The sequence below is a fragment of the Lissotriton vulgaris genome, chromosome 3_1, assembly GCF_964263255.1.
Source record: "Lissotriton vulgaris chromosome 3_1, aLisVul1.2, whole genome shotgun sequence".
NCBI classification, from domain to species: Eukaryota; Metazoa; Chordata; class Amphibia; order Caudata; family Salamandridae; genus Lissotriton; species Lissotriton vulgaris.
The window spans coordinates 421,443,674-421,587,852 of record NC_141689.1 but is presented as its reverse complement, the minus strand read 5'-3'; positions in this window follow the sequence as shown (position 1 = coordinate 421,587,852).

Here is a 144,179-nt window from a genome sequence, read left to right as displayed (position 1 = left end):
AGGAAACTGCCGCTAAAGCCACAATAATGGGCTTGATAATATGTCGTTGTGAAATCCCATAGCAGCCCAGGTTCTGGTGTTAACCTGGGCTGCTATGAGAATTCACAAGGACATATTATCAAGCCCATTATCGGCGCTTTAGCGTCAGTTTCCTACCGATAAAGCGGCGATAATTTTATCGCCTGTTCTTGATAATATGCCCCTAAGTTCCCTTCTTCCCGCACCTTTGCATTACTAGCCCTGGCACACACAGTGCACATCACTAGGGACTTTACTAGTAAGGCAAACACACCAATCATGGCCAACCCATTGCCATTACACTTTACACAGGGAACACTTATACTTTGACACTGTTCAGCAGTGGCAAAGTACCTAAAGCATCTAAATTGGCAATTCTATGTCAGGAAAACTGTCTAGGGGGAAAGCAAAAAAAGTTTAGGGAACTTTAGCCCAAAAGGCCAAGTCCTACACTTCTACTACATACAGCTCTTTAACGAAGACCCAAGCATTGTATGCTTAAGCTACATACAGCTCTTTAATGAAGATCCAGGCAATATATTATTGCGCTACCTAAAGCTCTGAAACTAAGCTCCAGGCAATGTACACTTCAGCTCCAGCACTGTAACGCCGATCTGCACAAGGCATGCTTCAGCTCCAGCTCTTGAAGATAACTCCCAGTAATGTAAGCTTCATCTGCAGCTCTGCAACGAAGATCAGGCTAATGCATGTTTCAACTCCAGCTCTCTAACAAAGTCTTCAAGCAAACTCTGGGCAATGTATGCTTCAGTGCCTGCTCTGTAATGAAGATCCGGGCAATGTATGGTTGAGTTCCAACTCTGTAACGAAGATCCCGGCAGTGGATGCTTCTGCTCTGCAACGAAACTCTGGGCAATGTATGCTTTAACTCCAGCTTTGTAGTGAAGATCCGTGCAATGTATGCTTCAGATCCAGCTCTGTGATGAAGCTCCAGGCAATTTATCCTTCAGCTACAAACAGTTCTTTGATGAAGAACTGGGCTATTATGCTTCAGTTACATACAGCTCTTTAAGAAAGATCTGGGCCATATATGCTGCAGCTACATTCAGCTCTTTAATGGAGACCCAGGCAATGTTTGCTACAGAAACATATAGCTCTTTAACAAAGCTCTGGGACATATATGCTTCAGCTCCAGCTCTTTAACTAAGCTCTGGGCAATGTTTGCTTCAGCACTAGCTCTGTAAACAAGATTCAGGCAGTGCATGCTTCAACTTCAGCTATGTAAGGACAGTCTGGGCAATGTATACTTCAGCTCCAACTCTTTAAGCAAACTCCAGGCAAGCTTTGCTTCAGCTCGAGCACTGTAATGACGATCAGGGCAATGTATTCTTCACCACCAATTCTGTAATGAAGATTGGGAAATGTATGCTTCAGCTCCAGCTCTGGAAAGAAGATCCAGGCAATTAATGCTTCAGCTTTAGCTATGTAACAAAGAGCCGGACAATTAATGCTTCAGCTATATAGAGCTCTTTAACTAATCGTAGCGACATTCCCAACAATGGCACTGCTAGCTGCATCTGCGTATCCAGTTACTGGGGGGCATGTTTATCAAACTTTCACGCAGCGTACTTAGAAAGAGGAAATAACAAGGAGAAACAGATTTTCCTCCTCATTACGCTTCTCCTGGGGAGGCATATATGGTTGACTCATTCCCAGGTTTATCAGGTTTGGTAAATCTGGGACCCGGTCAAAAGCCATGGGAGTTGTGTGGGAAGGCCTTTGTGACTCAGAATAATGCAACTCAGCAATTTGCGCTGCGTTGCATTACTCCATATGTTTGAAGCCATTGGAAGCCACGCTAAGTGGCATTGCATGGCTTCAAAAATATGACTTAAGGTTTGTGTCTCTCTCGCACAATGTTGCGTGGTGCAAGAGTGATACAAACCGAGTCATAAAAATGGCCCCATGTGTCCTGCACATACAAAAAGAGGAAAAAACGAGGAGAAATAAGGATATTTTTCCTCGTTACACCTTGTTATACCTGGCTTTTTGAGCGTGTTTATCCTTAGACTGTTCGCTTTTTTGACCTTCTGTTTCTTACCTACCGTATTTTTGTCGGTTTTATGACTCTGAGCACTTTACCACTGCTGACCAGTGCTAAAGTGCATATGCTCTCTGTGTAAATTGTTGTTATGGATTGGTGATTTTATGATTGGCATATTTGATTTACGAGTCAGTCCCTAGTATAGTGCACTGTGTGTGCCCAGGGCCTGTAAGTCAAATGCTGTTAGTGGGTCTGCAACAATGATTGTGTCACCCACATAAGCAGCCTATAAATCTAACTCAGGCCTGCCATTGCAGTGTCTGTGTGCCGTCTAGTACTGCCATGTCGACTTGGCTAGTGCACCCACTTGCCAGGCCCTAACCTTCCCTTTTCTTACATGTTAGTCACCCCTAAGGTAGGCCCAAGGTACCCCTGTGGGCAGGGTGCAGTGTATGTGAAAGGTAGGACATAGCCTGTGTGTGGGACATGTCGTGATACTGCCAATTTTGTTTTTCACTATTTTAAGGCAATCTGTTCCCATATGATAGAATGGGGAGTTTGCTTATAACATCTTATAAGCATAACTGCCCCTGGGAACCAGATTAGAAAATAAAGTTTAGTATGCCTGAACTCAGAATGTTAAAATGCATCACTTAGTGAGGGTGATTTTTATATTCAGTGTTTGAAAATACCACTTTTTAGACAGTAGGTCTTTTCTTGCTTAGCCATCCAGTGTGCCTCTGCTAGGATGTGTATTAACTGTCTGGCTTTGATGAACAGGGGCTGGGGATGTGCAGTGGCTCCAAAGAATCTGGATGAGTTAGCACTAGGCTGAATAGGCCTGGTCTGCATTTGGAGTGGTGGGAGGCGTAGCACCTGCAACTGAATAGGGCAGTGCCTGCCTTTCATAATGATGGCTCCGCCCACCCGTGGTGTGTCTGGAGGCAGGGCTCGCACTGACAATGGAGGTGGTTGTGCACTTGCAAAGTGCCCCCCAGAACTGGTTAGGGCTGGGCTCGGAGTCCTGGGCCAGAAAAGAACAAAGATATTTACTGTATAAAAAAAGAGGGTCCTCTGGGAAATCAAGAGTAACCTTTGCCAAGGAGAAGAGCTGGAGAAACTGAGGAAGAATACTGCCCCTGTGCTGTTTGCTGTCTTGGGTTGGCCTGCAGTGGCTACTTTCTGCAAAGGAAAGGGAAAAGGACTTTGCTGTTTGCTGAGCCCCCTACTTGAGGAAGATCTCCAAGGGCTTGACATTGAGCTTGCCTCCTGTTCTGAAGTCTCGGGGACACAACAACTTCACCCCGATCTCCCCTGAACTCCCTTGCTGGGAGTTCTGACCTGCTAAGAGGTGCCTGCTGTTGTTTTGGACCTCTGAAGGCTTTTTGCCACTGGGTGCTGGAAAAGTAATGCAACTTAGAGAAGCGTGACACATCCGCACCTGTTCTGACGCACGGCCGAAGAAATCATCACAGCGCCTGCCCGTGGCTCGAGAAATCGCCGCATGACGCATTGAGTGCTTCGGTCTCCGACAGCCGAGATCACTGCACCAATTCCAATGCAAAGCCTGCAAGAACCCACGCATCATCCCAGATTGTCACATTGAGGTGCCAAGTCTGTGGCATCGTTGGGGGACGTAGTAAGAAACCATCGCGCTACCTCCCCATGTAGTAAGGAACCGACGCATCACCTTCTCTGAGTATAAGGAACCAACTCATCATCTTCTCTGCAACCCTTTTTGTTTGTGTGCGCGACGCATCCAAGATACTTTGGGGCTTATTTATGAGCCCTTGCGTCAGTTTTACGCCGCCTGTGCATCATTTTTTGTGATGCACCAGCGGAGTAAAAAATGTGCCTTGTTGCACCATATTTACAAAGTGACGCATCTAGGTAGATGCCTAACTTTGTAAACCCCTGCGCAACATTATACCGGCTCCAGGTATAATGAATGCAAGGGGGGGTATTGACGCAAGAAACGGTCGTAGAAGTGACGCAGTGAAATCTATAGGATTTCACTGCACCATTTCTTGGACGCTTATGCATCAAAATCTTACACCTGCCTCATGGCAGGTGTAAGACTGACGCAGACACTATCAACATGGGACTTGCCCATGTGTAATGACCCATTGCTGAAGTTGCGTTACTTTTGTGACACATTCCAGCAATGTGTCATGCATGCACCTACAGATCTGTCCGAAATACTGACGTATCTGTAACTCCTTGCAACATGATGCGTCATATAGTAAATATGACACACCATTGGTGTCGCAGGGAGGGCACATTGAAAAGTGACGCATTGCGACACTTTTCATAAATGAGGCCCTCAGTGTGAAAAGTGTCGCCTTCTGCAATTTGCTTTTAACTGAACTATTTCTACCATTTGGAAGTCATAATTGGATGTGGTAGATCTCGGTCGGAGACTATCTGACCTCTGTACTTTGTTTCATTTTAAAAATGATATGCGATTTTTAAAACTATAATTGTCTCACTCACACCAGTCTGCGCCCCATACTGGCACCGCTCCATGCTAAGTCGCTTGCCTGATCGCCGCACTTTGCACTTTATGCTGTAGAACGGATTTTAAAATTGATTTTAAAAATGAATAACTATTTTTAAACATCTACTGTTCCCTACCTGTCTGATCCTACCCCAGGCACTGCCCAGACTCTCCCAAAGCCCCGTTCCGCCACGGCTTGTGCCGTTCGTAGCGGAGGGCTACAAGGGAGGAAAGTCTCACTTCCGCCGGCTCTGCCTGCCACTTCCGGGAGGGTAGCGCTCTAGTCCTGGAGCACCCCACCCTACAAAAGCGGCAAGGCAGGAGCATTCGCAGTGGATGTGGTGGGTCTCGGTCGGAGACTCTATCTGACCGCTGTACTTTGTTTTATTTTAAAAATGATATGCGATTTTTAAAACTATAATTGTCTCACTCACACCAGTCTGCGCCCCGTACTGGCACCGCTCCATGCTAAGTAGCTTGCCTGATCACCGCACTTTGCACTTTATGCTGTAGAACGGATTTTAAAATTGATTTTAAAAATGAATAACTATTTTTAAACATCTACTGTTCCCTACCTGTCTGATCCTACCCCAGGCACTACCCAGACTCTCCCGAAGCCCCGTTCCGCCGCGGCTTGTGCCGTTCGTAGCGGAGGGCTACAAGGGAGGAAAGTCTCACTTCCGACGGCTCTGCCTGCCACTTCCGGGAGGGTAGCGCTCTAGTCCTGGAGCACCCCACCCTACAAAAGCGGCAAGCCAAGCGCACGCACAGCGGACGCGCGCAGCGGGCGCGCCGGCGGCGCGCCGAAGGCAAGCCCATCTGCGCCCGTCCGTGCCCTGCCGCAACCAGGGACCAGAATCCCTGCCCAAAATTCTCAGACATCACCGACCCGCATAAGGTATGATTCAGAGTCCCTTATGAAACTAATGCCCACTACTAAAGCTTCCTGCCTTCAATCCCTGTGTCCAAGCAAAGCCATCAAGAAGTGCCCTCATTGTCACTTCAAACCTAAGCCTCCGCAAGCACCAACGGAAACCCTCAGATCCCCTTTCAAAATGTTTCTCCTAAACTGTCGGTCCCTGACCAAACACGCTGTAGAAATGCTAACCCTTCTTGACAACTTCGACCCGGATGCTATATTCCTCACGGAAACTTGGTTACAAGATGAGATTGACCTAGATATCTGTACCATACTACAACGGGGTTATTGTTTACAGAGGGTTGACAGGAAGGGGGGAAGAGGAGGAGGTTTAGGGATACTGTTTAAAAACTGCTACCAATGCAGAGCCGGTCCAGCGGCCATACCAGACTGCGAAAGCATGAGCTTTGCCTTAGACTTATCTGCCACTTCAACCTTCTCAGGACTACTCCTCTACCGCCCCCGGGTCACATAGGAGAATTCATGAATTCCCTCCCTTCTAAGGTCGCTGAGTTAGCTATATCCTCACCACATCTCTCAGTATTGGGAGATATAAACATCCACTTAGACGACCCCTCAGACTCCCTAGCAAAATCCTTTATAAACAACCTTGCAGCCCTCCAAATTTTCCAGAAGGGTTTCGAACCCACACATAACAAAGGTCATTTGCTAGACGCAGTCTCAAGCAATGACCAGAGGCTTGAGGTAGGAACTCCGGTCCCTCTCCCATGGACTGACCATTCCCTGGTACCACTACTCTGGAAAACCCAGCGCTCCCCCTCGGTCCCACCCTGGGCGACATTAAGGGAAAGGAACTGGAGGAAGGTATCCCCCGATCAATGGGCTGAATCCCTCTCCGCAATTCCACCCCCAACAGGAGAAGACCCAGATACCCTCTATACACACTACAACGAATGGGTACAGTCCACTCTGGATGCAATAACTCCTCTGATACCCCTTAAAGAGAAAACAAAGTCAAAGGAGTCACCTTGGTTCACCCCCAAACTAAAAAAGTTAAAACAAAACTGCAGGAAACTAGAAAGGACCTGGAGACACACACTCAAGGCGCCCGACAAAAGCAGTTACAGAGAGTCTATCAAGTTATATAAGGCCGAAATCAGATCAGCACAGGCAAAATTCTATGAAGAAATTATTAGAACGTCAGCCAACACCCAAGGGAAATATTCCGAATAGCAAAATCCCTGATTAGCACCCCTCCCAGCCCGCCTGATCCTAGTGAAGCCCAGAACCACTGTGACAGTCAAGCAGAGTACTTCCATCAAAAGATCCAATCCATCTCCTCATCTTTTAAACCCCTCAAACAGCAGGTAGCCGATATAGATAATACCGCCTCAACCTCTACCTACCAGTTAGCGGACTTCCCGCCGCTTAAGGAAGACTCCCTTAAAACCCTAATGCTGAAAGTAACATCAGGATCTCCTACCGACCCTGCCTCTCCGCGACACCTTTTAAAGGTGGCGGACACCATTGGACCAGCCATTTTAAATATCATGAACTCATCAATCTCTACAGGGAAAGTGCCAAAAGCCTGGAAATGCGCACAAGTTAGGGCCCTCTTGAAGAAGCCCAACCTCGACCCTGGAAAAATGGTCAACTACCGCCCAATCTCGCTCCTCCCCTGGATAAGCAAGCTGCTTGAGAAGTACATCAACACCATCCTGATGCATTATCTGGAATCAAACCACCTACTCCATGACTCGCAAGCCGGCTTTCGCCCCCAACTGGGGACAGAGTCCTCTTTGTCGACTGTAACAGAGCTAGCCCGGAAGCATATGGATCAAGGCGGCACCACAGCAATTATGCTATTGGATCTCAGTGCCGCCTTTGACACTGTAAACAGCAATATCCTAATCTCCCGTCTGTCACAGCTCGGAGTGACAGGGAAGGCCATTGCGTGGCTACGGTCCTTCCTGGAAGACCGCACATTTCAGATGGTAGAGGGGGCCACTCATTCTAAAATCTGGCCCCTCAACCAGGGCGTACCTCAGGGCTCCTCCCTGAGCCCAATCCTTTTTAACGTGTACATGGAACCGCTGGCAGGGATTGTCATCCCATTCGGTTATGAAATCATAACCTATGCCGATGACACCCAACTAGTGGTAGCCTTGAACCAGCCTGGCAGCACCTCCCACAACTTGAGTAGCTGCCTTGAAGCAGTTACAAAATGGATGGCCTTGTCCCACCTAAAATTGAACGGGGACAAAACAGAGCTCATGTTTCTAGGGCACACAGCTGTACAATGGCCCACCATAGACTGGCCGACCTGCATGGGCTCTCCCCCAGGGCCAAAAGATCATATCAAAAGCCTAAGTGTATGGCTAGATGACACCTTAAGCTTTAATCAGCAAGCCACAATACTTTCTGCTTCGGGCTGATGAGAATGTTGAGGAAAATACTGCCTCTCCTCCCTTTTCAAGCCTGCAGGATAATGGTCCAGGCCATCATCCTATCCCGCCTCGATTACGGGAACGCCCTTTACTTGGGTGCACCAATCAGCACCACCAAGAAGCTTCAAGTAACCCAAAATGCGGCTGCTCGCCTTCTTCTTGGACTCTCCCGACGAGACTCAGGCACTGCCGCCTTGAAGAAATTACACTGGCTGCCCATCCAGGCCAGGGTAAAATTCAAGGCGATGTGCATAATGCACAAAGCCATGTAGAATACAGCACCCGCAATGATCTGCTCCCTAGCCACCCCCTACCACCCTCAGAGATCACTGCGCTCTAGCACAGCCTCTCTGGCCGCTAAGAACAAAATCAAATGTGCCAGGTGGGGCGGACGCTCCTTCTCGTGGAACGCCGCCTCTATTTGGAACTCCCTGTCTCCAACTCTGCGCAGTCAGCCCGATCTGCTAAAATTCCGGAAAGAACTTAAAACATTCCTCTACCATTAAAGCTAGTCAGCAGACCTTCTGACCTACCTCTTCCACAGTGCTACGAGGCCTCCGGGTAGGAACGCGCTTTACAAAACCCAATTTCATTTCATTTCATTCATACTTGTATTACTGTATTGTGGATTTTTGTTGTTTTGGTCTTGTTTTGGTTTAAATAAAGATTACTTATTTTTCTAAACTGGTGTGGTGTCCATTTGTAGTGTTTTCACTGTATTACTGTAAGTGTTCACAAATGCTTTACATACTGCCTCTGAGACAAGCCTGCCTGCTCTTGCCAAGCTACCAAGGGGGTGAGCAGGGGATGTTTTAGGAGGGTATCACACTTACCTTGACTAGGAAGAAGGGTCCCTACTTGAACAAAGGTACCTACCTCTGCCAACTAGAGACCCCCATTTCTAACATGCCTGACCTGCAGTGGATTACCATTTTGATGCATTCCCAGGTCTTCCAGTAATGGTAAATCTGGGAATGCACCAAAATCCATGGGTGGATATATGGGAAAAATATATGGGTAAACCCACGCACTACCCATGGAACACGTCCCTTGGGAGGGGTAACGCAATGCAGTGATTTGCATTGCGTTTTATTTCTCCAGATTTATCAAGCGATGCAGGGCCACGCAAGTTGGCCTTATGTGTCTTGGTAAAATGTACTTTAGTCTTGTGGCTTCCTTGCACCTCTTTTGTGTGGTGCAAGAGCGTAGAAACACATTAATAAATATATCCCTTGGTGCTTTGCTACGATTCAGTTATGGGGCATTGTGAAAGTCAAGGCTATGCGTGCTCTAGGTGCTGAAACCTTCACTATTGATGTTCCATCTCATTTTTAGTGGACAAGGTTCAGGGACCAAGCAAGTCAAGAGAATAATCCATTTTAGAAGCTCCTTTGGGCTGTCCTTTGAACAATATGAATAATTTACGGGTATATTGGTGAGTTTGTGGCTCAGCAAAAGAAAAGGTCAAGAATTCTCCATATTTAAAAGAATATGCCACATTCCTGTCCTTTACCATACACTAATGCTGTTTTGGCTGCCTAGCGCCACCGCAGGGGGAGACAAAGCCGCGCCAGCCCAGGGACAAAGGCAGGAATGTGCCATATTCTTTTAAATACAGTGCATTCCTGCCCTGTCCCTGTAACACAGTGCATGACTTGCTGCCCTGTGTTGCGTTTCTTAATAAATATGCCCATATTTTTGCCACAAAACTCTGCCCACTATTGTTAGTAGATAGGGCTGTGCATCATAAACCATGGGTGGTTGCATGTGAATGCCCATGTATCACCCGAGATCGCACCCCCGATGCAAAGTAATGCAAAGACAGTCACTTTTGTCATGCAAACCTAGTGCAAAATGTTAATAAATCTACCCCATGTCTTCTGAACTGATTGACTAGGAAGTTTGACAAGAAAAAGAGGGGCATATGTACAAGGAAGTGGCAGAGTGAGGCATTAGCGATCATGGCTGAACGCCTTACTCCGCCACTTCTGAAACGCAAGCCTGCACCATATTTACAAGGATATGGTGCAGCCTTGCGTTTCCCCCTGCGTTGGATCTCCACTAAGCTGTGTAGCGCCAACGCAGGTACCCTTGAAACTTAATGCAAAGATGTCTGCGTGCAGGGGAGGATTGTTTATGTGTGGGAAGGTCCCCCTTCCTGCACAAAAACAATCCTGAAATGCTATTTTGTCACTTCTATGTGTGCTGCTTAATGCAGCACACATGGAAGTTACAAAATGTCATTTTTTTAAAGGATTGGTTATGTGCAGGAAGGGTCACCTTCCTACACAGAAACAATCCAGGGCGTTTTGCTTCTTCCATGTGTGATGCACAAGGCAACACACATGGAAAAAGCAAAAACAAGGAGAAATGAAGCATTTTTCCTCTCTTCACCAACTTAAGACCAGGTTTTTGGTTTTTGGCGCTGCCTCCTATTTACGCTGCCCTTGTAAATAGGAGCATAAAAAACAATGGGTGTTTCGATGGAACGCCCACCACAACATAACCTGTCCACGTCTTTCACGCTAAGCATAGCGTGAAAGGGGGCCTTATTTACAAGGCGAGTGTTCAGCATTCAGAAAGAGTGGGCTTTTTTTACAGGTTCACTCCTTCCAAACAGGTGAAACCGTCTCAGGAAAGGGATAGGAAGTAATTTTTCTGGAATTATTTTCTGGTTTCAGTTCCTGATATGAGAGGTAAGCATAAACTATTTCTAATCAACCTTGCTCTGTTAGTAAACACACATTGGTAAATATGAATCAGCTCCTTTCTATTACAGTGTCTTTTTTCTATAAAACATGTTTCGTGTATTGCACAGCGTTGTGATTATTCTTGCTTTACATAAAATAGAAATTAAATCAACCTATAATCTCAGACTTTGATTCGGTTTTATTGGCCTTGCTCGATTTGATTTTTTTTGTACATTTAATTGACTTGTATTGATACTAGAAATGGTCTGTCCACAAGCCATTTCTGCCCCTCAAACACTGATATGTACATGAAAGGGGTATGTTTATTCTACGTCGGCCAGAAATGGTTGCCAAGGCCCTCCTTATTTTTGGACAGTTTCCATTCACATATCTTGCCTTTTCATTTTTGAGAAGTGCTTGTATGCTTATACTTGCATACATTCCCGTCAATATGTGACTTTCATTCCATTGTCTGCTAGTTTCACTGGGAGTTCTTGCTTTCTTTCAAATGCGTAATGCTACGAAGTGCTTTGTTTCTTTAGCCACGTAAATGAAGAAAACCAAACAGTTCATAAATGTAATTATATGACAGATTTTGTGAGAAGATGACTAATTCTAACCATGCTATACAAACAAGACGAGCGGATTATTTTTGCAACTACTGCTGGTACTTTTTGTGACAGTCTGCATGTGCACTTCAAAGCCCTTTGTCATCCAGCAACTGTAGAGTTTGGCAAGAGTCTGCATTCACCTGAACAAAAGCAATCACTAACTTTGTTTACCCCTACAAAGCTCTCAGCAGGTCTTGCTCCATCCCAAGTAGGTGCCCTCAAGTGCCAGTTAACTGAAGGAAATATGTTCACAAATATGCAACACCTGTTTTATTTAAAGATCCGAAATAAAGCCCATTTTAGAAACTAATTAGCAATTGTCTGGGTTCTGTGGTGATGGGTTGTGGACTAATCTCTCGGTAACTCGAACCTATGCTGTAGTAAAACCGCAGAAGGTACCTCGGGCTAATCCCTGTGAGAAAATATCCCAACCATAAAATGTCCTCCTTGGCTGGGTTGCAAGCTGCTGTGAGGGGGCAGGGCATGCGGGTCTAAGATGTGCCCTGTCTAGCAGCCAGCAAGCAAACCTTCCCCTTGTATCACAGTATATTAAAGATGAAGGGGTGGGTTTACTAATATTTCACACATCGCAACGCAGCGAGTCGACTAGTTGCTGACTTGCGAGACAGGGAGAGAGCAGAGATGTGCCATACCTACTAAGATATGGCGCACGTCTGCTCTCTGCTAGCGCACTGTTTGCTGCCTAACGCCAACGCAGGTAAGATTGGGCCTCATTTATGAAGGCCTTGCGCCACTAGTACCTCACTTTTTCCCATTTTAAATAAGGCCCATTGTTTTTATGCAGGAAGGGGCACCTTCCTGCACATAAGCAATCCTAAGAAGTGCTATCCTCTTTCTAAGCGCTGATGCAGAATGCGTCAGGCATAGACAGAGGATGTAACTAGGAGAAATAAAGATATTTCTCCCCCTCCCTACACCTGTCTGTGGAAGGCTCACCATTTTGGCGCAATCCCGGGTTTACTGCCTTTAGTAATTCCTTGGATGGATGCACAGAAGCACCCATGCTCCACTCATGGAACGCCTACTACAATGAAATCTAACACAAGACAAGCGGAGCCACTGTGTTGCATTACATTTTTTAACAAAGTCATGCAAGACAGCAAGACAGCTAAAATAGACCTTTGTCTGGCTTTATAAATCGCATTTTAGAACTTGCGTTGCCTTGCAATGAATTGTGTCATGCAAGGACGATGCAAGTTCTCAGTAAATCTTTTCGTTGGTGATTGCACAAGGCCAAGGGCCACTTCGCAAACACATTGGCCAAAATGGCAGGGCTAATCAACTTACTTTCATTAAAGATATGTTGGACCTTATTTACAAGAAACTGTCCCATCAGCATATGTGCATCAATTTCCTCGCACCTGTGTGCGAAACCCTTGTGCCACTATTGATGCGCCATATTTACAGTACGTTAAAAAAATGTGGGGTTTTGTCCTTAACGGGACCGAGTAGTATAATATACTAGTATTTACAAGACGGCGCACCGTAGCGCAAGGACTGACAGATGCGTTAGAAATTCTGATGCATCTGTTGGTGCAATAGTCACGCATTGCTAGAGTCGTGTCGTAAGCACGACCCAACTCCAGCAATGCATGGAGAGGCCTATTCTTAATACACTGCGCCACTCCTTATGCCCGTTCCAAGCAGGTGTAGGGTTTTGATGCAGTGGCGTCCTAGAAGTGGCGCAGTGAAATCTTGTAGATTTCACTGTGTCACTTCTACGAAGCATTCTCACGTGGTAACGCCCACCCTGCATACATTATACCTGATGCAGGTATAATGTGGCGCAGGGCTTTACAAGGTGACACATCTCCCAAGATGCGTGACATTGTAAATGGGCTGCAATGTGGCGCATTGTTCACGCCGCTGCTGTGTAACAAAAAGTGATGCAACGGCAGTGCAAAAGTGTTGCAAGGGGCTTGTAAATCTGCCTCATAGTTTCGAAATTTGATGCAATTGCAATCCCAAAAAACATTGTGCTCTGATTTACGAAAAACTGCATGTAATGCATCACAGCAAATATAGTTGCTACACTGCGTTGCATTAAAGGGAGAGAGCAAAACTGCACCTTTTTTACTGAGATATGACAGTGTTTTTATCTCTCTCTACACTGGTGCACTTTAAGCTGCCATGCATGAACGCACACACCCTTGCGCCACAGTACTAGGGTTTGAGCGTTCCGTAAGGAGTAGTTTTTGTACTGGAAGGATAACATTCCAGTACAAAATCTGGGTTAGTGCATTCCCTAAGGAGTAGTTTTTGTACTGGACGGATAATCTTCCAGTGCAAAATCTATTGTTGAACAGTTTCCCTGCTTTCTATGTGTGCTGTACAATGCAGGATACATGGAAAGAAGGAAAAGCAAGGATAAATTAAAATATTTCTTCTTGTTACGCCTGCCTTAAGGAGGTGTAAAATTTTGGTACAAATCCCTGTCTATGAATGTTTGAAGAAGAGATTGACATCTAAACCAATGGGTGGTTGTAATAGAATGCCCATGTACCACTCATGTAATGCCACCTTGACGCAAATTAATATAAAGCAGAGCCTAGGTCAACTTAGCTGAACTTTGGGAAACTATCCAATGTAAATCCTGATTTGTGTTGGGTGGTAAATCCCAGAATAATACTTTGTGTCCGGTTTGCGTTACCAAAGTAATGCACACCATGCGCAAAGCGTTAGTAAATTTGGGCCTGTGTGTCATGGAGCACCAAAGTCCCTGTTAATGTATGCAAGGGGGTTTTAATTACGCAGAATGGTGTAAACACCCCAGATTCTACTAAGCTAGTGTTTCCTGGCTTTGAACGAAATCGTAGTCTCAAATTCCACCAGACACAAAAAATGGGCAAATGGACAAATGTGTGATATTCATTGCCAATGCACTTTGCTAGTCATTATCATGTATAATTGTACTGGAAGGTGTAACTAGACTACACTGCTTATACAAGCCACCACTGGCTCACCTTTATACCTTGGCACAAAGTGTAGCGTTGTGCTAACACAGCATTTTTGGCACTGGTATTGTCGATGAGCTATTCAGCGGGTGACTCTTTGTAGACATAGCAGCGGGCAAATGTCCACTTTTTCTGAAATAATCATTACTCATTTTCATCCAGCGCCCTCTGTAGTGACACATTCATCAAGAGGTTTAGCGGCTTAGTAACCTACTTTGACTCCATGCACCAGCTGCTTTTTTTTGCATGGAGGCAAACTAGGGGGCCTATTTATGAAATAGTTACACAGAGCAGTGCAGCAAGTCACCTTGCTGCACTGCACTGGATGACAGGGAAAGGTTTAAGGCAATAGAGCACATTCCTGCCGTTTCCTCCGCGCTGGCGCTCTATTGGCAGCCTAGCACCACTGTGCAAGGGTGCCTACATTACATGCATGATTGTTTTTTTTCAGCAGGAAGGGGCATCTTCCTGCACAAAAACAATCCTGAGAAGCATATTCCTCTATCTATGTGTGCTGCAGAAAGCGACTCAAATAGAAAGATGAAAAAACAAGGAGAAATAAACATATATCTCCACATTACGCGTCCCATGGGGAGTATTTTGACATATTCCCAGGTTTACCATTGTTGATAAATCTGGGAACGCACCAAAATCCATGGGTGGATGTGTGAGAACACTCACGTTCCCCCGATGGAATGCCTGGGGCAGAGTTACGCATCAAAGCGATTTGCGCTGTGTTGCATTAGTCTGGATTTATCAAGCCAATCAAAAATCAAATTTAAGAGGTGTGTCATTATTGGGCACAGTTGCATGGTGCAAGAGCGACGCAATTTCCAGATTAATATGCCCCCAAGTTTCTTAACCCAAGACAAGAGTAAAAATAATTAAAGCAAGATTTGTATTTACAAAAAAAGGTTGCTCAATTTCCACGCTGCTGTGGTATTGATTTTACTCATGCTAACCTGCTTTCCTCATACGCAACTGCTCATCTCTGGGGGAACAGGGAGCATATGTATTCTATCAATGTACATTCCATATACTATGAAGTATTTTTTATCAATGCTGTAGCCAATATTTCTGGAATCTCCCATGATTATGTTTTTTTCTACCCTCAAAATCAACCAATGCTTGAAAGTGGTTTGTATCATCAAGAATTGCTGCTTGGGACATTCTTGCAAAATTAATACATAATATTTAAATAAAACCTAAAGTTTTCAATATTTAGGATTGTATTGTCTCAGTACTCTGCTTATCTTGCAACACTTCAAAGTCGAACTGCATAAGTATGTGACTGGCTTAATGCAAATGTTGTTTCACATATGTGTGATGATTTGAGCAATGTTTGAATATTGATTTGCTTCGTAAGACCAAACTGTTAATTCAATATGTTAGTTTTGGAAGTGAGGGTCCTTATCCCTCACCGCCGCCACCAAATGCTGGAGGCGGGAGTCCCCGACCCCTCACTTCAACGTTAGGCTAAGTGAGGACACCGTCTGAGATAGCCCTGCTCACCCCCTTAGTAGCTTGGCACGAGCAGCCAGGCTTATCTCCAAGGCACGAGTGTACAGTACGTGCAACCACACTCACAGAAACCCAATGATGTCACCACAAATTGACTCCACACAAGTTTTTTTATGAAACGAGTATAAGCTTTATATAAGCAGATATACGATATGACCACACGATACAAAATCAATATATAAGAATGGGTATTATTCTTTCCGGTGAGTTGGTAGGTTCAAATCCCAACCACCGCTTCTAACCAACAGTTAAGCTCACTTCTAACCGTTTCCAAAAGGTTAGGTAAGTCGTATTGCTAGAATCACACATGTTGCAAAAGAAAGAAATACGTTACCCGGGACCTACCACAGGGATGCCCACTGTGTACGCAAAAGGTGTGACAAGTGGTTACACTTGTCAGGACAACATCCTAACTTAGAAAACTGCGCAGGCCCTACACTGCAGTCCTGAGTTCTTGTCTCCGTGCACTTTTACATTACTAGCCCTTGCACACACAGTGCACATCACTAGGGAGTTTACTATTTAGGCAAATATACCAATCATGGCCAATCAATTACCATTACCCTTTACACAGGGAACACTTGTACTTTGACACTGATCAGCAGTGGTAAAGTACCCAAAGCATCTAAATTGGCAACTCTATGTCAGGAAAGCGGTCTAGGGGGAAAGCAAAAAGTTTAGGGAACTTTAGCCAAAAAGGTCAAGTCCTACAGTTAGTTTTTTTAGTTGTACTCTTCTGTAACTCTTTTAGGAATCTTGGGGCATATTAGCAAGGGCAATATCGCCGCTTTAGTGGGACTTTTTCCGGCTAAAGCGGCAATATTTTTATCACCCTGTTAGCAAGCTGTCGCTAACGGTTCCATGTTTAAATATCGATAACAAAAATATAGTTTACAAAAATATAGATGTAAAAATATCGATTACAAAAATATTGACTCCCTATACTTAAACAGGTAAGTACAAAAATATTGATTCAAAAATATAGATGTAAAATATATAGATGTAAAAAATATCGACTTTAATAAATATTATAACTTAAATTAAATAATTAAATAATATTAATATTATTAACAAAATTAATGACATTACATTTATATTTTAACTATTTATAACAAATGAACTTAATTTAATCATATACACTTAATAAATGTGTACATAAACATATATTTAACACATAAAAGTATATAACAATAATAATACATACATTTAATAACAATATGAAAACATTAGTAGTTAAAACATTTGATAGCGAAGGGGTAAAAATTACTATTCCCACTCCTGTGAGTGCAACAGTAGGGAAAGCGCTGGATAGCGTAGGGGTAAAAATTACTATTCCCACTCCAGAGAGTGCAACAGTAGCGACAGCGTTGGATAGCATAGGGGTAAAAATTACTTTTCCGACTCCAAAGGGTGCAACAGTAGGGAAAGCGTTGGATAGCGTAGGGGTAAAAATTACTATTCCCACTCCAAAGGGTGCAACAGTAGGGAAAGCGCTGGATAGCGTAGGGGTAAAAATTACTATTCCCACACCAGAGGGTGCAACAGTAGGGAAAGCGTTGGATAGCATAGGGGTAAAAATTACTATTCCGACTCCAAAGGGTGCAACAGTAGGGAAAGCGTTGGATAGCGTAGGGTTAAAAATTACTATTCCAACTCCAGTGAGTGCAACAGTAGTGAAAGCGTTGGATAGCGTAGGGGTAAAAATTACTATTCCCACTCCAAAGGGTGCAATAGTAGGGAAAGCGCTGAATAGCGTAGGGGTAAAAATTACTATTCCCACACCAGAGGGTGCAACAGTAGGGAAAGCGTTGGATAGCGTAGGGGTAAAAATTACTATTCCCACTCCAGAAGGTGCAACAGTAGGGATCGAGTTGGATAGCGTAGGGTTAAAAATTACTATTCCGACTCCAGTGAGTGCAACAGTAGGGAAAGCATTGGATAGCGTAGGGGTAAAAATTACTATTCCAACTCCAAAGGGTGCAACAGTAGGAAAAGCGCTGGATAGCATAGGGGTAAAAATTACTATTCCCACTCCAGAGGGTGCAACAGTAGGGAAAGCGTAGGATAGTGTAGGGGTAAAAATTACTATTACAACTCCAGTGAGTGCAACAGTAGGAAAAGCGTTGGATAGCGTAGGGGTAAAAATTACTATTCCCACTCCAAAGGGTGCAACAGTAGGGAAAGCGCTGGATAACTTAGGGGTAAAAATTACTATTCCCACTCCAAAGGGTGCAACAGTAGGGAAAGCGTTGGATAGCGTAGGGGTCAAAATTACTATTCCCACTCCAGTGAGTGCAACAGTAGGGAAGGCGTTGGATCGTGTAGGGGTAAAAATTACTATTCCCACTCCAGAGAGTGCAACAGTAGGGAACATGTTGGATAGCGTAGGGTTAAAAATTACTATTCCAACTCCAGTGAGTGCAACAGTAGGGAAAGCGTTGGATAGCGTAGGGGTAACAATTACTATTCCCACTCCAGAGAGTGCAACAGTAGGGAAAGCGCTGGATAGCGTAGGGGTAAAAATTACTATTCCCACACCAGAGGGTGCAACAGTATGGAAAGGGTTGGATAGCGTAGGGGTAAAAATTACTATTCCCACTCCAGAGGGTGCAACAGTCGGGAACGCGTTGGATAGCGTAGGGTTAAAAATTACTATTCCAACTCCAGTGAGTGCAACAGTAGGGAAAGCGTTGGATAGCGTAGGGGTAAAAATTACTATTCCCACTCCAAAGGGTGCAACAGTAGGGAAAGCGCTGGATAGCGTAGGGGTAAAAATTACTATTCCCACTCCAGAGGGTGCAACAGTAGGGAAAGCGCTGGATAACTTAGGGGTAAAAATTACTATTCCCACTCCAAAGGGTGCAACAGTAGGGAAAGCGTTGGATAGCGTAGGGGTCAAAATTACTATTCCCACTCCAGTGAGTGCAACAGTAGGGAAGGCGTTGGATCGTGTAGGGGTAAAAATTACTATTCCCACTCCAGAGAGTGCAACAGTAGGGAACATGTTGGATAGCGTAGGGTTAAAAATTACTATTCCAACTCCAGTGAGTGCAACAGTAGGGAAAGCGTTGGATAGCGTAGGGGTAACAATTACTATTCCCACTCCAGAGAGTGCAACAGTAGGGAAAGCGCTGGATAGCGTAGGGGTAAAAATTACTATTCCCACACCAGAGGGTGCAACAGTAGGGAAAGAGTTGGATAGCGTAGGGGTAAAAATTACTATTCCCACTCCAGAGGGTGCAACAGTAGGGAACGCGTTGGATAGCGTAGGGTTAAAAATTACTATTCCAACTCCAGTGAGTGCAACAGTAGGGAAAGCGTTGGATAGCGTAGGGGTAAAAATTACTATTCCCACTCCAAAGGGTGCAACAGTAGGGAAAGCGCTGGATAGCGTAGGGGTAAAAATTACTATTCCCACTCCAGAGGGTGCAACAGTAGGGAAAGCGTTGGATAGCGTAGGGGTAAAAATTACTATTCCCACTCCAAAGGGTGCAACAGTAGGGAAAGCGCTGGATAGCATAGGGGTAAAAATTACTATTCCCACTCAAGAGGGTGCAACAGTAGGGAAAGCGTAGGATAGTGTAGGGGTAAAAATTACTATTACAACTCCAGTGAGTGCAACAGTAGGGAAAGCATTGGATAGCGTAGGGGTAAAAATTACTATTCCCACTCCAAAGGGTGCAACAGTAGGGAAAGCGCTGGATAACGTAGGGGTAAAAATTACTATTCCCACTCCAGAGGGTGCAACAGTAGGGAAAGCGTTGGATAGCGTAGGGGTAAAAATTACTATTCCCACTCCAGAGGGTGCAACAGTAGGGAAAGCGTTGGATAGCGTAGGGGTAAAAATTACTATTCCCACTCCAAAGGGTGCAACAGTAGGGAAAGCGTTGGATATGGTAGGGGTAAAAATTACTATTCCCACTCCAGAGAGTGCAACAGTAGGGAAAGCGTTGGATAGCGTAGGGGTGAAAATGACTATTCCCACTCCACAGGGTACAACAGTAGGGAAAGCACTGGAACTCAAAACAATAAAAAAAAAACTATCAAATTTTTTATTAAATTTAATTTACAATATAAACATAATTAATATATACATTTAAATATATTATTATTGACAAAGACCTACACACCTAAAATTAATTACTCAATCACATTTAATATTTACTATTTAATTAATTAAAATTAAAGTTTTTTAAATTAATTAATTAATTATTTAAGTGACAGCTTTCACACCATATACACTTATAAACACCACAACACAAACCTAAAATTATTTACTCTTTTACAATTAATAATTAATTAATGATAATTAATTTATAAAGTATTTAATAATTAATCAATAAAAATTTAATTACTTCACACCATTTTCAATTATAAACTCCACTACACACACCTAAAATTAATTAAACAATTAACATAATTAATTAACATAATTAATAATAATTGACTAATTGAAATTAATTAACAAATAATTATTAAACAATTAATATTAAATAAACACATTAATTAATCAATTAATTTTATATATTTAAATTACTTCCCACCCTATACCCCTATAAACCCACAACCCGCTACGGAACTAATAACACAAAATTCAACATAAAATACATTAATAACTTAATAAATTCTACAACATATAATAAAATGACAACCAATTCTCATTAAAAACCCTAAAAAACATAACATTATTAAAAAATCGATATTTTTGTAAACTATATTTTTGTAAACGATATTTATTACAACTATATTATTGTTATCGATATTACTTACCTGTCAGTCGATATTCTGGTCAAACTATATTTGTGTTGTCGATATTTCTTCAATTCGATATTTCTGCGGGGATATTTATGTCACACGATATTTCTCCATCGATATTCCTTCTCTGCACCGTCGCTAACAGCAGTTAGCGACAGCTTTTAGGCAAATAGCTACAGGTTTGGGGCCCGCTTTGCATGTCAGCAAAATTTATCACTAATGACATGCAAAGTGGGCGTACCCAAACTATTAGCGACTGAAAACAGTCGCTAACACAGCTATCGCCTATTAGCAAGGCAGGCAAAGCGATAAAAAATATTGTGCTAAGCGCGATTATCGCTGTAAACTAACGCCTGCTAAAAAGTTGACTTACCTGTATAGTCAATGGGGGGTGGATTTTCAGATCAAGCCCCCATTGGTGTTAATGCGAGAATATCTCTGGATTTCCAGCGATATTCTCGCATTTCGCCCCTATCGCTGGATATTTTAGCACAATGGAGAAAAACGTTGCTAATAGCATGTTTTCTCTGCTAAAATATCCAGCGATAGCCAGGATAAAAAAAACACGTTTAGCGATAAATATCGGTTTTTTTGCTAATAGACCCCCTTGTTTTAAATATCTTAATCAATGTTTAAGATGTGCATGTATGCTTGGACAAATCAATGTTTTAAACTTTATTTTGTACCTTAATGTAAAAATTTGAGGTTAACTAATGTGGGGGAATATCACCAACATATAATAATCTCTAACCGCACTTAGCGCTAGGATAATTATCGCCGGTTATCGCTTGTTTTCATCGCGGAGATAGCACGCTATCAGCGACGCTTATCTCCAGAGCGATAAAAACAACCGAGTTAGCTGCCAAATGTGTAATTATCGCTGGGATTCCAGCAATAATCTCAGAATGTTTCGCGCTACGTTTTTGATATGACAGGGCATACTTAGCCATGATATCCACCTTACATTGGATATCATGGCTAAGTCAGATGAAAAGCAGGCGTAAGGAAAGTAGTGATAACCGAGGTTAGCGCTACTTTTCTTGTCACTCTGCAGGTTAGCGTGAGGCTTGATAACAGGAGAAATGTTGCTTAGCGACATTTCTCCCGTTATTCTGGGGAGGAACACCCACTCTGCATCTCATTAGAGATGCAAAGCTAGGCGTTAAGGGAAAGGGCGATGAGGCAAGGATTCACGCGATAGCGTGACCTTGCTAAAAGGGCAATACAAAAAATCGCCGCTTTCCGGCCGACAACGGCCGCTAAAGCGGCGATAATTGTCTTGCTGATATGCCCTGCGATATTTAATATATTAACTCAGGTGATCAGGGATATTCTCTCAGGCCATAGATAATGACATCATTTTTCTGGCTAAAAGACTCTGCAGAGGAATCATATAATAGTACATGCTGTAGGATGCAAGCACTTATTCAGTGATGCTTTTGACTATTGAAATCTCGATTCAAATGTCTTGATCACTCGGGTTGACATTTTTGTATAGGCCTAAAACTACCTGTGATATGATAGATGTTAGAAATAATAATTGTCTTGCTGATATGCCCTGCGATTTTTAATATATTAGCTCAGGTGATCAGGGATATTCTCTCAAGCCATAGATAATGACATCATTTTTCTGGCTAAAAGACTCTGCAGAGGATTCATATAATAGTACATGCTGTAGGAGGCAAGCACTTATTCAGTGATGCTTTTGACTATTGAAATCTCGATTCAAATGTCTTGATCGCTCGGGTTGACATTTTTGTATAGGCCTAAAACTGCCTGTGATATGATAGATGTTAGAAATTGGGTTGCTGGTTGACTGGGGTGTGAACCTTAGTCGAACAGCAACCACAATCCTAGTCAGGGTAACTGTCAGGCAAACCCTAAATTAACCTTTGCTTACCCTCTGGCAGCTTGGCAGAGAGCAGTCAGACTTAGTTTAGAGGCGGTGTGTAAAGTATTTGTGCAACACTTAAAACAGAATAACAGTGAAACCACCACATAAAAAGATACCACACTAAGGGGCATATTATCAAGAAAGGGCGTTACATTATCGCCGCTTTTATCGGCAGGAAACTGCAGATAAAGCGGCGATAATGGGCTTGATAATATGCTCTATTGAATTCCAATCGAAGCCCATGTTAACCCCTTCAGCGCGGCGCGAATTTTCGCGCTGTGCTGAAGGTTCTAATGAGCCTAACGGCTCATGACGGAACGGTTCCGTCATGAGCACAGCTCAACCGACGCTCATGACGGAACCGTTCCGTCAAGAGCATGGAAGGGGATAAATGTCTTTACATCTAACATGGGCTTCGATTGGAATTCATAGAGCATAGTATCAAGCCCATTATCGCCGCTTTATCGGCAGTTTCCTGCCGATAAAAGCGGCGATAATGTAACGCCCTTTCTTGATAATATGCCCCTATGTTAGCAAAATAGTTCTGACTTTAATAAATAAAACTAGACAAAATGACAAAATTCCTGCGATTGACATCCGGGTAAGAGCCTGCCAATTTTTGGTGACCATCAGGCATGTGTTCCCTTAACGGTTGCTCCCCAGATCTCACAGGAGGGTAATAAACAGCAGGGCTATACTGATTCTCAGTCAACTGCGTGCGCATACCAGACCTTTTTATCTCCCCGAAAAGACACACGGAATCAATCTTCCTCCCTGGCTACATAGAACATAGCAGGTTACAATAGATATCGCAGTAATGAGGAATGGTTGTCCATACTGGCTTCCCATCAAATAATTTCTTTGCAAGAAAATAGGGAGAGAAACCCAATACATGTTGATGGGTATAGATCCTACCAAACAATGGCTTCCCCATCCATAGGGGGTAGGTCAAGGGGAGGTTTGTTAACACTGATTTCTAATGTGGTGGAACTGAAAGTTCTGTCTTTCGTAAATATATATCCAAACTACCATATACTGGTGTTTGAAGGACCTGCCGCTTGGGACTTATTATTGCTAAACTATTATAATAATAATTTTCTAGATCAAGTGGCAGTTCCCCAGTCTCTAGATAATGCGTTAGAAGAACTGGTGGAGTCTCACCATAAGACACTTCATGCAATATGTTTGAGTGAATTTAATCTGAAACCCTGCTCCAAATACTCTGCAGAGTTATGCGGAATGTTGGACTATAAAAATGAGTGCATTGACCACTTTCATCAAAATACCCAGGGAAGTGTGCTTAATACTATATTAATGAAATGGCAATTGGTAATACATAATCCCAAAGACGCACACGCTCGTTTTTTCTCTGCAACCTTTTATGGAGGCGATTACTGCTCTTCACTAGACTGTATTATCTCATCTGAGTCCTTAAGCTCAAGGCTTCTCTCACCCAATATCTCCTTTACTGAATTTAGTGATCACGCAATCGTGTCCAGTGCCTTGTTGTGGCCCGTGAATACGCCTTGAAATGGCATTATTATCCCCAAACCAATAATAAGAAGATCAAATGGCGTAACTTTGAAATGGTAGAAGGTCAATGTGGCCGCTCTTTTTACTAGCCCAGAGAGTATACATATTTGTTTGGATCCCTCATTAGATCAATGTAGTACAATTGAGGCGTTTACTATGCTACTCAAGTTCCTAAGATCATAGCTGGTAAGTTCACCCAATATGAGAGATCCCACAGATAAACAGTGGTTTGACAAGAGCTGTACAGCTGCCTCGCAAAACCCGCGTAAGGCATTTAAAACTACCTCTAGAAATATACAGCAAATCAGGACTCTTAGGAATAATTATGAGTTAGCTAGGGCAAACAGGCTAAAACAGATGAGAACAGAGGCATGGGAGAACCGAAAAAAGCATCCCTCTTTCGGGATAATACAGCCTTCTGGAAAACTGTAACTATGCCATTACTGAGTGATAACACCATCCCTTCATTAAATCCTCATATCGATGAAGCTTTATGGGTAAAACACTTTCCGGATATCTTCCAAAGGGATGAACCCTCTATAGGTACACGTGACCTCCCTATTTCAGAACCTCCTATATATTTGTCATTTGACTTGGAAGAAATCCAATTGGCCCTGTTCCAATCCCCTCGAGGTAAAGCACAAGGGCCTGATGGAGTCCCTATGGATGTTTTCTTAGCTAACATCCCAATCTGGGCTTCGCTCTTAACTGTAACTTTTAATTCCATAGCTGTGAATGGTCCTCCTCCCTCTGGGAAACAATCTATAATTATTCCGATATTTAAAAAAGGGGACACCTCTGCACCTGCCAATTTCTTTGCTCAATAGTACGGCTAAGTTAATGGGCCGCGCATTACTTAAGAGACTAGAATTATGGGCAGAGGATAGGGCCATTTTGTCGGAAGTTCAGTATGGGTTCAGACATAGTAGGGGTACATTGGACCAGTGCTTAAATCTGACCCTAATCATTGGCAAATTTATGAAAGAAAAAATACTCAGATTTTTCTGGCATTCATGGACTTATCCAAAGCCTTTGACTGCGTGGTCCATAACAAGCTCTGGGAAATTTTAAAAGAAATGGGAGTGGATGAGGGCATCATTCATTTTAAAAGGAGCTTTATGCGGGCGCTTCCACAGTGGTACGATATGGGAGAAAGGGTGAACACACCAAACCTTTCAAAATAGAGAGGGGTGTCAGGCAAGGTTGTGTCCTGGCCCCTTTTCTGTTTGCTCTGTATACCAACAGATTAAGCACAGTCTTGATGGAGTCAAATAAAGACACCCGGTCGGTACTATCTTCTGCCCTCCCGTTCCTACTCTATGCGGATGATGCCGTTTTATTAGCGAGGACGCCAATGGCACTGCAAAATCTTATTTCCCAGTATACTGATTATATGCGCAGGCTGGACCTACAAGTCAATAAAACCAAATCCTACACAATGCCAAAAGGTCTGTATGAAAATAAGAAAATTACTTTTAACTTAGGTGGGGAAAAAATTGAACAGTTACCTCATTTTAACTATTTAGGGGTCACATTTGACAAAAAACTTTTATGGTAGGAGATGCTGCAAAACAGAGCTAATACAATGATTCAAAGCATTGCAGCATTATTCAGGCTCTCCCAAAAATTGGGACATAAGCCAATATCGGAAATGCTCACAATTTACAAGGCCAAAATGCTCTCAATGGCCTCCTATGGGGCAGCATTATGGGGCATTGCTGACGCAACAATTCTGCAAAAACAGGAAAAAAATTGTTAGTCTCTAGTTGGCACAGGTAGGTACTTGTGACAAATAGGGACCATCTCCTCTAGTCACGATAAGGGGATTGCACTCCTAAAATAACCCCTACTCACCCTATAGGTGGCGTGGCGCGAGCAGTCAAGGCTTATTTCAGAGGCGTTGTAAGTTAAGCAGTTGTGACCACATACAGTAACCCAGTGACAACACTACAAATGGACACCACACAGGTTTTATATTAAAAATAAGTACACTTTATATAGAGGTACCACAAGACAATAGACGACAAAAATACACACTATGATTACTTTAAGATGGTAGATTTAAGCTTAGTTCAGTTCAGTTTCTTAGATTCGACACTCTGCGTCAATGTACCTTAGATTGCCTTGCGCTTCCACGACAAGCAATGTTGCAGCGATGGGAAATACGGCAAAGTTCAGATTCAAAGAAATAAAGACGTGAAGATCTTCCAGATGCGGCACGCTTCTCGGGGATGCGAGTAGTCCTCGGTTCGATGCGTGGACTGCAGCGGCGACACCCTTACGATGCGACGGCAACAGCTCCAGCGGCAACGCTCTTCTCCCATGCTGCGTGAAGCTTCCGCTCGATGCGACAACAACAGCGGCGACATCCAAGATGCAACGGCAGCAGCTCCGACGGCGGCGCGCTTCTCAGGGATGCGAGGTGCCCTTGGTCGATGCGGTGCAATGCGACAGTTCCAGCGGCGACACCCTCCTTCGGAGTTGCGACGGCAGGCACAGCGACGGCGACACGCTTCTTCTCGTTGAGTCGCGCTTCCAGCTCCTTGCGACACGCAGTTCCTCAGAAGGCCCAAAACAGCAGCAGGCACTTCCAAAAGAACTCTGGGGAGCTGGGGATTGAAGTCTGTTGTCCCTGAGACTTCAGTAGGAGGCAAGCTCTTTTCCAAGCCCTTGGAGATCCTTCACAAGTTGAAAGCAAAGTACACAAAGTTCCTGTCTCCTTCCTTTGGCAGTAAGGCAACCACTGCAGGCCAATCCCCCAAGCAGCACTTCAGCTTGGGAATAGTCTCTCCTCAGTTTCTTCAGGTTCCGCTCCTCAGTAAAGGTCTCTTCTTGTAGTCCAAAAGTGATCTAATTTCATGGGATCAGGGTCCCAATATTTATACCCCAAAATACTTTATTCTCTGAGGGGAGAGGGGCCTTTGCCCAGTCCAAACCAGTTCTGAAGCACTCTGTTTACCAGACTTCTCCTTTCCTTTCACAGTGCAGGGCAGGCACATCAGACGCCCCACAGGACGTGGGACCAGCATTGTGGAAGGCAAGTACATTCCTGGAGCACTTTGTTTACAGGACTCTTTCTCTTCTTTCAGTGTGCAGGGCAGAGACATCAGCCGCTCCTAAGGGGGTGGAGCCAGCATTGTGGAAGGCTGGCATAGCCCTATTCAAGGTTCAGGTGCAACTCCTCCCTCCCATCTAGATGCAGATCTATTCACCATTGGGTGACTCAGCCTGTCTCCTGGAATTCCCCAGCCCTGTCACTCACAAAACCAGACATAGGAATACACAACCCAGCAGAGGCAGGTTTGAATGGTTAGACAAGCAAATACCTACTTTCTAAAAGTGGTATTTGCAAAAACAGAATATTAAAATAAACTTTACTAAAATATGTATTTTATTATTCTGAGTTCAGGCATACTAAACTCGAATTTCTACCATGTTCTCTTAGACTGTTAGGATTATAAAATGCAATAACTCTAACAGCCCATTCTGGCCTATTGAGAACAGGTAGGCTTGCAATAGTGAAAAACGAAAATGGCTGTAATTCACTATTAGGACATGCCACACACATCAGGGCTTGTCCTACCTTATACTTACAATGCACCCGGCCTTTGGACCTACTATAGGGGTGACTGATATGAAGAAAAGGGAAGGTTCAGGCACTGGGAAGTGGGTGCATTTGCCCAGTCAACATGACAGTACCAGACTGCATGCAGGCTCTGCAAAGGCAGACCTTAGACACATTTTACAAGGCTGCTTTTGTGGGTGGCACAACCAGTGCTGCAGGCCCACCAGCAGCATTTGGATTACACGCCCTGGGCACACTCAGTGCACTAGACTAGGGTCTGACAAGTAAACCAAATAGCCAAACATGGAACCACTGATTAATACATCAATTTGCACTGTGGCACTGGACAGCAGTGGCACAGTGCCCAAAGCATCTAATACCAGCAAATACACATGAGGCAACAGCAAAAAATGGAAGGGAGACCCACGCCAATGGTGCCAGGTCTAACACAAATTTATTAAAAGATTACTGTCAAACCCTCATTCAACCAGTAACTTTATAGCACACAAAGAAGCTGGCACTCCTTACATTACGGACACGATTAAATTAGCTCCACTCGCCCTTTGGTTATCCATCTGGAAAAGGGAAACTGTGGGCTTGAATTTAAAAATCATTAAAGATATCTTAAATCTGGATTATGCCTACAGAATCCCATGGATAACCTACATTCGAGAAAATGTTAACTCCTTGGGTCTTGGCTTTTTGTTTGATACTAGATTGGAAACACAAAAGTAAATGAGCACAAGGTTAACTACAGAAACATGTTGACCATCACTATCACGTAATGTTATTGGAAACAAACCATCCAATTTAGTTGGCCTTGTTTACCAACACATTTTTTAATATGTCCTTGGTGATCAGTCATTAAATCAATTTTTGATACAAACAAGGCATTTTTAATTCACCACATCACTCTGTTCACGTAACTCATCACCTAGCCTTCACACCTTCACATTACCCGCTCCGCAGTAAATCTGGCGTTGAAGCACACTGGGGTGACATTCGGTCACACCCAGTGGGGCCCGATGATGAAGCATGTCATCGACCAGGTCGGTGAGTGAGGGCTTTCTAAACAAACCTAATTGGTGTTGTTGACTTCTTGTGCTCATTTACTTTTTTGTTTCCAATCTAGTAACACTGTGTTGTTGTTATTTTTCTAGTTATAGTGGGGACTAAGAGTGTTGCTTTTTCCCTACCTCTCTTTTTGTTGATTTGTTTTTGTTTGAAACACCATCTCTTTGTAAGCATTTCCCTAGAAGCAGTCTATAAGCGATCTCCTAAACAAAGTTACTCAGGATAGATGGAACATTCATAAAGGGAAAGAATCGTTCAAGTTTTACAAATCCTTACCACAGATTCTAAATCACTCTCTCTTTTACTTACAAACAGTGAAAAATACCCAGCACCGATTTATCCTGACAAGGTTCAGATTGAACCAAAACCCTCTTATTCTTGGTCATCCACATAATCAATTTGTCCTTAATAACCTATCCTTTTGTCCCTGTGACGACAAGTCAGTCCAATCAACGTCACACATCCTCCTTTGTTGAACTTATTATCAAAAAGTGAGGAAGTATTTTATGACACCGCTTTTAAGGAAATTTTTTATACAGACAATTTCAGCTGCCCTTGTGTTATTTTACTCTCTATATACCCCCTTGGTCTGTTGCTTTTTAGCTTCTTTTTTTATTAGCTGCTTTGAGAACCTGTAAGGCCATTCGCACTTTATCTAACACACTTTAAACCTTTTGCTGCTGTCACTACAGTATGTCAGTTTTAAAAATAATAGTGTTTGTATATTAGTCTAAACCCTCTGTGTAATGAACATCAATGAGCATTTCACACTGTATAAATTTCAATGTATTTATTTGATTGATAGCTTGTTCAAATCTACTTTTTAATGTGACTATTTTTACATGTATATTTTTATGCAATTCACCGAACTGTGAAATAAAGTTTATAAAGTAAAGACAAAAATCCAATAAGTAGAACTTGAGATATTGATTTTTAAAGGGTTTAAGTAGAAATGGCGCTAAGAAACTCAAAATGCTAAAATGGGCCGGCTACAGGCATCCAGTTAGGGCCACTGAACCGAAGTACCTTAATCCAAGTTTGAGGTGCTTTGGGTGGGTTTGGGTCGAGGATGCATTGTGCTGGTTCCAAAATAAGGTCACACTTTGGTGCAAGATCCAGATGCACCAACACCGAGGCTCCTGTCGCAGCCACTAAGGCCTTTAAAGTGGCTGAGACTTCAAATGCAGGGCTTTGAAGTGCACATAGGTCCTCCCTTTCTGCCCTGGCTCCAGACTCACTAGAGGTGTTGATGTGTTTTATCTAGAACCCCGATCAATATTGTGACCTCATGCCCCTATACGGCTATAATCAATACATATCCCTATAATGGGATGTACCATGTTACAACGCATACCGTTACAACTACCTACCATTACAACGCGACCATTACAACGCATACCATTACAACGCATAGCGCTTTGGGGTGCTGGATAGTGGTAAGTATAATTTACTATTCTAACTCCAGTCCCCGTGGACCCTAGGGAAGGTGTTGGATAGTAAATTATACTTATTCCCTATCCTATAGCGCCCCCCAGCGCAATGCGTTGTAATGGTATGCGTTGTAAAAGTCGCGTTGTAATGGTAGTGCGGAGTAACGAATGCGTTGTAACAGGTGCATACCCTATAATGGCATAACAATCAGAGCCATATTTCAGTAACTCGTCTCTGCAGTTCATGACAGTCCATGACACAGCAGAAGCCACTTCCTTAGATTCCTAGATAGCACACCGAGTTCTTTCAACATACCAAACCCCCAGCAACCTGGGAAAGCCCCGCTTGCTTTGTTTTGATTAGTAATAGAACTCCTGCGAGCACTGTAAGAACGACCAGTTCTTAGTGACATCTTTATTGACGTCTTATGTCCAAAAACTTACGTCTAACTCGGCACCTTTCAGGTATAAATATACCAACGTTGCCTTAAGCAAACACACGGTGGTGGTGAATACTGGAGATGAACAGCTGTCTCCTTGCAGAGCCCAGCAGACGCGAGAAGCCCACGGACGCTGCCCCTCCTCCTTGACGCGCTGAGAAAGACGCTGTCTTTTCTCCTGCCGAGAAAATCCAGCTCCGGCGTTTCCAGCCTACCCTTGCGGGTGACTGGGATATCGGGTCCTGAGAGGGGATACCGGACCTCCTGCATTCTATTCCAGAGGTACGGTGCTGACTAAACCCTTAGAGAGAATTCTTGAAACAAACTCTTGGCAAAACCAACTTAACTTAAACTGCTACTTACTCCCTCTCATGTATTAGGCTTAGGCCAGGTACACCGGGGTAGGCATAGTTAGAAGCACCAGTTGAGGTCGTTAGCCAATGTATATATGAATGTACATATTTTATTCATTTTAACCATTTTATGGCTAAGAAATCATATCAATGCTTTTACAGTATTATTTCGCAATCTTCATTTTACTGTACGCACTTTTCATAATAACAAGTCTTGCAATTGTGGCAATTCATTTCTCTTGCATGAGAAGGAAGACTGCTCAATAAATAATATCTTTTATTGAAAACGCCCGTCTCTCTATTCTCTGCATTCTGGTGAAAGTAAATCTGCACAACTGACTGAGTGAAATAGCTGTCTATTGTTTCACACGACTCTAGAGATTGACTCTTATTTCTGAGGAGCAAAGTTGTCATGTTTATGCGGTTGTCGGAAGCTGAATCCCTTCTTGTCTGAGCCAGGGAAGCTGATCACTTCCTATTCAGTCAAGAAAGTTTCCAGTGACCTCTGAGCTAGCTGGCGCAAACCTAAATTAAGTCTAACATAGTCAGTAGAGACCTAGAAGACCGCAGTCCTACGTCTACACTGCTGTTTATGTTATTCCAATGCGCAGGACCTATAGGGAAAATAGAAACTACACTACAGTGTGGTATTCAGCGCTTTGTGTTCAGACAGTACACAACCTATTCAGTTCTATCTCCTTCCTCCCATCCTCCCAGGATGGCCCATCAAATCACACCTAAGCTCCCATTGTGTATGGCTTTCTGTGGGGAATACAAAAATCCCAGCTGTCACCCACCCCAGCAACAGATCAGAGACAGGCGGTAGGCAACAAATGGCTAATGTTACTAAACTTGAGACCTTAATCTCGTACAGATTGTGAATGACATTTATAAGATGTAATAAGGGAAACCCAATGTTATTCTATAGGGAGATATGCCTTGCAGTAGTGAAAAATGACTTTGGGAGTTTTTCACCACCAGGACATGAGAAATTTAAAAGTACATGTCTTGCCTTTTAAATACACTGCACCCTGCCCTCTGGGTTGTCCAGGGCCTACATTAGGGTATAAAAAGGAAAGGTATGGACCTGAGAAAAGATTTATCTTTTCAGGTCAACATGACAGTTTAACCCCTTCGATGCTCATGACGAGCTCAGCTCGTTATGCAGTACACTGGTCGTGTGCTTATGACGAGCTCAGCTTGTCATAAACAATGGATTCCAAGGATTTTCAGCTCAGAGGGGGAATTGCTGCAGCAGTGTTAGTGTTAAAAACTGCACACACAGGCTCTGCGATGCCAGGCCTGAGGCTAAGTCATGGTTCGAAGGCTACTTAATTGGGTGGCATGATTAGTGCTGCAGGGCCACTAGAAGCATTTAATTTACTGGTCCTGGGCGCATGCAGTGCACTTTCCTAGGGACTTATAAGGAAATGAAATATGGCTGTTGGAGATAAGCCAATATCACCATGTTAAGGGAAGAAGGCAGAGGCACTTTAACACAGGTTAAATGTGGTAAAGTGCACAGAGTCCTAAAGCCAGCAAAAAACTAGGGGGCATATTACCGAGGTGTGCGTTGCAAAACGCACAACGCACATCTCCGTATCACCGGCTATCGCCGGATTTCATTGCGTAATTAGAGCGCAATTATCAATGCGCATCAGGCAGGCGATTAGAAATCCGGCGATAGTAGGAGATATGGCACATTAGCGCATGAAAACAAACGTTGTTTTCATGCGCTAATGTGGGCCTTGATAATATGGGGGGGTGGATTCAGATTTATGATCCACACCCCCATGTTAACAATGCCTAACGCTTGGTCGGAGCAGGCGTTGGGAGACCTGCGATAAATGAGTTTATCACAGGTTTTAGTCTCCCAACGCCTGCCTTGGTAATAGGGTGTTCCCACCTCCAACCACATTTTACATATGGTTGGACGTGGGAACGCCCACTTTGCATGTCATTAGCGATGTTTATCGCCGACATGCAAAGTGGGCTCAGCCCAGGCTTTAAAGTGCCCTTGGTAATAGGGCTCTAGCTGTATCGCCGCTTTCTCGGCACAATTCACCGAAAAAGCGGTGATACTAGCCCTTGGTAATGTGCCCCTAGGAGTCTCATTTATGAGGCAGTGCGTCACTTGTACGCCGCCGGTGCATCACTTTTTGTGACACAACAGTGGCGTAAAAAATGCACCTTGTTGCACCATATTTACAAAGTGATGCATCTAGGTAAATGCGTCACTTTGTAAACCCCTGCGCCACATTATACCTGCGCCAGGTATATTGTATGCAAGGGGGGCGTATTGACGCAAGGAAGGGTCGTAGAAATGACGCAGTGAAATCTGTGAGATTTTAGGACGCCGTTGCGTCAAAATCTTGTGCCTGCCTCACAGCAGGCGTAAGACTGATGCAGTCCCTTTCACATGGGGCTTGCCCCATGTGAAAGGATGCATTGCTGGAGTTGCGTCACTTTTGTGACACACTCCAGCAATGCGTCACTTTTGCGCTGACAGATACGTCAGAAATATTGACGTATCTGTAACTCCTTGCAACATGATGCGTCATACATTAAATATGACGTATCAGGAATGTCGCAAGGAGAGTGCACTGAGAAGTGACGCATCGCTGCTTTCACGCAGCGATGCGTCATTTCTCATAAATGAGGCCCTAGGTCAGAAAAGTGGAGGAGGTGGGAAAAACGTTGGAGGGAAGACCACTCTATTGCTGTCAGGTCTAACAATAGTGGTATGTTGAACATTAAATAATATTGCGGTCAGAGGCTCGCTACCTATTGATGAAGAGCCTTACATCAGCCACAAATATTCTGAACCAACAAATGCTGAACTAGCAACCTCGGAAAGTGATTTCCAAAAAGGACACGAGTGGAGACAGAAAAATGTTGCAATGTTTTTCATTAGAACAACTGATTTGAACTAAATATTGGACAACAATTGCGGTGGAGCAACGTTTAAGTTTACCCAATTAGATAAGGGGCTTAATTACGAGTCAGACAGTCCATGGACCGCAAGATTTTATGGAGCTGCGGCGGTGGCAGTCTCCCAACAGCTCTATTACAATCAGGGCAGTCGGACTGCCATTTCCGCGCCGCAGCCTCCAGGGAACCGCCGCTCCCTGGCACTGCCAAGCATATACAGGTTTCCTATCGTCTATAGTTTTCATGGTGGTTCCACCGACATGAAAACTGTGGCAGAGAGGAAACAAGGGCCCCCCTGTGCCTTTGTGTCCAGGTGTGCATGCAGGGGGCACCACATGTGCCCCCCTGTATGCATGCACCCCAGTTCCAGTTAGGTCCATGCCGTTTAGTAACTGTTTTTAGCTTTGCCCATTTTTAGGGCAACGCTGTGGGAACGTCAAAAACAAAGGTTGCCAGACTGGAGGAAACTCTTTATCTAGCGTGCGGCCTGACCACAGCTTTCGTGGTGCGGCAGGAGGGTAGACCTGGCGCCGCAGCGCCAAAGTCATTATCAGGCCTAGGTGATTTTTTTTGTGAAGTGTAATCTAGGCCCAGATTTACTAAGAGCTTGTGTTTTCTTTGTGTCACACATCAGATTTACTAAGCCACGCAAAGCCACCTTGCGAGGTTCTGTGTGGCTTTGTAAATCTAGAGTATTGCAATGCAGCCTAAGTCACTGCCTTGCATAACTCTGCATTGTGAAGGCATTCCATCGGTGAAGTGTGGGTGTTCCCATGCACCCACCCTTGAATTTTGATGCATTCCCAGATTTACTAAGACTAGTAAACCAGAGAATACTTTAAAATGCTACGCCTTCCCACCCGAGGCGGAAAGGGGAGGAATATGTTTTCTACGTACAGCACATGTGGAAACAAGGAAATGTCTCTGAGAATTGTTTTTGTGCAGGAAGTTGGCACTTTCTTCACAAAAACAAACAATACTACCTATAATGCAGGCACCCTTGTTGGCGCTAGTATGGACAGAGAATGAATATGCCATAACTTAGTAGATATGGTGCATTCCTGCTCTCTCCCTGTAATGCAGTGCAGTGAAGTGCAGCGCAGCACAGCAAGTTGTCTTGTTGTGCTGTGCTGCGTTGGGCGACTTTTTAGTAAATTTGGGCCCAAGTTTTTATTGATTCCTCAATTTGAAGGTTTGGTTAAGCTTTGCTATTCTTTCTAACAGTAATGTTTATCGGTAATGTGAGATCATACCTCAATTGCTACTATTTAGGTATTTGTTTTTGAACACCATAGTAGGTGTGTATATGTGGGAAGATGGCTCTCTATATAATGCTCTAAAAAGAGATACCCTGTGCAGAGAGTCCCCAATTGGGTGACAGAGGCAAAAGTAGATAATACTAACATTCCATTTGTGTTAGTGTGGGCGAGCAGTTAGGATTATCAGAAGGTAGTACTGAACATTTGTTGTACTCACAGAGGCAATAAATGAAACACACACAAGAATAAATCAGAGACCAATCAAGAAAAATAACAATTAATGTTCTTTATCCGCATCGCTGCAAATTATATTTTCCTCCTGGGCTGGGCCCCTATGATAATAAGTGTGGTTGTGACGGAACCATTCCGTCATCAGCACAGCCCAACCGTGACTGATGACGGAATAGTTCCTTCACCAGCATCGAAGGGGTTGAATTTTCGAACCAAACACTCCTTTCATAGGTTAGTAGGGTATTTCTTATGAATTATCAAAGAGAACCAAATAGTTCAAAGTTGAGCGTAATTACGTACCATACAATCCTATGGGAGGAAACAGCAAGTAGGTAAAGCACACTGCAAAGACGGTTGTAGGAGTTCACCTTCCGGTTCTGGAGTAGCGGGAAGCCAAGGTTCAATGTTCTACCAGCAGTTCATCGGGTGCATCCCAAATTCCACTGGAAGCAGGGAGTTGGTAGTTGGCTCTACAGAACAGGGGACCCTCTAAAAACAGGCTGCACAAGGGGACTTGCAAGCGTGTCTGAGAGCTCCCAAATGGGGGCTAGCATTGAAAGAGCCTTCAGCATAAGGGAGCACAGCAGTTTGTCATTACCTAGGCCACCCGGGCTGGGAGCAGAGCAGGTAGGTTTGCTGGCCCCAGTGTGTAAAGTTGCTGCTCACGGTCAGGGGCCATTTCAGGACTGCTGGGCCACTCTCAAAGTGGGTCTCTGGAATCTGGATGTCCTTTGGTGGCTGCTGAGCTCTGGTACAGTTGGAGTCCTGACTGGACTCTTCAATGTCGGTCATGGCTGCAGGGAGTTCTGTACCCCAGGGATTGGTACTGCACAACTCTGGTTGGTCCTGGTACCTCCACACTCAGCAGGGCAGATCTGACCTACCAGAGCACAAGTACCTCTTCATGGTCAGTTGCTGCTCTGGTCGGGCCTGGGAGCTTTAAGTCGGTGGACCAGACTCTGCGGTTTCGGTGCCTGTGTCTTGCAGGGGAGTAGCTCCTCTGTTCTGAAGGAGCTCTTAGGCAGTTTACAAAAGCTGGTAGTCCTCTGGGGTTCTTAGAGGCCACACATCAGCAGGATGAGACAGTTCTCCTCAATTGTCCAGCCTTGAAGTGGCAGGCAGGGGTTCACGTCAAAACTCTGTGGCAGACACTCGGGCATTTTTACAGGCACCATCACCACAGGAATGTCACATTTAACAACGTGAGGATAGGAGCTTCACCTTAACATGGCTAAACGCTGCCTTGTAAATAAGGCCTTCTTTCACGGTACACTTATGGGGATATTCTCAAGAACGTGAAATAATCATCGCCAAAATAAGTTAACGCAAATTTTCATATCGCCGTCTAACGCGGAAAAATAATTCTGTGTTAACGTTGTATTCACAACACTGCGGTAACATGCGATAGTTTCCCAATAATATGTCAAATGTCCGCGATAAAATCAAAACATCTAAACCAGAACGTGAAAAAAGTTGCGATGGGCCCAACCGCGATAAAAAATCCAAGAGAATCTGTGCCAGGCCTGCAATTCACACACTTCAGGCAGGAAAAATCACTATAAAAGCAGAAAAAACCCCCACAAACAAAACCAAAACAACTGCGAAGCACAATGGAGGTAGCCGGAGCAAGTACAGAGGACAACCAGAACCCCACAAGCCCCACGGATGACCAGCCTGGGACTTCTGGGTCAGGGAAGGGCAAGGAGGAGAAGAAGAGGAAGATGCGGTTCAGTCCGCAGGAAAACAGGATCATGATAACGGAGGTAGGAGAACACCATCATCTACTGTTCGTCACCTGCACTGTATCATTGGCAACAAAAAATGGAATATGGGAGTTCATCGTGGACATGGTGAATGCAGTTGGAGTGCTGAGGGGGACAATGGAAGAGGTCAAGAGGCGCTGGAATGATGTGAGGCGCAAAACCAATCAGAAACTCGGCAACAACCAGATGGCAGCAATACATTGTGGAGGTGAGAGTCCAGCGCCACAGGAGCAGCTCGGTGAGATGGAGGAAATGGTGTCCACAGTCATCAGTGTGGAGACGGTGGCAGGAGTTGGGGGACCAGACACTGCTCAAAATGACCTGACACAACAACAACAAGGTGAGTAATGACCAGGGACTGGGGGGATAGGGGAGATGGGCATAATGGTACACATGCACAATTAAGTATAGCACAGTGTACACCCACAAGGACTCTGGATCATGTCCTTTATCCCCTTGGCACACTGCAGCACACCTAGAAACAGCAAATAGGCCCCCGTCGACTATGTGCCCAGAAGGGCCCTTCCCACACATTACCAATCTCACAACCAACCCTTGCACATGTGCTAAACACAGGAAAGAGGCGTGTCTGTGAGTAACACTGACAATGCAAATGACTGTGATATATCATGACATATTGCACGCCACAACACTGAGGCCAAAGTACCCAAGTATGCAACATCTCAGCACTGTATAAGCACAGAAGTCAAAGGCATGCCGGCTGAAAGGGATAAGGGGCAGCAAAATCAGAGCTGCAGGGGCGACTCTCCCAAAATGCAGCACACACACATTACTTTCAGAGCACAACAACAATGTGGTACAAACTGCAACACGTTCACAAAAGAACAGAGGACACAACTGGTGCCGCTTGTGTGTAGAAACCGGCCAATCATATTTGGCATAGCAGAGAAATGTGAGTTGATAATGTACAAGTACAAACACACATTAGTGATGTTGTCGAAATGTCCACTGTCCCAATCAAATAGGCAGCTCCTCCCAAACAGTCACAATGTACATTGTCATGCAGTCTGTATGTAAACTTGTTAAATGCGTCAACATACATGTAAACACAATGTTAAACTGCATCTCCCCTTCACATTGCAGAGGGAAAATCAACACCTCCTGCAGAGCAGACTGAACATCTTTTCACTGACGACGAAGAGGGCCTCCACACCATCGACCCCGACGCCCTCCAACAGCTTATGGACAGCCTCAGCACGCACCTCCAGGAGCAGGGCTGCTCAGCCGCATTGAGGAGACCCCACCCCCTGCACAGAACACACAGCAGGAAGCACCTACCACTACGGCTGTCTCCCAGGACCCGCAGGAACAACACATGGCCTTCCAACGCCGTGTTTTGGGATTCCAGGAGAAGATAGCTGAACAAGTGCGGGTGGGGTTCGACCTCATGGCATCCAAACTAGATGCCATATGTGGGTGTCTAAGTCCCAACAGGGACCATTCACAGACACTAACGGACACCCACAGTCCGCTCCATGCTCTCCAACGATCCATGGCTGACATTCCTGGAGTCCTAACTCTGAGACAAGAACAACTGTCTAGTCAGAGTGGTTCCAGCGATGTCAACCAGGAGTTGGGACACATGCGGAGGATCATGGAGAACATGGAGCGGACACAGGCAGAAAGAATGGCTGTCACTGCTGCACACCAGCAAGAGGTATCTGGGTTCTTCCATGCCCCGCAGACCCTCATCATGGCATTGCTGCCACAAGCCCTGGCGCAGATGAATGCTGCTGCTACCACTCCATCCACATCTCCGCCCCGTGAAGTGTCAGTGCCACACAGTGCGGCAGACATTCCACCTCCAGCCCCTGATGTGTCACTGTCACACAGTGATGCAGACAAAACAACACCACCCACATGTGAGGCACATGAAACATCAGAGGACGAAGATGCGGATGATTCTGCCTTAGTGGTAAAAAGGAAACAGTAGCATTCATCTCCGCCATATGCCCTGTTTATGCTTGGTTCTGCCCTCTACATCATCACTCTGCGACACTCACCTTGGACCTCGACATGGACTGACATATTCTGTTTGGTAACTAATGACACAGCAATCAGGATGCGGACTGAACTCTTACTCTTCCGATAAACTTGTCAATCCCTAAAGGACTCTGGCTGGCTCTCCGTGGGGCAACAATGTAAAGTGGGGGTTGCATGACCCTGTACTGCTCCAGCCAGCCTCAACACTCCACTGGATGTGAATAAAACATTTTAATTCATGATCAATCAAGAATGAAAGTATGGATGAATATAGGGGCAGTGATTCCCCCTCACGTCCATGTTGCTAATGTTGTGGGACCTGAGTCACAGGGTGCAACTCTCTGCATCATGGTGGTATATATTTGAGCCCACATTACGCCCTGTTGGTTGTCTTTTCTTGGTCACAAATACCAGCCTTTATGTCATGAATTTGGACACATGTGATATGCTGCTGAGTGGGATTACGTACTATCTTTGCCACCCTGAAATGGCATTTTGAATATGTGACACCCTAAACAGGCTCTCTGTACAGAGGTGACACACCCACCATCTAATTGCCATTTCTGAGATTGTTAGCACTAAATGTTGCACTCACACTTGTCAGAGTGATGTGCTTATGCAGAGGAGTACCATGCACACAGGGAATGTGTGTTGGAATGAATTTATTTGCACATGCTTTGCCTGTGGTCATTTTGTCCTGTCCCATGATTGCTGAGGACAGTCACAATGTGACGTGCTCATGTGAAGACATTGTTAATGATTGTGTTCCTTTGGGCTATCCCTGCTGCAGCTGCACTGGGGTGTGGTCCACCTACCTCATCTTCATCCTTTGCATCTGGCACTTGGATCTATGGGGCATTGATGCGTACACGTATGTTGTGCAACACACAACATGCAATGATCATCTTGCACACTATTTCTGGGCTGTGCAGGAGTATTCCACCTATGATGTCCATGCACCTGAAACATGACTTTAACATGCCAAATGAGCGCTACACAATGCCCCTTGTGTGTTTGTGGGCCGCATTGTACTGCCTCTAGGCCTGAGTGTTCGTGTCTCGGAGGGGTGTCATCATCCACGGGCAGAGAGCATATCCTTGATCACGTTTGACAGGGGAGAGAGATATGTGTCAATCAGTGGTTCTGCATTATGTGTTTGCAGGCTTATTAGTTTACTGGTGTGTGATGTGTGCGACTTTGGGATTCATGTTTGACATGTATTGCTTGTGGCAAATGAGCGGCATCCAGCTGCTCCACACTCCCCCGAGCCTATTTACTTGTGTGTGCTGCGCGGTTGCATCACTTACACTTCTAGGACAGACCAATGTCATGACTGTGCATGTCAAATATCTAAAGGTGGTGAGAAAGGCTCTCTTTGCAAATGGCAAATGGAGAGCACTATGTGCTTTTAAAAAATCGGCTACTTGGTTTAGCTTCTGGTTTAGCTTCTGGTCCCTTTTTTTCCGGATTGATTACGAGTATAAGTTCCACTATTAAATGGGTACTATGCCACAATGTGACTCACGCAATAAGCGGATTATGAGAACTATGTGCAAAGTTTTTATGTGTAATTGCAAATTGTATTTTCCTTTCCCTTTTCTATTCACAGGGACCACAATAGGTCAACCATTTTTGCGCTTCACTAAGGGCCCACTCAAGCCCAGAAGCTAAACCAAGTAGCCGATTTTTGCTACTAGGTTTTAGGACTTTAGGCATATTACATCTAATTAGAATTGAGTATTGTTAGTAGGGACCAACAGAGGTCCTGAGGAGTAAGCAGGAGGGGACTGCTTACGAAACATATCATGTCGCCCAAGTAGATAGCGTATTTCGCCCTACTCTAAACCCCTTTTTACTGTTCCCAGCCAGAGAAGTTATTAAATTATTTTTTTCTACTAGCCAGGGAATTTTTAATTTTTAATTACCTTTCACTTATATAGGTCCCTACACCCCAATCACTATTCACTGTCCTCACACTACACATAGCCTATCGTCAAAAACTAAGTGCTCCCGCGCAGTTCGTTTGGTCGCAGCACGCCCCGCCCCGTAGAGGGACGGAAAGACCCCTATGATGAAGCATGACACTAAGGGATTCTTAGTGTGTGAGGGGTATTTTAAAAGCACATAGTGCTCTCCATTTGCCATTTGCAAAGAGAGCCTTTCTCACCACATTTAGATATTATATCTTCATCAAAAAATTGAAAAAACCAATAAAGTATTCACTCCTTTCACATTGATAGAATCTCATTGGTTATGTATATAATTTAGGAGGGTGATTCTATCACCACTGCCTCTATACTTCCTTGATTGTTTTCTTGTGTCTGTGCATGTCCACAAGCCTGACAACGACACTGTGATATTGACCGTTAAAGGTGGTTGGCCACATGTGTGTAGGCCTATGGTCAGGATATGTGGTACACAGAGACACACACAGTATTTACTTTGTTGGCCAACCCGGATGTGAACCACGCCCAGAGCCCAGGGGTATTTATTCCCACTCCTATGCTGGACTGGCATACGCCGGCCCACCCGCTCCGCTTACACTTACAGGGGGAGACAACATAGCTACATGTACAAGGTCTTCCGCGCTGCCTGAGGTAACATGGTTGCGTCCACTGTCACAACACTACAAACACCAGCAGTATATGTCCACATGGACATGTCTGTGCTCTGCATACTGAAGACTGTCCAGCACATCACCGCCACAATTGGCATTGTGTACATTCTTATTCATGGGTCACTTGCCTCCTTTCCACAGACTTGGTTCCCACCTCTCCCCACATTCAGCAATTGAGTGGCAGAGGTGCCATGACGGGGATGGTTTGTCTACATGGCTGCCCACAGTTACCACAGTTTCTTGTGTTGTAGTGTCTGGTAGGTGGGCAAGTTGTTTGGCATGTTGTATGTGATTTTGTAATGTGTGCATTCCTAGTTATGAGTTGCAAGATTGTGCAGTTGAGGTGTGTGGTGAGTTCATTTGGTACTTACCAACGAGCAGTGCATTTCCATAGGTGCCATCCTGGAAGCGCTGGTTGACGATGGACTGTCGGAAGATGTAGGAATCATGCACACTGCCTGGGTAGTTGGCAACGCATTGTAGAAGAGTCTCTGGTGGTCCACTATTGCCTGTACATTGATGGAATGAGTGTGCTTTCTGTTGCGGTAATTGGGTGCAGTGTCGGCAGGGGACACAAGTAGGACATGTGTGCAGTCAATTGCCCCCAACACGTGCGGGAAGCCAGCTATGGCGTAGAAGCCATGCTTGGTCTCCAGCGGCTCCTGCGCAGTGTGGGGGAAGTGAAGGTGCTGGGATACCAAGCGGATGATGGCATCCAAGAGAAGTGTGAGGAACTTTGATAGGGCTGGCTGTGAGACTCCTCCGACTGGCAGTTGTTGGTTGGAAGGTACCAGAGGGCAACAGGTGCAGCACAGCCAGCAGCTTTGTCTGTGGAGGGATGTTGGTTCTCTGCTGTATTGGTACCGTCAGCCTGTGGGCAATGTGGGTCAGGATGCAGAGGATGGTTGTCCTTTTGAGCCTGTAATGGGCAATGACATCCTCTGGCGTTAAGTCTGTGAGGTTGGTGCATTTTTGGAAGGTCCGCTGTCTTGTTCTGTGCTGCCTCTGCGGTAATCCGGAGGGGGGGTCCAGGGGATGGGGGTGGTCCTGGGGGTGGAGGTGGTGGGTGTTGTGGCCCTCTTGGGTCTCCGATTTGCATGATCAGTAGCTCCATGACATGTGTTGGTCTTCGGATGTGGCTTTGGGCTCGGCTCCATTTCATACTGCAGGTTGTCGTCCTGCTTAACACCAGTAAAAGGCAAGTGTTAAGTCCCTGCTGCTAAGGTGCCTTATTGCCTGTTTTTGGATCGCATCGCGGATCTGGCTGGTCGTTGAGAATGTCGCGAAGTGGAGTTTTTGTGTGTTTTTGCACGGGAACGCCTACTCTGCATATCATTAGCGTTAGTTGTCGCTCTCATCCTTGGCGATGTTTTTTGCAGCAGCTATGACTGGAAAACTGGCGATGTCGGCAGTTTGCACCAGCTTGAGAATAATGTGATAAATCTATTGCCACTTTTGCTACGCTAAAGTGCCGATAAATCGGCGATAAGTCCTTGAGAATATGCCCCTTAGCATGAAAGGGTTGGGCAATGAGTGTTGCGGTGGGCATTCTGCCGCAACACCTATTGGGTGTCATAAATAGGAGGCAGCGTTAAAATTAAGACCAGGAAAACTTTGTCTTAACATGGCGAAATGAGGAGAAATGCGATATTTCTCCTCATTTCTGCTGTTTCTATGTGTGCTGCATTGTGCAGCACACATAGAAACAGCAAAATGCCATGAATTGTTTATGTGCAAGAAGATGTCTCTTTTCTGCCCATAAAAAATCCAGAATGGCGATTTGCAACTCCTAGTTGTGCTGCACAATGCATCACACATTGGAGTTACAAATCGCCATTCTGGATTATTTATGTGCAGAAAAGGGACATCTTACTTCACATAAGTAATCATTCTCTCAAAGCAGGCACCCTTGCACTATTGTGCATGGGTACCTGCGTTGGCGCTATGCAGCTGATTTTGCGCCTGTGCAGGAAGAAACGCAGGGGTGAGCGGTATTATTGTAAACAAGGCGCATCCCTGCGTTTCTAAAGTGACAGAACACTGCGTTAGCAATTTTTGAGCTAGCCCGCGCTCCGTCACTTGCTTGTAAATATGCCCCTTAGTTCTCTGGTTCAGCGGCTCTTCTTTGTCCACTTCATCTTTAGGGCCGTTGAATCTGAAGTACCAGGTAGTGGTGAATGGGCTACATACCTTTAGGGTTACTGCACTCTCTATATTATATAACCACTGCCTGTGGGAAGTGGGCATCATCCTGACCCTAATAGGCTAATTACCTCCAACACAAGATGGAGGATTCTGAAAAGTGGGGTCCACATCAGCTGCCACACCTTAGGGGTGAAGGTGGCTAAGTGTTGGAACACCTCCTAATCTAACATATTTTTCTGCCTGTCCTCCCACCAAAAATTGGGGTCAGGATAGGGGGGTTGGCATCTTCCAATAATTGGGTTGCATTTCAAAGGCGGCATGGCCTTTGAAGCTTCCCGCCTTGGCAGGCAGTTCCTGTTTGGACGAGGTCTGAACACCTCTGCCCAGAGCAGACTTTGTTCCCGACCTCTGAGAGCAAAGGCTCTCACCCCAGGAGACCAAAAACATGTCTAATGGTGGCATGCTGGCTGAGACCAGTCGGTAACTACACTAGTAGTCTTTAGGTTGTTATGGGGCATCTCTAAGGTGCCCTCTGGTTACATTTATTAATAAATCCAACAGTGGCATCAGTGCAGATTTATTAAGATGAATTGTTTGGTACCAAACATTTTGGGGTACAGTGAAGCCATCATGGAGCTGGGGAACTCGTAATGACAAGTGTCCAGCCCATGTTCTCGTTATGGCTACCCTGTTCACTTGTAATGTCTAAGAATGGACTTTGACATTGCATTGTCATATCTGCTCAGGAAGATATGTCCACACATGAGATGGGGTGCACCCTGCCTTTGGGCTGTAATGCCTGATGTAGCGGTGCCTTACCTATATCTCATGCAGTGTCTGTAGGCATGGCACACAGGGTTGTGTGTCATGTCGACTCGTGGGTTTTGTTTGCACCAAGACATGCAGCCTGCAATGGCAACTTACATGATCCTGGTGAGGGGTCCCTAGGGTGACACAATTCTTGCTGCAGCCATAGTGGTCCCTCTTCAGTCCCAATGCCCTAGGTATCAGGGGTACCATTTACTAGGGACTTATAGAGGGGTTTAAGTCATGTCAATTGTGGAATCGTTTTGGGGAAAGAACACTGGTAGTTGGAACCTGGTGACTCAGGAGGGACCACATAGTGGCGGTGCACCACCCTAGATAACTGTGTGACTACAGGGGGTCGCCCTTGTGCTAGTTCTAGCAATATACACAGTGAAACTCGATCCTAATAGGAGTGTGTTTACTGCACCAAGGAGGGCATCGGAATAGTCTGGCTGTGAGAAAGGCTGCGGTCGGAGACCTGGCGGCGCAGCAGAAAAGAGAAATCGCCGGAGAGAAGCCCACGCAGAGAAAAACAAGAAGATCCCCAAAGATGGCGCCCGTCTGCTAAAGGCGATTCCGGGTGACCGCTAACTTGGGAGAGAGGGGTGGGGGAGAGTGAGCAGACCAAAAAACCATTGAAGTGTGAAAAAGGCCGCTTTATTGGAACAGGTGCACATTTACAAATACACAAACTCGGCAACCGCCTCACAATCTAAACCACAACCAAGATTTGTTCGTTTTTATTTCAAAACCCCAAACCCCGCCCCCACCCCACACCCTCCATCACACCCGCCCCCACCCGTACATACCCAAATACATAAAACCATACAAACCCCAAATAACATTATAACATCACCTTATCAAATACAAAATATCACATCCCCGATTATAAACCAACTGATCATATCCCCCGACCCATAATCTCCGAACCCACCTCAATCAGTATGAAACATCCCCCAACAAGGTCCGACTTTACAACCAACGGGTCCAAACCTGGCCCAAAACTGACAATAACATAGCAAACCGCCACGCACCTGTCCCAAGCGACAAAAGAACAAAGCCAAAAGCCCATGCCCACATGTCCCAAACAGCAGCCAAACAAATAATAAATAAAATAAGAAAAAGCCCCAAACTAGGGAGGGAGGGAGGGACAAAATTATCTAAGAACAACCGGCCACCAGGTCACCAAAGCCCAAAATGGTGCCCGTAAAGCGGAGCCACGCCCATTTATAGGCAGCGCACAATACAACTAAAAACCAGCCCAAAAAGAGCCCAAATGGAATCTGCTAGAAGGAGAGCCCCCACCCAGATCTCCCAAACCGCCCGGGGGAGGAGACCTCCCAGGGGTCGGCTGCCCTCCCCCAAGCCCCCCTTGGGAGAGAGGGGTGGGGGAGAGTGAGCAGACCAAAAAACCATTGAAGTGTGAAAAAGGCCGCTTTATTGGAACAGGTGCACATTTACAAATACACAAACTCGGCAACCGCCTCACAATCTAAACCACAACCAAGATTTGTTCGTTTTTATTTCAAAACCCCAAACCCCGCCCCCACCCCACACCCTCCATCACACCCGCCCCCACCCGTACATACCCAAACACATAAAACCATACAAACCCCAAATAACATTATAACATCACCTTATCAAATACAAAATATCACATCCCCGATTATAAACCAACTGATCATATCCCCCGACCCATAATCTCCGAACCCACCTCAATCAGTATGAAACATTCCCCAACAAGGTCCGACTTTACAACCAACGGGTCCAAACCTGGCCCAAAACTGACAATAACATAGCAAACCGCCATCCAGAAAGCCGTGGGGGGAAAGACTGATTAGGAGAGAGCCCCACCTTTCTGCCCCCCACATAATCCGAAAAACAGGGGGGGGGGAGGGGGGGGAGGGGGGGGGGGGGGGGGGAACACCCGAAAAGAGAGAGCAAGCCAATAACCTGAAAAAACACAAAAGCACCCATTATTCACCGACAAACTGTCGCACGGTCAGACAGCGAGACAAAACCTCCCGCAGCTCCAGCAGATATAAATCCATACCCATTTGTGACAAATGTACTCCGTCACCCCTGAAAAATTCCACCGCATCGTATTTGATGTCACCGTGAACTATACGACCGAAACCCAGGTCCCTGCAAAACCTGGAAACCTCCAAATTCACTTTCCTCCGAGATTTATCCACCGCCTTTGGCTTCACCGCATTCCTCCAAACCCTCCGCGGCACCAATTCTGTCCACAATACATGGCACCCCGACCACTGTTTATGCAATAAAGCCAAGTCTTTTTTGATCGCCCGAAGCAGAACAACCCCTTTCACAGTACCCAAATCATTCTCACCTAAGTGAATAACCAACATATCCGGGCAAACCCCCCTTACTAACCAAGAATTAAGTGCAGGGATCAGTTCCTTCCATAACATGCCCCCTTTTCCTTTCCAAACCACATTGAATAAACGATCATTGAAACCCAAGGATGAACCAAAATAACTTTGACGAGCTTGCACTTGAGCTCTTTTAACGAAGGAATGGCCCACGATCCATACTGTGAGGAAAGCAGCCCGAGGACCAGCCACAGAACCTGAAAAAGAAAACAGAATCAGACAGGGTAGACAGGATAAGACGCCTGCGCATCAGCAGATTCGTTCCTAACATAGCGCCGAAAGCAATTAGAAGTCCAGCGCCCCAGGCCCATGATCGCTTCCCTCGACCAACCCCTGTGAAAAGCCTCTGTGGCCGCCCCAATTCTAAATGAATGAGTACCGTATAACGACCCATCTAAGCCAATATGTCGCAGCGCTTTTCGCAGTACCATGCGCAATTGATAAGTAGAAACACAGGAGCCATTAAGGTGTCGAAAAACCTGAAGGTCCACAACCCCACCCGACATTTCCTTCCAGCAGTGAGCCCAACGTAGAGGGCATGTTTCCGGTGGGGATACCGCGTCCAACCAAACCCCTTTACCCACACTTCTCTGATCAGTTTTCGAATGAGAGAGCCAAACGTGGACTCCCCTGATCGACAGCTGAACATCTCCCCACAGAAGGCCAGGAGAGGACTTGGTACCCAGCAATTCAGACACACGAAAAGCGCCAAAAAACATCCACACCATCAAAGTGGCAAACAAACAAGCTTCCACTCTATCAGAACAAACAACCGGAAGCAAAGAAATCACTTGAAACAGCTTTTGCCACGACAAAGGAGATCGCAAAGTACGCACAGAACCCCTCTCCCTAGACCACCCTTCCAACATCCTCCTACCCAACTCCCCAGCCGACGGAGAGTAACCCCACAAAAGCTTACCCACAAAGGAAATACCAGCTAGCTTGCCAGAAATAGTAATTCTAGATAAATTCCTGTCCATCATACACAAAATAAACTGAACCACATCTTCAGATCGTTGCCAATCCAGCTCCCTCCAACACGCACCTGACTCCAAAAATTCCGCCCAGGCCAACTCGTACGCTGTTCTCGTGGAAGGAGCCAAAGAACCTAAAACCAATTGAAAGACCCGGTGTTGCCTACCGTCCACAGGTGGTCCGGCATGGGAGTCGGCTCCTCGTCTGCCTCCAAAGCAAGCCCACGGAATCTCTCCCACTGTGAACGAGACAAAGCATCCGCAATGTCATTGTCCACGCCAGGAACATGCAGGGCCCGAAAACAGATATCATATTTCAGACATCCCAACACAAACACTCTAAGGAGCTTCAAAATCTGGGGATCCCTGGCCGACTGTTTGTTAATTACTTGCACCACAGCCATATTGTCGATGCGGAAAAGAACCTTTTTGTGGGCCAAAGCCGTACCCCACAAAGTAACGTCCACAAAGACAGGGAAGAGTTCCAGAAAGGCAATACTTCTGCCACCATTCTTCCATTGTTCCGGCCACTGTTGGGCACACCACCTTCCCTGCCAGAAAAGACCAAAACCTTCACTGCCTGCAGCATCAGAGAATATCTGTACATCCCAACACCAATCCACCTCCCGACATAAAGGCACACCGTTGAAGGAATGTAAAAAGAAGACCCACATGCGTAAGTCTTCCTTGACCCCCGCAGACAGCCTCACCCGATGATGTGGAAGGGAATGACCAGACAAAGCTCTGCCTAACCTCCTACAGAATGTCCTCCCCGCCCTGACCACCCTGCAGGCAAAGTTAAGGTGTCCCAGCAGAACTTGTATCTCTCTCACAAACACTTTCTCTTTTCTCAACATAATTCCAACCAGATCAAGCATTTTCTGTTTTTTGTCCAATGGAAGACGAGCTTGCATCAAATGCGAGTCAAGTTCGATCCCCAAAAAAGACATGGTCGCGCAAGGACCCATGGTCTTTTCAGGAGCCAATGGTACACCTAAATAACTCATCAAGGATTGAAACGATGTGAGAGCAGCTTGGCAGACCAGCGAATTTGCTGTACCCACAAAGAAAAAATCGTACAAATAATGTGTGACCAGTTCATGTCCACTCTGTTTAGTAAACCACCATTGCAGAAACGTACTAAAAGTTTCAAACAACGCACAGGACATAGAACAACCCATTGGCAGAGCTTTGTCCACGTACCATTTTCCTAGAAAATGGATGCCCAGAAGACACCAATCTTCAGGATGGACTGGAAGCAGTCGAAATGCGGATTTGATATCGCATTTTGCCATCAGAGCATCAGGGCCTGCCGTGACAACCAATTGCATAGCTACATCAACAGAAGAATAAGACACCGATGCAGCTTCGTTGTCAATGAAATCATTTACAGACTCACCTTCAGGCCATGATAGATGCTGAATGAGCCGGAACTGACCAGGCTCCTTCTTAGGGACAACACCAATAGGGGATACAATCAGGTTCGCCAAAGGCCAGTCATCAAAGGGGCCCGCCATCCTACCCTCACTCACTTCCTTATCCAGTTTTGACTGTACAACAGCAGGGTGTTCGCCTGCCGACTTCAAATTCTTAGACCAACGTCTCAAACGCGGTCCTTCGTATCCCAACCTAAAACCAACCTGGAAACCCGATAACAAAACCGACCGCAGCTCGGCAGGCTCGTAATCCCGCAAAGCGGCAGCCAAATTATCAACATTAACCGGTGTATGAGCCTTTGGGCCCAGCACCGGATGAAGACTTCCCTCCCCTGGGAGCTGGAGGTTGCTGTGGTGGCACGAAAGTTCCTGAACTCTGTTGGGAAACCTGGGGACCCCCGGAAGACTTAGGACCCCAGCAACGGGATAACGGATGGTTCTTTCTACCACATTGTGAACATTCGTGACGGAACTTACAGAACTCTCTGTTACATGTCCCTCTGTTAAAGTCCCAACACGTGCCTGTAGGCGACTGGGTGTTCGAGTTGGCCCCCACCCCTCCCCGGGTGGGACGGGACTGAAAGGGACGATAGACCAAAGGAAGACCACTAGCTGTAAACACCGTTCTACCAGTGGCGGACGAACCCATGGTGTGCTGCCAAAGGTCAGTGTCCAACTCACCCCATTTTGCCTCGGGATCCCATGCCATACGCGCCCTAAATTCCTCATCATATTGAGCCCAAGCGTAATCATTCCTAGTAAGTTGAGCTTTACGGATAACATCCATGTACTTGAATAAGGAAACGCAGCGCTCAGGGAACTTTTCACAGTAGACGCTGGCATAAATTAAAAAGGCCGCCGTCCAATTTTCAATAGTTAGAGGTACCTTAGGGCGCTTAGCCAATTCAAACTCCTCCTCCTTGGAACCTTCTTTAGCACGAACCTCTCTGTGCAACAATTTTAACAGTTCCACATACTCACCGTTCCATATCCGTTCCTTCGTACTGAGCATTAAATGAGCCCCCAAAGGCTTCGTAACACCCATATATGGCAACTTTTTAATTTTTAATTCTTTGCTGTGTAGTACATTTTTAGTAGTGCCCAAACCAACAGTGGACGTGCCACTATCCACTTTATCACTTGTACTGACTTCATCCACGTTTGTACCCACACCTTGGTCTCTGACAACACGACCTTTGTATAGTTTACCATCTTTCTCACTAGATATTAAGTCCACACCAACACCAATAGAAACCATATTTGGCCGCACAGAATGAACCACAGTCTCACCTGGGCGTAATAGAGGCGGCTGACCGGCTTCCGTCCTCCACTCTGTCTGTGCACCGTCGTCCGCCCTCCGAGGAGCCCTCACCGAGGGGCCGAGCACTCGTGGCCTTGACGATTCCGCACGACTCCGTACCACCTGTGCCTGTAACATACTGTTAGAAACGTTAGCATGTCCCCCCCCCAGACACCACTTCCCGAACTTCGCCCTCTTCAGGGCTGTCCTCATCATAGTCTAAAATCAACGATTCATCTAACTGAGAAGGGGCATTGACAATCAACGAAGTCTGTCCTGACTCCACCGTTTTAGATCGACCATGGGCCTTACCAGCCCTCACGTTTGACCTTGGCGGGGAGGCCGACTGAACCCGTCTATACACTCCTCCGCCAGTACCACTTACAACTTGTTGATTCCCTGTAAAAGATAAAGCATCATTACGACCACCACGTGGCACAAGAGAGGTCGTGCGTGACCCGCTCCCATGGAAAACGCTGGGTTCCACCGACGAGGCTGGGAAGGTCGCGCTAGACCTGCAGGCACCGCCCATGTCGAAATCCCTCGTTGGGGCCATCGAGGTCGTACTGAACCTGCTTGAGACGGCCGCGGCGGGATCCCTCGATGGTATGGGACGTGCCGCGCCAGGCTCCACCCGCACTTCTCCTCGGCGTACTTGGGCTGCTTGCCGCCCTGCCAAGTCTGCTGCTTCAGTCCGAACTCCCACCTGTAATGAAAAAGGCCGGACTGGTGTGCCGGGTCCCTTACTAAAACCAACTCTAGGAGCAGAAGACAAACCGCCAACTCGAACTCCACAACCCCTACCAGTTGCCTCCAAAATCCCAGAACCACCTGCTCCTTTCCTATTTAAAGCATCACATAGCCGAGGAGACGGTGGGCAGACCTCCTCATCCGAACTCACATCCAACATAGCTTGAATAATCTGCGACGCCGGCCCCTGAGCAGAAAAATCCTGAACCCTCGCACCCCCAAGAGAGCCCCGAGATGCAGCCCCCGAAACCACTCTTAAACCAGGAAACTGAAAATCCCCAGACAACCTATAGAAAGAACCCCCCTCACCAGGACCCTGCTGAACCAAACCATCACCACTCCCCTCCCCCCCCAGGGGGAAACTGTCGACAACCTCCGACGGGCGAAAACTCCCCGCAGGGATACCAGTACCATACAATTCCCCCCCAAGGGAAGGCCCCTCAGTCCGCCCAACTCCCTCCACCAGACCCATCTGTGCCCATTCCCCCTCCCCTAACGAACCGCTACAGACAGACACAGCCTCTCCCCTGGTAGACACCGAGGGGGAAAACAATAAAGGACTACTCAGATCCCTCACCGACGACCGCACAAGCACACCAGAACTCTCAGACATGACCACACCAGGTCCTGACACTAAAGGCCGAGCAATGGATCCGCTCACAGAACCACCATCAACCGCTACAGGAACCTGAACCACGTGCTGACGAATAACGCTCTGAGGAGCGACCACCTCTTGCACCTCCTGAACCTGGCCACTCCGTAACGGCTGCTGCGCCACAGTGACCACATTCAAAATGGCCTCCACTCCCCCTTCCCCGGTGACGTCAGAGCCCGCCCCCGCGGAGGCCGAAGCCGAACGCCGCGTGCAGCCACGCTGCCTGGAAGCACGACGGCCTCGCAAAACAGGAGCAGAGGCCGCCCTTTCACGAAAACCAACATTAGAAACCTCCCCCGTTAACGTAGGAAAATCACCTTCCCCAACCACTTCGACCAAAGAGGTATCCAAAGAGACAGACGGATCAGAAGACCCAGAATCACTCCCCCGACGGGACCTCGCACCCGCCCGCCGAGTCCTAGAGCGACCCCTTTCACTTACCCCATCCTGCCTCCGGCGTTTTGGGGAGAAACACGCTGCTACTACAGCCGACACCCTCGCCGAAGCCTCCCGCTGGGGACGCGGAGGCTCGGTCTGACCCCGATCACCAATAACCAGGTCCAAACGACCCGCCTCGCTAAGCAGGCGGATAGCCTCCAAAACTCGATAATCTTCACCAGCCATAGTAAGCGAAATCAGAATAGCTATAGAGGAAAGGTAAGAAATACCAAAAACTCTGACAAAATTATCTAAGAACAACCGGCCACCAGGTCACCAAAGCCCAAAATGGTGCCCGTAAAGCGGAGCCACGCCCATTTATAGGCAGCGCACAATACAACTAAAAACCAGCCCAAAAAGAGCCCAAATGGAATCTGCTAGAAGGAGAGCCCCCACCCAGATCTCCCAAACCGCCCGGGGGAGGAGACCTCCCAGGGGTCGGCTGCCCTCCCCCAAGCCCCCCTCCAGGCAAGACAAGGAAGAAGCGAGAGAGAGGAAGCAGTCTGGAACACAAGCAGAGCCACCTGCTCTCCCCCGGTAAGCGCGCACGGCAAACGGAGAAGAGATTACAGTGCACATAGACCGGGGCGCAGTAAAGCGAAACCGCAACTGCACAGGAGGCTGCCATTTTCTTCTTCTTCTTCTTCTTCAGAAAAAGAAGTTGCTGTGAACCAGGGTGACAACATTACCCAAATAAACAAAGCGGCGAGGCGTAGAGAAACCTTAGAGGTGTGTGGAGAGGCGGGGTGGTGCTGAGCTGACTGTAGCGAGGATAACGAGGGCTGATTGCACCGAGAGCTCCGAGAGGGAACCCGGAAGAGCCCTGAGGAGATAAAACGAAACCGTGACATCCAGGGGTGGTTGATTTTTTTTAAGGGTCCGAGAGAGGCTGAACCCGAGACACCAACACACCAGTACCTAACAAGCCTAAGGTAGTGCTGAGGCAGACGCATGAAGGAAGGAAGCGTTGGGGGAACATCAGGCGTCGGGCAGTGGTGAGCTAAAAGCGGAAGAGTAAACATTGAACACAACCACAAAGAAAAACGAAACAAAAGTAGAGAGCGGGGCTGCAATTGCTACGGTCTGCTACTATAGAGCGAGGAGACACAGTGCAGCACGGGGGGACAATCTCCTACCGCGATCGTTGAACAGAGGTGAAAGACTGAACCCACCCCGACTAGGCACATCTGGAAAACAAACAAAACAACAAAAAAAAGGGGGTGCCGGGAAACCACAACAGTGTGGGGGCCATCTAAGGAGGTGTCTGCCCTACAGCCTTACAGCCGGGGGGGGGGGGAGGGGGGGGCAAACGAAGGCAACCAGTACTTGCCAATAAGGGGAGCATCCCAACAAAGACAAAAGAGAAACAGTGATCTCCAAACAGGCAAGCCTACTAATTGTACACAGGAGTGCACTCTCAGTGATCAGTCCGAGGGATCTCACATCAGCTACATCATCTCGCAATAGCCCGGAAAGAAACGACCACTATCCTACTAAGAGGAGGAGCAAGCACGTTAATACCAAGTACCACCAAACACATGGAGAAGCTCTAATGCAGGAAATATACCAAGGCCAGCTACGCGCCAGGGAGGCAGAGACCTAAGAGGCTGGGGAAAGAAGGAAAACACAGCACTCAATAACAAAAACAGTTCTTAGAACTGGGGAGGTGGCTACCACAAGAGAGGCACGGAGGTCCCCGACAGCAGAAGAAAGGGCGAGAGGCAAAAGTCTTAACTCGGGGAGACTCCGCAGAAACTCAGAGTGTGAACATATACCTACCACAACCACAAGCACTGCCCCCACCGCTGCCATTGCCTCGGCCCCTATCTTCCCTGCTACTGCGCAGACAACTAATCACAGAGCAGAAGGAGGACAAGAGATACAAGCTCCACCTAACCAGAAGAGGTCTAACATCCATGGCCTGAATGGAGGGGAAATTCCAGCAACAAGAAAAGAAGAAGGGAGACTTGCAAACAGACACCCCCATTAAACAAAAGCAAGACATAAACACCACACTGGACATGATCCTAAGAGAACTGGCTGAGGTCCATGAATTAGCCAAAACAACGAAGAGGACCACAAACACAATCCAGCTGGAACTGGCAGCCATGAGAGCGGATATACACGCCGCAAACAACAGGATGTCTGTAGTTGAGCAGCGAGTCAGCGATATTAAGGATGGTGATCAGCAAACAAATAAAACCCTTAGTGCATTATCAAAAACCACACTAATGCTACAAATGCAGACTGCTGAGTTGGAGGACAAACAGGAAAGGCAACATAATAATACTGGGTATTCCGGAGGGGGAGGAGGACAAAGCAGGATCATGTATGGCCTTAGTGGAGAAGCTGATCCCAAAAATAACGGGAATCAAATTCAGCCTCCCACTTAAACTTGACAAAGCATATAGGGGCATATTACCAAGCAATAGCGATAATTATCGCTATTGCTTGGTTAGAGACAAAAATTTACCGCAGCGCTGCGGCGATTTTTACCGCAAATAAACCTTGGTATTACCGCAAATGCGGTAAAAATCGCCGCAAAGCATGAATATCGCTGAAAAGTCAGCGATATTCATGCATTAGCGAGCTAATGCTCTTAGCCATGTTATCCACCTCCCATTGGATAACATGGCTAAGAACTGCTCAGGGCAGGTGTTAGCTTTTGGAGATATTCCCGCTTAGCGCGAATATCTCCAAAAGTTGGTAATAGGAGATAGCGATGTTAGCGACTGTTTTCAGTCTCTAACATCTTGGCACGCCCACTTTGCATCTCATTAGTGATAAATATCACTGATATGCAAAGTGGGGCCCAAGATGGTCGCTATCTCCTACTAGCTGTCGCTAACTGGTGTTAGCGGCAGCTAGGTAATAGGGAGATAATTTTATCTCCGCTTTCTTGGCTTTTAAAGCCAAAAAAGCGGAGATAAACCCCCTTGATAATATGCCCCATAGAGTTCCAGCCACCCAATTGTCAAACTGGGCAGGGCTGCACCCAGTAATATGCAAACCGATACGCTCTATGCACACTGAAGCTATCTTCGAGGTGGCGAGAAAGTCACAGAACATGCAACGGAACAGGTACAAAATAATCCTCACTCTGGACAACTCAAAGACAACGGTAGACACAAGAAAAGGTTTCTTAGCGCTGAGAGACAAACTGAGGAAAGAGAGCATAACATTCTCCTTCGCCAGTCCTGCAAGATTCAGAATCGTGGATAAAGGGAAGACGCTGCTCTTTGAAGACCCAACAGAGCTCAGCAGTTATTTGAGAGGACAGACACCACAAGAAATGGAAACAACGCAGGCAGGAACGAGTAAAACAAGAGTGTCACCAGAACTGAGAGTTGAGTAACAGAAGGGCCACACAATATAGAACTGCATCTACCTCAGGAAGGCAGCAGGCGAACACAGCGAACTACCAATGACCTAAAAGAAGAAACAACATCACATCTACCTTAAATATAAAACAAACCAACGACCTCAAAATGTCCATGACAACACAAGAAGAACCAACGCGGCAGAACACCATAGAGGGCAAGGAAGGAGGTGGTGGACAGACTCGAGGCACCTAGGGACAGGAACCTCAGGGAACATTATATCCTTTTCCTACTTAAGGAAGTAGCGCTTTCGGGGAAAGAAGTGACAGGAGGGGGGAGGGAGAGCAGAACGGCTGGAGGGGAGACTATTAAATAAGAGAAAATTACAATAGTGCATCCCAAATATCTGGGACAAGAATAGGCTGCCTGCTCAGAGACGCTTAAGCAGATAAACTATGGTGGACATCAAAATTCCCTCCAATTACTGAGATCCCCAATGTTATTTTAGCTTAGTCTAACCAGTATTTGGGTGGTCCACAATGAAGCATAAAACAGAAAGGGGGAGGGAAAGCAACAATAGAAATCAAGAGTATAAGCTACCGGGAGGGACGGAGTGGGGATATTGCGTTGCACGCCCAGTGTACGAGTTTTTTACAAGGTGGTGGAGGGAGGGGGGTAAGGGGGGACCAGGGAGGTGTGGGGAGGTTGTCTGTACTGTCTGTCTAGTCTATATGCTTATATGTTTTCCATTGTCCTCTACTCTAACACTTTACTATCCACTTTTTCTACAATGACAAGAAGGAACATGGAATCAGACCCTGGGGGGAGGGGGAGCGGGCCCGACACAACAAAGGACAGATATCACACAGTGCTAATAAAAGTGAAACACAGGTTAGCCGACTCCAGACACGAAGGGGGAAAGGCGACTGCCACCAAGCATCAATGACACATAACAGCAGTTACTCAATAGCGACGAGCCTAAAAATAGTGTCTCTAAATGTTAAAGGCCTCAACCACCCAGTAAAAAGGAAAAAGACCCTAGACTATTTAGCAAACACCAAAGAGGATGTTCTTCTACTGCAGGGAACCAGATCACATTAGAGGACTCACAAAGATTAAGTGCGAGGTGGAGCGGGCAGATGGCGTGGTCCCCAGCATCTGGGAAGAAACAGGGGGTGGTTACGCTGGTGGCTAGGAACTCCAACATCAACATAGTGGACCAACAAAGCGACAAGAAAGGAATGATACTTATCACACAGCTGAAAAGAGGGGAAGAGACCTTTCATATGGCTAACATATACGGGCCGAACAAAGACGACCCAGAATTTTAGGAGGGGGTCTTGAGGTGACTGGAGACAATCCCCCAGACTGAATTACTAGTCCTGGCAGGTGATTTCAACCTAGCATTAGACCATACACTAGACAGACAGTCACACTGCAACTCTCTACATCCCAAAGCGCAGGTCACCTTAAAGAACATCTGCAACAAATACAATCTCAAGGACCCTTGGCGATTACAACACCCAGTAACCAGAGACTACACATTCTACTCCAACCCACATAACTCCTACAGTAGAATAGATTAAATTTTAATATCTAGCACTCACACCCACTTAATAGACCATTCAGACATAGGGGCAGATTTACAAGTCCCTTGCGCCTCTTTTGCGCCGCCGTTGCGTCACTTTTGTGATGCAGCGGCGGCGCAAAAGATACGCCATGGTGCGGGCTATTTACAACGTGACGCATCTGGGAGATGCGTCATGTTGTAAAGCCCTGCGCCTTAAGGAGGCGTTCAGGTGCAGGGGGGGGGGGGCGTTCCTGCACAGGAACGCCTCCTAAAAGTGGCTGAGTGAAATCTACAAGATTTCACTCAGTCACTTTTAGGCCAATGCTACGTCAAAACCCTGTGCCTGCTTGAAGCAGGCGTAAGGCTTGACGCAGCATTAGTAGAATGGGCCCCCCAGAGCATTGCTGGAGCTGCGTCACACATGTGACCCAACTCCATCAATGCGACACCTTTACGGCACAGATGCGTGACGCATCTGTGCCATTTTTGCCCCATTGTGCGCCGCATTGTAAATGTGGCGCATCATGGATGGCGGAGGCATTGCGCACTATTACTGGCGCATCCCTGCTAATTTGCAGGGATGCGCCAGTAATTGTAAATATGCCCCTAAGTGGATAGGACTATCTCAGACTACTCGTGCATCAGCCTACTGCTGAGCGGACGACACAACGAGGATCGGCCACGTAGATGGAGGTTTAACAGTGATGTCCTGAAAGATGAGAGTAACAAAAGTAAAATAGAAGAAGACATCAAAGAATACATAAAACTCAACGACACACCGGACATGGACCCTAGGTCCATATGGGACGGACCTAAGGCTAAAATCAGGGGCACAATAATAAAGATTAAGGGGAAAATGAATAAGAGGGCAAAAGTACAACTAGACCAACTGGAAGAAGAGATAAAAAGATTAGAAACAGCCCACATCACAGATCCAAAGAACAGCACCACCCTAACAGTGCTCACAAGGAGGAAATACGAATTCAATAAAATCCTGAGCGAAAGGGCAGGACTGTGGGTAAACAAGTATAAGGCAACACACCTCTGTGAAGCAAACAAGGCAGGTAGGATTCCAGCCTCTCACTTAAAACACAAGCAAAAGCAACACACCATATCATCAATCACTGATTTGAAAAACATCACACACACGAGGCACAAAGAGATACTAAAAACATTCTGCACATTTTATCAGGACCTATACCACAAAGACCAGTCATTGGATGAGGAGGGATGCACAGGGTACCTGGAAAGACTAAGCCTACCAAGGATAACAGACGAGGAAGCACGCACGCTAGGACAAGAGATAAGCGAAGCTGAAATTGAGGGGGCAGTGAAGACTCTTAAGGACAACAAGGCCCGGGGCCCGGATGGCTACACGGCCACATTCTATAAAATATTTTTAGGCCTACTGACCCCTACCATGAAGAAAACTTTCAACCACCAAGACAAGGCAGGAGGAGTGACCCAGACCATGTCAGGAGCAAACATAGTAGTAATCCCAAAGGAAGGCAAAAACACACAGCTACCCCAAAACTATAGGCCTATCTCCCTAATCAATGTCAATTGTAAAATCTACCCGAAAATAATTGCCTCAAGACTAAACAGAGCACTGCCACAGTTAATATGCAATGCACAAGTAGGATTCCTAAAGATGCGCATGTCGCACGACAGCACAAGGCTCCTGTGTCACATACTAGAGAGAGCAGCGGCGACTGATGAGTCGGCGGTGGTGATAACATTAGATGCCGAGAAAGCGTTTGATAGCGTATCCTGGCCCTTCCTGGAGCAATGCATGCGGGCTTTCAACCTGGGGGAGGCATTCATAAACAAAGTAATGGCCCTATACAAAAACCCTAGAGCGAGGATAGTAATCAATGGAGCGGTCTCAGAACCGACCGACCTTCAGCGGGGGACAAGACAGGGCTGTCCTCTGTCACCCTCACTGTTCCTGCTGGCCCTAGAGCCTCTGATCAGAGATATCGGGATGAGGGGATCAGAGATGAGGGGTTTTACCATCAATGATGTGACAGTTAAAATAGCCGCATATGCAGATGACATCCTCATAATCACGGAGAGGCCCCAACCATCTATCAATACCCTAATGGAGACCATAGGAAGGTACTCTATCCACTCTGGATACAAGCTAAACAAAGACAAAACAGAGTGTAAACCCCTTAATATCCGCACTACCAAAGAAACACTGGGGGATTCGGGCCTTGCTTGGCAGAATGGATTCATTATATACCTGGGTATACAATTCGGCAGGGACCTCAGGAGCACACTAGACCAGAATGAGAGCCAATTGGTTGCAAAAATAAAGGGGCTCCTGGAAGCATGGTCACCCAGATGCATAACATGGTGGGGGAGGATAGAGACAATAAAAATTATGATTACACCAATGGTCAACTACTTAGCCAATATGCTTCTCATAATACTAACAGATGATTTCCACCAAAAGATAGACAAGCTGATCAACAAATTCCTGTGGAGAGATAAGACAGCGAGGATAAGCCTGAAGAATCTTATGCTGCCTAGGAAGCCTGGGGGGTTTGAACCTCGCAGACTTTACAACGTTCCAAACTGCTTTCCTGGCAAAACAAGGGGCATACTGTGTTCTCCCGGTACAAGAATATACCCCAACGTGGCTCAAGATTGAAAGGAGCTTACTAAACAACCAGGAGCCAATAACCCTCCTCACAGCCAACAAACGCACACAACCCTCAAACCAAATACTCAAAAACACACGCAACGCCCTACTCGAAGTAGACCAGAAAATGGACATCAGCATAAAAAACCCGAGATGGGAATCACTGTGGGGGGAACAGGAAGATAAGATACAGGGGAAAACCGATATCTCCTACTCCTACCAACTAGATGTGGAGGATAACCCAGCCACCTTTAGCATGCTAAAAACAAAGCTTGACCTCCCTGAGCTAAAATTTAACAACTTCCTTAAGATTAGAACCACCCTGTCTAAAGCGAAACTCAGTAAGCAAAAAACCCTCAATCATCCAATACATGACTACCATTAACAGAACAGGGTACCAGGTATCACACCTATACCGCCTATTACGACCTGGCGCCACAAAACTAAACAATAAGGCAACCGCATACTAGGAGAAAGAGCTAGGGACAACGCTCAGCCAATGAGAAAGTCAACTTCTATGGTCTTCCCCCACACAAAGCAAAATAACCCCAACACTAGCACAAGCAAAATTCTGGCTACTGTACAATATTTATTAGACACCAGCCCGTCTGGGTACTTTAGGGCTCACAGAAAACAACGTTTGCTGGAACTGTGACAAGGAGAAGGGCGATCTTGCACACCTACTATACCACTGTTCCAGGGTCAGAGAATTCTGTGCCAAAATTTTTAAATTCATAAACAAAACACTAGGATGTACAATCAAACCAGAAATTGCCTCCCTCACAACTGCATTCCTAACCACTGAGCTAGACTCACAACAAGACAGAGACCTAGTGGACCTGTGAATCACAGCGGCAGTTAAAATAGTCCTCTCCAAATGGAAAGACACCTCCAAGGCAACGTTCAAGGGCTGGCTCAACTGGATGACATATCTAAGGGGGGCTGACTCAACCACCCCCCGACAATCACCATGGAAGCAACCGCACAGGGGCATGTGGGAGGCCCTAGACAAATACCTGGACACTTATGAACCGCCATAAAAAATACCAACAAATAGCCATCAGCCTAGTAGAGCATATCCCCATTTTAGGGAGCCGAGACGATGGCAGGAATAGCAAACTTCTTTTATCTTGTCTTCTTACTTCCTACTTTCTCCCTCTTTCCTCCTTCACACCCTCCCCCCCCCCCTACCTAATAAGGGGACAATTGGATAGCAGGGTCAACCTTGCATGGAAAAATCTGGAAAGTTGCGCCACACAAATCAGCGAGAATTGGCTGAAACCCTGTAACGAGTTTTCCATGAGAAGTGTATGTTTTATGTTTTATGTGTACGTTTATGTGTATGTAAAAACAATAAAAAACGTATTGAAATAAAAATTTTAAAAAAGGGATCCGATAGTCCTGATGAATGCCACAAGAGACACGGATTAAGGCAGAAACATGTCGGCCTTTGGATGGAGGGGTTGGGTGCCAAATACACTCACTTCACCAACCATCCTAGGGTATGAATTACCTTTTTAATCCTGACAGGGGAGTCCAGGAATACAACTATTAGGAGGATATCCCTTAGTTCGTTTTAGACTTATACAGCCTGATTCATCAAGCCGAAATCGGCTCGCAAAGGGCCAGATTCTGTGAATCTGGCCCTTTGCGAGCACTATTTTTGCATTTGGGATTCATCATCCCAAATGCAAAAATCGGTAATAGCGATTTTGCTATTTTGCGAGGAATTACATTTAAGGAATCTCTATTTGAGATTCCTTAAATGCAATTCATCATCCATTTAAAATTTGCGAATTGGCAATTTCGGCCCGCTATTTACCGTGAGGTCAAACCTCGTGGTAAATAGCGAAAAAAAAGCATTTTTCTGAGTTGCATGTTGCACACACACATGTCCTTTGGACATGTGTGTGCGCAACACCCGTTTAAATTAGCATTTAAGGGGTGCTACAGGGTGTCCTCTGGACACCCCTGGCACCCTTTAAATTGCTATCTCATTTGCGATTAGCAAATTGCCTTTGGCCCATAGGAATGAATGGGGAGAATTCCTTATTTGCGATTAGCAATTTGCTAATCGCAAATAAGGAATCTGTAGGAATCGCATTTAATTTTGCGATTCCTACATGAATCCCGTTTTGCTAGTCTGTAATAGCGATTCCCTATGAATCGCTATTTCAGACTCGCAAAACGGGTCTTTCATGAATCTGGCCGTATATCTACACTATTTCTTCTTGGATCCTTATTCCTTTTCTGTGTGACTGTATTGTCTTCCCACCCTGTTGCCCCGCCTCAAGCATTGGTCTGCCCTGAGGCCTCGCAGCAGTCCTATGATGGAGCATGCCACAATTCGTAGATGGTGAGGACAGTTTTTACAAAGTATTGTACTTTGCTACATCTTTATCTTAGATGATCACTTAATAAAATGTGCGACTTCAGTAGCCTTACTTCTTTCTGTGTGTTGATACTTACCCTGAGGAGGTGGAAGGAAATGCTATCCTCCTCCCCCTTCTTTTTGTGTAGTCCCTTTCATGTAACACAGCACAGCAACTTTTCTTTCTGTCCTGTGTTGCACGGAAAATTAGTAAATATGCCCATGTGTACGACTGTAAATTAAACAAGAATGAATAATCATAATGCAAAGGTCGCAAAATCTAAATGCTCATTAACATTTTCTAAATATTTGTACATACCATAGACAATCCTGTATGCTAAAAGAATTATAGAAATCTAATATGGGAACGAAGGTCACTGCATTGCTTGTCATTTCTACTGTAATGTTAAAAAGGGGCAACAAAGCTGTAGGGCTAATCATTTGTAATGGGAAAATTGTATAACCCAGCCAAGTTCCCGGTACGAGTAGCTTGAATCACTGTATTACAAGCACCATATAACACTAAAGATAGTTACTGCAAGTTATAAGAGCGAGTTGAATTTCACTATTAATATGTACCCATAGAGCGTTTTACACATTTCAGCTCTATTCCCTTCATGCAACTTAGAAAAGCAGCTTCCCTTGCTGTGCTGCAATACATGAAATGTTAGTAAATAAACCCTCCTCTCAATGTGGGAAACCGTAAATAAAGTGATGGATACTATTTTATTCAAATCATCACTACCCGTCTAGGATAATGAAAGGGGATGATGGCTATCACACATACTCTGAGGGACATTGGGGTATATTACCAAGCACTAGCGATAATTATCGCTATTGCTTGGTTAGTGACAAAAATGTATCGCCGACCTGCGGCGATTTTTATCGCAGATAAACCTTGGTATTATCAAGGTTTATCTCAAATGCGATAAAAATCGGCCGAAATGCATGAATATCGCTGAATAGTCAGCAATATTCAGGCATTACGGAGCGAATGCTCTTAGCCATGTTATCCACCTCCCATTGGATAACATGGCTAAGAACTGCTCAGGGCAGGTGTTAGCTTTTGGAGATATTCGCGCTTAGCGCGAATATCTCCAAAAGTTGGTAATAGGAGATAGCGGTTAGCGACTGTTTCCAGTCGCTAACATCTTGGCACGCCCACTTTGCATGTCATTAGTGATAAATTTCTCTGACATGCAAAGTGGGGCCCAAGATGGTCGCTATCTCCTACTAGCTGTCGCTAACTGGTGTTAGCGACAGCTAGGCAATAGGGAGATAATTTTATCTCCGCTTTCTTGGCTTTTAAAGCCAAAAAAGCGGAGATAAACCCCCTTGATAATATGCCCCCTTGTCTTCAAGAGTTTCTGGGCATTGTAGTCCAACTACCGAGCCTCATTTATGAGGCTCCTTGTGCCACAGGAACGTCACTTTCTGTAACAGTCCGTGGGGCAGGAGCCTGCTCCATATTTACAAAGCAGAAGTAAGCCACTTTTTTGCCTTAATGCTGCCTTGTAAATACCGTTCCCTTTAACGTAGTTTTCTGCGTTAAAGGGGCGCGTAATGGGTGCTGCTGGGGAGTTTCCCAGCAACATTCATGACTTTTTAACACTGCCCCAGATTCACGAGAAATCGTAGCTCTGAGACAGTGCCAAAAACTTCTGCTTCCCCAGGGGCACAACGAGGAAAAATATCTTTATTTCTTTTTCCCATGTGTGTTGCATTCTAGAAAGAGGAAAAAGCCTCTTGTGATTGTTTTTGTGCAGGAAGGTTTCCCTTCCTGCACAAAAATAACCATCCCTGCAATGCAGGCACCCTTACACCATGGTGCAAAGGTCCTGCGTTGGCGCACGACAGTCCATTGTCCGCCGGCGTAGGAGAAAAGGACAGGAAGGTGCCGTAACTGATAGATACAGCGCATTCCTGCCCTTTTCTTTTGCTATAGGGCAGCGCAGCAGGAAGGCCTGCTGCGCTGCCCTACAGCAAAACCTCATAAATGAGGCCCACTATTTCAAGTCCACTTTCTGCTATTTGCTACTCCAGTGGTGTCAGTGTCAGTTCAGACTCTGCCTCCCACTCCACCATCTCCTGCGGTAGCACAATGGTTGAGGGCAAATTGTTCTTTGCTAAGCATTTGTAATAGAGACAACTGTTTTTAACATTCTTCAACCGTTCTGGCTTTTGGGGCAACTGCCTTGCTTTCACTTTGAATAGCTGTCCATAAAGCAGCCCTTTTTCTGCCAAGAGGTGATTTGGAGGTGACAAACAGTTGAAGTTCAAAACTTGAAACCTCAGGTATTAATATTTCAACTTCTTGCATAAATCCGAATTCTCTTTTGCGACTACCCACATATGTAACATCTTGATATAAATCCTGCCCTGGATCATGGAATTCTCCTTGTGTTTTTGGAATTTCTTCCCTACTTTCTGTCAGTGTCATTTTTATGTTTTAAACACACCTCAGGGTTTATTTTTATTCAGCTGCTTTGCACTGTCTTTTGGGCACTACTGTAACACAACGATGTTTTGAATTGTATCAGAATGAAATTGTTGCATCTCTGCTGATCGCAGAACATCGCACTGTAAATAGGAGGCAATGCTAAGAGGCATATTTACCAATGATTTTGCGTTGCTCTTGCGCCACACAAGGCGACAAAAAATTAGAATGTGGTTTACCATGCTGCGTGAGGCGACCTAGTGTGGCCATGCATGACTCTGTAAATCTGGAGTAACACAAGGCAGGGCAAGTTGCTGCCTTGCATTACTCTGCCCCAGGGAATCATTCCCTGGGTGAAGCATTAGTGTTCCTATTAATCTATCCATAGATTTTGGTGCATTTCCAGATTTACCATGAGGAGTAGACCTGGGAATTCACTAGAATGCTACGCCTTCCCAGAGTAGGAGTAACAAGAAGAAATATCTTTATTTCTCCTCTTTTTTCCCCTTTCTACATGTGCTGAATTCTGAATTCAATGGTTAGAGCGGTAGACCCTGATGCAGAGGTCTAGCCCGGGACCAGGGTTCAATTCCCCGCCTCGGCGGGTCTTGGGCTCAAAATTCCACGGACCTGATAATTCTCGCCTCAGTGTCTATTCCAATCATGGAGTCCCATTCTGCAACTCTGAGCAATAGCTTGCTAAATCTCCACAACGGCCCCCACAACGCTAAGGATGCCTGGCCTCCACCTTGGGGGTTCCCAGGAGTGGACGCCTCACAGGGAAAGCCAGGATGGGTTCCACAGCGGTATTCGTACAAGCGCCTTGAGACCCTTGCGGGTGAGTAGTGCGCTATACAAGTATCAATTTACATTTACATTTACATTTAAGCATACGTAGAAAGAGGCCACAGCCTCAAAGGATTGTCTTTGTGCATGAACGTGTCAGAATCCTGCCTGCAAAGCAGGCGTCCTTGCACCATGGTGCAAGGGTGCATGCATTGGCGCTGACTGCAAAAGGTGTACCAGCCCAAGGAGAGAGCAGAAATACGCCATATCTATCAAGATGTGGTGTAGTCCTGCCCTCTCCCTTTCACGTAGTTAAACAAGGTTTTTTGCTGCGTTGTGTGAAAAAAATGATAACTATCGCCCTATGGGGTATATTTATAAAATTTTCACACAAAACAATGCAAAGCAGCAAGCCACCTTGCTGTGAAACTCTGCGGTAAAGGGAGAAGGCAGGAATGCACCATATTTCACAATATATGGCACATTCCTGCTCTCTGCCTGTGCTGGAGCCTAATATGCTGCCTAGCAGCAACGCAGGTACCCTTGCACCAAGGTGGAAGGGTGCCTGTTTTGTAGGCAGGATTGTTTTTGTGCAGGAATAGACATCTTCCTGCACAAAAACAATACTCAGAGGCATTTTTCCTTTCTACATGTGCTACAGAATGGAGCACACGTAGAAAGAGGAAAAAGCAAGGAGAAATAAAGGGCCATATTATCAAGAAAGAACAATACATTATCGACGCTTTTATCGGCAGGAAACTGCTGTTAAAGCGGCGATAATGGGCTTGATAATATGCCCTTGTGAATTTCCATAGAAGCCCAGATTAACACCAGAACATGGCCTTCTATGGGAATTCACAAGGGCATTTTATCAAGCCCATTATCGCCGCTTTAGCGACAGTTTCCTGCCGAGAAAAGCAGCGATAATGTATTGCCCTTTCTTGATAATATGGCCCAAAGGTATTTCTCCTCATTATGCCTCCCCTGAGGAGGTGTAGTATTTTTTTCGCATTCTCAGGTCTGCCACTAATGGTAGATCTGGGAATGTACCTAATTACATGGAACGTCTCCCTGGGTCAGAGTAATGCAAGGAAGTGACTTGCTGCTGACTTGTGTTACTCCACATTTACCAAGCCACACATCGCCATGCAAGGTGATCTTGTGTGGCTTAGTTAATATCATTCTAGGTTTTGCATTGCCTTTGCGCCCCCTTGTGTGGCGCAAGGGTGATGGTAACCCATGATAAATATGGGCCTGAATGTTTATAGAGATGCAGGCGCAGCACTGAGGGGGAGATTTACTAAGATTTTAGGCTGTGTTTGCACACGAAAGTGGTGCAAAATGGCGCAAAATCTTTTTTTCCTAATTAACTTTACAGCGCTAAACTTATTTAGCGCTGGAAATAACGTAAAAGTAATGCAAAGCAGCGTATTGCCCTGCTTCGCATTACTTTGGGCCAGGGGGTCACACCAAGAGTGGGGCATGGGCGTTCCCATGCAACCACCCAAGGTTTCTCATGCTAAACCCAATTTACTAAAAACAGTAGCCCTTTTCAACTAGGCGCAAGGAAGGAGAAATCCTTTCCTTTCTCTTTCCTTTTCCGACTTTGCATGCGTGCTGTACCGTGTCCTGTGGTGATGAGGAGGGCGGTGTCGGTGCTGTGGTTGATGCGAAATCTAGATTGGGAAGAGTCAAGGATATAGTCGGCTTCGGTGAAGTTCAGGAGTTGGCTGTTGACTTTAGCCGCGAAGCGGAGGAGAGAGATGGGTCTGTAGTTTTTTAGGTCCGTAGGGTCTGCGGAGGGCTTCTTGACGAGGAGCTTCACTTCTGTGAGTTTCCAGTCGTCTGGGAAAGTGCCGGATTTGAAGGAGGTGTTGATGGTGCATCGTAGCTTGGAAGCTATGGCAGGGGCGGCTCTGTGGAAGATATGCGGCGTTCAGGAGTCCGTGGGAGCTCCTGAGTGAATGCTCTTCATGGTCGAGGTGGTATCTTCGACACACCTTCCTGCATATAAATAATCGTTCTTGGCTAGTGGCTATTTCTATTTGTGCAGCACAATGCAGCCACATAATAACAGCAAAATTAGGAGAAATTAATAATTTCTCCTTGTTTCGCCATGTTAAGACCAGGTTTTTTTTTGGTCTTAATTTTGGCGCTGCCCCATATTTACGCCACCCTTTTAAATAGGGGGCAGCATCAAAATCCATGGGTACTGCGGCGGAAAGCTTACTGCAGCAGACATTGCCCACTCCTTTCAAGTGTAGCCTGAAAGGGAGCCATATTTACAAGACGGTGTTATGCCACAGTAAGTGGCTTAACACCACCTTGTAAATACGGTGATGGACTTAACACCACCAGAATATTTATAAAAGTTATGTTCTGGGGGGCGTGGCTTGGAAGCCAAACATGGCGGACGTGCTCTGAGCCGGCTCCTTCCAGCCCACACAATATCCTGCATTTATCCTGGAAATCTAGTGCCCCACGAGTAACTGACCTGCTGAGCTGAGTGCGGTGGCTGCCCCCCTACCTGGTGGTGTCCCTCTTGTCAGTCGGAACTGTTGTGGGGCAGGGATCCGGCGGAGGCCTGAGGCAGCAAGGCGGCCGGGAAGAACATGGCACCGAGACCCCGACTGGCCTGACGTGCACCAGCTGCCAGGCCGAGTTGAGTAGCCTGCGGGAGGTGTGCGATCCGGAGATGTCCCCTGGGTGTGCTGGCTGCTGGGAGGAGTGACTGGAGTTGGGCGACGGCTGGCCGCGAAGAAGACAGGAGCCCGGCGGACTCGTTGGCAGCGACACAGAAAGACGGCGCCTGGAGCCAGGTGGGGGCGGACGAGGTGAGCAGGTCCGGGCAGCAGGCGAGAGGGGAGGCAGGCCTGGCTCCTTGTGTGCCCCTCCGGCGGGGATTCGGCGGTGCAGTCGGGCCGCGAGGGGGGCCGGGGACTCCGTAAGCCTGGTGGCCCCCCCCCTCCGCTGCTGGAGAGGAGACGCAGGCTAGCAGATGTCGTAGTGGAGTGGAGAGGGCCTCCCCCCGGGACTCAAGTGGCATCTGGAGAGCAAATTTGAAAATCCCCCCACCCGCGGACGAGAGGTTGACCCTGAGGGCATGAAAGAATCCAAGCGGAACCCATTTATCTAGTGGGGCTCTTCTGATAGCGATGGCCATCGTGCGGACAGAGACAGGGAGGGGCGTGGTGGCGGCGGGCCCCAGGGTCCCCTCGTAGGCCCGACCTGCGGTGGGTTGCTGAGCAAGGACGTTTCACGATGACCGGGGGGCCTCCCTTCTTTCCCCCCCACGAAGACTGTGCTGGCGAGGGCTGGCTGTGCGGCTCTGTCCTGAGAAGCGAGTGAGGCTGCCCGCAGGTGGTGTAGCTGAAACGGAGGTGAGGGCCACCGAGCAGTGAGGTCCAGGCCCCGGGGTTCCGACAGCGGGGCGCCCTAATCTGTGGAACTTGTGGCGCATGACTAAGCCCCTCCTCATGATCAGACGATACTGCGGGACGGGTGGCTGGCTGGACCTGTGGCTCGGGGGGAGTGCTGAGCTGACCCTCTGGAGTGGGTGGCCTGGAGGACTGTGCAGCCGGGCCAGGAGATATGACGAGGGAGAAGGGTGGCCATGGCACGACTTAACAAGGGCCCATAGACAAGTTCACTGGTCCGAGTGGAGGGTCGGGAGCGACCAGGGACCAGCTGGGCACGATGCCGGACAACGCGGCCCTCATGGGCGCCATTACTCAGACTAGAGATATGCTAGACGCTAAGATTGGCGCAGTTGGGGCAGACGTCATGCTATTGCGCCAAGACCTACGGAATGCGGTGTCCCACATCTCAGAGGCTGAGACACGCATTTCGGGTGTTGAAGACGACGTCACGGAACTCAAGAAGAAGGTGGCGGCGATGGAAACGGTCCAGAAGGGCTTGGTACTTTGGGCGGAGGATGCGGAGAGCCGGGCTCGCTGCAACAACCTACGCTTTGTTGGATTTCCGGAGGGCTGTGAGGAGGGCAATATGGAGCGTTTCCTCACGACGTGGCTGAAGGGATGGCTGCCTTTGGAGTCACTGTCAGGATGCTTCGGGATAGAACGAGCCCATCGAGCAAAAACCTCCGGTGGGGTCCCGGCCGCGGCCAGTTATTGCCAAATTACTTAACTATATGGATAGGGACACGATCCTGAAACATGCCCGGGCAAAAGAACCACTACTGTACAACAATGCCCGTATCCTGATCTTTCCTGATTATATGCGGCAGGTCCAACAGCAGCGCCAGTCGTTCCTGGCCGCGAAGGCGCGGTTACGGTAACTTAAACTTCCATATGTCCTCTTGTTTCCAGCGCATCTTCGGGTGGTCTTTCAGTCACGCACCCATTTCTTCGACAGCCCTGAGGAGGTCTTCCAATGGACAGATGAGACGGTTCTGATACGGGTCACACTCCACCGGGTAGAGATCCCGACTCTCCGGTGGGAAATAGGCCCCGGGGAGATCCCGGTCGGCGGCAAAGAAGCAGGAAGCGGCGGTCACGGTCCAGGAGGAGGCCCTCGAGATCCGGGGAGGCGGCTTCCCGAGAGAGGCTGGTCCCAGAAGAGCAGATCCTGGAGAAAGATGGGGGCAGCAGCAGCTGAATGGCGGAACATTTGAGACACTTGCTGGATTGCCATGAACTGGGCTTGTGCTTCCATTGGTGGTGGATTGGCGGAAGCTCTACTACATGTTGTTGGGCTGTGAATTGGGGATCCATTGGTTGGGGCAGGCCTGGTCCTCCAGTTGGGGTCCTGAGTCTAGCTCCTCCGCGATAGGTACTTCAGAGTTAGGGTTGAGGTATGGGGTGGGGGGTTGAATGGGTAAGGGTTGTTTTGGTCTCCAGGTCATTTGTTTATCACAGGCACGGTGGGGCTCACACTCACACCATCGCGACTTAGCATCCGCACTGCATGACAACAGTCTCTTGAATGGCTAGTATGAATGTTGGGGGGCATGGACGGCAAAGCGGTCTTCGTATTGTGAGCTGGAATGTTCGAGGAATGTTGGTAAGATCAAGCGGGGGCAGTACTCCAGCATGCGAAGCGCCTGCGAGCGGATATCCTTCTATTGCAGGAAACACATCTAATGGGTACAAAGGTCCCGTGCTTGCAGCGCTTTGGCTGCCAATAGATCTCTCATTCAGGCTTTACTAGGGGGTCCAGGTGAGTGGCTATCTTGATACACCGGAGGGTGCAGTACACACATGTGGAGCAGTGGTATGACCTGCAGGGTCGGTATGTGATAATTCGGGGCATGATTGGAGATTTTCCCATCATATTAGGCAGTGTGTATGCACCGCCGCCGCTGCAGTGGACTCTAATAGAAAAATTGAGGTTGCTTTGGGCGGAGATGTCAGATGATATGTCAGTACTGGGTGGGGACTGGAATGACGTTATGCAACTAGCACTAGATAGGTCAGGCTCTGCTGCGAGTGACAGGGGAGGCTTACCCACGAAGCTACATGCATTGGTGACACGAATGGATCGGGTGGATGAGTGACGATGGGCGCACGGGATGGCAAGGGAATACACGTATCTCTCGGCTGTGCATAAGACATTTTACCGGCTGGATTACCTGTTTGTACCCAGAGTCGGGGTGGGTAGAGTGCTGGAGGCTGAGATATTGCCCAGAGGCCTCTCTGACCACTCCCTAGTTTACATGGAGTTGGACACTGGGAAAAATAGGCAGCCTTTCCGCTGACGTTTGGCTGTGTGGAATTTACAAAATGCGGAATATACGACTCACATGGGGGAATCCATTGCCCAATACCTGACTGAAAATGAGGGCACAGTGTCTAGTGCGGCCACGCTCTGGGAGGCGCTGAAGCCCACGTTACGGGGAGTAGACATCTCATGGTGTGCAGCCACCCGCAGGCAGCGGCGGGAGGCTCTGATCCGAGCCGAGGCCCACATAGAGCAGCTTGAGCGACAGACCCGAGAGTCGGGTAGTGCACTTGGAGTGAGGCAGTTGCTGCTGGCCCGACAGGAGTGTGCGGCCCTGTTGATGGAAGAGGCGCATCAGGCCTGGCTCGCCACACGCAGCAGCGTGTGCCAATGGAGGGACAAGTTGGGGAAAATTCTGCATCGACTGTGTCAGGGAACCATGCATGCGAAGACCTTGCCTGCTATACTGGACCCAGCAGGGGGCCGGATTGCAGACCCATTGGCTATTGCAGAGAGTTTTGCCGAGTACTTTGCCGACCTGTATTCCCCTCGAGAGAGCCTGGAGGCTGACATGATAGATGAATTTATAGCAGACCTGCTGCCTAGGGAGCTGTCGGATGACCAACAGGATCAGCTGGAGGTTTCCCTCTCAGAGGAGGAACTGGGTGTGGCTCTTGGGGAGTTGAGAGTCGGGAAGGCTCCCGGCCCAAATGGGTTCCCCAGTGAATTTTTTCGCCGATATAATTTGCAACTGGCCAGGCACTACCGAGCAGTGGTGGAGGAGGCCCGGGAGAAGGGGATGCTCCCTCCAGATTGGATGCACGCAGAAGCAGTGGTCTTTCAGAAACCTGGACGTCCTCCGGTGAGTCATGCGTCCCACCACCCCATCTCTCTTCTAAATGTCGAAGCCAAGGTCTTGGCGAAGGCGCTGGCTAATCGACTACTGCCACATATAACATCCCTGATACATCCAGAACAGGCGGGCTTTATGCCCCAGAGGGCTACGCAGCACAACATCAGAAGGGCGCAGGTGGTGGCTGTGGTGATCCGGCAGATGGGGGAGCCGGCAGCGTTGCTCCTGGCACATATGGATAGGGCATTCAACTCCCTGAGCTGGATCTACTTATTCGCCCTATTGCCTAGGCTCAACCTGGGTCCGCGCTTCCTGACGTTCAAAAAATTGCTACACACTGGCCTCACGGCAGCAGTCCTGGTCTCGGGCGGTTTCCTCTGCTTTTGAGATTCAACGGGGTACGTGGTATGGGGCCCTCTGTCGCCCTACCTGTTTGCTCTAGCCATGGAGCCGTTGGCGGCGTGGGTATGCATAGATGCGCAGGTCCATGGGTGGGACACGGGTCTGTCCGACAGAATAGCCTTATACACGGATGATGTTCTTTTCTTTCTAACGGCCCTAGACAGGACAGGTCCACAGCTGCTGGAGATCATGCAGATTTTTGGGGAGACGTCGGGGCTATACATGAACCCTCGCAAATCCACACTTTGGGTTCTAGACGGACAGACGAAGGTGGGGTCGTGGGCGTCCACAGTACAGTTAGCTGCAGGAGGATTGAAGTACTTGGGGGTGGTATTGTCAGATGTCCCAGCTGTGGCGTGGGAGCGTAATGTGGTACCTGTGTGGGATAGGACACGGGCAGACATCAGGTCCTGGTCTCGCATGCCTCCGACGCTGTTCGGTAGATCGGCGATTTTTTAAATGGTGGCGCTTCCCCGTCTACTCTACCAGCTACAGAACCATCCATTCCCGATTCCAGCTCGCTGGTTACGCATGGTCAACTCGGTGCTGGGGCAGTTCCTGTGGGAGGGGGGGAGGGTGCGGGTGGTGGTGCGTACATACTTCCTCTCTACATAAACTGGGGGACTGGCTTCGCCTGACCTTCTTTCATACTACCAGGCCTCGCACCTGCTAGTCCTCAATGACTGGTGGTACGGGGACAGGGGGGATCCATCATATGCGCTGGAGCGCTCACTGATGGGACACCACACGCTACACACTATACTTTACTCGGCCAGGCTGCGTGGTGCACTGCCGCCGGCTACGAAGGTGGTGTTCATGATCTGGAAACAGGCAATGCGGCGCATGGGTTGGTGGGGGGTCTTGACTCGAGAAACCCTCCCTGTGGAACAGTGGGCGGCTGCCCCAGTTAGCTGATCTGATGGGACTCAGGGGGTGGGACGCCATTGGCATCTCAGCGCTGGGCGATGTGGTGACAGATAACACTATGAAGTCTTTCCAGACCTTACAGGAGGAATATCAATTGCAATTGACACAGTTCTATCAATATTTACAGTTGCAACACGCGCCTACCCCGAGTTTGCGTGGCGTGGAAGACATCCCCGACTTCAGCCCTATAGAGGCCAAACTCTTTAAGGGAGAGCTGGGAGATAGGAAGATCTCACGCATTTACCAAACCTTAGTGAGGCACTGCTCCCCCACACTTCAGAAGTTGAAGAGGGGCTGTGAGGCTGATATGGGTGTGCTAGAGGAGGAGGACTGGGTAGAGGTGCTGGCATCCCCGCGTGGGGCAGCCATTGCCATCCGACTTCGACTGGTCCAATTTAAATACCTTCATCAGGTGTATTTTACTAGGATGCACCTTTGGCGAGCGGGGATGATTTCATCACCGATATGTTTGTGCTGCAACCAGGCAGATGGCACTTTCTTACACACGATTTGGCAATGTACAGCACTGGAGCGCTTTTGGTGGGGTGTCTTTGCATGTCTCTCGGAGGTCTTGGGGTGGCGGTTGGCCCGCACGCCGCAGCTGGCCATTTTACATGTAATGGAGGGGGTGGTAGGTAACAGGTACAAACAACACCTTTTATTGTTAGGGCTCACCTTAGCAAAACGTGACATTGCACAGGCATGGAAAGCGACGAGGGCCCCATCAGTAGCAGTCTGGAAAAATGGTCTTGATTTCTGCATGGGCCTGGAGCAGTCTATTTTTGTGGCAAGGGGGTGTCCAGGCAAACACTATAAAATCTGGAACAGGTGGGCACAATATAGGGGCCTGTGGCTGGACCCTCCTGTGGTGGATGAGCAGTTACTGCCGGGTTAGGGGGAGACTGCAGATGAATACAATGAAATGTGCCGATGATGGGGTGGGGTGGGGTGGACCCTTGATGCCTTACGGTATATGATTATTCTGCATAACTGTGTTGATGGAGCGGTGGACCTGTGTGATCTGGGAGGTGGGGGGGTTTGGGGGGGAGTTGGGAATATGGGAGTTTTTTTTATATATGCTATTGTTTTTGGGGCAGAAACTCCTGAGGGGTTGAAAGACTTCGAACTGAACAGTCAAGGGCGAATGTGAATTTGTTGTAATGATTGTGCAGTTGCCTCTTGGTTACAGGGTGCTGCTTGATATGTGCTACTTGACTAATAAAATCTGTTTAAAAAAAAAAAGTTATGTTCTGGTGGCGTTCAGTCCTTGTACATATGCCTCAAAGTTATTTCTCCTCGTTACGCCTCACCTTGGGAGGCGTACGGTTTCGGCACTTCCCCAGGTTTACATGCTCCTATAAATCTGGGAAGTGGCAAATTTAATTTAATTTAATTGTGGGTTTATATAGCGCTAGAATCGACGCCCGGAGGAGTATCTCCGCGCTTCGACCGCTGGGAACCCGTTCTGGCTCACCCTGAGAGATGGTCCCTAATGGGTATCTCTAAGGTGCGACCAAGCATCCCCGGCGGTCTGGGGGGGCCATTGTGAAGATGAGGCAAGCTAATGCCCAGAGTTGCCGAGTGTGGTCCCTGAATGGAGTAGGCACCGAGGCGAGAATTATTGAGCCCACTGACCCTGGTCCACGACCCTGCCGCGTCGGGAATCGAACCCTGGTCCCGGGCCGTCCTCTGCTTACGGGTCTGTCGCCTCTAACCAGTGAGCCACACCACTCCACCATGTGTTCGGTTGGAAGTTTAAAAAGGTGTCCTTTCCTGCACATAAACAATCTGAAATGGCGTTTTTAAACTTCTATGTGTGCTGCTTAAGGCAGCACACATAGGAGTTGCAAAACGTATTTTTTTTTAATTGATTGAATATGTGCTGGAAGGGTCACCTTTCTTCACATAAACAATCAATGGCATGTGGCTGTTTCTATATGTGCTGCAAAACGCAAACAGTTCTCCTCGTTAAGGATGTTTAAGACCAGGTTTCCACTGGTCTTAATTTGGGCGTTGCCCCATATTTACGCATCCTTTGGAAATATGGGGCAGTATCAAAATCAATGGGTGCTGCTTTGTAAATACAGTGGGCCCGATTCACAGAACTAACTTAAGACAAAATCCTAAACTTACTACCATTTTCGTATTCACAGAAGGCACTTACTCGTTTTGGTATTCACAGAAGACACTTACTCATTTTGGTATTCACAGAAGTTAGGAGTCCTACTTTAGGACTCCTAAATGCCTTCTGTGAATACCGAAAGTCTTAAAATTAGCATTTTTCTCAGTTTAGTAGTAGTAAAATTGAGAAAAATCCTAATTTTAAGACTTTCGGTATTCACAGAAGGCATTTAGGAGTCCGAAAGTTAGGAGTCTTAACTTTACTACTACTAAATTGAGAAAAATCCTAACTTTAAGACTTTCGGTATTCACAGAAGGCATTTAGGAGTCCTAAAGTTAGGACTCCTAACTTCTGTGAGGAGTCCGAAAGTTAGGAGTCTTAACTTTACTACTACTAAATTGAGAAAAATCCTAACTTTAAGACTTTCGGTATTCACAGAAGGCATTTAGGAGTCCTAAAGTTAGGACTCCTAACTTCTGTGAGGAGTCCGAAAGTTAGGAGTCTTAACTTTACTACTACTAAATTGAGAAAAATCCTAACTTTAAGACTTTCGGTATTCACAGAAGGCATTTAGGAGTCCTAAAGTTAGGACTCCTAACTTCTGTGAATACCGAAATGAGTAAGTGCCTTCTGTGAATACCGGCATGAGTAAGTGCCTTCTGTGAATACCAAAATGAGTAAGTGCCTTCTGTAAATACCAAAATGGTAGTAAGTTTAGAATGTTGTCTTAAGTTAGTTCTGTGAATCGGGCCCAGTGAAACCCATATCGCCACAGGAAAGTTACAGACGGACGCATTCATTTGTGTTCGGCATGGGAAAATTAAGCGATTTGCCCAGAATCACAGGATGTTGAGCGTCGTTGCCGAGACTCGAACCCGCTTCCCCAACTTCTAGGTCGACAGCTCTAACCGTAAGGCTACATCCTCTCGGCTGGGCGTATATCAGGAAGTAGCCCAATATTGTGCCTCTTGCACCAGATGTCAGCTGGTCAATACACCTGCCCTTCTACGTGCACCCCTGCAACCCTTCCCAATCATAGACGTTCTGTTCCAAAGAGTGGGGATGGATCTAGTGGTGCCCCTGATTCCTTCCGCACAAAGTCACCAATACATCCTTGCGTTGGTGGATTATGCCACCAGATATCTGGAGGCCTTTCCTTTGACTACAGCTAATATGACAGCAATAGCCCAGGCAATGATCACGTTGTTTTCTCGCGTAGGGTTCCCCAGAGAAATTCTTACCGATCAGGGTACACCATTCATGTCTAAACTCATGAGGCATGTATGTGAGAGTTTAGGAATAAAACAGATACGCACCTCAGTATACCACCCTCAGACAGATGGGTTGGTTGAGAGATACAACAAGACAATCAAGAGGATCTTAAGAAAAAGTATACATAAGACTGGAAGCGACTGGGACCGACAACTACCTCTAGTGTTGTTTGCCATTAGAACACTTAAACAGAAGTCCATGGGCTTCTCTCCCTTTGAACTCTTGTTCGGGAGGAAACCCTGTACCCTCCTAGATATGGCAATAGAACAATGGACTGAAGAAGGTGAAAAAGGGAGGCCCCTGTTACAGTACATTGCCTCCCTTAAGGAGAAATTTTCGGCACTATGGGAAGTGGTCCATTACAATATGGAAAAAGCCCAAGCCCAACAAAAACGGTTGTATGATCGGAACAGTCAGCTAAGGGAGTTTACGGTGGGCGATCGAGTTCTAATTTTCCTACCCACAACCGAGAATAAACTCCCAGCTACTTAGCAGGGACCCTATCGGGTATTAGAGAAGGTCACTCCAGTCACATATCGGGTAGCGGTACCACATACAAAAATAGAATGAGTGAGATATACCACGTGAAATTACTAAAAGCATGAGATGACCATGTACCCTCATCCCTGTGTGTAATGAGTCCCATACACCATGTAGTGGTGGACAAACCATTAGAAATCTCCATAACGCCAAAAACTTCAGCAAAAACGGTATCCCTTCAGCTGGAGAAACAGAGGAACAGAAACAACAACTGCAATCCTTATGTGCTTCCTTCTCTGATGTTATATCCAAGGCACCTGGGAGAACAACCCTGGTTGAACATAATATTAATTCTACCAGTTCACAGCTTGTTAAATTGAGACCTTACTGTATCCCCGCATCCATGAGGCAAGCGGTGGAACAAGAAATACAGGCGATGCCGAAAGCGGATATCATTGATCCATCACATAGTGCATGGTCCTCCCCAGTGGTCCTCGTACCCAAACCAGATGGAAGTATCAGATTTTTTATAGATTCCCGCCAATTAAATGCGATCTCAAAATTCGATGCCTATCCTATGCCCTGAGTGGATGAACTCATTGAACGCCTTGGAGAGGATAGAGTCATGACCACCAAAGACCTCACAAAGGGGTATTGGCAGATTGCCCTATTACTTGAAGCACAAGAGAAAACAACTTTTTTCACCCCTTTTGGGCTGTTTCATTTCAAGGTACTCCCCTTTGGTCTACATGGCGCCACGGCCACGTTTCAGAGACTGATGGCCGTCATCCTGTCTTCCCAACACTCCTATGCCGTCGCCTATTTAGACAACATTGTCATACATAGCCCGGATTGGGAAGCCCACATATTTCATTTAAAGAATGTCCTATAAACCTTACAACAAGCCGGACTCACAGTCAACCCAAAGAAATCCACATTCGGTAAGGACATACAGGCAGGGAAAATTAGGCCTCAAGTAAACAAAGAAGAAGCCATTTCAAACATCCCGTGTCCCGAGACCCGAAAAAAGGAATCTGTTCCCTCTTAGGCTTAGTGGGGTATTATCGAAGGTTCATTCCAAACTTTTCCACTATAGCCAGCCCCTCTTAGATCTCCTCACCAAAGCTTACACAGGACAACAATTTCATTGGTCAGGACCCCAGGAACAAAGGGGCATATTATCGAGGGGGTTTATCTCCGCTTTTTTGGCTTTAAAAGCCAAGAAAGCGGAGATAAAATTATCTCCCTATTTCCTAGCTGTCGCTAACACCAGTTAGCGACAGCTAGTAGGAGATAGCGACCATCTTGGGCCCCGCTTTGCATGTCAGTGCTATTTACCACTAATGACATGCAAAGTGGGCGTGCCAAGATGTTAGTGACTGGAAAGAGTCGCTAACATCGCTATCTCCTATTACCAACTTTTGGAGATATTCGTGCTAAGCGCGAATATCTCCAAAAGCTAACACCTGCCCCTGAGCAGTTCTTAGCCATGTTATCCAATGGTTGGTGGATAACATGGCTAAGAGCATTAGCTCGGTAATGCATGAATATCGCGGACTTTTCAGCGATATTCATGCATTTTGGCTGATTTTTATCGCTTAGGAGATAAACCTTGATATTAGCAAGGTTCCTAAGTGATAAAAATCGCCGCAGCTCAGCGATAAAAATATCGGCGCTAAGCCAACATAGCGATAATTATCGCTAGTTGTTGGTAATATGCCCCAAAGTTTCCATAAGCTAAAAGAGTCCTTGTGTAATTCTCCTTTCCTCATGTGTCCTAGAGTCCTAATTTTCAGAAGACCTTTGTCCTATAAACCGATGCCTCAGGAAGGTGACTAGGCGCCATCCTTTCACAACCAGACAATTCTGCGGACCTAAGGCCCTTTCTCTATCTTAGCCGGAAACTATTCCCTAGGGAAACCAGGTATGCCACGATTGAAAAAGAGTGTCTAGCCATTAAATGGGCGGCTGAAGCACTGCAATACTATCTCTTGGGTTGACAGTTCCTCCTACTCATAGACTATGCACCTCTTACCTGGCTGTCTCAATATAAGGACTCTAACCCTAAATTGCTTCATTGGTTTCTTCCTTTACAGCCTTTTTCCTTCAAAACTCTGCATGTCCCGGGGAAACGACAAACCAATGTGGACTACTTGTCTCGCTTTCCTGTTTCTTAATTTAATTTTAATTTTTAATTTAAAGGAGCTTGTAGAGCGCCTGGTGACGCCTCCCGGCGTGTCCCCGCGCTGTGGAGAGAGTGTAAGAGAGAGTAGAGGAAGACCCATCACCAAGTAAAAAGGCAGGTTTTTAGTTTCTTTCTAAACAGGATTTCATTGTTCTCCATCCTGATATCCGCAGGAAGAAGGTTCCATTTCCTGGCCGCCAAAGTCCGGAAGGACTTGCCTCCCATTCTGGCCTTTTTGGGGCATGTGGTTCTGAGCAGACCCATACCTTTAGACCTAAGCGATCTGCTCGGTTCATAGACAGTAGCCAAATCAGACATGTAGGCCGGTGCTCTGTGATGAATTATTTTATGGCACCACAGCATAGCTTTAAAATCAATCCTCTTCCTGATGGGCAGCCAATGAAGGGCTACAAGAGAGGGGTGAGATGGAGCTCGCCGAGGGAGTCTTAAGACCAGGCGAGCTGCCGAATTTTGTAGCACCTGAAGCTTTTTAATATTTTTCTCAGATGTACCCATGAGCAGCACGTTTCCGTAATCAATACGGGACGTTATAAGTGCTTGCGTCATGGTACGCCTGGAATCAATAGGTAACAGGTCAAGGGTACGGTTCAGGGTTTTCATTACCCCAAAGCATTTGCCCACCGTTTTTCTTATGTGGCTGTCAAAGGACAGTTTATTGTCCACCCAAACACCCAGGTTCTTCGCCTCTCGGGATGGGGAGGGCAAAGGACCAAGGCAGCTGGGCCACCACTCATTTGTCCATTTAGCCTCATTGCCTCCCATGATAAGGACCTCCGTCTTAGTCCCGTTCAGTTTCAAACAGTGGTCGTTCATCCAAGTGGCAAGTTTAGTCATGCAGACATTGAAATTATCAGCTTCCTTGGATGGGGCTTGGGTCAGAGAAATAAGGAGCTGCGTGTCGTCGGCGTAGGAGACAAGCTCCACGCCGAACGATTGCACTATCTCTGCCAGAGGGGCCATATATAGATTAAACAGGGTGGGGCTCAGGGCAGAGCCCTGAGGCACCCCCTGCTCCAGCCTCACCCTGTCGGAGAGAAAGCTCCCCCTTTGGACTTGAAAGCTTCTGTCAAGCAAAAAAGCCTTCAGCCATCCCAGTGCCTTATTGGTGACTCCAGCTTTATTTAGACACTGTAGCAGGATGGAGTGTGCTACAGTGTCAAAAGCGGCACTGAGATCAAGCATGATGAGGGCCATTGTCTTTCCCTCATCTGCTCCCTCACGTAGGGTTTCGGTGGCCCTCAGGAGGGCTGTCTCAGTTGAGAACCCTGATCTAAAACCCGACTGGGAATTATGGAAAACATTATGTGTCTCCAGATGTTCCATCAGTTGGGTGTTAGCGATTTTTTCTGCCAACTTGGCAACATACGGTAGAAGGGATATGGGTCGTAGATTATCCATTACATCCACACTGATGTTGGGCTTTTTCTTAATAGGTAGCACTATAGCCTGTTTCCATACCTCTGGGAGACATGCGGTTGAAAAGGAAGTTAGTAACAAATGCCTCAAATGAGGTTCCAGAACTGAGAAAGCTTCAGCTAGTATTTTAGGAGGAGCCGGATCTCTGGGCGATCCCGACTTAATCTTGTTGCACATCTTAGACAGCACTTCATAAGAGGGGACTTCAAAAGATTTAAGACAGACCGGTGTGTTTACACATTTCTCATTTTCAACAAAAACTGCGGCCGAGGCTCCCTGTTTAGAGAAGCTGGTATAGATTTTACTTATTTTGCCAGCAAAGTATTGAGCTATGTTGTTACATGATTCCACTGAATCATTTTGGATAGAGGAGGACATCTCCACTATGGATATCTCCTTATATATTTGGAATAGTTCCCTAGAGGAGTTGCCAGCTTCCGTAATACGAGTGTGATAGTGCTCAGCTTTTGCAAGGCGGACAGCTTTGTAATATTCTTTCTGTGCAGTTTTATACTGTATTTTTATGTCTGCACAGAATTTATAACGCCAGGCTCTCTCAAGTTTCTTGCAGGCCGTTTTCATAGTCTGTAGATCTTGTCCGAACCAAGGAGCACTTTTCTGAGATCTTCTGGCAATGGGCATGGTACGGCCAGGGGCTGTAATGTCCAGAGCCTTTGTGACAATGTTGTTTAGGCTTTCATTGGCAGCCTCACAGTCAGCTCCTTTCGGAGGACCTTCATCCTTGACGATTTGAGTGAAGGAGTCTAAGGAGAAACTTTTCCATTTCCTGCGTTTATACCGCAGAGACAGCTGCCGAAAGAGCTCAGTTTTTTCCAGTTGGACTGATATGGGAATGATATAATGATCCGACCAGGGAATGGGTATGGGATCAGTAGTCTGCACTCCCAGCCAGTTACCAAAGACGGGGTCTAATAGATGCCCTAGTTGGTGTGAGGGTTCTCTATTTTTGAGGTCAACTTGAACCGATTGCAGTTCCATACAGATGTCAGCTGCATCTTTATCTAAAGGATCATCAAAGTGAACATTAAGGTCACCCAGAACTAACAGTTTGGATTTCCTTAGAGCAAGATGGGTGACCACCTCCATGAGGGTGGAAGTAAAATCATATAATCTGCCCGGTGGGCGGTATATCAGAATGCCTGATATCGAGTGATTGGGCCCAGTGTTGATACTGAAGATACCAGCTTCACTATGATCAACCTGAGTGTGTACAAGGGAGCAGACAAGAGGTGCTTTAGTGATAATGGCGATGCCACCACCTCTGCCGTCCTTTCTATCTAACCTGGATATTGAATATCCGTTAGGTAACGCCTGAACGATGTCCGGATCCGAATATTCATCCAGCCAGGTTTCCGTTAAGAAAAGGATGTCAAGTTTCCGGTCGTCAACCAAGTGGTAAATTTCCAGCGCATGCTTTCGCAGCGATCTACAATTCAGTAGAGCTGCCTTGATGATAGGCCCGGAGTTGGTATCTGGGACTTGGGGGTGGGGATCAAAGCTACACCTCCCGCATTTTGTGAGTGACTGGGCCATCATGGTATGCTTACAGGTAGCATGCGTGTCGGGTTGAAGTGCTAGTAAAGCATGTCTATCATACCTTATAGAGGTTAGTGTCAACCTGCCAGGGTCCGTGGCCCCGCGCCCCGTCCGGCCGCGGACGGGCGCAGACGGGCTGGACTTTGGCTCGACTTCGGCACGCTTCCGGCGCGCCCGCTGCACGCGTCCGCTGCGCGGACGCTGTCCTAAGCACATTTATCCTAAAAGGGGGAGGGGTCGCTAGAGCGCTGAGTTCAGCTCCCAGAGCCCGGATGTTAAAGGCTCCTCCTCGCCCTCCGCATCAATCGTCCATGATTGGACGCGGCGGACCGGGGCGGGAGAGGGAGAGTTAGTGTGCAGGAAGTACAAACAAAGAATTCACCACACTGGGCGTTTTAAAAGTAAAGCCTGGTTGCTATTTAAAAACATTCGCCGTGATAACAGCGCGCACAGTGTCCCTCAAATGCTGCAATTAATAGCGCCGAGTGAAGGGGGCTGCCTCTGCCACCGGCAACACACTGCTCCACAGCGAGCGCAGAATCCCTGCAATTTAAATACCCTCATCATTTTCAGCGTCGCTAGAGCGCTGAGTTCAGCTCCCAGAGCCCGGATGTTAAAGGCTCCTCCTCGCCCTCCGCATCAATCGTCCATGATTGGACGCGGCGGACCGGGGCGGGAGAGGGAGAGTTAGTGTGCAGGAAGTACAAACAAAGAATTCACCACACTGAGCGTTTTAAAAGTAAAGCCTGGTTGCTATTTAAAAACATTCGCCGTGATAACAGCGCGCACAGTGTCCCTCAAATGCTGCAATTAATAGCGCCGAGTGAAGGGGGCTGCCTCTGCCACCGGCAACACACTGCTCCACAGCGAGCGCGGAATCCCTGCAATTTAAATACCCTCGTCAGTTTCAGCGTCGCTAGAGCGCTGAGTTCAGCTCCCAGAGCCCGGATGTTAAAGGCTCCTCCTCGCCCTCCGCATCAATCGTCCATGATTGGACGCGGCGGACCGGGGCGGGAGAGGGAGAGTTAGTGTGCAGGAAGTACAAACAAAGAATTCACCACACTGAGCGTTTTAAAAGTAAAGCCTGGTTGCTATTTAAAAACATTCGCCGTGATAACAGCGCGCACAGTGTCCCTCAAATGCTGCAATTAGTAGCGCCGAGTGAAGGGGGCTGCCTCTGCCACCGGCAACACACTGCTCCTTAATGACCCACTTGTCCATTCTCAGGGGAAAAGCAATGTGATGAGTCCCGACTCGAATGCAGGACTTCCAACATGGCGACTGCGGTACACCAATCCGGAAGTGAGGAGGACGTTCTAGTGTCGGTGTCACACTGCGAGGAAAATGTCGGGAGCGAGGAGGATAAGAAAAGACCAACAGAGGAAGGCAGGGGCATTCAGCGTTTGGAGCTCAAGGAAGAGGATGAGCGACCACACGAGGGGACACCCCCGCGCCGCACGGCCACCAGCTGCTGCGTGTGCCCCTTGCCTGCCCTCTGCCTCGCTGCTGCCTCGTTTGCCGGTTGCCGGCTGGCGCCGCTGCGGTTGTTTTTGCCCTTGTTTTGTCTAAAATTTGTGCCTGTTTTGTATAACTTTGTTTTTTTCCTTGTTTTGTCGAGAATTTGTGCCCGTTCAGTTTAATTTTTATTTCCCCCGTGTTGTGGTTTCCTTCCTTGTTGTCCGCCGCCCTCCGCCCTCCCTTCCCGCCACCGCCGCTTTTCCCCGCCCCTTTTTCTATTCTGTACCCTCCCCGCTCCCGCCTCCCAGCTGCTCCGCCCACCCGCGCACTTGGCCTTAAATGGCGACCGTGCGACGCAGGTGAGTGTGACCCACTTGTGGGACACCCCCGCGCCGCACGGCCACCAGCTGCTGCGTGTGCCCCTTGCCTGCCCTCTGCCTCGCTGCTGCCTCGTTTGCCGGTTGCCGGCTGGCGCCGCTGCGGTTGTTTTTGCCCTTGTTTTGTCTAAAATTTGTGCCTGTTTTGTATAACTTTGTTTTTTTCCTTGTTTTGTCGAGAATTTGTGCCCGTTCAGTTTAATTTTTATTTCCCCCGTGTTGTGGTTTCCTTCCTTGTTGTCCGCCGCCCTCCGCCCTCCCTTCCCGCCACCGCCGCTTTTCCCCGCCCCTTTTTCTATTCTGTACCCTCCCCGCTCCCGCCTCCCAGCTGCTCCGCCCACCCGCGCACTTCGCCTTAAATGGCGACCGTGCGAACGCGTAGCGGTCACGCGCAGCGGGCGCGCCGATTGTGCGCCGAAGGCGCGCCAAAGGTAAGCCCGTCTATGCCCGTCCGCGCCTGGACCGCGCCCAGTGCCAGGACCCCTGGCCCACGAAGACCCCGACCGACCCGCCTGACGTACTCCGCCGCCACCCTCACCGCTCTCAACACCGGCCGACTCCCAGAATGCCATCAAGCCACTCCACGACGTACCCACGGACCCTTCAGCTGCCACGCCTGCAAGTTCACCTGCATCCGGACCTGCCTCGCACCAGCACCCACCAAGCCGAACACCAGCAGCACCCACCTCAAGTGCATCCTGCTCAACACCCGCCCCGTCCACAGACACGCCATCGAACTCTGGAACCTTCTAGACACCACAGCCCCTGACGTTGCCTTCCTCACGGAGACCTGGATGAACGCCTCTTCAGCTCCCGACATCGCCATCGCCATCCCAGAGGGCTACAAGATCGTCCGGAGGGACCGAAACGCCAACCAGATGGGAGGAGGCATCGCCATCATCCACAGGAGCACCATCCGTCTCACGACCAGCACCGACAACTCCCTGACCACCGCCGAACACCTGCATTTCCAGATCCACACCAACCCGAACACCACCCTCAGAGGCACCCTGATCTACCGACCCCTTGGGCCACGCACACAATTCAGCGAGGACATCGCCGACTTCGTCAGCCCACATGCCCTCCCCTCCGCTGACTACATCCTCCTGGGAGACCTCAACTTCCATCTGGAGAACAACAACGACCGCAACACCAGCACCCTGCTCGACAACCTCGCCAACCTGGGACTCAAGCAACTGGTGTCCACCCCCACCCACCTCGCCGGACACACACTCGACGCTGTCTTCTCATCCAGCAAGGACATCGACTTCAGCCACGCCACAGAGCTTCAATGGACGGACCACAGCTGCGTCCACTTCACCTTCAAGAAAACAACGACCCACCACCACCAGCAACAGGCCGCCCGCAGAAGCTGGAACAAGATCACAGCAGACCAGCTCGCCACCTCCCTGAGCCAGCACCCTCCTGCCAGCTCAGCGAACCCCAGCCAGGCCGCCGACAACCTCACGAAGTGGATCAGCAACTGCGCGGACGAACTCGCCCCTCTGAGGACCCCGCCCAGCAGACCCGGCAGCAAGAAAGCCCCATGGTTCACCGACGAACTCAAGAGCTCCAAGAAGAACTGCCGAGCCCTTGAGAAAGTCTGGAGAAGGGAACCGACACCGGACAACAGGACCTCCTTCAAACTTGCCACCCGGAAACACCACCAGCTGATCCGCGCCGCCAAGAAAACAGCATTCAAGGACCGGTTGGACAACAACGCACACAACTGCAAGGAACTCTTCAACATCGTGAAAGAGCTTTCCAACCCCAGCGCAGGAAACAACGACATCACCCCATCCTTAGACCTCTGCAACTCCCTCGCTTCATACTTCCACAACAAGATCGCGGACATACACAACAGCTTCAACAACCAACCAACGCACACCATGACCGAACAACCACCCCCCACCACCACCCTCCACGCCTGGACCCCGATCAGCACCGAAGACACCATCCGCACGATGAACTCCATCCACTCCGGATCACCGACCGACCCCTGCCCTCACCACGTCTTCAACAAGGCCGACGCTGTCATCGCACCCCACCTGCGAGACATCATCAACACATCCTTCGACACCACCATCTTCCCTGAGAGCTGGAAACACGCCGAACTCAGCGCTCTACTCAAGAAACCAACAGCGGACCCCACCGACCTCAAGAATTACCGCCCCATCTCGCTCCTCCCGTTTCCAGCCAAAGTCATCGAGAAGACCGTCAACAAGCAGATGGCCGCTTTCCTCGAGACGAACGGATCCCTCGACCCCTCACAGTCCGGCTTCCGAGCCAACCACAGCACCGAGACCGCCCTCATCGCCGCCACCGATGACATCCGAGCCCTGATGGACAACGGAGAAACAGCGGCCCTCATCCTCCTAGACCTCTCTGCGGCATTCGACACGGTCTGCCACCGCACCCTAGTACGGCGCCTCAGCAACGTCGGAATCCAGGACAAGGCGCTGGAATGGATCATCTCCTTCCTCGACGGAAGAACACAGAGAGTCCGCCTACCACCGTACAAGTCAGAGGCCACCGAAGTCATCTGCGGCGTCCCCCAAGGATCATCTCTGAGCCCCACCCTCTTCAACGTCTACATGAGCCCCCTCGCGGCCATCGTACGCAAACACAACCTCAGCATAATCTCCTACGCCGACGACACCCAGCTGATCCTCTCCCTGACCAACGACCCCGCCGCCGCCAGAGCCAACCTGCACGAAGGGATGAAAGAGGTAGCCGAGTGGATGACGACCAGCCGCCTGAAACTGAACTCGGACAAGACGGAGGTCCTCATCCTGGGCTCCTCTCCCTCCGCCTGGGACGACTCCTGGTGGCCTCCCGCCCTGGGCACCGCACCCAAACCGACAGACCATGCACGCAACCTGGGCTTCATCCTGGACTCCTCCCTCTCCATGACCAGGCAAGTCAACAACGTCTCCTCGTCATGCTTCAACATCCTACGCATGCTACGGAAGATCTTCTGGTGGATCCCCACCGAGACCAGGAAGACCGTCACCCAGGCCCTCGTCACCAGCCGACTGGACTACGGCAACGCCCTCTACGCCGGTAGCACCGCCAAGCTCCAGAAGAGACTCCAGCGGATCCAGAACGCCTCAGCCAGACTCATCCTCGACATCCCACGAACCAGCCACATCTCCGGACATCTGAGAGACCTTCACTGGCTCCCCGTCAACAAAAGAATCACCTTCCGCCTCCTCACCCACGCACACAAAGCCCTACACGACCAAGGCCCGAGCTACCTCAACAGCCGAGTCAACTTCTACGCTCCCAAACGCCACCTCCGATCAGCCAACCACGCCCTCGCCGCCGTCCCCCGCATTCGAAGAGCGACTACAGGAGGAAGGTCCTTCTCCTACCTGGCCGCCAAGACCTGGAACTCCCTCCCGACCGACCTGCGCCTGACCCAAGACCACCTCTCCTTCAGGAAGAAGCTGAAGACCTGGCTGTTCGAGCAGTAGCGGCTCCCCCCCCCCCCCCCCCCCCCCCCAGCGCCTTGAGACCCTACGGGTATGTAGCGCGCTTTATAAGTGTCACTGATTGATTGATTGATTGACCATGAGGAGCAAGGAGACTGAAGACACAGAGGAGAGAAGACGGAGCCTACAGGTGGTTGAGGAAGTCACAAAGGAGCCAGAAGACAACCAAGAAGACGACCAATGCTTGTCCAGCATTGTGCCCGAGACCGGTACTCCAGAGGGAAGGAAGGAGGCTGGTCCTCCCCTTACCACAGCCCAGGAGGGTCGTGGATGCAGGAAAGTGCCTAGTACACATTCATTCACATTAAAGGGTTGGTGGGCAAGATTTTGGGGTACACCTATATAAACCACACAACCCCTCACTTAGACACTGCACTAGTAAAGTATTGGTGGAGGAGTGCACAAAAACCCAAACCCTTCTAAGCTCAAAGAAAGAGCAATAGCCTAAGGGTAGTTTTGTTTTCTTTCTTTTCTTCCCTTTGAAACCCTGTCCCTCCACCTGATATCTGCAACAGCGTAACAGAGTAGGAGGACAACGTTTAGGAAGATCCAGAGGAGACAGATAAACATCCATTGTGCACAAACCTATACCGTTTTTGCATCCAAATACTAATAAAATCCCTAGAAAAGACAATCCTAGTCTCCCTGTATATGAGTGGAAAAGGGCTTTAGGGGAACCTAGTCGGGTCGACCCGAGGACACTGGGTTATGTTAGATCTATCAGTCGCAGGGTGGTCTTCCCCAAACGTTTGCGTTACTCCTCAATTTATTTGTTGACCTCGTTTCTGTTTACCTTAGGACCCTGTGCACTTTACCACTGCCAACCAGTGCTCAAGTGTGTGTGCTTACTTCCTTAAACATGGCAAGATTGACTTACATCTAATTGGCGTATATAACTATCTTACAAGTAACCTAGTGATGTGGTACTACATGTACCCAGGGTCTGTAAATTAAATGCTACTAATGGGCCAGTGTGGCAGGGTATACTCAGACGTGAGCCGCTTGCTCACTTTGCCACTGGATTCAAGCAAGCCGGGCTGAAGAAGGCTGGAATGCCAGAAACCGGTCCTCGGAAGCTTGTTTCCGGTCCAGGGAAGACATGGCTTGGCAGTTCGGGCTGCACTGTTCCCATGAGGCACAGGGTCAGACTGATTTGCATATAGCCATGTCTGAACTGGGGTGGCAGAGTGGGCTAAAGAACGGTGATGATTAGACCCAGATCTCTTGACTGGGTGTGAGTGTCTGATTGATTCAGAAGCTCCGTCCATCACCAACCCCTTTGGTACCGCTTTTGGATGCCATAAGTGTGGCAGGGTATACTCAGACGTGAGTCCCTTGCTCACTTTGCCACTGGATTCAAGCAAGCCGCGCTGAAGAAGGCTGGAATGCCAGAAACCGGTCCTCGGAAGCTTGTTTCCGGTCCAGGGAAGACATGGCTTGGCAGTTCGGGCTGCACTGTTCCCATGAGGCACAGGGTCAGACTGATTTGCATATAGACATGTCTGAACGGGGGTGGCAGAGTGGGCTAAAGAACGGTGATGGATTAGACCCAGATCTTTTGACTGGGTGTGAGTGTCTTATTGATTCAGAAGCTCCGTCCATCACCAACCCCTTTTGTACCGCTTTTGGCCGCCATAAGTGTGGCAGGGTATACTCAGACGTGAGTCCCTTGCTCACTTTGCCACTGGATTCAAGCAAGCCGGGCTGAAGAAGGCTGGAATGCCAGAAACCGGTCCTCGGAAGCTTGTTTCCGGTCCAGGGAAGACATGGCTTGGCAGTTCGGGCTGCACTGTTCCCATGAGGCACAGGGTCAGACTGATTTGCATATAGCCATGTCTGAACTGGGGTGGCAGAGTGGGCTAAAGAACGGTGATGGATTAGACCCAGATCTCTTGACTGGATGTGAGTGTCTGATTGATTCAGAAGCTCCGTCCATCACCAACCCCTTTTGTACCACTAATGGCCCAGCAGCACTAATTGTGCCACCCACTTAAGTATCCTGTCAAACATGTGTCAGGGCTACCATTGCAGCCTGTGTGAGCAGTTTTAACCCCTCCCATGCTCGTGACGGAACCATTCCGTCACGAGCCTCGGGTGGACTGTGCTGGTGACGGAACGGTTCCGTCACGGCCCGCTCGCCGCGCCTGCGCGGAGCATTCTATTGAGCGGGCAGGGCCATGACGGAACCGTTTCGTCACAACCTCAGCTCACCCGCGTGCCTTGACGAAGCGGTTCCGTCACGAGCACGGGACCGCCGCCACAGTGAAGGGGTTAAACTGCCTTTTCAACCTGACGAGATAAACTTCTTGCCAGCCCTAAAAGTTTCCTTTTAGTACATGTAATTCACTCCAGTGGAAGGGTGCAGTGTATTTAAAACATTGGACATGTATTTTTACGTTTTACTTGTCCTGGTGGTAAAAAATAACTTTTAAATTCATTTTTCACTACTAAAAGTCCTACCTGTACCACTGGATAACATTTCAATATGTTATTACATTTAATAAGAAATAACTTTCGATTGGGGGCAGAAAGAAGGTTGAGTTTGGTGTCTAAAGATTTATAATTTAAAATCCTCTTTAATGGCAGAGTTCCATTCTAAGTCACAATTCTGAAAATGCCTCTTAGAAATTCACCATTTTCTTGACCTAACTATTTGATGCCTGCAACCTGTATCCTGGCAGTTGGCCTTTGTGTATTACTCCCAGACAGTGGGACAAAGGGGGAATAGATGTTGGCAGGATGGACCATCTTAGACTTGATGGTGGGGTGGAGCTGTCACCTACTGTACTTGCATATCACAAAGCTATGTCTCAGCACACTCACAAAGGATTTCATGCCAATCTATTGTGCCCCAGTCAAGCTGGGGCCAGAGCAGGGAGTTAGGAAATTCAAACCCCTCTGGGGGTGGAAACCTTCAGCACCTTCTCCTACTTCAAAGCTGGCACCAAGGATAAATATTTGACCCTCAGAACCAACTCTTCAGTACACATCTGGACCTGTGGAAGACTCAGATGAAGGACTGCTGTGCTATTCTGCTGCCCTGCTGCTCTGCTGCCAGAGTGGGACCGGACCTGTATCTTGAGCCTAGGAGCACAAGAGTGAATCCAAGGACTAGTTGGCTTCCTGATCAGAACCCAAGGGACAGAAAAGGCTTCAGCCACCTTGATCCCAGCACCTGGACTATGCCTGCTGTGAGTCTTGGCCCCCATGTGGTGCCACCCCAGTCCTTGACCATTGGAAGTGGGCCTGAAGGTGCTCAGCCAACTCAACTGTGGTCTCTTGGTAGATCCGACACAGTGCAACGCATCTCCTTGCAGCTCCGTATCAGAACCGTCACTGCAAGACGCATCCTCGATGCAGGACTCCGCATTGCACATCCTCGGACTTGCCGCTGCGCAATGTGTCCCAGACACATCCCCAATGTAGGACTTTGGTTCACAAACCCTCATCAATGTCATCCTCGATGATGACTCAGGACCTCGCATTGCATGCCCTGTTGGTGGCTTCATGGGAACCACTAATGCGCAATGCATCTCTGACGCAGAATCTTGCATCACAGCTTGCAACTTTTTGGAACGGCCGCTGCGCAACGCATCCTCAATGCTGGACTAAGCAGCACTCTGCAACCAGGATTTAAGGTACTTTGTTCAGTGTGCCTAACAAGGGGGCATATTACCAAGCAATAGCGATAATTATCGCTATTGCTTGGTTGGAGACAAAAATTTACCGCTGAGCTGCGGCGATTTTTATTGCTGATAAACCTTGGTATTACCAAATGCGATAAAAATCGGCCGCAATGCATGAATATCGCTGAAAAGTCCGCGATATTCATGCATTACCGAGCTAATGCTCTTAGCCATGTTATCCACCTCCCATTGGATAACATGGCTAAGAACTGCTCAGGGCAGTTGTTAGCTTTTGGAGATATTCACGCTTAGCGCGAATATCTCCAAAAGTTGGTAATAGGAGATAGCGATGTTAGCGACTGTTTCCAGTCGCTAACATCTTGGCACGCCCACTTTGCATGTCATTAGTGATAAATATCACTGACATGCAAAGTGGGGCCCAAGATGGTTGCTATCTCCTACTAGCTGTTGCTAACTGGTGTTAGCGACAGCTAGGTAATAGGGAGATAATTTTATCTCCGCTTTCTTGGCTTTTAAAGCCAAAAAAGCGGAGATAAACCCCCTTGATAATATGCCCCTTGGTCCCTGTATTTGGTCCACTTTCCATCGCGTCAGCCTGAACTTGTGACTTTGTACCAGTCTGACGTAACCAGATAACCACAGTTGGTGTTTTGTGCTTCTAAACACTGTACTTAAATCTTTAACCCCTTGGCCGCGGCGGTAATTCCACAGCGGCGCTGGGAGTGAAGGGGGTAGTTCGGCGCCACCATGCTCGTGACGGAACCATGCCGTCATGAGCCACGGGCGAGCTCTGCTCATGACGGCGTGGTTCCGTACGACTCCGCCCACTCACTAATTCGCCCACACAGGCGGGGAATAATTGCTGCGTGTGGCAAAGCGGCCGCAGCATGACGGGACCACGCCGTCATGAGCACACGCCGCCCCTGGCTCATGATGGCATGGTTCCTTCATGAGCAGGGAAGTGGTTAAAATTGCATGTCTTTGGTTCTACTGATTAGATTTTTATCGTTTTGAGTTCAAATTTTTATTCTATTTGTCTAAGTTGGTGTGGGATTTTTCACTTTATCACTGTTTGAAGGGCAGCATAAATACTTTATACATTGCCTCTAAGTTAAGTCTGACTGCTTTGTGCCAAGTTATCATAGGGTTGAGCACAGGGTAATTTAGGGTTTGCTCGCATTTCACCCTGACAAGAACTGTGGTTGCAGTTTGAGTAGAGCTTCACCCCCTCAACCAGTAATCCGATTTCCTACAGATTGCATGAACTTTCTGTAAACCTACCTCTAAATGTTTAATGGGATAGGATGAACACTTTTTAGCAATGCTGATGTACATTTCGTGAATAATATCACCAAAAAGAGAGCTAGAATCTCTCAGGAGGGTCTCTATACTTTAACTGGGACAGTAGATATTTTAACCGTAGTGTTGTCATACCTTTATTGGGTGTAGGACTTGGCCTATTTGGCTAAAGTTCCCTAAACTTTTTGCTTTCCCCCTAGACAGTTTTCCTGACAGAGCTGCCAATTTAGATGCTTTGGGTACTTTGCCACTGCTGATCAGTGTCAAAGTACATGTGTTCCCTGTGTAAAGTGTAATGGTAATTGGTTGGCCATGATTGGTATCTTTGCCTAGTAATGTGCACTGTGGGGCAGATTTACAATAACTGGCGCATCCCCAGGGATGCGCCAGTTATTGTGCGCCGCAGCTCCGCCACCCATGGTGCACCGCATTTACAATGCGGCGCACCATGGGGCAAAAACGGCACAGATGCGTGACGCATCTGTGCCGTAAAGGTGGCGCATTGCTGGAGTTGCGTCGCAAGCGCGATGCAGCTCCAGCAAGGCTCGGGGTGCCCTATCTGTCCAATACTGCGTCAAGCCTTACGCCTGCTTCAAGCAGGCGCATGGTTTTGACGCAGCATTGGCCTAAAAGTGACTGAGTGAAATCTTGTAGATTTCACTCAGCCACTTTTGCGAGGCGCACCTGCCCCGGAACGCCCACCCTGCGCCGGAACGCCCACATGTGGCGCAAGGCTTTACAACGTGACGCATCTGCCTAGATGCGTCTCGTTCTAAATGGGTCGCTGGGATGCACCACGTTTACGCCGCAGTTGCGTGACGCAAACGTGGCGCAAGTCCAACATAAATCTGCCCCTGTGTGTGCCAGGGCTAGTAATGTAAAGGTGCACAGAGAAGGGAACTCAGGACTGCAGTGTAGGGTATGCGCACAGTTTGCTAAGTTAGGATGTTGTCCTGACAAGTGCAACCACTTGTCAGGTCTTACTTACCCTTTTGGGTACACAGTGGGCATCCCTGTGGAAGGTCCCGGGTAACCCTTGGCAGTGTGCAGTGTAAGTAAAAGGCAGGACAAGATACTGTGGTGTGTGCTATGTCCTGACAGGGAAAAACACTCACATTTAGTTTTTCACTGGTGAAAGGCCATCCTGCCCTAGGACAGAATCGGGGAGGCTGGGTATTCTGTTTTGTTAGCCTAGTTTCCTATAAGTTTAAAATGGAGAGGTGAAGTTTAGTATGTATGAACTCATAGTGTCATAACCCATCTTTCTATGAAAGGTGTTTTGTCACTGTGTGTTCAGAAACCACTCTTTTAGAAAGTGGCTTAGTTTTGTGCTTTAAGCATTTCTGTATGTCTCTGCTGAATGTGGATTGACTGTCTGGATCTGAGAGGTTAGAGGAGCTGGGGGAGGTCTTGACCCAGGGAGGGGTTGAGATGGCACCTGGCTGGCCTGCATCTGGAGAGTAGGTGAAGGAGAAGCCCCAGGAGGTGAAGAGGCCTGGGTTGCTGTTATAAAACAATTGACCTGTCTCCTGCTGAGTGATTAAGGATCCAGAACCCCAGTATCAAAGGGAGAAAGGTGACACTGGGAGGGAGACACCCAGAACGGATTTAGGCAGCATCAGGGACCCCTGAGCACAACAAACTCCAAAGACATTTTGGAGTATAACTATGAGGGATGGGACCCCTGAACATTGGAATAGAAATGGATTGAGACTGAAAAGGCTTGGATCCATTTCGTGGTCAAGAGGAACCTCTGCTAAGGAAGGAACAACTGAAGAGACTGCTTGGAAGGACCAACCCTTGCTTCGTGATCTGGGGCTGGTCTGCAGTTTGCTGTTTTAACAAGGAAGAGGCTGTTGGGACTGTGCTTAGTGCGCTGAGTCCCCCTGCTTGAAGAAGACTGTGTTTTTTGCTCAGTCTTGTTACCCCAAGCACCCGAGGTGAGCTAGCTCCCTGTTTGGAAACACAGGAACATAAAAGTTTCTGGAGAAGTTTCAAGCGACGCGGTGGGTGCGTGTTGTGGCAGCTTGAGACCCTCGGAAGGTGTTCCCTGTGATCTTCGACACATGGAGGAGAAGTGAGATTGGGACACGCTGGGTGCGTGTCATGGTGCACAGGAGGTGTTGGTGATGAGCGCCTGGTCAACATGAGCATCGAAGGTGAAGTGAGTCTCGGATGCGCTGGGTGCGTGTCATGGTGCACCGCAGGTGTTGGTGAAGAGCGATTGGTCAGCGTTTGCATCAGAGGTGAAGTGAGACTCGGAAGGCCATGTTGCATGTCGTGGTGCACCGCAGGGGCTGGTGAAGATCACCTGGTCAGCGTGTGCATCAGAGGGACTCAGACGCGCAGGGTGCGTGTCGTGGTGCACCGCAGCTGCTGGTGAAGAGCGCCTGGTCAGCGTGTGCATCGGAGGTGAAGGGAGTCTCAGACACGCAGGGTGCATGTAGTGGTGCACAGGAGGGGCTGGTGAAGAGTGCCTGGTCATCGAGTGCACCAGAGGAGAAGTGAGACTCGGACATGGTGAGCATGTCGTGGTCCAATGCCGTCATAAAATCAGTAAAAGCAATCAATGCTTTTTGAAGGCTATTGGCCGTTAAGGCCACCAAAACCGTATCATCAGCATATGACAATAAAGGGACCAGCTGACCTCCTATACTGGGATAGTTTATTTGCTGGTCTAATAAGAATTTCTCCACCCCATTTGTACGTAGGAGAAATAAAAAAGGGGCCAAAATACAGCCCTGTCAGACGCCCTCTGTTGAGGCAATTGGCCTAGTCTTCTCCCCTCCTGTGCTGTAATGAATGGATAAAGTGGTTGATGCATGCAACCTGCGTAACAGGGTAATAAAAGCTTCCACAAAGCCCATTTTCTCCATAAGTGTCCACAGCTTACCCTGGCTCACTGTATCAAAAGTGCTGTATAAGTCCATGAAGGCCTGGTGGATCGAACTGCCCCTTGGCCTTCATGTACTTACCCATGATTAGAGAAAGATTAAGACACTGTTCATATGTCCCATTCCCTTCCTGAAACCGTATTGAGTAGGGGACATAAGGCCAGCGTCATTGGCTCATGAATCCAGGTGAGCAAGAATTACCCTCCCCAGGACTTTGCATGAAGCATCAATTAAAGAAATGGGCCTATAGCACACAGGGGCATTCTTGTTACCTTTCTTATATATCGGTATCACCACTGCCTCGTTCCATGAACTGGGGATATGGCCCACAATTACTGATTTAAAAACATTTACCAACATTGTAAATTGCATTTAAACCAATCCAATGGCATCCCATCTGGTCCTAGAAATACCCTTTGTCAAAGCCTCTTCAACCTAGATAAACTTGCAGAGTTGATTCGCAGTTTCAAAATTAATTACTAATCTTTGGTCATACAGTGATAAACCTTTTTGGTTAAATATATTTGCGAAGTGTGATTCCCAAACATCCCCTGTTATTGTTGATTCAATGTTCCTTACATCATTGTTGAAGAGGGGATGATTTATAATTTCCCAAAAGCCCTTAGAAGCATTGAGGGCACCAGCTCTCTCAAGATCTTCCCAGGCAAGACTTCTTAGTTCCTCTTTCCTGAGTCTAATTAAATTTGTATAGGTTTGCCTCGCTATCCTAATTAGTTCCTAATCACGTGGGACTATGTGCAGGGCCTTTTTAAGATCTTTTGGTGCTTTGGAGCACTCAACATAAACCATCTAGTTTCATGTGGGTCCTTTCTTCTTACTTTTCTTATTAAATTATTGGCCACCTCTTTACAAATTATTTCAAAGCACTGTAGAATCATCCGATAAACTTGTTATAACTTGATTAAAATTTGCTTTGACAATCTCCTTCTCAAAATCTAGTGTGTTTATTTGGCTTCATTTTACTCTCACCCCTTGATTAGGATTGTATGTAAATGGATATTCATCAGTGTTGCCCCTTGGTGCCGTTTCGTACAGTCAGACAACAAGGGGATTGTGATCACTAGAAGGGTTAGGTTCTACCGCAAAGCTGTCTACCAAATGGGAACATTTTCTAGATATCAACATGAAGTCGATAGTACTCAACCTAACTCCTCCCAAAAATGTGGGGTACTGCATAGGTGGGGGGCAAACCAAAGTATCAACAAAACATAGTTCATTTACAACAATGATGGTTCAGCCTGTGGATAGTGCTTAAAATGGAAAAGCGGTTGGTTGTAAGTGTCTAAGAGCCCAGATACAATTTGCAAACTATGCTGACTCACAGTACAATTGAAATCACCCACCCATAATATACATAGAGGAAAACCTTTAACCGCAGACTTATCAATTTCCTCTTTGAGGATATTAATGACCCCACAAATATTTGGATCAAAAATATTATAATACAAGTTAATCAATAATATTGGGACATCAATCAAATTACACATCAGAGTGATCTGATACCAGGGGGAATCGACTATATTCTCAATCTTTATAGATCCATATTTAACATATAACAAAGTCGTCAAACCTTTTTTCGCTCTCCCTGCAGTGGATGGAATTGCCTCAACATTAAATGACCGGAAACCACCGATAATAACTTCATCCCTACTCCATGTTTCCTGGGTGCAAATGATATCAAATGCCTTGATATATTGTAGCCATACCTCATCTGATAGTCTAGATCTAATGCCCGCAATGTTCCATGAAATGAGCCTCAGTGAGCATTCATTTTGATGGTGTCCTGCAGCCCCTACAGCCCCTGCCCCATCTGTATTAAAGATGTCTGTGCTACTGGTACCATGTCGAAATCCCAAATAACCCTACCTTCTCACTTTCTAAGTACAAGTTTAATGGGCAATGTGGGCTGTCCTCTTGATCAGGTAAATGAGAAAAGTCCACTACGCCATTTAGTGAATTAGGGGCTGTGTCTAATTCATTATTTATGATATCTATTTTCACCAGACCTCCCAAATTTGAGGCCAGTCAGGCCAGTCTGTCAATATCTCCCAAGCCACTTAAAGCCTCATAACGGTTTGGGTGATACCAGGGAGGATGCTCAGAGTACAGATTTTCTTGTCTAGATTTCTCCTTTTCTACAACAAGCCACGGAAGTCTAGGTGGCTGGTAAAAAAAGCCCAGCGGTAGAATAGAACCCCCCTTGAACATATGGACCAAGTGTTTGTCCTTTCTAAGATTGTCTTAACAAGGCGTGGAGATTTAAAGGTTAGTACAATACAAGCACCTGAACATTTCTTAGTGGATTTCCCCACCCACCCAATCCGGCGTGCCATCTTAAATTCCACAAACAACACTTCATCGATCCACGTCCTCTCTCTCAGGAAATTCAGTGACTTATTCCTCAGTGACGACCAGTGCTCTGATTCTCTGGGTGACAGTGGGGGGACATTAGCTAGGATTATGGTGTAAGGTGTTGCTTCAGGAGGTAAATGTAAGTTTGTATGTGGGCCACCTGAGGTTCTTTGATGAGACAGCCTACCTTCCATGGAACTTGGGGTCTGCGGTCTCTCGCTATTAGTGTGAAAACCACTTGTAACATGTGTAGTCTGGGCATGCATGGGGATTAGATATTTTACCTGAAAAGAATTCTCACCGCTGTTTAATATTTGCCCTGCTGCCCTTGAACATAGCGGGTCATTCTGGTTTTTACTTCTATCACAGGATTTATGTTGATCTATAATCCAATTCTTAACAGTGCTCTCAGCCCCATTACTTACTGCTATATTTTGGTTATGGGTAACCACAGATTTTTCAAGATTCGATAACCTAACCTCAATGTCCGTTAGCCTTTGCATCAGTGGGTCTAAAAGAGTCGCAACCGTGGATTCCATTTTTTTCCAAAAATCGACCTCAGTTGGTAATGCCCCCCCCACCCCCAAGGCTATTTCAACACTGGTTTGAGCAGACACCTGGTTATGCTCTATATCATTAGATTTATTCCTACTCCCCAAGGGCTTGGGCAAAATGAAGTTTTGTTTATTCACCGTTTGACCCTTTCTTTTCTTAGAGGGCGGTGCAAGACTATTGACATGATTAGTTTTAGCTTTATCTTTTTGACCCAGTGTGACAACATTTGGCCTGATTGATTTCACAGACTGATCACCATTTTCACATGTATCAGGATAGTCAATGATTTCAGAATCCGAGGTGGTTAAATGTAATCTATTATTTTGGGATGCATCAGCTTCCAAGTTCAGTTGAGGAACTGGGGCAATAGTAACAGAAATGGTAGGCGCAGTTCGATTATTGGTGTTTTAGGGTTCCAAAGACAGTCTCCACTCTGTAAGTTCGATTTCATGGATGAGTGTCGACTCAGCCCTCAATAGAAAAGCATCTAAGGTCCCAACTACACCCTGCCCATTCCCAGACTTAGGCCTACTCATGATACCCTCCTTCAAAACAAAAAAAAGGCTACAGGGGGGCGTATTCATATAGCAGTACCTTGGTAGGTAAGTGTTCATTTGGTCCAAATCCGTTGGCAGATGGCAGATGTTAGTAATGTGGCCCAGCCCAGCTTCTTTCGGCCTCTGACAGGCGCAGATGGCCCGCCCCGTCCCGTGCTGCGGAGTCCGTGTGAGCCTTTAAAGCACAGGCTGGCGCTGGAAACTGACACGGCTCCTGCTGCAATGCGCCCTGGTCTCTGTGATGCTGCTTGCTCCTGTGGACCTTCTGAGGACAATGGGGAACACAAAACAAACACTCTTGGACTCCCGCGCTGCGGAGTCCATGCGAGCCTTTAAAGTGCCGGGTGGCACAGGACACTGCCACGGCTCCTGCCGCGATTCGCCCTGCTCTCTGTTGTTCTGCCCGCTCCTGTGGACCTCCTTCGGCTGCAGATCCGGGCACACGGGTCCCTCAGCTTGGGCACAGCGCCGATTCCAGGTGTCCCGCAGGCGCCATCTTTCCGGGTATACTTTATTTTGTCGTTGATACGTGTGGGGAGCAACTGTTATCGAAGAGGCTGATTGTTGTAATACACATTGCCAATATTGCTGCTAACAAACTGCCGGACTGTCTTACGATGCCTGACATTATTTCTGCATAATGAAGTACATGATTGTAGCGCTACTCATTGCATTATTTCTCCCTTGCAAAGTACAGGATTGTAGTTACGCACATTGCATTATTTCTTCATTGCAAAGTACGTGATTGGGGTGTGACGCATTGCATTATTCCTTCACTGCGCAGTACATGATTGTAACGGTACGCGTTGCATTATTTCTCCCATTGCAAGGTACCGGGGTGTATCGTTACGCATTGTATTATTTCTCCTTTGCCCAGCACAGGATTTTATCTTTATGCAGTGCACTATTGTTTGTCAATTGGTACGTGTGTGATTCTAGCATTGCGACCAGCATAGCATTTTGAAAGCGGTGGTTGGGATTTGAACCTACCAGCCAGCCGGAATGAATATTACCCTTTATTATATGTTGGCTTTGTATTGTGTGGTCTGATCGTATATCTGTTTATATAAAGTTTATATTCGTTTTATCAAACTCGTGTGGAGTCCATTTGTGGTGTCACTCATGATACCTTCCCTCAAAACAAAAACAGGCTACAGGGGGGTTTATTAATACAGCTGTACCTTGGTAGTTAAGTGTTTGTTTGATCCAAATCCGTTGGCAGATGGCAGATGTTAGTAACATAGCCCAGCCTAGCCTCCTTCAGCCTCTGACGGGCGCAGATGGGCCCGCCCCTGTCCCGTGCTACGGGAGTCCGTGCGAGCCTTTAAAGCACCGGCTGGCGCGAGAAACTGACGTGGGTTCTGCTGCAATGCGCCCTGGTCTCTGTGAACCTGCTTGCTCCTGTGGACCTTCTTAGGACAATGGGAAACACAAAACAAACACTCTTGGACTACCGCGCTGCGGAGTCCATGCAAGCCTTTAAAGTGCCGGGTGGCACGGGAGACTGATGCGATTCGCCCTGCTCTTGGTTGTCCTGCCCGCTCCTGGGGACCACCTTTGGCCGCAGATCCGGGCACACGGGTCCTTCAGCTCGGGCACAGCGATGATTCCAGGTGTCCCACAGGTGCCACCTTTCCGGGTGAACTTTATGTTACCGTTGATACATGTGGGGTGCACTGTTATCTGAGAGGCTGATTGTCGTAATACACATTGCCAATATTGCTGATAACGAACTGCCGGACTGTCTTATGACACCTGACATTATTTCTGCATAACAAAGTACATGATCGTAGCGCTCGGCATTGCATTATTTCTCCCTTGCAAAGTACAGGATTGTAGTTACGTGCATTGCATTATTTCTTCATTGCAAAGTACGTGATTAGGGTGTGACGCATTGCATTATTCCTTCATTGCACAGTACATGATTGTAGCAGTACGCATTGCAATATTTCTCCTATTGCAAGGTACCGGGGTGTATCGTTACGCATTGTATTATTTCTGCTTTGCCCAGCACAGGATTGTATCCTTATGCAGTGCACCATTGTTTGTCCATTGCTACCTGTGTGATTCTAGCATTGCGACCAGCATAGCATTTTGAAAGTGGTGGTTGGGATTTGAACGAATATTACCCTTTGTTATATGTTGGCTTTTGTATCGTGTGGTCTGATCGTATATCTGTTTATATAAAGTTTATACTCGTTTTATCAAACTCGTGTGGAGTCCATTTGTGGTGTCACCAGTGGGTTGCTGTGAGTGTGGTTGCACATACTGTACACTTGTGCTTGGAGATAGGCCGGGCTGCTCGTGCCTAGCGACTAAGGGGGTGAGCAGGGCTATCCCAAACGGTGTCCTTACTTGGCCTAACGTTGAGTGAGGAGTCCCGGGTCTCGCATTTGGTGACAATGGTGCAAGACTGGGACTACGGCTTCCAACATTTGGCGGCAGAGCGGTGGGATACGATCCTAACGTAATTGAAACGCCTGTGTGCAAAACCACTAACAGTAATTGGTGTACATCATAAATTGATCGCAGACCATGACGCAACAACATATTGTTGTGAACTGTTGGTTCTATTGTTGAGTAACCTTTAAACCACACATCATGTCTCAGGGGGGAGCTAGATAGCCGGTGAGACATTTAACATTTAGGTATTGTTTACTTACAAGGTTGATCAGTTGATGAAATTCTGCAGATCTTTGGGATGTCCCGTGAAGGGTAGCTCCAAGAAGGAGGAACTGCAAGTGGCCTTGAGGGTCTGGTGGGAAGCCAAAGATGCTCAGGAGACAGGTGATGTTGAGGTGGATGAGGATGACCCAGAGAATGGATTTGGTCCACAGGATTTGCCAGTGGAGGGACCAGCCGCAGGGGCTGGTAGTAGCCATTCAGGGAGAAGTTTTTTCACCAGAGGAGTTGGAGGAAAACCAAAGGGTCAGACTGCATGAGTTGGAGGTGTTAAAACTTAAAACTCAAGCAGAGGAGAGCAGGAACGACCTCGAGTTGGAAGAGAGACAGATTCTTTTCGCTCATGAGTTAAGCATGAGGGAACTGGACATTATGGGTAGACAAACAGAGCCCAGTGTGATTGATGGCAGCCAGTGCCAAGTGTAGATGAGTACAAGTGTGCTTTGGGAGATTGATTAGTGGTTAGCATGGTAAATGATTTGGGGCTATCCAATTTGGCCCCAGGGGAGCCTAAGCTCAGAAATTATTTTCCAGGATTGCGCCACCCCGGTTAAGGTGTGGGCTCTTTGAAGACCGGGAGCCTGCACAAGAACCGGACCCCTGGTCATGGGCCCAGGGGCCTGAAAAGGTTCCAGAGAGGAAAGAAGGGCCAAGTGGCGCAAGGAGATCTCAAAATAGTGAGGAGGGTTTGCTGGCTAGCCCCTTGTCTAAAAAGAGGGAGAGGAAGAGTAAGCAGCATCCCCAGGGATCAGCAGCACCACCCAGGGCCGTAGGAGAGCCCCCGGGTGAAGGCCTAGTGCCTACTTGCCAGAGGTGTGAGGAAGGACACCTAGCGTCAGGAGGCCATGGGCAGTCTGTAGCCAGAGCTCCTGCCGCCCTGAATTTTGTGGGTGCCATTCCTAAGTGGCAGCACTAGAAAAGTAAATGAAAGGATAAAAGAGGGTTGTGTTCCTCAGTGGGAACACCAGTGGGACAGGGTCCAGTGACCAGGGTAAATCCACTTTTAACCTGGAGGGCAGGATGACTGGAGGTAGTATCCTGACCGATGGGCCTTCCCAGGGTACCACTATGGGGTGGGGTTGGCGTGGTGCTAGCACCCCTGGAGGGGCACTCCTGGCCAGGAGGGATCCATGGAACAGCATTGTTGCCTCAGGGAGTAGTGAAAAAGGAGGATGTCCCTGTGGTAGAGGGCCTGCGTCGTGGTTCTATCGCCCGAAGCCGAGAAGTTCATCAAGGTAATGATTGGTCTACCCTGGCTTTTGGCTGGGAGGGGCTTGTGTAGGACTTGGCCTTTTTGGCTAAAGTTCCCTAAACGTTTTGCTTCTCCCCTAGACCGCTTTCCAGAGTTAACAATTTAGATGCTTTGGGTACTTTGCCACTGCTGATCCGTGTCAAAGTACAAGTGTTCCCTGTGTAAAGTGTAATGGCAATTGGTTGGCCATGATTGGTATGTTTGCCTTACTAGTAAAGTCCCTAGTGATCTGCACTGTGTGTGCCAGGGCCAGTAATGCAAAGCTGCACCGAGAAGGGAACTCAAGCCTGCAGTGTAGGGCCTGCGCGCAGTTTGCTAAGTTAGCATGCTGTCCTGACAAGTGCAACCACTTGTCAGGCCTTACTTTCCTTTTTGCCTACACAGTGGGCAGCCCTGTGGTAGCTTCCGGGTAACCCGTGGGCAGGGTGCAGAGTAAGTAAAAGGCAGGACATATACTGAGGTGTGTGCTATGTCCTGACAATGAAAAACATTCCATTTCGATTTCACTGGTATAAGGCTGTCCTGCCCAATCTCAGAGGCGTGGGGTACGTGTGTCCTGCGGCCGCTTGAGACCTTCCTAACAGTTGCGGCTTGGACCGGCAGCCCCGGAGGAGATGAGCTGCCAGGCCGAGCCGCTGAGGCCCATTGAGAAAGTTCTGCATGGAAGGCCCAGTTCGCTGAAGGAGGAGAGCCCAGGTAGCGTTAATCAATACCTGGGCGCGGTGCGGGCTCGAAGGGACACTCTTTCAGCCTTTCAGTCCTTCTGGCGACATGGGTCTTTGCTTCGGTTTAGATTGGTGTGCGTACTGGCCAAAGGAGTAGCAGTGCGGGCCAGAGTGAGAAGCTGTACTTTATGTCATCATTGATACATGTGGGGGGCAACTGTTATCGAAGAGGTTGATTGTCGTAATACACATTGCCAATATTGCTGCTAACGAACTGCCAGGCTGTCTTATGACGCCTGACATTATTTCTGCATAACGAAGTACACGATTGTAGCGCTACGCATTGCATTATTTCTCCCTTGCAAAGTACAGGATTGTAGCGGCCCGCATTGCATTATTTATTCATTGCAAAGTACATGATTGTAGTTACGCGCATTGTATTATTTATTTTTTTAATTTTATTTTTTTATTGTGTTTATCATGAAAAAAAAAGCACATTACAGAGTTCGAAGAGCCATTCGCCTACAACCCTTCTCGGGCCGGCAGTGGGCTGCCTCGCCATATCCATGACACAGAGGTAGAACACGCGGAAATACATATAGTTCAAGTCCAAGCCATAGCAGCAGTCCGGCCGAAGCAGGTCTCCCTCCGTAGGCCCATACAATCCGTGTTGCTATGTGGACTGTGTGTATATGGACAAATCTGTACGTTTTTAACATTTTCTCCCAACCAATATCCCGCCCCACGAACCCCCCCACCCTTTAACTGGTCCCCTGTTTGTGCTCCTCGTGTTTGTTAGCGTGCGTCTCGTGGATGTGTTGTGGCTTGTGTGGCATGCTACTCTCCATCATTCCAGAGGGTGACTCCCATGTTCTCACACAGCTAGGGATGTGGTGGCCACTACTGCCCAATGAGTTTCTATTGTGTAGGGGAGAGCCCTGTCAGATTCATCCAGGCTCAACGTGCAGGTCACTCTCTTGATCCTCCCTCTCCCCCTCTACTGACACATCCTCGTCTATTCTGGAGGTCAGGTAGGTCTGATACAGCCCCCAGAAGTTCTTGGGTCGACTTCGGGGCGGAAGGAGCTCACTGTATGATTCCGCCTGAGTGTTACAGTACGTCATGTCGCTGGCCCACCGCTTCAGTGTAGGAAGTGGCCCCCTCATCCAGCATAGAGCTACTACTCGTTTCGCAAGGAGCATGCCCATGCTCACCAGCTTTCGCACTGAGACGGGTATCATCCTCGTGTAGCCCATTAGAGCGAGGGCCGGGTCCAATTCCAAGTCCAACTCCACGATAGTGCTAATTTCTGCAAATACGGAGGCCCAGAACCTCTGAACTCCCGGGCACCACCAGGCTAAATGCAGGAAGTCCGCAACTTGGGCGTGACATCTCTCACAGCGTGGCGTGTCACGGAGGCCGTACCTGTGCAGTCGTTCCGGTGTATGGTATACCCGTTGCAAAAATTTAAAGTGGATCAAGCGGTGTCTCCCGTTCAGGGAAATGCGCCTGGAGGCCGCACAGCAGTACTCCCACATGCTGTCGTCAATTTGGGTGTCTAGGTCAGTCTGCCAGGCTAAGCGCGCCCTCGTGTAGAGCAGTGCCGTGTGCTCATGTCCTATCTTATAAAGCCTAGTAATCAGCTTCTTCGGAGTCTCAGTGTCTATGACGTATACTAGTTCCGGGACTTCAGGAGGTTCTTCCATGTCTGGGCCCAGCTGATCTAGCAGTGCACTTCGTACTCTATGGTACTGGAAGCGCTGAAGTAAGGAGGTACGCTCCCTCCCATGCGAGAGCTGTTCTCACGTCTTCACCTTCCCTTGCACGAATAGGTCCCCCAAGGTGCATGCGCCCAGTTCGTTGAGGACCTTGTGTACACCAGGTTCCGTCAACGTTGGGAGCCAAAGCGCCCATTGTATCGGCATGTTGAGTGCATACATCAACACCTTGTTCTGCCTCTGCAATATGGAATGCCAGGCGTGGTTAGTGGAAAGGAGAGAGTCCAGCGTGCCCACTCTGCGGTCCTTAGGGCCACAGACGGTCGCTGGGAGCAGGGTGGGGTCTGCGAACAGTCGTTCCAGGATCACATGCGGGATGTCCTGTTTGCCATGAATCCATGTGTGGAGATGGGAGGCTTGCGCTATCCTGTAATATCTTTCCAGGTCAGGTGCAGCCAGTCCCCCCTGCTCGTATGGCAATTGTAGTACCTTCCATTGCACTCTAGGTTGCTTTCCAGCCCATGCCAGTCTCACTAGTAGTTTGTTCATGGTCGCGAAGAAAGCTTTCGAGAGGACCATCGGGAGATTATTGAAGAGAAACAGAAACCTCGGGAGAATAACCATTTTCATCATAGCTATTCTACCCATCAGTGACAGTGGGAGCTTAATCCAGAGCTCCACGTCGTCTACGAGTTTGCTATAGGCAACCCCGTAGTTTTCCCTCAACATGACGTCAGGATCCGTGTGGAGCATGATGCCCAAATACCTTACCGGTTCTGTGGACCATTGGAGCGGGTAGTCCATCTCGAAAGGGACGGTGATTGGGGTCAGCGGGAAGGCTACTGATTTTGACCAGTGGACCTTCAGTCCCGAGAGCGCTCCATACCTAATAACTTCCCTCAAAACTACGAGAGATTATTGGCCGGGTCTCTGACGTACAGCAGGGTGTCATCCGCATACGTGGATATACCAATCTTGTAGGTGGGGTAGTTGATGGCTTCATAAGAGTGGTATTCCCGAATCGCGAATGCCAGTGGCTCCGCCACCAATGCGTAGAGTAGCGGGGAGAGGGGACACCCCTGCCTCATGCCTCTGCTGATGGCGATCGGCTCCGAGACTGCATCCCCCAGCCTAACTCTCGCTGTGGGCTTGTGGTAAAGCGCACCCAGAAGTTGGAGGAATAGCTCCCCCAGCCCCAGCTTCTTCAGTACTTTGCGCATGAAAGGCCACTCCACGGAGTCAAAGGCCTTCTCCATGTCTAGGAAGACCGCAATGGCTTTGGTGTCATGCCTAGTGTGCTGCATGGCCCCCATGACCGTGCGGATGTTGTAAGTGAGGTTCCTAGCCGGGATAAACCCTGCTTGCTCCAGGGCTACCAACTCAGGCGCCACGAGTGCTAGCCTGGTCGCCAGGACCTTCGCATAAAGCTTAGCGTCTACATTTATAAGGGACAGTGGGCGGTAGGAACCTGGGAGATCATGGGGCTTGCCCGGCTTTAATATCGTGACGAAGAGTGCCTCTCTCATAGAGGGCGGCATAACGCCGTACTCACATATCTCATCAAAGAGGGTGGAGAGGTAAGGTAACAGCTTGTCTTTGTACGCCTTATAAAAGGCCACCGTCAGTCCATCAATCCCGGGCGCACTTTCCGATCTCATGCCGTCTAGCGCGTCTGATATTTCCTCACGGGGTATGGGGGACATCAGGAATTCCCTCTGCCAGTTCTCGAGGAATGGCATCTTAATATAGCTTAGGTAGTTGTCAATTTGGTCCTCTACCCCTGTGATCTTGCTGGTGTATAGGTCCCCGTAGAATCTCCTAAACTCCGCTAGTATGTCGTCCTCCGTTGTCAACGTCGCCCCCCCTGGAGTTTGCATTTCCGTGACTACCTGCCTACGTCTGGTGCCCTTCATTATCCTGGCTAGTAGTGCTCCCGGGCGGTCTCCCTCTCCATACGTGCGCACTGTCGCATATTTTCCTAGATGTCTGACCTCCCTGTCTGCCTCCTCATGGAATTCTTTCAGTAGATCCTGCAAGGTCCCATCCCCAGGCAGGGTCGGGTCAAGTAGCTGGTGGCGTTCGCAGTCTGCTATCTGCCCCTCAAGATACTGCAGCCTGTTTCTAATTGCTTTCAGGACACTGGAGTGTTTCGCCATGACTACCCCTCTAACGTACACTTTAAATGCCTCCCAAACTGTCCCAAAGCTGTCCACTGAGCCTAAGGTAGTAGCGAAGAAGTTATCTATTTCCTCCCCCAGGTCAGCTCTAAACGCCTCATCCAGTAAGGAGTAAGGCGGGAAACGCCACGTGAACGGGGGGATCCTCTGCTTGGGAGTATTCAGTACCAGCAGTACCGGGGAGTGGTCCGACAAGGTACGGGGAAGCACCCTACAGCCCCTGATCATGGAGAGTAGTGTGTGTGTGGACAGCCAGTAATCTATCCTGGTATGGATGTTGTGATACGCAGAGTAGTGTGTGTATCCCCCCCTAGCGCTATGTCTCTCTCTCCAAACATCCACCAGTCCCAGTCGCATCATTTCTGCCTGCATTTGTTGCGCTGCCGCCGCCGGGCGCCGGGGGGGGCCCGCCGACCTATCTAGCTCTGAGCTAAAAGTGAAGTTGAAGTCTCCCCCCAAAGCATTCTATCTGCAGGCCACTCAGCGCAATGTCCCGCCACTGCCACGTAGAAGTCAGGGGAGTCATAGTTCGGGCCATAGACGTTCATGACCAGAATGTTGTGGCCCTTGCCTACGCACCTGCTCAACACAAACCTCCCTTCCGGGTCCGCTTTCAGCAGTGTAAGGGATAACTTGGATTTCGGGTTGACCCATGTAAGAACCCCCCTTGCGTGTGTGGTGAAGCCTGCGTAATTGGAGTTTCCCTGAAGCCCCCTATGCGTGAGCATCTTGCTGGTGTCGGGCAAGTGAGTCTCCTGCAGTAGCGCCAGGTCTATGTGGTGTCTTAGTAGGTATTGTAGCACCTTGCGGAGTTTGCGATAGTCATTTAACCCCCTCACATTCCAAGTAATAGCCTTGAGGGTCTCTGTATCACTCAGTAAATCTTCGTGTGGTGCATCAGCCATTGTCCGTGAAAGAAGGCGTCAGTGTCAACGCATTTACAAGCGCCACCACCCTCCGTACGTAGCAGCCGCCCACTCTCCCTGCGGAACATAACATTTCAGAGCACATTTTGGACCCCCCCCCGAACATCCCTGAACCCAGAACTCCCAACTCTTCCCACCTCCCACAGTCAACCAACCCCAACCTGGTGTGACCGAGTTCCCTGCATCCCTCCCCCCCACCCATCTTCAGCCCCATTCAACAGTTCCCCAAACAGGCTCAATACGAGCCGCAAGCACTGTAAGCACTGGGGCAGAGGTAGCCTACTCAGTCTCTTTATCGTCCACCGTCCGTTCGGGACTCCCGTGCAATGTCCATAAGCTGCCCCTTCGCCCGCGCCCCCATATGCTAGTGCGGCAGTGAGTAGTAAGTACAGTATCCTACCAGCATTTTCGGGCCCTCCCCCCCCCTACCCCAACCTCTTTGTTCTTTCCATGTGCCGGGCCCCCTAGAGGCCTCCCCCGCTTAGTATAACTGTGGCATAGGCAGCACAGCCCCCCATTGGAACCATTTCAAACAGTGCGGACCTCACCCACAATCTTCAGATACAGCAGTCTGTCAGCTTCAGTGGTTTGCTCCGAGTGGGCACTCCCTGGTCCGCCAGGTGGGGAGTGTCATATTGGCCGGAGTAGTTGAGCCTCCGGAGTGTGTCTCCGCACCCCCCCTCTCATCAGCCCTGCTCCTCCAGGTCCTCCTCGCCAGAACGCTCCTCTGCGTGCGCCGTCGGGCTTCTTCGGTTCTCCTTGATCCACTGTTTCAACGATTTTTGCAGTTCTTTGGGATCGGTGAAAAAGTGCGAATGTCCTTGCCTGTTGATGCGCAGCCGCGCCGGGTACAACATGGCGTAGTCCAACCCCAGGTCCCTAAGTTGGTGTTTGTAGGGGACGAATCGGCGCCTCTCCTCCTGTACTTTGGAGGTGAAATCAGGGTATAATGATATGTTCATTCCCTCGTACTGTAGTTTCCCCTTCTCTCGAGCAGCTCGGAGGGCAGCGTCCCTGTCCCTGTAGTTGAGCAGTTTCGCTATAATCGGCCTAGGGTTCGCGCCTGGAGGAGGCCTTGGTCCCAGGGTGCGGTGGGCTCGTTCCACTATGAACATGGGGGAAAAGGTGTCGTCCCCCAATAAAGCCTTAAGGAGTTTCTCGACGAAGAGTTCCATTTTACCAGTTTGGGTCGACTCCGCCACTCCCGTGATGCGGATGTTAGAACGCCTGGAGCGCGCTTCCAAGTCCTCCGACTTCTCCTGTATCACCTGAAGCAGCCTCCCAAACTGTTTGCGGTCGGCGTCCCATTCTGTTTGCGCCTCCTCCGCCTCCGTCAATCTGCGCTCCGCCATGTCCAGCCGCTCCGCATGCTTGTCCACTCTTTCCGTCATCCGGTCCATCCGATACGCCAGGGCGTCAATCTTGGTGCCAATGGCCGACATGCCCTCCTGCAGGCCTTTCTCCATTGTATTAAGCATCCCTTTTATTTCGGCACATAGTGAGGCACTCGGGTCAGCAGTAGCTCCCGGAGACTGGGCGGGTGGAGGATCTGGCACCTTCTGTCTCCGTTGGTCAAACGCGAGTTTCGTCTGTGTCTTGTCCCCCTTGCCCATCGTTCAGGTGGCTGGGGAGGTTGTGGATCACAAGTTTGAAAGTTCGATAGATTCCCAATTGTTCGATGTGGGGCCCCTCTCCGTCCGCAGGCCTGTACAGGGGGTCCGTTGACCTGGCCGCTTAGTTCGTGTGGCCTGGCGGGCTCGGTGAGGCCTATACGCCCAGACGGCCGTCCGCCAATATTTCCTTCACCAGTTCCTCCAGCTCTAGGACATCCCCGGACCTCTTCGGTGTGTTGCTCCTGTGGTGGGGGCCCTCCGTCCCGAAGCAGCCTTTCTCTCCCCAAATCTTGCTCCTCACCTCCGAGTTACCAGGGAGTCCTATGAGGCAGAGGGCAGAGGCGCTTGTGCCTGTGCAGGGTCCGCCGGCGCCACGTGGGCTCCACAGGTTACCGCCTTGCGATTTCGCCTCTTTCTCGTTCTCTCTGCCTGCTCCGACGTGCCCAATGTCTTTTCCAGGGGCCCTCAGATATGGTTGCAGCGTGTGGGGGAGCCGTGGGGGCCGCCGACAACAGGACCCGTTCAGCTCCGGAACGTCCACACCGGGCGGCCGCACGTCGGGTGACGCAACTCGGCTGTGCGATTCATGAAAGGCCGGGGATCTAGGCCTGGTCCGGCACTCTCCAACCGGTCGTGCAGTGGAGGCTTCCCGTGCACGCACCTCTCCCAAATTACCGTCGGAGGTCTGTCAGGGGTAGGGGAGTCAGCCCCCGCCGGAATTGCACGGTGTTCGCCGCTAGAAGAGGATCTTTTTTTGGATATTTGGCGGCGCTAGCTCGGAGCTCCGCTCTTACGCGTCCGCCATAGACGCCGGCTAGCTCCGCCCCCCCATTGTATTATTTCTTCATTGCAAAGTACGTGATTGGGATGTGACGCATTGCATTATTCCTTAGTTGCGCAGTACATGATTGTAGCGGTACGTAATTCATTATTTCTACCATTGCAAGGTACGCATTGAGTTATTTCTCCTTTTCCCAGCACAGGATTGTTTTGTTACGCAGTGCACTATTGTTTGTCCATTTCAACGTGTGTGATTAAGATTTGAACCTACCAGCCAGCCAGAACGAATATTACCCTTTCTTACATGTTGGCTTTTGCATCGTGTGGTCTGATCATATATCTTTTTATATAAAGTGTATACTTGTGTGGAGTGCATTTGTGGTGTCACCAGTGGGTTGCTGTGAGTGTGGTTGCACAAGTGCCTTGAGGCGTCATGCTTGGTTGCGAGATAGCGTCTTCCCTGAAAATATGCGGGATAGTGTCTTCCCTGAAAATATCTGGGAGCGACTGGTTGACTTACCCTTTGATGATGCTTGATTTGATTGGTCAACTTGTAAAGCGCGCGAATGCCCGTGGGCGTCTTGGCGCTAAGACAGATCCTCATCTCTCAAGAACAGTGAGTTACGCAGAGAACAGCCAGGTTTTTACTTCCTTTCTAAAGGATTCCAAAGATGGGCAAGTTTTTATGGCAAGCGGCAGCTGATTCCAGGTTCGTGCTGCATGTACAAGGAAGCTTCTTCCACCCCAGCTAGCTCGTCTAAATCTGGGGACACTAATTAGCTTCAATTGACCGGATCTAAGAGGTCTCGTTGGTTCTTATTGTTTTAAATGAGACCCCAAAAATTGGGATCCCTGTGATTTAAATTTCACCCTTTTTGCAATTGGCAGCCAATGCAGGGTTTTTAGTTTGTGACTGATTGGCTCAAACTTAGGTATGCCTAGAACCAATCTGGCTGCTGCGTTTTGCAGGCGTTGTAATTTAGCTATGATTTTTGTCCTAGCTCCGGAATATAAACCATTACCGTAATCCAGTCTTGCCAAGGCTAAGGCTGTCACTACTGTCTTACGCGAATCCTGTGGTAGATAAGGCAGTATCTTTTTTTTCATTTTTAGAATATACCAAAGTGTTGATGACAGCTTGCTGGCTTGGGCTTCAAAAGATAGATTGGTGTCTAGAGTGACGCCCAGATTCTTCACTTTTTCTGATGAATTTGGGCAACTACCCAAGTCATTAGGCCACCAAGCGGGGGACCAGATGTTTGTGTCACCCCCTAGTATCATCACCTCACTTTTGTCTCCGTTAAGCTTTAGGCAATTCCTTTCCATCCATTGGCTAACCTGTGTCATACATAGTTGGAATTTTTCTGCTGTGTCCTCCACATCCTTGCTGATGGACACCACAATTTGGGTGTGGCCAGCATGGGATATTGGGGTGAAACCACAGTTTCTTATGATTTCTGCAAGGGGGGCCACGTATAAGTTAAAAAGGATGGGACTCAGCGAGGACCCCTGCGGGACCCCGCATGGTGAGTTAAAAGATTTAGATTTCGCTCCTCCTACTTCTACTGAAAAAGTTCTATTTACTAAGTAAGATGCGATGAGGGTACATGCTGAATCATGTATTTCTGCTGTTTTTAAACGAGTTAGGAGAATCTCGTGACTGACCGTGTCGAAGGCCGCCGATAGGTCGAGTAATATCAAGGCAGCCTTCGCTACATTATCCAGCACTTTCCTAAGTTTTTCCACTTCCACAGCTGTGATTAAAGCAGTTTCCGTTCCGTGTCCTTCACGAAAACCAAACTGAGAGTGGTCTAGCCAGTTACCGTCCATCAGATAACGGGATAGCTGTTTGTTTCAGAGTTTCTCTAAAATCTTTGCGGCGAAAGGGATCCTAGCTATTGGTCTATAGTTACTTGGTTCTTCACAGTCCAGATTTGATTTTTTTAGTAGTGGTCTAATTGATATCTTTTTCCAGTCGTCTGGAAAGGTATTAGTTCCAAGTATTTGCGCAAATAATTTTTCTAATACCAGGCTCAGTTGTTCTGAGCAGATTTGCATTATTTTAGGTGGACAAGGGTCCATTGGGCTACCTGAGTTGGTGGTGAGCAATTCCTTCTGGATTTGGTCTGCTGTTGGAGGAATAAATTGGAACAGTATGGGTTGGACTGATTGTTCCACTGAATTTGTTGATTGTGGGGTAGCCTGATCTGCCATGTCTGTGTTGTGGCTTTTGAAAGAGTCATAAACTGAAGATACTTTGTTTACAAAGAAGTCACCTAGTGTGTGAAAAAAGTCTGACAACATTTCTTCTGATGTATTGTTTTCGAAAGTTTTTTAACAGTAGAAAAGAGGGCTTTACTAGAGTTTTTTGACTCATAAATTTTTTGAACGAAGTATTTGCTTTTCTCTGTTGTTATTAATTTTTCATATTTACAACAAGGGGTGGTGAGGGACAGAGTCTCTGAATTAAACAGAATACTCTCACCCAGTCAAGAGATCAGGGCTAGATCCAACACCGTTTTTTAGCTCACTGCACCATCCCAGTTTCAGAACCTGGCTGTATGCAAATTAGTCTGTTCCTGTCCCAGTGCATGATGGGAACAGGGCAAACCAAACTACAAAAGCCAAATCTTACACTGGGAAGGAAACAAGCTACCGGGGACCGGTTTCTGGCATTTCAGCCTCTTCGGCCCGGCTTGCTTGAATCCTGATGGTGCAATGAGCAAGGGACTCACATCTGAGTATACCCTTCCACGCTTAGGGTGGACAAAAATATTTACAACAAGGGGTGGTGAGGGACAGAGTCTCTGAATTAAACAGAATACTCTCACCCAGTCAAGAGATCAGGGCTAGATCCAACACCGTTTTTTAGCTCACTGCACCATCCCAGTTTCAGAACCTGGCTGTATGCAAATTAGTCTGTTCCTGTCCCAGTGCATGATGGGAACAGGGCAAACCAAACTACAAAAGCCAATTCTTACACTGGGAAGGAAACAAGCTCCCGGGGACCGGTTTCTGGCATTACAGCCGTCTTCGGCCCGGTTTGCTTGAATCCTGATGGTGCAATGAGCAAGGGTCTCACATCTGAGAAAACCCTTCCACGCTTAGGGTGGACAAAAATACCACCCCCTTTTGTAAATCGATTTTGGCCACTATAGGTGTGGCAGGGTATGCTCAGACATGAGTCCCTTTCTCACTGCTCCATCAGGATTCAAGCAAGCCGGGCCGAAGAGGCTGAAATGCCAGAAACCGGTCCCCGGTAGCTTGTCTCCTTTCTGGTAAAGAATTGGCTTGGTAGTTTAGTCTGCCCTGTTCCCATGATGCACTGGGCCAGGGACGGACTGATTTGCATATAGCCAGATTCTGAGCTGGGATGGGGCAGTGAGATAAATAACGGTGATGGATCAAGCCCTGATCTTTGGACTGGGTAAGAGTGGTCTGCTCAATTCAGACACTCTGTTCATCACCACCCCCTTTTGTAAATCGATTAATTTTTCATAGCTAGCTAGAACTGCTTTATATTCTTTTTTTAGCTGGGTGTCGTAGTTGGTTCTCCACTTTTTTTCTGCTCTTCTACACGACTGTTTTTGTTCCTTCAAAGCTTCTGAGAACCATGGTTGTGAGGGGTTCTTTCTTTTGAAGGTGACTTTCTTTTGTGGGGCTGTGAGTCGGACTGCATCCTCCAACCACTTGTTGAATTGTTTACAGGCTTTGTTGCTGTCTACATCGAGAGTTGGATACGATGAGCAGAGAGTGTCAATAAAGGCATGGGGCTGAACTTTGGACCAGTCAGGATATGTAGTTTTTTTTATGGCTTTGACAGGTCTTCCTGTATCGTGTGCGATTTCTAATGAAAAGGAGACCATCTTGTGATCTGACCACGGGATCATGAGCGTATCAATTTTATTTAGGTTTTGACATATTGTGAAGATGCCATCTAAGGTATGGCCGGCGCAATGTGTATCTAAGTGTACTTTTTGTTCTAAATCAAAATTTGCCATTTCATCTTTAAGTGAAATTACCTTGGGGTCGGAAATTTTCTCCAAGTGTATATTAAAGTCTCCTAAAATTGTATAGTCAAGGCTTGTCACGCTTGATTCTAGAAATGGACTTTAAAGCTCAATTAAAGGCGTCTTATCATTAGGTGGTCTATAGATCAGTAAGCCATTAAACATATAATTGTTCGTAATCTTAATTTGAAAGGTCAATGTTTCACAATCCGGGTTGCTTCCTTTATCTGAACTTTTGATCTTGAATTCCTCTTTAGCTATGATTGCTAATCCTCCCCCGCGTTTCATTTTTCTGTTGGCTCTAAAGATGGAGAAGCCCTCGGGAATCGCAAGGGTCAGATCGGCGTCGGATGCTTCGTCTGCCCATGTTTCAGTGACAAATAGGAGATCGATATTTTGGCTTTCAATTAACTCTGCTGTTTGGACATTGTGTTTGACCATAGACCTGACATTAATTAGACCTGCTTTAATAGTAGAGTTTCTATAGATTGGTATCTTAGGTTGGTTGTGGGGCGTATGAAGAGCTCTAATCTGTGAGAAAGCAAATGCATGTGAGCAAGATGGACAATTTTTACCTTCCTTATGTAGTTCAATCGGGGTACATGTGACGCAGGGTCTTAGTGATAGGAACTCCTGGCTGGAATAAGTCCACTTTCTTCTATCAGTATGGTTCTGGACAGGGGGCATGGCCCTGGGCCCGGTCCCGGCGCGGACGGGCGCAGACGAGCTTGCCTTAGGCGCGCAGATGGCGCGCCCGCTGCGCTCATCCGCTGCGCATCCGGGAAATGCACATCGTTTATAGGAGGGGGGGGGGGGGGGGGGTGGGGAGGGGGCGTGGCCTGATGGTAGTGGGCATGGCCTGAGGGCTCTCGGGTAATGGCGGCAAGAAGATTGTAACCCGCGGCAGCGCTAAGATCCGCTGCACGAGGATGCCCAGTGAGTGATAACAAAGGAATAAGTGCCCAGGGAGAAGAGATTAAGTGAGTAAAATCACAGTATCACAGTCAATTTTTTAAAAAGTCATAACGAGCGTTCTCCCGGCTTCCGCCTCAGGAGATAGGTGTCCTCTGACTCGCGCTTGTAATCAGTGCGTCTTAAATACCTTTGGGGGGCGTGGCCTGGCGGTAGTGGGCGTGGCCTGAGGGCTCTCAGGTAATGGCGGCAAGAAGATTGTAACCCGCGGCAGCGCTAAGATCCGCTCCGCGGGGATGCCCAGTGTGTGATAACAAAGGAATAAGTGCCCAGGGAGAAGAGATTAAGTGAGTAAAATCACAGTATCACAGTCAATTTTTTAAAAAGTAATAACGAGCGTTCTCCCGGCTTCCGCCTCAGGAAACAGGTGTTTTGCTCCTTGATGCTCACAACGAGTCGGCGGTTCACCAGCTCCTGGAGGGCTTTTGTCCTCTCACTTAGGCCCTTTTAGGCCTGTCTTCTGTGGTACTTTTTCATTTTGCATCCTTTAGATGCGCTCTGTGTTTCACATGGGCAGTGAGCCTTACTTCTTCTTTTTTCTTACCCTTTTATTGGCATCCCTTGGATGTGTTTTGCTTTCAGTTGCCTGTTGGACTTCGGTGGCCGTGTCTACAGGTTGCTGTGTCCTCTGACTGTGATATTCAGCCGGTGGCTCAGCTCGATAATATCATTACTGCTCGAACTCAGTTCACGGGTTCGGTTTGTTACTGTGTTCTTTTGGCCTGCCTTATAGTCCTAAGAGGTGTTCCCCATTGTTGGGGCATGCATACTCCATGTGAGGTACTTGTACACTATTATATAGCCTTGCTTATCTCACCTGGGCCTGGAGATCATTTGGGCTCCATGCGTCGCTTGGTGGTCCATTGTACGGTGTTCTATGTTTTTCCTTGGTGCCCTCTGCTTTCACCATGGTCATCCACCTCCTTAGGAGGTTTCATGATCTTCTCTTCCAAAACGGCTCCTACCTGCTCTTGCTGTTCTAGGTATGGTCCGGTACATACATGTTCATGCTCCTGGCTCATTCTGTCTCTACATAATTGTATGTTTATACATTTATGTCTACATGCCAGTTGGCTTGGTATTCTCTTCCTATGTCGCCACCTCTTGTCGAGGCTGCAAGGCCTGGACCAATATCTCCATGTGTGGGGGAGCTTTTCTGAGTTGTTGTAAGTTGTCCATAGGTTCCTCCTTGCTTCCGTTTACTGAAGTAATTTTCACATATGCTCTCTTTTTGGTGTTCGAAGCTGTACGTCTCTTTCTGGAGTGTTGGTCTTGGATTCTGAGACTTTTCCCACCATTCGTTAACTTGGTGTTTTTGGCCTCTTCCCTTGGATATGCCTACTCTTGATAAAGCTACGCCTGCGGGACAGTTCTTCTGATGGCAGTGGTGATTGATTACTGTCTGCAAGTCTATATTGTGGGTTGTTTCTCACTTTGGCTTCATGCTGCCCAGTCGGGCACTCTTCTATTCCTGTGTAAGCCACTTTAAGGTCTCTATAGCCGTTTGCCGGTGGCATATTCTGCCTGCTTCAGTGGGTTGGGGATTGATGCTATTGCCCCTCATTACCCTTTTGGGGTTGGGTGTGCGCTTTTTCGTACTTCTTGTCCTTCTGGCTATTCCCAACGCATTGCTCAGGGTCTGGCTCTTGTCTTTGGGCTCTTGCCACTGGCTCCCTCGGCTTCCTTCTACAGGCTAGTCTGTTAGGCGCTGGTTGCATCTCTTCAAGTTCATTTCAAGTTGGGTCAATGCATTCATCGTGCGCCATTTAGCGAAGAGTGATCCTTCTTCCTCTCTCTCTCTCTTTCCTTGCTCTGGTATAGGGCTCATGCCATTCTACCTGTCATTTTTTATATGGGTATGGTGTGGCGCCATTCTGGCATGTTTTTCGGATATCTTCTATCCTGTGACTTCTGCTCTTCGAGCTGCTGGGGTTCCTCCTGGGCTGTTCTACCACAGCTTCCCCCCTTAGCTGTCACCCTGTTGAGGGATCAGATGTTTGGTGCTTTCTGTTGTCCTATCGCAGACCCGCCCTCCTTTGGGGTATGGCTGTGGTATCTATTCTAAGTTAAGGAATCTGCGGCTAGATTCTCTATCAGATGTACGAGTTATTTACCTTCGGTAGCGATGTATGTGGTAGAGACGTTGTCTAGCCGCAGAATCCTTAATGCCCACCCAGCCTCCCCGTTCTGCAAGGACCTTGTCGAGTGGTGTTCTCCGCTGGCCTCTTCAGTTGCCATTGGGTTATACCTCAAAGGGGTTCAGATTGTTGCTCTCCCCTGAGAGCTTTCATATACAGTTCGCCTATGCTGAGGGGCTTCTTTTCTGTTATATGGTGCCTTTGCTTCGCAAGGAGATTCGTTTTCCTCTCTATTTCTCTTCCCTTCCGTCTGCTCTACTACCTTGGGGTCCTGGTCTCCTCGTGGTCATCCTCTTTGATGGTTGGTTGTGCTCTGTTTCCTACCTCTGTTTTACAGGAGAAAGGCCATGCTTCTCATCCTATCCTACAGTGGACTGTTGTTCTTTCTGTGTTCCGTTCTTAGTGGATGGCACAGTTCCACAAGGCACTGTTAGTCTATTTCTGTCTGGCGAGTTGTTCTTCCCTTGTTGCACCCGAGAAGGGGCCTCCGCTTAGCTTGTGGGGCTCTTTCTCACAGTTTCCACTTATATGTGTAGGCAGTGTCTTTAAGATGGTGTCTTCCACCATCCCCCTCCTTTATTCACATATTTTTCATCCCTCGCACACTGTTCCCATACTTTTACAGTTTTTGGTTGGTGGCTCTGCGTTGTGCAGCGGAAAAGTTTCTCGGAGGAACATTGACGTTGGAGCCCCGGGAGGGACTTATATGACCTCGCTGATGTCGTGTGGCGCCGTCCCCCGGCACGCAGAGGTGCTGCTGCAAAACTTTTCCGGATCCAGTCTCATGCCTGGGGATATTCTAAGTTAAGGAATCTGCCAAATGCTACTAGTGGGCCTACAGCACTGATTGTGCCACCCACATGAGTAGCCCTAAAATGGTGTCTCAGGCCTGCCACCGCAGTGCCTGTGTGCAGTCTGTAAACTGCCATGTCCTCCTGGTCAGTGTCCCCACTGACCAGATCTAACCCTTTTTTTTTTGTGCACATTGGTCACCCCTATGGAAGGCCCAAGGTACCCCCCTGGGTAGGGTGTAGTGTATGTTAAAGGTAGAGCATGTACTGGTGCAGGTGACATGCTCTGGTAGTGAATTACAGCCATTTTCATTGTTCACTATTGTAAGGCTATCTTGCTCCATAGGTTAACATGGGGGATGCTGGCTACAGTGGCTACCAGCATTTCTTCCCATAGGAACAAGATAGGACATAAGAGTTTAGTATCCCTGAACTCAGAATTTAATAAAACAACTTTTAAGAAAGGTTGTTTTTGAATCCTGTGTTTGAGAACAGCACTTTTAGAAAGTTTCTGTTCTCTTGTCTGACCCTTCTGTGTGCCTTGGCCTGTTTGTGTATTGACTGTCTGGTTTGAGAGTGATAGGGGCTGGGGATTCCCCAGGAGGCTGGCTGAGTCAGCCCTAGGCTGAATGACTGCATTTGCAACTTGATTGGTGGGAGGAGATAGCTCCTGGGCCTGAATAGGGCTGTGCCTGCCTTCCACAATGCTGGCTCCACCTCCTGCTGGGCGGCTGACGACCCTGCCCCTCACTCTGAAAGGAAAGGAGAAGCCAGGAAAACAAAGTGCTCAAGAAACACCCAGAACTGGTTCAGACCGGGCTCAGGGCCCACTTGCACAAAGAGAACACAGACTTTTAGGGGTATAAGTACAGGACCCCTAACAACAGAAATTTAGATCATCCTGGAATCAAGAAGGAACCTCTGCCAAGGAGAAAGCTGAAACTGAAGAAGGAAGATTGTCCAGCTGTTGCTCTGCTGGATTGCCCTGCTGTTGCTTTGCTGCCAAGGAGAGGGGAAAGACTTTGCTGTGTTGTGTTCCCTAGCTTGAAGGAATCTCCAAGGGCCTGAGAAGAGCTGGCTCCCTTTTCTGTAGTCCCAGGAACAAAAGGACCTCACCCCTAGCTTCCCATGAGCTCTACTGAGAGAGTTCAGTCCTTCCTGGAGTGTGTGGCCCATGTGTGGTGCCTCTGGAAGTTGTACCTGTGCTGGGAAGCTGGAAACCAAGATTTGAGAGACTTTGATACAGAAAAGTTATTGCATCACTCGCTGCGGAGCGCATCCCCGACAGTGCGAGGAAATTCCCGCCGCTACGAAGGTCGAGATCGTCGCAGCACCTGTTGCCGCTGTCAGAGCCGTCTAATCCTTCGTTTGCGGGACGCACCCGATCTGTGCGGGAAGCCTAACATCGCTGCGAGTGTCGTCGCAGAGCCTGTTGTCGCTGGGTGAGATTGCCGCCCCACCTGCTTGCGGACCGCATTGCGTTGCTGCGAGGGTCATCGCTGAAGCCATCGCATCAAGGAGGTGCGAGAGAGAAGATCACTGCTGGTCCGCGCATCGTTGCCCCGGAGATCGTCGCAACTCCAAAGATCGTCGCATTGTGCCTTTGCGAGAACAAACTTCCTACGGAACCTACGCACCAGAATCCATACAAGTGGCCTTCCTCCCCATACAGAACGGATTCGTCGCAACACGCCCGCTGCTGCAGCAGGGCCGTCGCATCGCCTTCCCAGGGTCTCAGGAGCAACGCATCGCTTGTTTTCCACCGCACCAGCTTCTGCTGGTGAACTTTGTCACAACTAAAGGTACTGTGTCTGAAAAGTGACGCAACTGTGAACTTTTCACGCAACTGTGGATTATTTTATCGCAACCTAAAGAACTTTTTATTGCAACCTTAAGAACTCTTTTGAAACCATATTCTTGAACTGTTTATGTTGGATTTTTGTCGTTTTGGTCTTGTGTAGTTTAGATTAAATACCTTTATCTTTCTAAACTGTTGTGGAGTCAGTTAATGGTGTTTTCACTGTGTTACTGTGAGTGTTGTTACAAATACTTTACACATTGCCTTCTGATTAGCCTTGAATGCTCGTGCCAAGCTACCTAGAGGGTGAGCAGGGGTTATCTCAGAGGGTTTCCTCCTTACCCTGACTAGAAGCAAGGGTCCCTATTTGGACAGTGGTACCTACCTCTGCCAACTAGAAACCCCCAGTTCTAACATTGGTTTCAGCGGTGGGATTTGAACTTGTATTTGTACTAGACTCACAGTGATTGGTGTACATCACTAGTAATTGCGGACCACTACTCCACCACATACTACTGGTTTTTTATTTCTTTAAAATTCTATTTTTGAGTAACTCTTCAAAGCATCATGTCTACAAAAGGAAAGACACCCAGTAAGGAGGCAGAAGTAGAGTTGGAATTTGTCAAGTTGATGACCTTAGGAAATTCTGCCACGAGTTTGAGTGCCCCATAAAGACCGCCTACAGGAAGGAGGAGCTGCAGAGAATCTTGAAGGCCCATTGGGAGGCACAGGAGGGAAATGATGATGTGAATACAGGGAATGGTTTTCAACCCACAGATCTGCCCGTGGGCAGAGTAGGCTCAGGGGCTGGCAGCAACCATTCCGGTAGGGGCCTCACCCCAGAAGAGTTACAAGAAAATCAGAGAGTAAGAGAATATGACTTGGAAGTCATGAAAATGAAACAATTGGAAGTAGAAAAGGCGGTGGAGGAAAGCAAAAATGCCCGTGCCTTGGAGGAGAAGAAATTGCTTTTGGCTCATGAGTTGAGCATGAGAGAACTGGATCTTAAAGCCAAGGAGATGGATGCCAGTTCAAATGGTGACAGCGCGCAGCCAGTGCATGGGGGTAAAGTATATATTCCCAAGGATCTGGTACAGAATTACAATAGGAGTGAGGATATTTATGCCTGGTTTACTTCCTATGAGATTGCATTAAGGATGAATGGTGTGCCTGATCAACATTGAGGGGCGGGCCTGTGGAAACATTTTGAGGCTTCTGGGAGGAGTGCTCTAGAGCCCTTAGAATTAGCAGGTGCCATGACCTACCCCAATATGAAGGAGGCCTTATATCTCAGGTATGGACTTACTCCAGATCAGTACAGACTGCAGTTTAGAAATTCTAAGAAGAAAGAATCTGAGACTTGGATGGAGTGTGTGAATTTGTACTCGCGTGCACTGGAAGGTTGAATGAAGGGCAGCAAAGTAACTGATTTTAAGGGGGTTGTTGCATTTAATCAGTTGGAAGCACTTGAGTAGTCTTTGTGTTCCAGAGCTGCGCCAGCATCTGTTAGACAGCAAGCTGACAGACCCCATTGAGCTTGCTAAGGAGGCGGACCGCTGTACCAGTACCAGGGTCCATAGATGAATTGTGGGTACCACAGCCAAAGGTGGGCAGGATTCCCAGCAGATGAGTCGGGGGACAAGGGCAATCAAAAGGAGTCCACACCAGGGCCCCAAAATAGTCCCCAGGAGAAGGAATCCCAACCCCCCAAAACTAGACAGGGCTGTGCCTGCCTTCCACAATGCTGGCTCCACCTCCTGCTGGGCGGCTGACAAACCTGCCCCTCACTCTGAAAGGAAAGGAGAAGCCAGGAAAACAAAGTGCTCAAGAAACACCCAAAACTGGTTCAGACCGGCCTCGGGCCCCACTTGCACAAAGAGAACAAAGACTTTTAAGGGTATAAGTACAAGACCCCTGACAACAGAAATTTAGATCATCCTGGAATCAAGAAGGAACCTCTGCCAAGGAGAAAGCTGAAACTGAAGAAGGAAGATTGTCCAGCTGTTGCTCTGCTGGATTGCCCTGCTGTTGCTTTGCTGCCAAGGAGAGGGAAAGGACTTTGCTGTGCTGTGTCCCCTTGCTTGAAGGAATCTCCAAGGGCCTGAGAAGAGCTGGCTCCCTGTTCTGAAGTCCCAGGAACAAAAGGACCTCACCCCTAGCTTCCCCTGAGCTCTACTGAGAGAGTTCTGTCCTTCCTGGAGTGTGTGGCCCATGTGTGGTGACTCTGGAAGTTGTACCTGTGCTGGGAAGCTGGAAACCAAGATTTGAGAGACTTTGCTACAGAAAAGTTATCGCATCGCTCGCTGCCGAGCGCATCCCCAACTGTGCAAGGAAATTCCCGCCGCTACGAAGGGTGAGATCGTTGCAGCGCCTGTTGCCGCTGTCGGAGCCGTCGCATCCTTCGTTTGCGGGATGCACCAGATCAATGCGGGAAGCCTAACATCGCTGCAAGTGTCGTCGCAGAGCCTGTCTTCGCTGGGTGAGATCGCCGTACCGCCTGCTTGGGGACCGCATTACGTCGCTGCGAGAGTCATCGCCGAAGCCATCGCATCGAGGAGCTGCGAGAGAGAAGATCACCGCTGGTCCGCGCATCGTCGCCCCGGAGATCGTCACAACTCCAAAGATCGTCGCATCGTGCCTTTGCGAGAACAAACTTCCTACGGAACCTACGCACCGGAATCCATACAAGTGGCCTTCCTCCCCATACAGACAGGATTCGTCGCACACGCCCGCTGCTGCAGCGGGGCTGTCGCATCGCCTCCCCAGGGTCTCAGTTGCAACGCAACGCTTGCTTTCCACCGCACCAGCTTCTGCTTTTGGAACTTTGTCGCAACTAAAGGTACTGTGTCTGAAACGTGATGCAACTGTGGTAGAAGCTTTGAGTTGTGCTCCTGAGGCGGAAGCCGGGAGCGAGCCACATTTTTAAAAATTGTATTTTGCCAATAATTTCTTGTGTATTTTAAAGCACTTACCATCCTTGGGAACAAGCGGTCCGACGCAGCGGAGCTAGCGCTGACGCAGCACTTTAATTCCCAAAACACTCCTTTGGCGTCATCTCGCCAAGAGCGGAGGCCACGCCCCTTTTCGAGGCCACGCCCCCCTGCAGACTCCTACTTAAAGACGCCGATTTAGGGCGCCGGGTAGAAGCTTTGAGTTGTGCTCCTGAGGCGGAAGCCGGGAGCGAGCCACATTTTTAAAAATTGTATTTTGTCAATATTTTCTTGTGTATTTTAAAGCACTTACCATCCTTGGGAACAAGCGGTCCGACGCAGCGGAGCTAGCGCTGACGCTGCACTTTAATTCCCAAAACACTCCTTTGGCGCCATCTCGCCAAGAGCGGAGGCCACGCCCCTTTTCGAGGCCACGCCCCCCTGCAGACTCATACTTAAAGACGCTGATTTAGGGCACCGGGTAGAAGCTTTGAGTTGTGCTCCTGAGGCGGAAGCCGGGAGCGAGCCACATTTTTTAAAATTTTATTTTGTCACTAATTTCTTGTGTATTTTAAAGCACTTACCATCCTTGGGAACAAGCGGTCCGACGCAGCGGAGCAAGCGCTGACGTGGCACTTTAATTCCCAAACACTCCTTTGGCGCCATCTCGCCAAGAGCGGAGGCCACGCCCCTTTTCGAGGCCACGCCCCCCCTGCAGACTCCTACTTAAAGACGACGATTTAGGGCGCCGGGTAGAAGCTTTAAGTTGTGCTCCTGAGGCGGAAGCCGGGAGCGAACCACATTTTTTAAAATTGTATTTTGTCACTAATTTCTTGTGTATTTTAAAGCACTTACCATCCTTGGGAACAAGCGGTCCGACGCAGCGGAGCTAGCGCTTACGCGGCACTTTAATTCCCAAAACACTCCTTTGGCGCCATCTCGCCAAGAGCGGAGGCCACGCCCCTTTTCGAGGCCACGCCCCCCTGCAGACTCCTACTTAAAGACGCCGATTTAGGGCGCCGGGTAGAAGCTTTGAGTTGTGCTCCTGAGGCGGAAGCCGGGAGCGAGCCACATATTTAAAAATTGTATTTTGTCACTAATTTCTTGTGTATTTTAAAGCACTTACCATCCTTGGGAACAAGCGGTCCGACGCAGCGGAGCTAGCGCTGACGCAGCACTTTAATTCCCAAAAAACTCCTTTGGCGCCATCTCGCCAAGAGCGGAGTCCACGCCCCTTTTTGAGGCCACGCCCCCCCTGCACACTCCTACTTAAGGACGCCGGGTAGAAGCTTTGAGTTGTGCTCCCGAGGCGGAACCCGGGAGCGAGCCACATTTTTAAAAATTGTATTTTGTCACTAATTTCTTGTGTATTTTAAAGCACTTACCATCCTTGGGAACAAGCGGTCCGACGCAGCGGAGCTAGCACTGACGCGGCACTTTAATTCCCAAAACACTCCTTTGGCGCCATCTCGCCAAGAGCGGAGTCCACGCCCCCCCTGTAGACTCCTACTTAAAGACGCCGATTTAGGGCGCCGGGTAGAAGCTTTGAGTTGTGCTCCTGAGGCAGAAGCCGGGAGCGAGCCACATTTTTAAAAATTGTATTTTGTCACTAATTTCTTGTGTATTTTAAAGCACTTACCATCCTTGGGAACAAGCGGTCCGACGCAGCGGAGCTAGCGCTGACGCGGTACTTTCATTCCCAAAACACTCCTTTGGCGCCATCTCGCCAAGAGCGGAGGCCATGCCCCTTTTCGAGGCCACACCCCCCCTGCAGATTCCTACTTAAAGACGCCGATTTAGGGCGCCGGCTAGAAGCTTTGAGTTGTGCTCCTGAGGCGGAAGCCGGGAGCGAGCCACATTTTTAAAAACTGTATTTTGTCACTAATTTCTTGTGTATTTTAAAGCACTTACCATCCTTGGGAACAAGTGGTCGGACGCAGCGGAGCTAGCGCTGACGCGGCACTTTAATTCCCAAAACACTCCTGTGGCGCCATCTCGTCAAGAGCGGAGGCCACGCCCCTTTTCGAGGCCACACCCTCACGGTCCTCAAACTTTGGAGCAGTATAAATCATGTGCATATTCCGGTCGCGCAGCGGGCGCGACGTTTGCGCGCCGAAGGCGCGCCAAAGGTAAGCCCTTCTGCACCCGTCCGCGACCGACCCGGGCCAGGGGCCACCCCCCCTGATCAGCCACCATGTCGGACCATCACCTACCACTCGCATTTCCTGCATCAATTAAACCAGACAGTTGCGTCACCATGCTTACACACATGGGACCCTTCCATTCAACACTCCGCCTGTAACCAGTGTGGATTCCATTTTTCATCCCATGTTGCAAAGAAACCCACATTATTCTCTATGCTTCTGCTTAACTGCCGCTCATTCCCCAAACACTCTATGGAAATCTCCCTATTGTTAGAGGAGGCAGGCCCAGATGTCCTTTTCGTCACAGAGACATGGTTACAAGAACACTCTGAACCTGACTTGGTACAAGCACACCCACTTGGTTACCAAATACTCCGCCTTGACCGCAAAACAGGCATTGGCGGTGGTCTAGCAGTAATTTACAAATCAGATTACGTTGTCACCAGTACCCCCGTAAATTTTCCAGACTGCGAATGCCTTCCTTTTTTTATAAAATTCAGCGCCACACATACCTTTTCGGGTATGCTCATATACCGTCCGCCAGGATCACAAGGGCAGTTTCTTCCTGATCTCGCCTCGATAACTGCAAGTCTTGCAGTCAGCTCTGCCAATTTTACAATCTTGGATTACCTTAACATCCACCTGGATGACCCAAACGACTCCACAGCCATAGAACTATCCTCTAGCTTAAATGCCCTCGAATTAAATCAACGTGTCCGTGGGCCCACCCACTTAAAAGGACATCTCCTAGACCCCATTTTCAGTAATTGCCGAAACCTTCACGTTGGAAACCCTTCCCCCCTTCCCTGGTCAGACCATTTCCTTATCCCGTTCACCTGGACCCTGCCCCATCACCTCCCTCCCAACCTCCCGACGATTCAACGATCGCCCAATTGGTATAAAATCCCTCTATCTGAGTGGCAGGATCTCCTACAATGTACCAAACCCACTAATACATCTATTCCCATTCAAGACAACGAGAACTATAACAGATGGATCATCAGCTCCTTAGATCTGGTACTATCACTAAAAAGTTCCCATCCCAAGCGGGGCAATCCCACAGCCCCGTGGTATACGACTGATCTACGAGACGCCAAACGTGTCTGTAACCGACTCGAAAGGAAATGGCGCCTCAATTACCTCCCAGCAGACAAAACGAGCTACAGAACAGCAATCAAAAACTACAAAGCAGACATCCATCTAGCTCAGGCTACATATTTTGAACATAAGATCTAGAAGGCAGCGTCCAAACCTAAGGAAATCTACCGGATAGCCAAATCCCTCTTGAAACTTCCTGAGGCCCCAAAAGACCATAACAACACTCAGACCCATTGTGAGGAAATAGCCGAGTTTTTCCACCAGAAGATAGAAACCATCAATTCTTCCTTACCCCATCCCGTCACCTTGCCCACAGATTCTGCCAACATAGGCCGCACAACAGTTCCTCTCAATGCTCTCAATAGCTTTCCTCCATTAGACCTTACTCTCCTAGAAAAACTCATTGGACAGGTTAAATCTGGTTCACCTATCGACCCAGCTCCCCCAGTGCTCTCACCCAGATAACTCATCAGATTTCGCCTACCATCAAAGACCTGCTCAACTCTTCCCTCCACACTGGTATTGTGCCACCTCTATGGAAAAGAGCAATGGTCAAAGCTCTATTAAAAAAAAACAGTCTCGACCAATCTAACCCCGCTAACTATCGACCAATTTCACTCTTGCCATGGCTTAGTAAACTTCTCGAGAAGCATGTTAACTCCGTTCTTACTGACTTCCTGGAAGCCAATAACATACTGGATCTTTCCCAGACCGGCTTCAGGCCTCGTCATGGAACGGAAACTGGACTGATTGCAGTGACGGAGGAGGCAAGAAGGATCCTGGACGATGGCGGGTCCACGGCCATTGTTCTACTCGACCTAACTGCCGCCTTCGACACTGTCAATCATAATACCCTACTCCATCGCCTCGACGAAATAGGAGTGACAGGCACAGCACTCAATTGGATGAGGTCCTTTTTCACAGACAGATCCTTCCAAGTCTTTGAGAAGGACTTCACCTCTTCCAGTAAACCTCTCAATTGTGGAGTGCCTCAGGGCTCCTCCCTGAGCCCTACCCTTTTTAATGTCTACCTATGTCCTCTAGCTGATGTCGTCCGCCCCTTCGGTGTGAAGATTGTCACCTATGCGGACGACACGCAGCTAGTGGTACCACTGGACCCCCCCTTCAACTCACATCACAGCTTACACAAATGTCTGGGACGCCGCTTGGATGTCCGGCTCCTGTTTAAAGCTCAACGGGGACAAAACAGAGGTAATGCTCCTTGGTAATAACATCACGAAATCCATTGACCCTATCTGGCCCCTCTGTTTAGGAAGTCCCCCGCAACCCAAGGAGCAAATCAAGAGCCTAGGGATCTGGCTCGACCAAAATCTCACCTTTAACCATCAAGCCACCAAGCTCGCTGCCACCTGTTTCGGGCTGATGAGACTACTTCATAAGATCCTCCCTCTCCTTCTGCTCCACTCAAGACGGATTATGGTTCAAGGACTAATCCTCTCTCGCCTGGACTGTGGAAACGCCCTATATCTTGGGGCCCCACAGTCCACACTCAACAAACTCCAGGTTATTCAAAATTGCGCTGCAAGAATCCTCCTGAATATTCCTCGCCGAACCTCAGTCAGAGCCAGATTGAGGGACCTCCACTGGCTCCCGGTGAGATCCAGAATCGAATTCAAGAGTATGTGCATCGCACACCGCTCTTACTGGGGAACAGGTCCCACCATCAATTCCCCCTTGGTGAAAGCCTATCAGCCTTCCCGCCCCCTCAGATCCGCGACCTCCCACCTCGCCTCAGTTCCACGCATTAGAAGGGCCAGGTGTGGAGGCCGCTCGCTTTCTTACAACCTAGCCAAGATTTGGAACTCTCTTCCCCTCCCAATAAGATCAGAACCCAACCTATTCACCTTCCGTAAACTTCTCAAAACTTGGCTTTTCAGCAGAACCTCGGTTTAAATCTTCACTCAGCTCCACTCATTCCAGCCCTCTGACCCAACTCAATCTCTTCGCAGCGCTGGGACGCCCCTGGGTAGCCAACGCGCTTTACAAATCCTCATTCCATTCCATTCCATTCCAACTGTGAACTTTTCACGCAACTGTGGATTATTTTATCGCCACCTAAAGAACTTTTTATTGCAACCTTAAGAACTCTTTTGTCGTTTTGGTCTTGTGTAGTTTAGATTGAATACCTTTATCTTTCTAAACTGTTGTGAAGTCAGTTTGTGGTGTTTTCACTGTGGTACTGTGAGTGTTGGTATAAATACTTTACACATTGCCTTCTGATTAGCCTTGACTGCTCGTGCCAAGCTAACTAGAGGGTGAGTAGGGGTTATCACAGAGGGTTTCTTCCTTACCCTGACTAGAAGCAAGGGTCCCTATTTGGACAGTGGTACCTACCTTTGCCAACTAGAGACCCCCAGTTCTAACAGTTCCCTCATCCCTTTCCCAGTGTTCCCTTATTATGTGCCAGTGTCCCCCATCCCTTTCACAGTGTTCCCTCACCCCTGTGCCTAGTGTTCTATCATCCCGGTGCCTGTGTTCCCTCATACCTGCAGCATTGTTCCCTCATCCCTGTGCCACTGGTCCCTCATCCCTGTCACGGTGTTCCCTCATCCCTGTCACAGTGTTCCCTCATCCCTTTCCCAGTTTTCCCTTATTATGTGCCAGTGTCCCCTCATCCCTGTCACGGTGTTCCCTCATCCCTGTCACAGTGTTCCCTCACCCCTGTGCCTAGTGTTCTATCATCCCGGTGCCTGTGTTCCGTCATACCTGCGGCAGTGTTCTCTCATCCCTGTGCCAGTGTTCTCTCATCCCTGTGCCAGTGTTCTCTCATCCCTGTGCCAGTGTTCCCTTATCCCTGTGCCAGCGTTCCCTCATCTCTGTCATGGTGTTCCCTCATCCCTGTCACCGTGTTCCCTCACCCCTGTGCCTAGTGTTCCATCATCCCAGAGCCAGTGTTCCCTCATACCTGTGCTAGTATTCCCTCATCCCTGTGTCTAAATAGAGCTTCCACCGACTATACTCACCAGGCTGAACTTCTCTTCCTTTCACAAATATTGCAACACACGCCTCAATTTATTGTACATTTTGCAACTGACTCAACTCTATTTGTAAGGAAAACGTATATGGCTACAGTAACCCAGGATCAAGAACTTTTTAGTGGTGACACAGGCAATAATTTGGCTACAAGAAATCCTTTCTAGTTTGTAAATGAAAAAATAAGGCTGCGGTTGACATCAGTCCGTCAACACTGGGGACCACTGCTAAGTGGAGGGACCTAATTATATAGCAAGTGGTTTGTTACAGAACCGAATAAGTGAGAAAACGTACTACTAACCACTAGAGGGCACTGTCTCCTGCAACATACACGAAGGTTTCACCAAATCACGTCAAATACAGATAGATTAAACAGACCCAATCAAATCTAGCAAGAATCAAAACACTCACTAGTATGCACTCCTGCTAATATGCCTAGAAATAGACCTCGCAGAAGTTACACAAAAATCCTGGGGCTGAGTATGACCTATTTGATATTGAGGGCCTCATTCATGAGGTTTTTCCGTAGGGCAGCATAGCAGGCTTTCCTGCTGCGCTTCCCTACGGCAAAAGAAAGGGGCAGGAATGAGCCGTATCTATAAGGTACAGCACATTCCTGTCCTTTTCCCCTGCGCCTGCGCACAATGGGCTGCCATGCGGCAACAGAGGCACCTTTGCACCATGGTGCAAGGGTGCCTGCGTTGCGGGGATGATTATTTTTGTACTGCGCTGATTATTTTCTATGTGAGGAGCTGCAGCACACATAGAACAAGCATTGAAAATGCAATATGTCTCGCCTTTTATTAAGTTAAAGCCATTTGTTTTGCTAATGGTATTGTATAGCAAAGCAAATGGCTTCAACTTCATTAAAGGCGAGACCTATTGCGTTTTTAATGCTTGTTTATCTAAGTAAAGTTAAGAAAACACTGAAAGAGACCCCCCCCTTGTTTTTTTTTTAAATAAAACTTCACCTGAAGCAGTGTTTTGCAGAAAGGAAATATGCAAACGTTGGCCACTTTTATTTAACGTGCCCAGGCCGATTTTTCATCTTAATCCAACCCTGGTGTAACTGTGCATTATAAAGGATAAAAATAGCCCCTACTGTGTTTAAATGTGTGACCTCGGTGTTCTGTGGCCGCTACAAGGAACTCATCCTTTAGCCTCAGTACTCAAAGTTGTTACTCAAATCTTCGATACTCCCTCATAGCCTTTTGATACCCTCTGGGCCAATGGGATTCTGCAGCAAGAAAATGTTAAATATGCAGTGTAAGCAGTCCATTTGTGGCATTATAGCATTACTTAAATACGTTGTCATGTTTGCACATGTTAACTCTATCTGGGGAAAGGTTTCACCTCATTAGTAGTAGTTTAACGCCCAAATACAGCAATGAGCAACAGGAAGGCGGCCAGTTAACTTTCCCAAATGGTCTACCACTGCGCAGCTACATGTGTGGCAGAGTTCTAAAACCTTTTTATCCGTATAAGCTCAAAACAATATGGGGCATATTATCAAGGAGGTTTATCTCTGCTTTTTGGCTTTAAAAGCCAAGAAAGCGGAGATAAAATTATCTCCCTATTACCTAGCTGTCGCTAACACCAGTTAGCGACAGCTAGTAGGAGATAGCGACCATCTTGGGCCCTGCTTTGCATGTCAGTGATATTTATCACTAATGACATGCAAAATGGACGTGCCAAGATGTTAGCGACTGGAAACAGTTGCTAACATCGCTATCTCCTATTACCAACTTTTGGAGATATTCGCGCTAAGCGCGAATATCTCCAAAAGCTAACACCTACCCCTGAGCAGTTCTTAGCCATGTTATCCAATGGGAGGTGGATAACATGGCTAAGAGCATTAGCTCGGTAATGCCTGAATATCGCTGACTTTTCAGAGATATTCATGCATTATTTCCGATTTTTATCGCATTTGCGATAAACCTTGGTAATACCAAGGTTTATCTGCGATAAAAATCGCCACTGCTCGGCGATAATTTTTTCTCGCTAACCAAGCAATAGCGATAATTATCGCTATTGCTTGGTAATATGCCCCTATATTTTTTAAATGAAACTCTGAATACTGTTTAAAAGATGATGTATTATGTGGCAAGTGCAGCAAATCCATAATTATGCGGAAAATGCTGCAGCTGTAGAATTGAGTATTTAAGGGCTCCTGCATCTAAAGAATCTAGGAATGTGCCCCTCTCCCAAACCAGTTCACAAGTTATACACATTAACCTGACGGAGCATGTCCCTTACTGCATTGTGTAAATGCAGACAAACGCACCAGTTTGTTTGGGAAACATTCGTTTACACTTACTTACTGTGAAGAGGAGGTAATGAGCCATGACACTGGAGGACCTAAGCTGAACAAGGCGTGCGGGGCTGGAACTTTAAAGTTGTTTTTCACAAAGGCCTGATCTAGAAATAAGGCTGAACTGCTGGAAAATACAAGCATTGGCAAAGCCAGTAAGTCTCGCCTGTGGGCGGGTTATTGGTTTGTTAATCGGATGGGGGTGGTGAACAGGAGGTCGGGTGGGGGCTGAGAGCACGACAGTTAAAAAAGCTGTTTCCTCACACAATGTCTCTCACATGAAGACACACACAGCTCACAGATGGCAGGCCCATTGTCGTGTGAGACACCTCAAAGTGCTGATGTTATAATCCACTTTACATGCTGACGCTCCTATTATGTTTGTTTGTCTTAAAGATAAAACTGCAAGTTCCGGCATGCAACCCACCGTTAGCTGCAAAGTCTAGAAAGGGAAAGATGGCACACGTGACAAGAGGTCACATGGCGGGTACGCACACAAAAACAAGGGGGCCGATTCACAGAACTAACTTACGACAAAATCCTAAACTTACTACTTTTGGTATTCACAGAAGGTATTTAGAAGTCTTAAATTAGGATTTTGTCTTAAATTAGGATTTTGTCCTAAATTAGGATTTTGTCTTAAATTAGGATTTTGCCCTAATTTAGGATTTTGTCCTAAATTAGGATTTTGTCTTAAATTAGGATTTTGTCTCAAATTAGGATTTTGTCTTAAATTAGGATTTTGTCTTAAGTTAAACTTAAGTTTAACTTAAGCCAAAATCCTAATTTAAGACAAAATCCTAAATTAGGACAAAATCCTACCTTAGGACAAAATCCTACCTTAAGACAAAATCCTAATTTAAGACACAATCCTAATTTAAGACAAAATCCTAATTTAGGACTGTTAGACCTGTCATCCCTAGGGTGGTTTTTCCCCTATTTTTTTCTCCTTTGCCTCATTTTTTCCACCTTCTTTTTGTTGGCCTTAGGTCTCCGAGCACCTTCCCATTGCTAATCAATGCTAAGGTGCAGGTGCTCTCTTCCCCCAATATGGCTGCCACTGACCCCTGCTACTGCAGAGTGGTATTTTTAGATGCACTCTAGTAGCCAGGAGCTGGCTGGAACCCCTAAACATTGTTGCAACACCAACCTGCCTTCTCTGCCCATAGCTAGAGTGAGGAAGCTCCTGGAACCTTCCGGAATAGGGGAGTGGTCACCAACTGCCATCTTAGAGAGTGGTCACCTGACCTGGGACTATAAAAGAAAAAGGAGGGAAACTTTCCAGTCAGTTGGGGCATCACTGACCTGGGGGACCCTACGCAGGAGACTTAGGCGGTAGGGCCTAGTCAGGAACCTATGCCACTGGGGGTGACAGGGTTTAGGTGCTGCCCACCAAGCTGTGTGAGGAACACTTAACTAGCCCACTGATCTGGCCCGGCGGGAGGGGAACCCAGGGACCACCTGAAGTGACCTGCTGAGGAAAGCCTTCAACTCAACGCCACCTCCTCCTCAAGAAACCAATGGGCAGATTTACAATAACTGGCGCATCCCCAGAGATGCGCCAGTTATTGTGCGCCGTGCTCCGCCACCCATGGTGCGCCGCATTTACAATGCAGCGCACCATGGGGCAAAAACGGCACAGATGTGTGACGCATCTGTGCCGTAAAGGTGGCGCATTGCTGGAGTTGCGTCGCAAGTGTGACACAGCTCCAGCAAGGCTCGGGGGTGCCCTATCTGTCCAATGCTGCGTCAAGCCTTACGCCTGCTTCAAGCAGGCGCAGGGTTTTGAAGCAGCATTGGCCTAAAAGTGACTGATTGAAATCTTGTAGATTTCACTCAGCCACTTTTGCGAGGCGCACCTGCCCCGGAACGCCCACCCTGCGCCGGAACGGCCACATGTGGCGCAGGGCTTTACAACGTGACGCATCTGCCTAGATGCGTCACGTTGTAAATGGGTCGCAGGGATGCGCCATGTTTACGCCGCCGTTGCGTCACGGAACGGCGGCGCAGGTCCGACATAAATCTGCCCCCCCTGAATCTGTTCTCTACAAAGGGAGTAGGAACCATCTAGAGCCAAGAAGACCGTCTAACTGCCCACAGGACTATTGGGGGATCAACCAGGTATTGGTGCTGTGTCACCCTCTGCGCTCCCTGTCTCCATCTGGGCCCTCTTTGCTGTTTCACCACTGTCGTGTGGCCTGTCCTACCTTGACTGAAATTGAACTGACCTATCTGCCCAGCGCCCTCCTACTGTGCCCCCCTGAGAAGCGCTGAAATTTCAGAGACCATTGATGCCCTGGAGCGCTATGGCTGAGCGCTAGCTCCTGAACTGCCTAATCTGTTTGTAGCGCTAGTGGGCCATCAGGCGCTGTGTGCTCCCGTGGAGCACTGCTTGGGAAGAGCGCTGTGTGACCCGGAGCTCTACCCCGTCCCCGCGCTGCCTCAGGGAAGCTCTAGCAGGTGAACTCACCGCCGCAGCCCTTGCCAAGCTGACGCAGCCCTGCCGTGCACTAAAGGCCGTCGGACCCCGTAGCAGCCTTGGCGCATCCCCGGTGAGCCTGTCGCTTCCGGCGGCCCCCTGAGCCAAGAGAGGACCACCGCAAAATCTCATCACGCCGTGGTAGGCCTCGCTGGGGTGAAGCCTGCATCACCCCAGTCACGTGGTGTGGTGGACGCCAGGGCGTCACTGGCCACGCCCCCACCTTGCCCGCACTGTGGATTGATCCGCGAGTTCATGCACCGGCCGGCTCCACATCCTCCCGGGGCCGCGATCTGAAGGAAAGACTCAACGGAGCTGGCCTGGCGCCGGAGGGAGGCCCGAGAAGAGCGCCGGAGCCGCACGGGCCTCCCCTGACTGACCCTCACGCCCCCTCATCTGGATCTGCGCAAGAGCTGAAGAAGAGTCGAAGAACACCAGGTAATTCCCCCGTGGAGGAGGGCGGAAGACTCGGAGGACAAGCGGGGCCCCTAGGAGTGAAAAGGGGCGCCCGTGTCCGTCCCTCCCCCGGGGAAGACTGTGGCCGGGCCCCGTTGGCCCCCTAAGTACTGTAACTGGGCTAAGGCCCCAAAAGGCATCATGAGGGGACCTCAATTAAAGAAAGTTAACCCCTGACTAGGGGGTTAGTTAGTTAAAGTCTGCTTTCATGAAAAGCCCATTGTTCTTATCTCTACCCACCAGAAGAGTTACGCTTGTTTACATATCGTTTTTTGCCTAGTCAAGAGAATGAAAAGTAAAGGCCTGCTCACTCTGGATGCCGGGATTGCACCTCCTTGCCTAAGGAAATGCTCATGTTACTTTGATGCATTGTTTATTAGTACCTAAAGAGATACCTAGTGCTGAGTAATGAAATGTTTTACTCCTATCCTGCTGAAAGGGTTATTTCTAATGAAATGTTTTACTCCTATCCTGCTGAAAGGTTTACCTTTGCCTAAGGAAATGCTGACTAAATGCTTTGCCAACTGAAATGTTACTCAAATGTCTCTATGAGGAATTCCTTGCAGGTGCTAACTAGGAGCAAGGCTGAAGCCAGGCCTATAGTTATTTACTATTTACTATTTATTTATTTATATATTTATGGCTGAGTGATGAAAAATATGCTCTTTTAGGGAAATGTAAATTGAGTTAATGCTACCTTGATTACTGGTTTACCCCAAATGAACTATCAACCGTGACCTTATTCTAGATAAAAGTACATTGTTTAATCAATCTCACTGGTGTGGTCTCAGTCTTTGCGTGCATAAATTGTTTCAGTGAATGTGTGTGCTGTGTAGCCACTTAACACCTAAGCTTTCGGGTGCCTACCCGCTCGAGCCAGGCTACCCCCGGCAGGGCCGTTTCTACCATTAGGCAGGACTAGGCGGCCGCCTAGGGCGGCAAAAGGGGGAGGGCGGCAAAGGGAAGACCCGGAACGATAATTGCGCAGCCAGACAAGGTTTTCAAGAATCTTTCAGGCTCCGGTAAAGCAATTGCGGTACTGACCAGCAAGAGGGGATGCACAAGCTCAGCGGCTCGCGTGGAGGTGGGGGGGGACTCTGCATTTGGGAACTGCTGCCTGTCTTGTTATCCCCCTGGGAAAATAAGCTCACCAACTTCTGTGGCACCCAGCTTATGAACGGCATCCATGGGGACGCGAGGGATGTTATGTGCATAGCATGCTCGGCAGGAAGGCAATGACTAACGAATTACATAGAGGAAGTGCAGCTCATGAAAAAAACTAGTGTTTGTGCGAAACGTTGGTGCATAAGCACTCATCAGATGCAAAGAGATGTTATGTTATCTCTGTACAGCAAAGAGGTGACGTAATGTAAAATTTGAATAGCATAAAGAAAATGCAGGATGACGGTGCTGCCCTTCATTTATAAACAGTTCATAGGTGTGAATGATACAAATTCAGATTCAGGAGTGTGTGGCTAGAGTGTCCTGTAGAGAGTAATAAATACCCGTACTTCTTCTTTGGTGTCGGATAATTCATTAGCTTTCTCTGGTTGCGGGTGTCTACTTTACTTAGCTTGTTTTGGCACCTACAAGCAGATTCTAAGTCTGTGCCCATTGACTCGCAGACAGACTTTTGCCTTTGTTTAGGAATACTTAGCCCGTCTGTGCCTGTGGGTAGGTGGGGGCACTAGTCAAAACTTTGCTTAATATAAATGACACCTGATCGGAATAAACCTTGGCTGGAGGATATATGCTTAGATTTAGCCCCATGGTGTAACGCAAAACAATGCCTCCCCCTGCAGAATGTGGTGAGGGGCCACTGTACTGAGATTCCCATGTTAATTGGTGTTGTCTCTAAAGGTGGCCGAACGAGGTCGAGACGGTCTCTCAATCTGTGAGATATGGGAGACTCAGGGGCCCTCTTCAAATTCTGCCTGTTGGCCCCACCATTTTGCATTGCGCCATTGAGTGTAATGTGCTGTAGGGCACAAGTTGGCTGTGTGCTGTGCATGGAACCTTTGTATATTTCCTTGTCTAGATCTAGATATTCCCCAATACTTCCTGGAAAATCCGTTCTTGTCGGAGGAGCAAGTGTGTCATCGAATAGGATGTGACACACGGGAATAGAAGCGAGGTGATTCAGAAACGCTAACATCATGGAAGGGCCTTTAATGGTGCAGGTGTGATGATAGAATACCTTTCTGAACTTACATTGTTTAGAGAAACGTGCTCCCTGTGCTTTGCAGTGAGGGGTGTTGAGTGCGCGGTGTAGTACAGAAAAATGGACATGCATCCCCAGATCAGATTGTGACAGCTAGAGATGCAGCAGAGGTTTGTGGTCACTCGCTTCCATTTCTGCACTTTCATGCACATTGAACCGAAAAACATACGCATGTCTCTAATGTAGCCTGCGCAAGGCCAGGTGCTGCAGCAACTGTGCTCCATTGTTGTGGGCCCAGAGCGATGATCCAGGTTTAAGCCTTCTCTAATCTCAGTTCCTTCGTTAATCGGATGCACCGACCAGAGCCGTAGCCTCCTTTAGTGCAGCAAAAGCATTGGTGCTGGGGTTCAGAGGGCCTATATAGACACCCAAACTCACACAGACTATCTACCTATCTAGATACATGCATTTAAACACACACACAACCTCCCTATACACATCCAAACACACACGACTCCTCAGAGACACCTAAGCAAACCACATGCACACAACCTTTCTGTAGACACCTAAGCACACATTCATGCAGACACACCCACAAATACACACGTACCCCCCACACATACACAAACTATTTTCCAGACACTGCCCACACATGCACACACACAAGACACTGACAGACACACTGGTCCAAATTGCAAATAAAGTAAAAGGGAGGGGGGAGGCATTTTTCAATTCTCGCCTAGGGCGGCAAAACACCTAGAAACGGCCCTGACCCCCGGGGAACTGGTGACCCCAGTTCCTACAAGGAAAAAATCCTAATTTAAGATAAAATCCTAATTTAAGACAAAATCCTAATTTAAGACAAAATCTTAATTTAGGACAAAACCCTAATTTAAGACAAAATCTTGACTTAAGACAAAATCCTAATTTAAGACTACTAAGGGCCCGATGTAGGTAAACTCCAATTTACCACTTCTTAAATACCGAATCATACCGATTCGGTATTTGAGAAGTGGTAAATTGGAGGGGGGGAGATGTGGGTATTTCAGAATCGGTAAATACCGAATCTGTAAGATTCGGTATTTACCGATTCTGTAAATACCGAATCGGTATCCCCCATTGATTCCTATGGGCCTTGAAGCCCATAGGAATCAAAGGGCATTACCGAATCGGTATTTACCGATTCGGTAATTACCGATTTCTGCAAGGGTGCAGGGGGTGTCACTTTGACACCCCCTAGCACCCCCAATACAGGCTTGGGTGCCATGTGGCAGGCATACATGCCCTAGGGGCAGGTCTGCCTGCCACATGGCATAGGTGTGCATGCACACATGTGCATGCACACCAGAATCGGTATTTTACCATGAAGTTGTATTTCATGGTAAAATACCGATTCGGTAACACCTGTGGGACTCAGAAGAGTCCCACCTACATTAGGAACTTACCGAATCGGTAGAATTACCGAATCGGTATTTTACCGATTAGGTAATTTTACCGATTCGGTAAATGTGCAGTTACCTACATATGCCCTCGGAAACGGGCACCTACATACCAAATGGCCATTTACCGGTCGGAAACGGCCGAATTCGGCCGTTTCCGACCGGTATTAAGGCTCCTACATCGGGCCCCTGATGCCTTCTGTGAATACCAAAAGTAGTAAGTTTAGGATTTTGTCGTAAGTTAGTTCTGTGAATCGGGCCCAATGTCCCTCAAATCTCTCCTTCCCAATCCCCCGCCCACACACACAAAGGACGCAACTACCTGGCATACAGTAGACAACGCCCAATATACACATTACACACAGCCATACCCCTCCCCTCCCTCCCCCCAGTACAACCCTGCACACTGGACACTCACCCAGAAGATGACGTTGAAGGCAAAGAGGGAGCACTTGATGCAGCAGGGCACTTCGGGCCCCCTGTATGGCTGCTGCTTGTCTGGCATAGTGCAGGATGGGATGTGGGGGGCAGGGGCAGGTGAGCGGACACAGGGTGCAATCAGAGGGCAAATACAATGACCAATGAATAGATCGGGGCACACGATAATGTGGGCAGCAGCAACGCTTGACGGAGACTGCAGGGTAGAATGTCAGGCTCTGCAAAGTAGGGTAATAGCTTGGCCACAGGAGGAATAAGTGTGTTGGCGCTATGAGTGTGAACGTTCCTGAGAGACAGTGTGACGTTATACCCAAAGGTGTATCATGTGTTCAAGCTGCGGCCCGCGCTCACAATGAAAAAAAAAGACTGCGTCCCAGCTAATGAAGGAGACAGTATCACGCCGCAAGTGAGAGATCCAATCCAGATGGGCGTGGCTAAAAGTAGACAGGGTGGCAACAAGGAGGGATTGACATGCCTTCTGTGCAATCATTGCACTGCCTTTGGCATAATTTGTGCCGCCAAACGATGCGCACAAATGAAAACTGAAGGCGGAGCTGGGACACGGCTTCAGGAATCGTATTGATTCCAAGAAGCCCTCCTATGACGAAAGCAGCACATGCACTGCTTACGTCAGGCCGAGACCTAAAAAGTAAAAACGAGGAGACATAAAGATATTTCTCCTCGTTATGCCTCCCTTACGCCTCGCCTGGGCAGGTGTATGCTTTTGGCATTGCCTCAGATTTCCGATTTCTCGTAAATCTGGGGCAGTGTCAAAAGACCATGAATGTTGCTGGAAACGCCCCCAGCAACACCCATTGCACGCCCCTTTAACGCAGGACACCACGTTTATCAGGCAGCATTAAGCCAAAAAAAGTGGCTTAGTGTTGCCTGATAAATATCACGCAGGCTTCTGTGCCACGGAACGTCACAAAAAGTGACGTTCTGGAGGTGCAAGGAGTCTCATAAATGAGACCCTGAGTAAATAAGACAAAGCAGACCAAGTCACTGCCTTGCCTTAGACAACATCAACAAATTTTCCATGGGCGCTGCAGTGGGTTTTCCTACGCAACAGCCATGGATTTTTACGCTGCCCCAGATTGACTTACGTGAACCTGGGGCAGCATCAAAATCTTACACCTCCCCATAGCCGGCGTAAAGAGGAGATATATTACAAATGTCCTCATTTGTTCCTCTTTCCATGTGTGCTGTATTCTGCAGTACACAAAGAACGAGGAAAAAGCATCCATGGATTGTTGATGTGCAGGGCGGGGCACCTTCCTGCACAAAGACAGTCCTGCATGAAACGTAGACACCCTGCAAGGGTGCCTGCATTGGCACGGGGCAACAAATTGAGCGCCAGCGCAACGGAAAAGGATAGGAATGTACAGTATTTCATAAATATGGAGCATTCCTGCCCTATCACATTGGCATAGGGCAACAAAGTAAAATGCCTTGCGGCGCTGCCGTATGCCAATTCCCCCTAAATGAGGGCCCCTAATTTTTGCTGAACAGTATACATTGATTAAAGCCCAGATTTAGAAATACTTTTCATTGGCTTTTTTAAAGCAAACCCGGTGAAACGTGTTGTAGCAGAATTTACAATACAACCCAAATTATGACTTCTGTTGGATGGATTGTAACTCAATGTAACTCAGAGCTGCACAATTCTTTACCTTGTGGCACTTTGTGTCAAGGGGGAGTTCTAAGGGAGGTGCATGGGTGTTTATACGCTACCACCTATGGGTTTTAAATCAAATTCCTAGTTACATAGGGGCATATTACCAACAACTAGCGATAATTATCGCTATGTTGGTTTAGCGGCGATATTTTTATCGCCGAGCTGCGGCAATTTTTATCGCTTAGGAACCTTGCTATTATTAAGGTTTATCTCCTAAGCGATAAAAATCGGCCGAAATGCATGAATATCGCTGAAAAGTCAGCGATATTCATGCATTACCGAGCTAATGCTCTTAGCCATGTTATCCACCTACCATTGGATAACATGGCTAAGAACTGCTCAGGGGCAGGTGTTAGCTTTTGGAGATATTCGCGCTTAGCGCGAATATCTCCAAAAGTTGGTAATAGGAGATAGCGATGTTAGCGACTGTTTCCAGTCGCTAACATCTTGGCACGCTCACTTTGCATGTCATTAGTGATAAATATCACTGACATGCAAAGGGGGGTCCAAGATGGTCGCTATCTCCTACTAGCTGTCGCTAACTGGTGTTTGCGACAGCTAGGTAATAGGGAGATAATTTTATCTCCGCTTTTTTGGCTTTTAAAGCCAAAAAAGCGGAGATAAACCACCTTGATAATATGCCCCAAAGAATTTTAGACAGGGATTTGCGCCAATATCCTGTGTCTCCAAGTTGCAGGTGTAGAAATATTTTTTGGGCTTTTCCCACTTTGCATGTTTACTGCATTGTATGACGCATGAAACACCTTAAGCCATAGACTTTTTACTGGAATAGACGGCTCCCACCACAAAAACTGTCTTTCCCACAAAGCAGACACATTTGCACTATGGCAGCCCAAAGTGTACCAGTGGAGGGGTAGAGCCGAAAGGACAACATCTTACCATATATGGCACTGTTATGCTCTCTCCCGGTCATGCAGCACAGCGCAGCATTGTTACTTGCTGTCCTGCATTGCATACATTCTATGTAAATCTGGGGCATAAAGGCACTCATCACTGTGAAATTATGGGAGAAAAATAGATGGTATATGAGACATCTTGTCATTTGCAGAAAAAAAGCCTTTTTACCATGCTTGCCGCAAACAATTCTAAAGACAAAACAGTTCTACAAGCACATCTAGGTGTACATTTACTAACATTTCATGCAACCCAGAGCAACAAGTGAAGTTGCTCTGCTGTAATGTGTGAAAGGGAGAGAACATATCTGTACCATATTTTCAAAGTTATGCCACTATTCTGTTTTCTCCTAGCACTGGTGCCCTAGTGGCTGTCCAGCACCAGCGGCGGCCCCTCAATTAGGCAGGAGTGCCTCCCTCCTGCCACCACCCGCACATAAAAAGATATTAAAATGGGTTTTAGACCCATTTTATTATTGTTTTATTTTAATCTCCCTGGACCTGCCCCCAGGACTCTGACAAGTCTTGGGAGCAGGTCCAGGAGGATGACACTGTAGTGGGGGAGTGGAGGTGCACTCCCATGTCCCTTCTCTGCGCATGGGGGTTTGGCTGGCCGTTTCAGGCCGGCCAAATTATCATGCGCATTGAAGCTTTCTCTAGCCTCAGCTGCGTTGCTGGGTCTGGAGAAAGCAGGCACAATCTCCCAGTTTGCCTGGGAGCGCAAAGTCTCAGTGCTTAGGCCCATCCTGACACTGCTTTCATGCAGCGTCATGATTGGCCGCAATGTAGTCTGTGAGCTTGTCCCAAAAGCAGGAAGAGTGTGATGGAGTAGACGGGGAGGTAGCATGATCCGGTAAGTCATTTTTAAAAAAATCTTATTTTGTCCACTAACACTCCTCCTTAACCCCCCCCCCCCCCCCGCCCCACTCCCTACTCCTGCCCGCCCGCCACTTGTGCAAGGATATCTGCATTGTGGTCAGGTTCGTTTATTCACAGCAAGAGATCCCTTCATGCACAAAAAGCTATCCTTTGAGATAAATTCCTCCTTGCATGTGTGGTGAAGAACGCAGAACACATGTAAAGAGGAATTAATGAGGAGAATTAAAGATGTTGCTACTCGTTAAGCCAGCCTTATGTAGACATACCATTCTGGTGGAAAGCCATGTTCACAAGTCTTTGTGAATATGGTTTTGTGTCCAAATACATGGGTGGTTGAACAGAAACGCCCATGCACCACCCATGTGACAGCTACCTGCTGCAAGGTAATGCATGGCAGCGCTATGTGCTGCATTACATTACTTGTGTTGTTTTTTTACTAACCCTGCAAAGCCATGCAAATTGGGATTAGCATGGTTTAGCAAATCCCAAAATGGATTTCGTGCCGAGGCTGAGCAAAAAAAGTGACGCAACCCTGAAGCAAAATCGTAGTATGGGGCTCATTTATCAACCTTTTATGCACTGCAATGCAGCAAGCCACCTTCCTGTGCTGCGCTATGCGAAAGGGAAAGGGCTGGAATGCACCATAGTTAACATTATTCGGTGTATTCCTGTCCTTACCTAGTGCTGGTGCACTTTTGTGCAAGGGTGCCTGTGTTATAGGCAGGACCGTTTTTGTGCAGGAAGAGACACCTTCCTGCACAAAAACAATGCTGCGAAGCATTTTCCTTTTTCTATGCAAGCTGTAGAATGCAGCACAAATAGAAAGAGGGAAAAACGAGGAGAAATAAAGAAATTTCTTTTTGTTATGCCTCACCTGGGGGAGGCATTTCATTTCGATTTCCCAGGTCTACTACTAATAGTAAATCAGGCAATGTGCTAAAATTCTTGGGTGGATGAGTGGGAACACCCGGACTTCCTTCCTGGGGCAGAGTAACGCACTGCAGCGATTTGTGCTGGCTTGCGTTACTCTGGCTTTAGCAACCATGCAGGGCCACACAAGGTGGCCATGAAAGGCTTGACATATCTCAAGTAGGTTTTGCGTAGCCCTTGCGCTCAATTGTGTGTTTCAAGGCTACGCAAAACATTGATAAATATGGGCCTTAGTCTGGGCCCTAATTTCCGCATATGTCACCAAGGGTACTGGAGAGGGGTTCTCGCAACCTATCTTGGGATATGAATTCCAGAGATGGTCAGAGTATTGTGACCAAGATATTGTTTTCTAAATGGTGGATCGCTGGGAGAGGCAAGGGGCAGGGACGTAGCTTGGTCAGCAAGATTGGGTGGGGGGTGAGCTTCCGATTTCAAGACAATCACTCTGGCATAAAATGTTAAAATACATTATATGACAAGCCGGGCACATGAGAGGGGCATATGGGGCAGTGGAAAGGGAGAGGCATGTGTATTGGTAGGAAAACACAATATTTTGTGAAATAATCAAACTTTTTTTAGGGCTTCCGAAACAGAGATGAAGGTGTGTTTGTGTTTTTGGCAGTGTGTGCATACAAAAATCAGCGGTGAAATCCGACAGACACCTCATCATAATCGACTGACAGTTGCTGTACCCAACTATTCATCAGAAAATATATTTA